Source organism: Hibiscus syriacus, unplaced genomic scaffold (genome assembly GCF_006381635.1).
Source record: "Hibiscus syriacus cultivar Baekdansim isolate YM2019G1 unplaced genomic scaffold, ASM638163v2 tig00110213_pilon, whole genome shotgun sequence".
Classification (NCBI taxonomy): Eukaryota; Viridiplantae; Streptophyta; class Magnoliopsida; order Malvales; family Malvaceae; genus Hibiscus; species Hibiscus syriacus.
In genome coordinates this window covers 225,706-366,472 of record NW_024062630.1, presented here as the reverse complement: position 1 = coordinate 366,472, position 140,767 = coordinate 225,706, and the positions used below count along the sequence as shown (strand labels likewise).

At 32.9% G+C, this 140,767-nt stretch overlaps 12 protein-coding genes, 2 long non-coding RNA genes, 1 other non-coding gene and 10 pseudogenes across 20 annotated transcripts; 12 read left to right on the top strand and 13 right to left on the bottom strand.

The window, feature by feature from the left end:
• Positions 1-5,642: 5,642 nt before the first annotated feature.
• Positions 5,643-8,741, bottom strand: LOC120113653 (annotated as a pseudogene).
• Positions 8,742-20,260: 11,519 nt separating this feature from the next.
• On the top strand, positions 20,261-23,433 carry LOC120113759 (annotated as a pseudogene).
• Positions 23,434-23,503: 70 nt separating this feature from the next.
• Positions 23,504-26,645, bottom strand: LOC120113771. The gene is made up of 2 exons (XR_005515338.1): positions 26,611-26,645; positions 23,504-23,594 (listed from the first exon to the last, which is right to left on the bottom strand). It is a non-coding gene; the product is annotated as an uncharacterized LOC120113771 (long non-coding RNA).
• Positions 26,646-26,741: 96 nt separating this feature from the next.
• On the bottom strand, positions 26,742-28,301 carry LOC120113652 (GDSL esterase/lipase At5g03610-like). The gene is made up of 5 exons (XM_039134732.1): positions 28,223-28,301; positions 27,837-28,010; positions 27,426-27,697; positions 26,961-27,267; positions 26,742-26,888 (listed from the first exon to the last, which is right to left on the bottom strand). The coding sequence occupies exons 1-5, from the start codon at positions 28,299-28,301 to the stop codon at positions 26,773-26,775; spliced, it is 948 nt and encodes a 315-aa protein (XP_038990663.1). The 3' UTR covers positions 26,742-26,772.
• Positions 28,302-34,476: 6,175 nt separating this feature from the next.
• LOC120113761 lies at positions 34,477-36,637 on the top strand (annotated as a pseudogene).
• A 1,337-nt stretch (positions 36,638-37,974) lies between these two features.
• LOC120113769 (cytochrome b-c1 complex subunit 9-like) lies at positions 37,975-40,271 on the top strand. Its single transcript, XM_039134815.1, has 3 exons — positions 37,975-38,214; positions 38,931-38,978; positions 39,946-40,271. The coding sequence occupies exons 1-3, from the start codon at positions 38,092-38,094 to the stop codon at positions 39,994-39,996; spliced, it is 222 nt and encodes a 73-aa protein (XP_038990746.1). The 5' UTR covers positions 37,975-38,091; the 3' UTR covers positions 39,997-40,271.
• A 54-nt stretch (positions 40,272-40,325) lies between these two features.
• LOC120113765 lies at positions 40,326-42,934 on the bottom strand (annotated as a pseudogene).
• Positions 42,935-43,900: 966 nt separating this feature from the next.
• On the top strand, positions 43,901-69,183 carry LOC120113764 (glucosamine 6-phosphate N-acetyltransferase-like). Of its 2 annotated transcripts, XR_005515336.1 has the most exons (4): positions 43,901-44,008; positions 44,271-44,818; positions 51,253-51,264; positions 69,132-69,183. XR_005515336.1 is itself a non-coding variant. In XM_039134810.1 (2 exons), the coding sequence occupies exon 2, from the start codon at positions 44,290-44,292 to the stop codon at positions 44,761-44,763; it is 474 nt and encodes a 157-aa protein (XP_038990741.1). In that variant the 5' UTR covers positions 43,901-44,008; positions 44,271-44,289; the 3' UTR covers positions 44,764-44,857. The 2 variants fall into 2 exon arrangements, 1 of the variants encoding a protein (XP_038990741.1); XM_039134810.1 differs by lacking the exons at positions 51,253-51,264; positions 69,132-69,183 and having other exon boundaries at positions 44,271-44,857.
• LOC120113766 lies at positions 45,053-46,608 on the bottom strand (annotated as a pseudogene).
• Positions 66,974-70,156, top strand: LOC120113760. Of its 2 annotated transcripts, XM_039134809.1 has the most exons (5): positions 66,974-67,381; positions 67,774-67,909; positions 68,009-68,722; positions 68,985-69,159; positions 69,708-70,156. In XM_039134809.1, the coding sequence occupies exons 1-5, from the start codon at positions 67,305-67,307 to the stop codon at positions 69,731-69,733; spliced, it is 1,128 nt and encodes a 375-aa protein (XP_038990740.1). In that variant the 5' UTR covers positions 66,974-67,304; the 3' UTR covers positions 69,734-70,156. The 2 variants fall into 2 exon arrangements, with proteins under 2 accessions (XP_038990740.1, XP_038990739.1); XM_039134808.1 differs by lacking the exon at positions 69,708-70,156 and having other exon boundaries at positions 68,985-69,224.
• A 203-nt stretch (positions 70,157-70,359) lies between these two features.
• On the bottom strand, positions 70,360-71,218 carry LOC120113770 (annotated as a pseudogene).
• An 845-nt stretch (positions 71,219-72,063) lies between these two features.
• Positions 72,064-72,137, bottom strand: TRNAN-GUU. Its single transcript has one exon. It is a non-coding gene; the product is annotated as a tRNA-Asn (tRNA).
• A 1,863-nt stretch (positions 72,138-74,000) lies between these two features.
• On the top strand, positions 74,001-75,023 carry LOC120113763 (annotated as a pseudogene).
• A 2,308-nt stretch (positions 75,024-77,331) lies between these two features.
• On the top strand, positions 77,332-87,865 carry LOC120113758. Of its 3 annotated transcripts, none has more exons than XM_039134806.1 (18): positions 77,333-77,529; positions 78,284-78,758; positions 78,873-78,964; positions 79,889-80,053; positions 80,150-80,543; positions 80,854-80,972; positions 81,065-81,137; positions 81,223-81,443; positions 81,536-81,580; positions 82,708-82,774; positions 83,815-84,006; positions 84,867-84,970; positions 85,083-85,167; positions 85,708-85,857; positions 85,989-86,120; positions 86,880-87,050; positions 87,580-87,639; positions 87,719-87,865. In XM_039134806.1, exons 1-18 carry the CDS (start codon positions 77,489-77,491, stop codon positions 87,830-87,832), a joined length of 2,700 nt encoding a protein of 899 aa, XP_038990737.1. In that variant the 5' UTR covers positions 77,333-77,488; the 3' UTR covers positions 87,833-87,865. The 3 variants fall into 3 exon arrangements, with proteins under 3 accessions (XP_038990738.1, XP_038990737.1, XP_038990736.1); XM_039134805.1 differs by having other exon boundaries at positions 78,281-78,758; XM_039134807.1 differs by lacking the exons at positions 84,867-84,970; positions 85,083-85,167 and having other exon boundaries at positions 77,332-77,530; positions 78,282-78,758.
• Positions 87,866-88,090: 225 nt separating this feature from the next.
• On the top strand, positions 88,091-90,260 carry LOC120113768. Its single transcript, XM_039134814.1, has 3 exons — positions 88,091-88,827; positions 89,163-89,264; positions 90,030-90,260. The coding sequence occupies exons 1-3, from the start codon at positions 88,736-88,738 to the stop codon at positions 90,202-90,204; spliced, it is 369 nt and encodes a 122-aa protein (XP_038990745.1). The 5' UTR covers positions 88,091-88,735; the 3' UTR covers positions 90,205-90,260.
• Positions 90,261-91,530: 1,270 nt separating this feature from the next.
• LOC120113650 (B3 domain-containing protein At2g36080-like) lies at positions 91,531-92,739 on the bottom strand. Its single transcript, XM_039134731.1, has 2 exons — positions 92,202-92,739; positions 91,531-91,673 (listed from the first exon to the last, which is right to left on the bottom strand). The coding sequence occupies exons 1-2, from the start codon at positions 92,737-92,739 to the stop codon at positions 91,531-91,533; spliced, it is 681 nt and encodes a 226-aa protein (XP_038990662.1).
• A 4,577-nt stretch (positions 92,740-97,316) lies between these two features.
• On the top strand, positions 97,317-101,314 carry LOC120113767 (ubiquitin-conjugating enzyme E2 variant 1D). Of its 2 annotated transcripts, none has more exons than XM_039134812.1 (4): positions 97,317-97,501; positions 100,229-100,374; positions 100,722-100,847; positions 101,002-101,314. In XM_039134812.1, exons 1-4 carry the CDS (start codon positions 97,468-97,470, stop codon positions 101,140-101,142), a joined length of 447 nt encoding a protein of 148 aa, XP_038990743.1. In that variant the 5' UTR covers positions 97,317-97,467; the 3' UTR covers positions 101,143-101,314. The 2 variants fall into 2 exon arrangements, with proteins under 2 accessions (XP_038990743.1, XP_038990744.1); XM_039134813.1 differs by having other exon boundaries at positions 97,320-97,501; positions 100,229-100,368.
• A 3,814-nt stretch (positions 101,315-105,128) lies between these two features.
• On the top strand, positions 105,129-106,138 carry LOC120113757 (annotated as a pseudogene).
• Positions 106,139-110,193: 4,055 nt separating this feature from the next.
• On the bottom strand, positions 110,194-110,753 carry LOC120113649 (transcription repressor OFP6-like). Its single transcript, XM_039134730.1, has one exon. It carries the CDS (start codon positions 110,716-110,718, stop codon positions 110,194-110,196), a length of 525 nt encoding a protein of 174 aa, XP_038990661.1. The 5' UTR covers positions 110,719-110,753.
• A 2,149-nt stretch (positions 110,754-112,902) lies between these two features.
• LOC120113648 (transcription factor E2FA-like) lies at positions 112,903-115,218 on the bottom strand. Its single transcript, XM_039134729.1, has 10 exons — positions 115,133-115,218; positions 114,902-114,956; positions 114,643-114,695; positions 114,504-114,554; positions 114,347-114,395; positions 114,162-114,227; positions 113,993-114,069; positions 113,618-113,840; positions 113,270-113,336; positions 112,903-113,118 (listed from the first exon to the last, which is right to left on the bottom strand). Exons 1-10 carry the CDS (start codon positions 115,216-115,218, stop codon positions 113,024-113,026), a joined length of 822 nt encoding a protein of 273 aa, XP_038990660.1. The 3' UTR covers positions 112,903-113,023.
• Positions 115,219-115,518: 300 nt separating this feature from the next.
• Positions 115,519-119,805, bottom strand: LOC120113638. The gene is made up of 3 exons (XR_005515332.1): positions 119,668-119,805; positions 119,490-119,549; positions 115,519-115,592 (listed from the first exon to the last, which is right to left on the bottom strand). It is a non-coding gene; the product is annotated as an uncharacterized LOC120113638 (long non-coding RNA).
• Positions 119,806-120,850: 1,045 nt separating this feature from the next.
• LOC120113647 (ras-related protein RABA4d-like) lies at positions 120,851-122,614 on the top strand. The gene is made up of 2 exons (XM_039134728.1): positions 120,851-121,080; positions 122,063-122,614. Exons 1-2 carry the CDS (start codon positions 120,851-120,853, stop codon positions 122,511-122,513), a joined length of 681 nt encoding a protein of 226 aa, XP_038990659.1. The 3' UTR covers positions 122,514-122,614.
• Positions 122,615-123,029: 415 nt separating this feature from the next.
• On the bottom strand, positions 123,030-124,844 carry LOC120113756 (annotated as a pseudogene).
• A 1,374-nt stretch (positions 124,845-126,218) lies between these two features.
• On the top strand, positions 126,219-132,512 carry LOC120113755 (TBCC domain-containing protein 1-like). The gene is made up of 9 exons (XM_039134803.1): positions 126,219-126,772; positions 128,015-128,155; positions 129,060-129,440; positions 129,698-129,802; positions 130,673-130,813; positions 131,568-131,771; positions 131,879-131,971; positions 132,141-132,252; positions 132,383-132,512. The coding sequence occupies exons 1-9, from the start codon at positions 126,290-126,292 to the stop codon at positions 132,424-132,426; spliced, it is 1,704 nt and encodes a 567-aa protein (XP_038990734.1). The 5' UTR covers positions 126,219-126,289; the 3' UTR covers positions 132,427-132,512.
• Positions 132,513-133,223: 711 nt separating this feature from the next.
• Positions 133,224-135,200, bottom strand: LOC120113628 (annotated as a pseudogene).
• Positions 135,201-140,767: the final 5,567 nt, after the last annotated feature.

Genomic DNA, 140,767 nt, shown 5'->3' with positions numbered 1-140,767 from the left:
TGAGGAGAGTTCGTGGATTCAAATCTTGTAGATTTAGCAAATCGAGGCGATGATAAAGAAACAATTATACTGTAAAATATACTTAAAATTCTGACATTTTACACAAAAACAGCAAAAAAGAAAAAGAAATAGAAAAATGCTGCAAATTGTAGAGAGTATTGAAGTAAAAAGAAAAATGGTTTTGTTTCGTCTTAAAGAAACTCCAGAGACGGTCTCTCCTATACATTTTTGTCACGTTGTCTTTTTCCGTGTTGTATAATAATTATATATTTAATGAGAAAAAAGGAAAGTTAGTTAAATTTTGGGAAAATGGTAAAAACAAGATTAGGGAAATACTTGTTGAAAATACGAATGATTTCTTTAAGATTATTACATGGAAACTCCATGCATGGAGAAAAACTATCATTGTTATCAAAGATAACTAGAGAAATTGTTAGGTAAAAATTGATATGATACATGAATAATTTTATAATTTTCATATCTCACGTACATTTAACAAAATATTTAATTTTACCTTCCAACGCTTTAATACGAAAGAATTATAAAGCCAAATAAATATTTCAATGCTTGACTGTGTACAAATATATCACGAGAATTTACCTCTCATTTTCAAATGAGATCATACTCCTTGTTCGTGACAAATTAGATTGTGCTAGATTCTACCTCGTATCTTTTTATTGATCTTACTTCTTTTTGGATAGTAGCTGATCTTATGATTTCTTAATTGTATTAACATGTCTTCTATGTTTGTAATTCATAAATCAAAGTTGACATTTATATCCAATTTATTTATGTCACATTTCATAACGTATGTCATCGTAATCTGTGAACAATATCATATAATCCTTAAGCTATGAATGGCAAGAATCGTTTACATACTATGTATTTATTTAACAATAGTTTTTCCGAACATAAACTTTTATCTTACTACGCATATTTTTAGTAATTATCGACTGAGAATCCACAAATAACCTACAAAGTACAATCTTAAAGATCTGAAAGTAACTATAAAAAAGTTCTGATATGGAGGTTCAAACAATGTTGAAACCACATACATACAAAGATGATCACTCATTCATCTTCATTCTGATACTAATTAAAAATAAATTATAAAATCACTTTGCCTTAAAATTATAGGCTAAACAAGATAAATACACTAAAAAATGATACAATAAATAAAACATAAAATGTTACATGAAAACTCCCTAAAATTAAACAGACAAAAGAAAACTTGCGATACATGTCAAATAGTTTAACCTTAAAAATATAATTTATCTATTATAGCTTAAAATTTTTAATTGAGTTATTTGCATCATATGTCCATAACTATAATTCTCATTTTAAATTGATCCTTAAACTCTTGAAGATTTTAATTTAGTCCTCAAACTATGAATCTCATTCTAAATTAGTCATCAAACTTTGAACATTCTAATTTTATCCCTAAACTACTACCCTCTTTCTAAAATGGTCCCCAAACTTTTGAATATTCTAAATTCATCCAAATATGTAATTAGTTTCAACCATAGTTTAAGCTAAATTTTGTTATTTTTTTCAAACATATAATAATACTACTTGACCTAACGATTTTATTAGCAAAGCATGCGATTAGCATATGCGTACAATTTGGGATAAAATTGGAATGTTTAGAAAGCTTAGGGAATAATTTAGAATGAAGGTCATAATTTGGGAATGAAATTAAAATGTTTAAAAGTTTAAGGATGAAATTGAAATATTTAAAAGTTTAGGAACTAATTTAAAACGAGTGAATCAAAACATTTAAAATTTTAGAACATGTGATGGAATTACCTCTTTTTAAGTTAGTGTCATTAATCAATAAGTACCAACTCAATCATTAACACAATAAGGTGAAGATACGTAAACATATAATTCTTTTATTATACCAATATCTATACATTTGTATGAACATTTATTTTATCATCTTAATGTTAAAACTAAAACTATTTCGAGCGATATCGTATATTATAACCACATGAAAAATATTAAAATTAATATTTTAATATTGCATAAAAAAAACTAATAACCGGCTCATATTTAACTACCACCAAAGTTTTTTAGTGCATTTACTAATGTATTTGTATGCTTTCACCATATAATTGGCGTGTCGTTTTTAATATGTTAAATTTAAGAACAAATGATTAAATAATGTCAACTTTTCAGTAATCACGGTGAAATGACTATAACAAACTTAGTGTGATCCACACACCATGAAGCCGAGCTCTTACGGAAATTTGTAATTGATCTCGTACTAATTTTATAAAATTGAATAGGATTATAGAAATGGTAAAAATATTTAATATTTAATATTGTTGTAGAGATGAGGTTTAATTTATAAAATTGAGGTAAATAAATGAAATTGGAGATTTGAAAAAAGAATGAATGTTTGACAGCGAAAAGAGCAGCTCCTGAGATCTGCATGTCTGCAAAATTGACGTACTTCCCACCAACGCTTAAACAATGAAATGCGTACCCCATTATTACTCCCACTTTTTACTTTTATTTTTTAAAGTAATCAAAATATTTGCTTTATCCCTTTATATGATAAACTTGTTTTTTTTTTTTGGGATTTACAAACCCCCTACCCGCACCAATCCATATGATTCACCAGGAAGATATGAATGGATTTCCTTGATGCTTTGAATCTTTACTATATTAATTGCTATATATTTTTATATGTTTGAAATGTATTTGTGTGTTAAAATAGAGAAAATTACTTTAAATATCATTGAACAATATATGTTGACTCATTTATATCATTAAACTTTTTAAATTTTTACGAATTATAATATTGAATTATAGTTTTACATTCAATTATATCATTATGATGTTTGTCACTAACGAGACGATGACATTACTAACGATTATTGATGTGACATTTCATACCAAAACAATGTCGTTTTGGAACTAAGTTTTTCGCGAAAGATAATTTGTGACATACATTTATTTGCTGTAAAAGACGGTTAAATAGTTCAGTGCCCAGAGAGTAAAGTATTTAAACGTTAAATGGAAAAATTGATACACTTTTAACGTTCCATGTCTAAAACTATGTCGTTTTGGTGTGTAATGTCACGTCGACAACCGTTAGACATATCATTGTCTCATTGGTTACTTAACTACAAAGTAACATAATTGAATGCAAAACTAAAGTTCAATGTTATAATTAGTAAAATTAAAAGTTCAACAATATTAACAAGTCAACGAGTAAAGTTTAGTTGTATTTGAAGTATTTTTTTCTCTCTTAAAATTATCATTATAATAGATGAGTTATTGGGCCCTTTAAAGTTAAAAGATGATTATTCAATTTAATTGTTTAAGTGAAAAATAAATTACCAAGTTTAATTGTAATATTTTATCTTTTAGGTTTAGTTTAATTTTTTTTAACTAGAATTAAGTTTATGAAATTTTAGTTGACTCAAATATATATATATATATTAATTTTTATTTAAATTTAAACATAATAATTTATGATGATACGTATTATTGGTTTCAATTAAACGATTATCTCTAACTATATATATAAATTATATACATTATAATTTCTTTCGTATGTGCAAGTAAGATTTATAACATTATTTAATAAATCAAATATCATATAAAACTACATAACATGTTTATAATGTTAGTTTTTAAATAATAGATTATGATGCTAAGGTATTGAATAGAGTATAGAAGAGCTAAGAATTTGATGGGAAGAAAAAAATTGTAAAGTTAAATAAAAGATAAAATTTAGTGAATGAATTAATTTTTTTATCAAAAAGAGTATGTGAATTAAATTTTAAAAAATACATTTAAAACAAAAAAACAAAAAAAAACAAGATAATTATAGATCATCACAAAATAATCAAATTACTAAAAGATAAAAATAATATTATATTATATTATTTTTGTTTTTTTCAAATTAAAAATTATATTAAAATATAAAAAACCATTAGAAGAATCAATATATTGTACCAATTAATATAGGTCAGTATACATCGATACAGTAGCCGAGTTTTTTTTTAATTTCATTTAAATTGTTTTAAATCGTTAGCTAAAGGGTTAAAAAAAGCATTTAGAACATTAGAAAATCAAATTACACAGAGTTGAGTTATTTCCATTGAAAAATCAGTTTAGCACTCCTGTTGACCAAAATTAATTCTTTTTGACTATCTTGATGTCAATATTTGATTATGTGGTAAACGAGAGGTTGAATTTTCACGCGGTGGTCCATTAGGATCTTATCCTATTTTGTTTTACACGATACATTAATAAATAATGATAATTTAAGTTAAATTAATATAAATTTTTTGGAATACTGAAATTACCATAATTTTAAACATTGAGAATTTTCTAAAATAATATTACAAAAGTTACCAAATTTTAAAAATATAAAAAGTCATAAAATTATTTTTTTTGGGGGGGGGGGGGAAGAGAGAAATAAAACTAAAATAAATAGAAAGTGACAACGCAAATCCAAGCAACATTAATGTTAGGAAATCCCATCTAAACAAAATAAGTGCAAATTTCAGTGAAGACAATAAAGGTAACAGTGACCTATAAATGCACCGTCACACCTCCATTTTTGAAGCTTTTGTCCACATCACACATGTTCAATGATCCACGTGTCAGAGTATGTCGGCTCGTTTGTCCGTACCTCGTTTATGGACCCTAACCCTCCACCATGCACCACTGCCCCGAACCCTTTTAAGTCAAACATCGATTTTGTTCTTGATTTTTCTTTTTGTTTGGAAGTTGAAATATTTTTTTCTAATAAAAATAAATTTGTTTATTAATATTAACAGGTCATCTTAGAACAATAACATAGGATACTCTTTGAAAACAATTCAAAAATGAAATTTCTGCCCCAAAATGGAACAAGTTTGCTCTAGTTCACCACAGCTGACAAAGGACAAGAAAGAGTATATATGTAGTATTTTAATGAATGTGGTATAAAAGTTTGGCCTTCGACTCACAGTTTTCATAATATAATCTTAAAAAACGCACACTTTTGTAATGTTATTCCATGCCAATGTCTCATCTAGAGGTAACATCAAAATCTTCCTATATGAAGAAAAAACAAATAAAATTAAAAGGGTTCTCTTCATCTAGTCATGAGGTGCTTAATGGCAACTGGATTTCCCCGACACAAATCAAACCTAAATTTGGAATGTGTTGTTTACATGTATATATAATGTATTCAAATTTTAATAATAATAAGTGGAAAGAAGAAAAACATGTGGTATTAGTTTAAGGGTTCATGCATGTAACGTAGTTGAAGGAAATATCAAGGAGGCTTCTACATCTCAACTCTTTTAAACATCATTCGAACAAGAACCTGCACTTGTTTTGCTGTTGGAATACAATTCAAGCATGCCTTACATGCGTACAAATATTTCAACAAGATTTTATTCTCATATATTGTCCTGCATCAGACATCAAATTATTTGTTTTTTTATAGAAGTAGTGTATAAGGGTAAAAGGTTTAGCTTTATGTTTTAGATCCGAGTAGTGTGGATTCCTATTAGAGCCCAACACCAAAGTTAGTCTGCATCCTTTAAATGGGCTCAAGCTCTCATATGGATGGTGTGTATGAAGGGTGGAAAAAGAAAAATAATAATAAAAAGCTATCTTAAAACATGCTTTCATTAGAACAACTCAAATTCAAGGTGCTCAACAGTAGCTTTACGTTCCTAATCAATTTGTCACTGTTCCAGGTGACATCATGCTCGGAACCTCGAATTCATAGTGTTGGGTAGTTCCGGGGGAACAGTGCATCGTATCAAAGCCCAATTCAATCCTTGGAAGAATGGATGTTGCTTGATCTCGGCAGCACCTTTTTCCGTTCCCAGCCGATTCTCTGGCACCTTAACCAACAGCCTCCTTATGAGATCCCTTGCGTGGAAACTAACATGCGGGCAGTCTGGGAACTTAAGGCTCTGCACCACCACATTAGCTAACGTCTCCTCGTTACCTGCACCTTTAAAGGGCGTCCTACCTTTAAAGAAAGATACCGAAGGTCCACCAATCCACAGCTGCTCCATGACCCTCTCCTTTAATAATCTCAGGAGCCAAGTATTCATGTGTCCCAACAAAGGAGTTGGATCTTGAATCGGTAGGCTCAGCCATAAGCTGAGGCAGTCGTTGAGGTTTGAGTTTGCTTGTTTTCGCCCTAGCAGGCAATAACGTAGGACCGAAGCATGAGACTCGACACGATGGTACGATGCAGAAGGGTTCGGTGCAGCTAGATGCTATGCATGCACCGGATATCCTTGCAGCATCGATATTCGAAGGAGATTTCAAAAGAGTTGGGCTAACTGTGCATCTAAGTGAAAGGTCAAAATCTGTGAGCATTATATGGCCATCTTCTCGAACCAGAATGTTTTCGGGTTTCAAATCACGGTAGATAACTCCAGAGCAAGAAGAACCTCTGCCACATAAAACCTGCACACAAAATGATATATATATATAACCCCAGTTCATAAACGTACAATAGACAATGATCACCAGGCGCTTTTCTTATTTCATTATCACAACGAAGGAAACAAGTAAAAACAGACATCTTGCAATAAGAATCAACAACTCGAAGTGAAAACCGAAGTTAAGCAAGTCCATTAAAACTTCCTACTATTTGAGTAAAGGATGACGTTTTGTTAAAGACAAGAAGTAATTTACTCGGATACAAGTGGAGTTCCAAGGTCATATAAGCTAGCAATATAAAGAAAGAGTCGTGAACTTAATTGAAGCATCTTCCTTTATTCCTTTTCCTTTCTGTTATTTTTCTTCCTCAATTATGAAGATGTTTTGAACAATTAGAAGGCAATCATGATATATATTGAGTTTTCATCATGTAAACATCTTACCTAGCTGCTATCTCAGGAAAACATCTCCCAGACTGCCTTTGCCGAGGACATGGAGATCCCCCACCGGGACAGTACTCCATAACTAAACATGATAAGTTATCTGATGTGAATTGGGCATATAAAGTAGGTAAAAATGGGTGATCAAGTATCCTTAATATTTCCCTCTCTGTTTGGGCCCTCGGCATTTTCTTCCTTCTCACCAAATATTCATTGTCCATGACCTTTATCGCAAACAAGCAGTTTGTACTGATAAGCTCAGCAAGATACACAGTCCCGATATCTCCACAACCAAGCTTCTTCAGAAGATTGAAATGTATCAACCCCAAGACCTCTTCCTGCAGCCTAACGTGATGAATGGCTTCCCACTTGGCATCCATTGACATGTGAGGTCTGTTGCCACAACTAGACCTACTTAGGTTCTTATCATCACAGTCGCATGTTCTACTCATCATCATGGCTGTTTGAACATTTAGAGAAGTCTCCCTTTGCTCTTGATTTTGGGCTCTTGTTCACCCTAGGAACCGCAACGCGGTTACTGCTATGTTCAATCAAGGCCGGTTTACGAACATCAGAATTCACATGACACAGCTCACTTCAGTACTAATCTCGGCTGACTGCAACTTTGAGGAATCTTGATTAGACTCATTGCTTGAACTCTTCATAGAGCAGTGGCATCTCTGACAAACTAATTGACTCGTAGTGGAATCCAAGCTAATATTAACTTCATTAAAAGTATTAGCAGCGCAAGCACCAGACAAGGAACCCTGCTTCATTTTCGGCTTGACAGAAGTTTTGTACCTCACAATTGTTTTGGCCACCCACTGTTCATTTCTTGCCATCCTGTTTACTCTGTTACGATTGATCGAGCTAGAAGAAGCAACAATATATTGCAACCTGCTCCTTTCTCCTGACTTCGACACTGACGTACTTTTCCGTAACTTGGCTGAAGCAGGCACTGTATCATCAGGTTTTAATTTAGTATCACCGTCCTTTGGTGCTTGAATTCCAACTTCTTTTGAAGCAGAAACATCAGTGTGAGTTGATGAAAAAGTTCCAGCTCTAATTCGCGTCGTTCCACGTGCAAACCGAGAAGAAGAAGAAGAATCATTTTGGCTCGATGACTTATTCTTGGGAGCTTGTTGCGGCATATCCATGATCCAAGAAGAATTCAATTTGCTTTCTTCAGGCACCGAAGATACTTCAACCATGCTCCCCTTATCTTTGTCTCTGGGGTGACCATATCCACTGGCAGCTTCAACTACAACAGAATTAAGCAAACCTTTTATCCTCCTGGCTTCGGAGATCCGAGGAGAACCAGTTGACATCGATAACTGTTTCATAGCAGCCATTTCCGATGCCTTTGAAATGCAAATATCCCTTAAAGCCTGTTTCAGTGATAACGTTTCCGAAGCTCCAATTCTAGGAGAGTGTGGCATCCCCACTGTGATTGGCTTCTTCAAAGCAGTTTTCTTTAAAGTGCTCGAGCTTGCACGTAACCCCTTTGGACCCTTAAGATTGATAGGATCAAAAATTTGATTAATATCATCTTCTAGAGAACACTTGTACCCGAGTTTCACAACATGTGGACTCCAATCATTATCGATCCGCACTCAATCCCGAATGCAGCCGGTGCGCCTCTTCAGAACTTTGCACCACTCTCAACTCTTCGCCTGCTTCAATGACTTCGCAAGTACCAGATATCAACTATTAAATTCTCTCAACTCTATCCAAATGGAAGATTTATGATATCACCCTCCAAATTTATACCGATTCATGTTTCCACATTTACCGACTTCAAAGATCCGAATGCAAAACAAGTTGGGTACATACTTCCATCAAATCAACTTTAAAGCTCATATATTCCAGCAACCTAAGTACCGGCATTGAATTGAGATAAGCAAACAAATAAAATTAAAACCAAAAGTATAACAAAGGCGACAAACGATATGGATAATTGGATATAACATATATACATACATACTAATATTAATGGATATCAAAGCACAAGTAAATCACATCAGCATGATATTGTCAAAAAAAAAATCAAAAAATGGCAAAGTTAAATCATATGTTATCACCAATTACTAACAGTAGTACATCTGGTTAAATTTCTCAAACTTAAGTAACTATAACTCAATCTTTACCACTGGAATCTTATGATGCATTGATTAAAAAATTTCACCATGAATTTATTCAAATTAGCTAGAATATTTATATAAAAACAAAACTATGGATGAAGCAGACATATTGAAAACGAAAAACAGTTTTAATTTCCATGGAAAGTCCAACAGACACACAAGTGTAAAAATCAAAACAAACCCCGAAAATGAATGCTCTAACATGTTCAAAATTTCTATCGAATCCAGTAAAGGAAAAAGGAAATCCACCTTCTTCCTCGAGGGGCCAATGAAGAAGATACAAGCAAAAAGAAGGCAAGACTTAAAACAGTGCCACAAAAAGGAAGAAAGAAATGGAAGCATTTAGGAGTTTTGACAGTAAAACGTGAGAAATAGAAGTGCATGGATCAAAATAAGTGTGTTTTCACTTTTGAGAGTTTTCTTTACAATGTATAAATTTACTTTACTAATACAATAAGCTAAAAAAAAGTGAGTTTGATCAATTTGTTTCCCTTAATCCTATATTGAAGAACCTTCTCAACTAAGATGAGAATACCGTTTTAATAATTTGCAATAGCTTATGGTTAAAGTATTAAAGATGGTTAGGTTTTAAGAATTAATTATGAACTTAGTACACATTTCACGTGCCCTTAACTTTTTTAATCTTAACTTCACATGTTAATCACTTGATTCAATTTTGCACCAACTAAAAAAGGTGGGACGAAAACTAAGAAGAGTTAATGATGAAGGACCATGAATCATTATCAACAACATTCAACAATTTCTTCAATACCAATAAATTTATATCTTAGTTTACCAAATATTTTTCGAAGGCTTCGTAATGTTTAAGCTTCCGTTTATATTTATTAGAATATATTTCCCTTTATGCTTTTGAATTTTTTGTTTAAATTTTAAATGTGATACATCACTTTATAGACAATTGTAATTAGCAATTCTTAAATATATAAGTTTAGATTAAATATTTAATTTTTATGATAAATTAAATTATAAAATAATTAAAGCATTATATAAAAAGAAAATAAATGAAAATAATATTATATATATTATATGATTATTGATATTTAATCAATTATACGTTACTATCAATAGATCATTAGTGAGTTTATTAAATTTGTTTTATTAACAATATCAAAACTTAAATATTCTATGCATTAAAATCAGTAAATTATTAATATACAAAAATTATATAAATTTATAAACTTCTAAATAATAAAAAGTAGTGTAAATACGACACAGACATAATTGCTTTTGTAATTGTATAGAGTAAAAGAGTTATAGGTTAAATTTATTAATTTCAAAATGTTTTTTAAGAAAATGAATATTAAATTCACGTTTAGAAGATAAAAAAGAAATTAATTGAAAATTTTGGGTACAACGATTGTTGACGATAGCGATTGATACTAACTAACGTTAATAGTAAACGGTGGTTGATGATGATGGATTTTTGTTGAATTTAAAGGTTAATAATTATTTAAAGTAAAGTTTAGGAATTAAATTAAAAATTAATCTATTTTATTAACAATTCACATCATTAATCTAAAAGTATTTATTGTTTCAATGATCAAACTATTATAAAATAATGATATAAGTGATTAAAATATTATAAATTACTAATGTCGATAATTAATATTATAATTGTCTTAAAATTAATGACAAAAAATAAATAAAAGAAAAGTGATATTTTAATAGTTTTCCAAAATTAAAAAAACTCGTGTGGTAATAGATTTGCATTATTGTTAACCTAGGAAAAAGCCAGGCCCACTTTCCTAGGCCTTTCCAAGTGAGTAGAGATAAAAATAGTTAATGCCTTAAAATCTTGGAAGAAGAAGTTACATTTACCGAATCTATCTATAAAATTCTGATTACCCTACTGGGATTTCTATTGTCTTGAGACTAGGGGTCCTTTGGGAGGGACTGTCCCAAAATAAATTCATGTAATGTATAATGATAAATTGAGACACATATGTTGTTATATAATATCATTAAATAATTAATTTTAATTGAAGTTATTTATATTGATTTTATAAAATCAAAAAATAATATTGCAGATCTACTAACTAAAAAGTTGAATTAAAATTAAATCGATAAAACATCGAAAGGAATTAGATTGAAGCCCATAAATTATTAAACGCTATGTGAAGGAAAACACAATCTAATTGACTAGAGATCCTAAGATTTATATTCAGTGGGACAACCTACTTGCATAAACTTACTGAGGTCATTGTCCGGTTCTTATCCTAAGTCTATTCCTATGATAAAACCAATGATTAAAATGTGAAAAATGCTAAGTAATGCTTTTAATACCATTATGTGTTTTGGTGAGCCAAACAACATAAGTCACTTATGTGAGAGTGAAGTGGAGCCGCTTAAAGGAGATTATTAAGACATAGCTCTCTAAGCTCTTGCAAAATCAAGAGATGTCCATTGTTATATGGACATAATCGTAAGAACCAAATTATTGTCAGAGATATATATTTGTGTAAAGTATGTCATCGCTTACACAAACAGTATGATAGTTCAAGGACATCACGTCTACAGGATAGCCAGTAAGTTGAATATATTTTCACAATGGAAGGTTCAAATGGGACACCTATCTATCCTATGTAAATATCAAACATAGAATCTATCATCATATCAGCGCACTATTTTGAATCGTCAATTTCATTATTGCGAAGGATTGTTGGAAAATAATAAATTAATTTAATAAAATTGATGTTATTTATAATAAGTCATGTCATTTGGTGAATATAATTGTTTTTTTTCTTCAAGTTTCATCCATTCAATTATACATATTGTTGAGAGATCACGTGTGTAATGTGTAAAGTGTACATGTAGTTAGGGTGCTCTCGGCTGTATGCAAGCAAAAGCCTTAGGCTGTTGAGTTTGTTAAGCAATTAGGTGTGCAGTTAGCAGACGTTTTAACCGGTTTGTAGCTATAAAGCTGGATACTCAGCTGAGTAAAAGAAAACATCTACAATTTCTGATTCATTTCTTAAGTTTCTAATATGGTATCTTTTGACAAACGTTATGGGCTTCTTCTCTGTTGTGCACTCTGAAGACGATTGCTAGGTGTTGCTTTTTGTCCGATTCACCATGTTTACAAACAATAAAGTAAACGTTGTGCTAGACGAGACTAACTTCCTACTCTGGAAGCAGCAGATCCTTCTCACGGTTCGTAGCCATCGGCTCGAACGACTTCTAAATGGCACGATGACATTACCGCATGAGTTTGTTGTTGATGATAATGGAGTATCTGTTCCCAATGAAGCATTTGAAGACTTCATGGCACAAGACAGTGCTCTCGCCTCGTGGCTCTTGTCCACGATCAGTGCTCCGCTACTACCACAGTTTGTAGGTGCGGAGTCTGCAACAGTTGTGTGGCGTACTGTGGTGCAGTTCTTTGCCAACCGCTCGACAACAACAGTCATGAATTTACACTACAAGCTTCAGTCGCTGAGGAAAGGTGATGACTCCATGCGTGTATATCTCACTCATATTAAGGAGGTTTGTGATCCTCTTGATTCGTGTGGCATCCATGTATCGCAGGTTGAGCATGTTGTGAGTATCTTGAAAGGATTGCCGAGAGAGTACCAATCCTTTATGGCAGTGATTACTACGAGTCCAAATTCATTTTCCTTGGACCGGATTTGTTCCATGCTCCTTGATGCTGAGACTCAATTGGCCGGATTTGATTCTCATACCGAGAATTTTCCAATGAGTGCCAATATTGTGCAAGGTCAACTTAATGGCACTGCCACTGCTTCGGATAATGCTCATGACTACAAACCACAACAGTCTGCTTCGATGTGTGGAAGACGATCTGGTGGCAGAGGTCGAGCTTGCCTACAGTGTCAATTGTGTGGCAAGAATGGTCACTCGGTTGACAGATGCTGGTACCGCTTTGCTCGTGATTTTACAGGTGTCTTAGCCAATAATACTCAGCTAAGATCTAAGGGTGAATCCAGCAGTGTTAACTATGTGAGTCTCAATAATGTTGGTTGTGCATGTTATGCCAAACAATATGGTACTACCTCGGTGCAAGCTGGTGGTGTCACTCAAGCTAATTTTTTTGCACCCCATCGTACTCAGTGGGTGGTTGATTTGGGTGCAACGCATTATGTGACCCCGGATGCATCAAACATAGCTCACACCACTGATCTTGATGGTCCAGGTAACCTATTAGTTGGGAATGGGGTTCTTCTTAGTATAAATACGGTTGGTAAATCTTTATTGCATTCAGCGTCGTCATCACGAGCTTTGTTACTTACAGAACTATTACATGTGCCTCAAATTACTAAACATCTTCTTTTGGTGTCGAATCTTGCTAAGGATAATCACGTGTTCCTCGAGTTTCATGCTGATGGATGTTGCATCCGTGATGAGGTGTCGGGCAAGGTCATACTACAAGGAAGTCAACAATGTGGCCTTTATACTTTTGCGTTGGACTATAATATCTCAAGTTGTTGTAATAAGCCAAAGGTTTTTTCAGTGAATACCTCGTGTAATGTTTTTGATTTGTGGCATAGAAGGTTAGGACACCCAACCTTTCCTGTTTTAAAGTCAGTTTGTAAGACACTTGCTGTTGATGTTTCGAATAATACAAATCACACATGTGTTGCTTGCTGTTTGGGTAAAAGTCACAAGTTACCCTTCAATGATTCTAATACGATATATGATACTCCGTTTCAACTTGTGTTCTCTGATCTTTGGGGACCCTCGCCTGAGCTCTCTGCTGGAAATTGGTATTACATCTCATTTGTTGATGCTTGTACGAGGTACACATGGGTGTATTTTTTGAAGAATAAGTCACAAGCAATTATAGCCTTTCGGATGTTCCAGAGTATGGTTAAAACGCAATTCGCTTTACCTATAAAAGCTATGCAAAGTGACTGGGGGGAGAGTTCAGGAACTGGTCGAATGATTTAACACGAGAAGGTGTTTTACATAGGGTCACTTGTCCTCATACATCTGAACAAAATGGGGTCGTAGAGCGTAAGCATCGTCACTTAATAGAATTGACACTTGTGCTATTAGCTCAAGCTTCCCTTCCAGTTCATTTTTGGTCATATGCGGTAGCTACGACAGCTCATCTAGTGAATAGGTTACCAACCAAAGTGCTCGATGGTGCTTCACCGTTCGAGAAGCTATTTGATAAGAAACCAGACTACAAGGTGTTGCGTGTGTTTGGTTACAGGTGCTTTCCACACCTACGAGTGTTTCAACCACATAAATTAATGCCTCGATCTAGCGTGTGCACATTCTTGGGTTATAGCACTCAGCATCGAGGATTCCAGTGCCTTGACTCCAATAGTCGAATATTTATTAGTAGGCATGTTAAATTTGATGAATTTGTCTTCCCTTTTGCAGAAACAAAGACTACTACATGCCATTGTGCTCAGCCTTCATCGAGATTGGCAGCGCTTGAGATTGTTACAAAGTATCGTCAGACGTTTCCTCAAGTTGTAGGGACACAACATACCTCCACTAGTGCAACTTCACATGCAGGTGCTGTGCTAAGTGAAGACAGGAATAATTCCTCAAGTCCTAGTTAGAGTAGTAATGATGAGCATGCTGCTACTGGTCCTTCCTCGAGTGCTAGTTCGAGTAGTAATGATGAGCATGCTGCTGTTGGTCCCTCCTTGAGTGCTGGTTCAAGTAGTAATGGTGAGAACGGTGCAGATGCACAACCAGTTGATGAAGTCTCAGTTGTGTCTGCAGATAGAGGTTCAGTTGATATTGTACCTGCTGTCAATAATCATCACATGCTTACACGTAGTAAGCATGGCATATTCAAACCAAAGGTGTTTGTTAGTGAAGGTGATGTAGCAGTTCCTACGGATGTTCATCAGGCTATGAAGTCCAACGACTGGGCAGCTGCTGTGCAGAATGAATTAGCAGCTTTATAACAAAATGGTACGTGGTTATTTGTGCCACTGGCTGCTGGACGGACGGCTGTGGGGTGCAAGTGGTTGTTCAAATTAAAGCAAAATCCGGATGGCACCATCAATCGATACAAGGCTCGCCTTGTTGCAAAAGGTTTCTCGCAAGTGCTAGGGCAAGATTTTAAAGAAACCTTCAGCCCAGTTGTCAAATTTCCAACGCTGAATGTTGCGTTGTCCCTTGCTGTCTCAAACAAGTGGCCCCTAAGGCATGTAGATGTCAATAACGATTTCTTAAACGGTGATTTAAGGGAGGACGTCTTCATGCAACAGCCACCTGGCTTTGAACAGACTGCTGCAGATGGCACTAAACTTGTGTGCAAACTTCATAAGGCTCTTTATGGACTACATCAAGCACCGAGAAACTGTCATTCTAAACTAAAGGATAGTCTCTTGCAAATAGGGTTTCGACCATCAAAAGCTGATGTCTTGTTGTTCATAGCTCAAGGCCGAGAATTGTCAACGTATGTGCTCGTCTATGTAGATGATATTCTAGTGACCGGACAGTCGATTGATGAAGTGGAACGAGTGGTGCGGATGCTTCATGATAATTTTTCCTTAAAAGACCTTGGAGACTTAAAGTACTTTCTAGGTATTGAAGTTCAAATATGTGGTGATTCCTTGGTGCTCAATCAAAAGAAATTTATTTTAGAATTACTGGAGAGAACAAACATGTTAAAGGCAACACCGACTGCCACTCCTATGGTGCTCAACAATAAACTCTGCAGTGATGAAGGAGAGCTGTTAGAAAATGCTCGAGAATTTCGAAGCATAGTTGGGTCGTTATTGTATGTCTGCCATACAAGGTCAGATGTTACCTACAACGTGAGCAAGGTGGCTCAATTCATGCATTCACCACGAGAATGCCATATGCTGGCTGCAAAACGCATCTTACGTTATCTCGTTGGGACTGTGGAGCTTGGGTTGGTGTTTTCACCTTCGAAGGAAGCGATGCATGTAAAGGCCTTCGCTGATACCGACTGGGGTGGTTGTCTTGATGATCGACGCTCCATGACAGGTTATTGTGTTTTTGTTGGCGGCAATATGGTGTCATGAACTGCTAAGAAGCAGAAAGTAGTTTCGAGATCAACCATGGAAGCATAATATCAAAGTCTAGCTGATGCAGCTACAGAGGTTGCTTGGGTGGATGCACTCCTTACTGATCTAGGAGTAAAGCGTTATGAATGTCCTACCATCTGGTGTGACAACACCAGTGCAATTGCATTAAGTGCCAACCCGATTCATCATGCACAATCAAAGCATATAGATTTGGATGTTCACTTTGTAAGGGAGAAGATTGTTGCAAATCAGCTATGTGTTAGCTATGTTCCTGCTGCATATCAAACTGCTGATGGTCTAACAAAGCCGTTGACAAAGACATCATTCAACACATTCCGAGCAAGGTTAAACGTGGTTTAACTGAGAGAAGAAGAAGAGGAAAAGTAGGGAGAATGTTGAGAGATCACGTGTGTAATGTGTAAAGTGTGCATGTAGTTAGGGTGCTATCGGTTGTATGCAAGCAAAAGCCTTAGGCTGTTGAGTTTGTTAAGCAATTAGGTGTGCAGTTAGCAGACGGTTTTAACCGGTTTGTAGCTATAAAGCTGGATACTCGACTGAGTAAAAGAAAACATCTACAATTTCTGATTCATTTCTTAAGTTTCTAATACATATTCACTTTTCAACAAATTTATTCATCAAAAGGTCTTAACTCTTCGTCGAAAGATCTTAACCTTTCAATCATTTCTCTCGACTATATATAGGCTAGTTGAGGCACATTCTAAGATACAACTCACAACTCTGAATAAGAAATCACTTAGAAATTTCTTTCCAATTTGTTATTTACGGTGATAGAGAAAGATAATATTGTGTTCGACTAATCATTAAGATTATGCTTATTGTTGTGATCATTTGTTCTTGTATCCTGGGAGATTGACGCCCAATGCTACTCACAACACCGAGAAAATGACGAATCTTTCTTAAGAAAATGTTTCATACAAGTCTCAACAAATATTATTCTTAATCAATTTCATTCCTTTATTTTAGTTTTGTAATTATTTTATTTATTTGATTATATAATAATATTTATTTATTATTATTTTATTTTTCGGATTAATATTTTATCAAACATACATTTCATGTTAATATCAGAATACTTATATCCGTATTTTTATCATATTACTTTAATTAATTTTCTTTTATGTCACCATCACTCATATGGATTATCCTCTTGCATAGATAGAAGCAAAAGTAAGTGGACAAAGAAAATCTTGCATGCCTTTTCATTTCCTTTTTTTTCCCCTTCACTGGCTGTATTGTGTTCCCCTTTTGTCGCTTTCATCATATTTATCATTCAAGTATGTCCAAAACAAGAAGTTGACCATCATTTTCCTGCTCTACCATTTTATATGCTTATAGCCTTTTGTTTGTTAACCAAACCAAGTATAGAATGATAATGTTTTTGTGATAATTCGGTCTAACCATTGTGTTTCTTAAGGGTTTTATTATAAAATAACTGCTACTTTTTTGTTTGTTTTAAAGTGTTTAATTTTTAGAGACTGTGTTAATACCTCATTGAATGAAATAAAATATTGTGTATAGCAGCTCTCGACTAAACCAAAAGACAAGACGTAGAGAAAATATCGTGGTAATATCTCATTCAATGTCAATAATTCATCATTAAATATTTACACTCGTGACACTCTTGATATTTTTAATATTTAAATTTAAAAATTTAAAAAATAATAATAATTTTTTATCATCAAAATCGTTTAATTGTGTATTATAAATATTAGATGACAAGTAAAGAACTAAACTGTAAAAATCATTAAGATACTTAAAATCTTTTTATTTTTCTTCTTAAGATAACTCTCACAACTTCAATGTATACAAACTTTTTGTTGTCATAAAAAATATAAAATGACAAACAATATATTTAATTGCGTCGTAAATGAACTGATCGAATGGTGCAGGTAGGTGAATTAGTTATACATATTGGATGGATAAAACTCGATTTATAATTAAACTTTTTTTAATTAATGTTCATATATTTTGTAATTCAATTGATATACATTGATAGGTAATATTTATATTTTATATTAAATATATTTATAAAAATGGAGTGTGATTAATTACGGCTACCAAACATTAAAGTGAATGGGGTCTCATATTAATTAACGTGACCAGTAATATGTGTGGTTCAGACGATTGCACCCGTAACTTATTGATAAGACTTCAATTTTCAGTTTCATATCTGCTATTTTTTAGCACAATCCAATTTAATTTTGCTCATCTCCGTATGGCACGTATCATTTGTTTTTTATTTAATACAAATATACAAATCGCATGACATCAATACATTTGTAAATTAATTTTAGTATAATTCAACCGTCATAATTATCTATTATTTTCTTACAAATTAAATTATCTCATTAATTAGAGGATTGATTATTATCTTTAGATATTTTAAGTTTGAACATCAAAGATTGTAAGAGTGTTTAAATTTTTATTATCAAATGATAGAAAATATTTAAAACATATACTATCTTATAATCATTTTAGACTAATAAAAAAATATATATCATTTTCACACACAGAAAATTAATTAAAATAACATAATTTATATATGTAAAAATAAAGTACTATAAAATTATAAACATACACAAAATTTATATATTTTAATTAATATGTAAAATATTAAAAGTAAAAGACCTATATGGTTATTTTTTTTATAATTATGTTGTGATATAAAAGTGTCTCACGTTATTAAATATTATTATAATAATAAATATCATTTATTTTTTAATTTGCTTACAAATTCCTTCTATTAAAGTAGTTAAGGGTTTGAGGCTTACAAATAGAAAACTAATATAATTTTGTAGATTCCGCACCGTATTCGTTTAATTTGTGTGGGGATGGATATAACTTTAGTGTGTAGTAGGCGGGTGTGGATTTAGAAAGTGGTACCTGTCGCGGGTAGTGGGCGACATCTGCACACCCACTAAATACCTATCAAATTTTGGACTATTATAAATTTAGGTATAATTTTAGGGTTTTTTGTTTATATGTGTCAGAAAAAAAATATTATGTGTTTATCATTTATGTTTCTATGCTTTAATTATATATTTTATTATGGTGTTTTATGTACTTTAAGATTTACGTTAACACTTAACTCATATAATCATTGGTTAATTTTATTATGTTTCTTAATGGATGTGTTTGTTTTATGTTTGTTGTTTATGTATAACTTAAGGTTGCTGTCAGGTGGGTTTAGCCGGGTACGTCTCCAGTTAGGTAGTGGGTGTGGAGATGAATTTGAGAATGTACCCATCATGGATAGTGGGTGAGTGGTAGATTTGAAAATATTTAGTGAGTATGGAAATAAGGGAGGATGTATCCGTACCCGACCCGCCCCGCCCGTTTGCCATCCTTACTTACAAATTCGCTTGGTACCATATAAAAATATTTTATTAATTAAATACTTTTAATTTTACAATAACAAAATATATAATATAACATCACAATGTTATTTATAGGTTGGAAATTGGAATAATTAATAATTAAGATCTAAATGAATTAAACAAAAGCAAAATGACAGAGTCAATGACGATGATGAAGAGAAAAATAAAAAATAGGTCTCTCGATGTATATTTCATTACCTGTACTAGTTGAATAGTTGTTAAGATGATGACACGAAATTTGAGGTGTTTTATACAAAATATATCTGTCTCTGTCTAGATTAGATAATTAATTATACTTGGGTAGATTTTTTTGATTCTACTAAATTTATTGATATTGTAAAAACGATTAAACTTATATTGCCAAATACATGTAAATCGTTATTAAACTAATAATATATATATTTTACGGATTAAGTCAATTAATTTAATTATAAATTTAATAATTGATGGATAAAATCAACATAAATAACATTATAATCAATTTGAATCGACTTATACTCTCCCTTGTCCTAAGTGTTTTCAGTCCGCATGGCCTTTTTTTTGAATTATCTACAAATAATTTGTTTTGTTCTACTTCTGTACATTTTTATTTTTATCTAGTTTTGATATTATTAGAAAAGGTGTAAAAAGAAGAAGAAAAAAACCAAAATCTAACTAGCATGAAAGTCTCCTTTCCAAGTTTGTATGGAGGGAGTTATAGAAAACCTCACTCTCAAGATCAGCGCGTAACCCACGCGCTTCACTGACCAAGTCCCAAATCCCAAATCCCAAGTCCCAAGTGATGTAGTATAAAATTTTACATGTGGGATTCCCAATGCTTCCCCCTTTTTTTCTCTCACTGTCCTCGGCTCTCTTTATCTGGAAGAATGATACGTATTTGACTAAGTCTAGTGGAGAAAACCAATGGAAGTAATTGAAAGTCAAGCACCTGCTTCAAATTTCGGTTCAAAATCTTCGGTTTATGACATTTCCTCCACAGACCTTCAAAGCACTGGGTTACGTGTTGTATCAGAACCCTCCGTTTTATCTCCATGGATAGTCCGAACGGAGAAACCGAATCGGTTTCCCGTCGGGGAATATTGGTGGTTGCCCGGAAATGCAGCTGGAACCGTGTCTGACGGCCGAGATTCTCCTGGTTCGAACCATACGCGTGACGGTGGTTATTGTCATTCCAATGCCGCCGTTAGGGTCCAGAAGGTGTATAGGAGTTACCGCACACGGCGTAGGTTAGCAGACTCCGCTGTTGTCGCTGAAGAACTCTGGTACTATTTCCATAAAATCTTTGTCTCTGTCTTTTTTTTATTAATATTATTTAAAATATTGTATTTCTCGATTATTGTTATTATTATTCAGGTGGCTAGCTTTGGATTATGCAAGGCTTAATCACAGCACAATTTCCTTTTTTAATTATTTGAAACCAGAAACTGCTGCTTCAAGGTGGAATCGCGTTGGCTTAAATGCTTCTAAGGTACTTTTTTACATAAAAAAAATTACCTTATTTCCATCTGCAGTCTTTTTTTTTGGTTATTTTCATCAATTATTGCGTTTTTCAAAAATATTTTCGGGAATTTTGGCAGGTTGGAAAAGGGTTGTCCATTGACGCCAAAGCACAAAAATTGGCTTTTCAACATTGGATTGAAGCTGTAATTTTCTCTTCTCAATCTTTTTGAGTAAATTATGGTTTTAGTCCCTCTACAATTCTCAAATTTGAGGTTTCATATTTAGTTCCTTTAACTTAACATATTTTTATAAATACAATTAGCTAGTCTAAATAATTAACACTTTTGAAATTTTCAATTAAAATGTTGGCCTGAGTTTTTCTTGAAAACATCCCTTGCAACGTGAAAAGAATTCATCTTAGATATTTGGATTAACTAGCGATAACCTGGTGTCAAATTAATATATAGAGATTAAACTCCAAACTTAAGCATAATAGAGGGACTAATTCCATGATTTGACCTAATCTTTCACTAAATGTTATAAAAAGTTATCATTGGAAATATTATGTAAACAAAATAGTTTGGACAATGTCATTGATGGAATCCATTTTTTGATTGCAGATTGATCCACGACACCGTTATGGCCATAACTTACACATTTACTACGATGAGTGGTGTAAAGATGATGCAGGTCAACCATTTTTCTACTGGTAAACCTCAAACTTATAGTACAAAGACTACAATAATCTCCAAGTTGAGTATGAAAACCATAATCTGACTCTTTATCTTCTTTCCGCAGGTTAATAGGGGATGGCAAGAGGTCGATCTTGACAAATGTCCAAGATCGAAGCTCCAACAACAATGCATCAAGTATCTCGGACCTGTACGTATGCCGCTCTTATGTTTGATTTAATCTAGATTTTATGTTTTCCAAATGAGATGAGTGAATTCTTAATACTTTGCTATTGTTGTAAACAGCAAGAAAGGGAGCATGAGTACATTGTTGTTGAAGGAAAGATTATTCATAAACAAACTAGAAATGTACTTGATACATTCAAAGGATTAAAAGAGGCTAAATGGATATTTGTTATGGGCACCTTGAAGAAATTGTACGCTGGCGAGGTAATTCGTCCGACTCAAATGACAACTGTTCTGTTGTTTACCTAGTGGATGCATGAAAACCTGAAAAATGTTTTCTTGACCTTTTTGTACCTTGCAGAAGAAGAAAGGAATGTTTCATCATTCTAGCTTCTTAGCTGGTGGAGCAACGCTAGCAGCTGGTAGATTGGTAGTGGAGCAGGGGATACTAAAGGTATACGTTTGTTATGATTTAGGATTCAGTATTTCTACACAGATTTGTTACCTGCTGCCAATATTGATGATTGCAATTTAATGCTGGATGTCTGATACAATGTTTGAGACATGATTCGTTCAGTTTTCAGCTCATAATGATTTAGGATTTGGTAGTGTACTTGAATTTTGTTACCTGCTGCCGATACTGATAGTTGCATTTAAATGGCTAGATATCTTATACAATGTATTGAGAGTTTGAGACCTGATTTCATTCGTTTTTCAGTTCATAATGATTTATGATTTGGTTGCGTACTCCGATTTTGTTGTTGTTGCCACTATTGGTGGTTGCATTTGAATGGCTGATATCTGATACAATGTTATGATGCATTGAAACCTGATTTCTTTCGACTTTCAGTCCATCTCTGCTTATAGCGGACATTACCGGCCAACGGATGATAGGTCTTGACAGTTTTCTTTCATTTCTGATGAAGAATGGAGTGAACTTCAGCAAAGTTGAGGTAGCCTTTCATTCTATCCATTTTCTCATTAGCATTTGTCCAATTTGTAGAGTTGCAGGACTTGGATTATGCTATTTCCTTCTCCAGTTCTGTAATAATTTGATGACTTACATTTATCTTGTTCTCAGATTCGCCGGGCGACTGAGGATTCTGATAACTATGATGATGGCAAACCCAGCGGTAGTGTTACTGCTTCCGAATTTTCAGCAAGCTCAGGGCCTACTGAACCCAAAATTGACATCGAAGAGAATAATTTATCATTAGAGTCATCTGAAACTAACCAACCAGAGACCACAAATACTTACAAAAGGACTCTATCTGGTGGTCTTCAGAGCCCAGAACTGAGGTGCCTAAAAATGCCATATGCAAAGGATCAACTCAAAGAAGGCATTGAAATCGTACCAGTTGGGACATCAGCTGTCACTCAAGTGGTCAACCGGTGCTGGGCCTAGGATCGGGTGCGTTGCTGATTACCCTGTGGAACTGAGACAACAAGCTCTAGAGTTCGTCAACTTGTCCCCTAGAACACCAAACACCCCTTTGCCATTCCCGACTCCAAGAACACCACGTACTCCGACAACTCCATTGGCATACCGGCGTCCTGGTAATCTTGGAACGATTCAAGCTCGGCCAACACCGGACTAGTCAAATGGTTGAAGGGATTTCTGGCATTTTAGTGTAATAATACACCACAATCTTGTCATGTAGTGAATGTAAATATTTAATCTGCTTTAATGTCACTTCAGCCTCTTTGAAATGGCTTCTACTATTAATGAAGAAACAATGTCGACCTATTCAAGATAAATGGTAAGTGTTCGATCTATTTAATAATTCGGTTGAATTTCGAGTTCTTAGTCCGGTCATTATTTGGAAGAACTTCGATTATTAATATTTTCTTACAACTTTTATCCAATCTCAAGCCCAAGATGACATCAATAGAAAAGAACATATAACTATTGTCATCACCCATTTTATAAGGGTGGCGTGTGGTCTTAAATACTTATTACATAATATGTATATGATACAATGGACTTTAGTATACAGTTTTGTTTTTCAAAAATAATAAGTGTTGGTATATAGTAATGTGCATATTAAATGATAGTATATAGTATATTATATAAGTGAGCCCATATTTTAGTTTTAAATATTAGCCCATTTATAAATCAAGCCCATTTATTTTTCTTTAATAAATAATAAAAATAACCCAAAAAGAGAAAAAAGACCATTTTATTAAATATATTAGCCCATTACATTTTTTTCAAGGCCCATATTTTTACCCATATACATATTATTAAATAAAAATATAAAAAGAAAAAAGAAAAGCCCTAGTTTCTAAACAAATGCCGAAGGTTGGCTTCCTTGGGAGGGAAAAAGTTTTGACTTGAATTTTGAAAGAGAACATGCAATAAATAGTGGAGCAACTGTTTTGAGAAGAAATTAATAGTGTCACGTCATCAATATGTGGCTAACAAACACAAACACATCGGGATCGTTGGATCCAAGAGTTGAGGAAAAACATTCCAGAAGCATCCTGACCGTTACGCTTCCGCCGTCGGCGCGTCGCCGATCATGGCCGGAGAGTGTTCCTCACGTGCTCCGTTCATCTCCTCTGGTTGTCGATCCGACGCCTTTTTCATGCAAAAAATCAGATTTTTGCAGTATAACCGAAATTTGTTGTAACCACATTTGAGCGGGAATCACAATGTGCAAATAATCAACTAAAGGGAGATTTAGATCAGTATAAATAAGTGCATAATATTTAGAGATCAGGACCATCATCAAAGCTACTACTCGAAAAAAAATCAGAAAATACAAAAAGGAGTATTTTTTTACCGATCCGTGGTTGCCGGAGTTTGTTAACGCCATAGGGACTGCTGTTCTCCGTCGCACACATCATCGGTTTTGGAAGCTTGAACCGAATGTGAGTTTTTTTGTGGATAGTAACCTTTGAGGGTTGTTTATTAGAGGAAAGGAGGAAACTTTGAGTTTTTTTGGAGTAGGAAAGGGTTTTGTTTTTGAGGATTGTGTGTTGTTGTTGTAAATATTTGGAGTATAATTAAGGAAAATAGATTTTTAGGTTTTTTTTTTCCTGATTAATATGTACTTTTTGAGGAAGAACATTCAAAGAAAAATAGAAAAAGAGGCTTTTAATCTAAAGAAAGAGTTTGGTTCATGTAGTGTTTTAGATAGAAAGAGAGGGAGTGAGGCGGCTGAAAAATTTCTTGGGGGAGGGGGATTTTTGGTTAGAAGTGTACAAACCCGGGTACTTGGGTTTTTGGATAATCGCAACATCTGGGTCGGGTTTTTTTTTGCCTTGTCTTGATTTGGATGTTGTGGGTATCCGATAATCGGGTATCTAGTATCTGATATTTTTCTTCAAATTATTAATTTTAAAAAATATATATATAAATTTAAATGTTTGAAACTTCAAATTATATACTCCAACATCCTAACATAAAATTTAAAAGTTCGAAATACAAAATCTAATAATTCATAATCTATTATATATATATATATATATATATATATATATATATAAACTAATCGGGTACTAAGGTAACCGGATACCCGGAAAACTTCAATTTTATGACTCAGGCCTGACCTGGGAAATGTCGGGTCGGGTACCCGACCATTTAATTTTTTTATATAAAATTACTCGATTTTTTAGGTCTGAGTTTGCTGGTGGCGGGTCGGGTAGTTTTGTACACCTCTAGTTTTAGTGTTTATTGGGCTTTTTTTTAGCAAATTGGGGTGCAGGTCACTTCATAGTAACGTGTTTATACCTCCTAGTTTTGTTTCTTTTATTTTAGTCACTAAATCACTGTAATTCATTCCTTAAATTCCGAAGTGAGTTCAATTTAGACCTTGATTTTGCTTCAATTGTTTCTTTATTTGTTTAAATGTGTTTTATTATTAAATATGAGTAAATTTTCAATTCTCTGAATATGGTCACGTGTATAACTGTAGAATAAAACCTTTAAGTTTTCTAAATCTTGTAATTTAGTCACCAATATTAAAATCAAGCCTTAGACTTTAAGTTCTTTAGTTTTAGCTTTAGTCATTAGTTAGAGCTATAGTTTAAGTTCTTTAAGTAGAAATTAATTAAGTTTAGAATTATCGTTTTAAGATTAGTCTCTTTAATAATATTAATTAGAAATAAATAGATAAATTTATAATTTGATTAAAATATAATATCAATTTATTTTTAAATATTGAAATGAATTGTCTTAAAATAATTAGACATTTATTTTTTAATATTTTCAAATAAATAAGTATTCTATCAGTGGCCAATTTAAAAATTAAATAGGCTCATTAGTTAAAACAAAAGGGTAGATGTGTGTTCCTATCTTTAAATTGCTAATGACATGTTGTTTGATTATAAAGTCAAAGGTCGAGCCTTCGTTTTTTAAATCAATGAATATCCTTATTCTTTTAAATAATAATTTGACTAGTTTGTCACCTTTAATTTTTTTAGGGTTCTATAATTTTTAAGGATGATAATATTTTATTATTTCGATTAAAATATAAGAAATAATCACCTTAATTTCGATTAGGGGTTAGTTTCTTCTTTAATTGGAAATAAATAAGTGTTGTACATCTCTATAAAATTCTCTAATTAGGTTAAATATTCTTATTTTAGGGAATAAAATGATCATCAATTGAATAAATATTCGAATTTCTTAATTTTCAATATAGGGACAAATTTGTAATTGAATGTACTAATTTTTTGGCGTTGTGGGATACTAATCATTCCCTAAATGTAATTGACTCCCAAACCCATAATCTCTAGATCATATACCAAATCGCGTCTTTTTAAAAAAAATTAAAGGGCGTATCCCATTTTTAACCTACCTAATCTCAAAGGTCGATGGCGACTCAAAATGTTTCAAATATTTTTTAAATTCCCATTTCTAATTCCAATTTCTAAACTTATTCTGAACACGCTTCAAAAAAAAAAGTCATCATGACAACTATAAAGGAGTTGACAGACACAAAGAACACAAAGGGAAGTTTTGGTGGTAAATTTTAGTTCCGTTAAAGTTGCTTGAGGCTGTTTTGAAAAGCAGGAAAGAATATACAGCTCGCCAGACTTCCTGCGTAGGGTGAAGTGTATCCCAAAAGAAGTTTTATTTAGGATTTGAGCAAAACGTGTACTTGTTTACCCCATTTTCGTCCACACTTGCATAGTGAAAATGCAGCACTCACTCCCACGCAACATGGCTGTAATGGGTTCTCAAATTGTGGTCCTCCTGCAAATGAAACAAATAACATCTTCAGAAGTCAAAGGTGTATGTATGTATATATGTGAGTGTTATGACCTTTATGTGCTTGTGTTTGATTGAGAACGGTCCAAAAGGCATCATGAATGTCAAGAATGAAGAAAGAAGTGGAGTTGGTCTGGTTGTTGAGATTGGTGACCGCTTGAAACAGCTGCCGGTTGTGGAGATTAACAAGGGCGTTTTGAGCTTGGTTGCACCGTTGAAAGGAGGACAGGGCGGTGTTCTCCGGAAGACACCCCAATGGTGGCAGGGAACCCACAGTTATTTTCCCCACTCCCAAGCCATGTATGCGTCTCATATTCACAGTCAGTTGGCTCACGACGCTTGAAATAAAGGCCGGAAAACCCTGTCACCAATAAAATATAACCAAAAGAAAATCAACAAAAGCCTAATTTTCTTTATACAGCATTTTATAATACCATCTATTATATTATTAATCATAGAAGATTGAGACTCATTTGACAAAGTATAATTGTATAATTTGAAATTACATGTTTTAATTACCTCTGTAGAGCCGTTCATGGCAGTGTAATTGAAGTAGTCATTGCCTGAAGCACTGACAAATGCTAAAGAAGTTTTCAAGTTCCTCTTGGTGTAAACGGAGTCATTGATCAACTGTTGCAGAAAATCGATCTGAGTCGTCATGTTTGGATGCGGAGCCAACGTATCGAAAACCCCAGTCCCTCCATGAGCAAAGTTCAATCCGTATTTCACCCGACCCACCAGTTGTTTCCTCCATCTGTATGGTAGTGGTGTCTTCATTCCCAAGTAACCCGCTGATTGTCAAGTGATTTAACACAAATTTATAAGTGACTTTTTGATCAAGTTCAATTGACTGGAATGATACTTTGGTTACCAAATCATCACCGTTATTGATCACAAAGTAAAAGAGAAGGTGAGAGAGATATAGTTTACCAATGAAATCAGTAGAGACTCGGCCGTCAGGTTTCCCAGGAAAGGTAATTCCGTAAGGGAATTTCCATGAACTTGCCAAAGCTATCCTGGTGTTTCCCGTATCAGCATACGAATCCCCAAACACGAATAAATTCTTTTCTCCATTTCCCGAACCTTCAACACCTTGCTGCTCACCTTCATTTCATTCCAATTCACGTTATAGAAAAGAGCAAAAAAAATATTGAAATCATCAACTCTTGCAGTGAAAAAGGATATCAGAAACAAATATAACGACAGGGTTTGATTTTTCTATTAGTTTAAGAGAAAACAGAAATGAAGAAGAAAAATGCCAAGTTTTGAGCTGCTACTTTAGACTGGCTTAAAGCTTCCAATTGCTTTACTGTTACTTGAAAGCGCATATTTGCGATTTGGAGGAAGCATACGCATTATATAGAGAGATAAAGTGGGACGTAAAGGCTCTTTCATTGCACGTTTGGTCCTCAATTCTTTAAAAATTCGGTCACCTTATTAATTAAAATTAAGTCTAAAATCGGAATAAAAACAGCTTAATTTATCATGATCTGATTAAATATGAAAAGAGATTTAAATCGCCATCAAGAAAGAAATGAGAATTCAATTCTCCATGCCAAAATCTTTTGGTACCTAATATCCATATGCTCAAATAGCAGGACCGTACATACTCTCTTGGGAAAAGTATTCTCTTTTCTTCCAAGAGTATTTTTGAAGCATTTTTCTTAGGCATTTTTTTTTAATTTCTATCGTTGTATGTGTTCTTTTAGGCGCGTTAGATTTAATGAGTACGTTTCTTCGCCTTTTTTTTTCTAAAATAAATTCCTTTGAAGGAAGACTGTGATGGGCTCTTACGGTAAATAAGTTTTTCTTTTGGATATAGATTCATAGGCTGTCATTATGATTGCTTACGTTAGAAATGTTGGTATAATTGGTAATAAGGTTGGACCTGTGGTTTAAATTAATGAGGGGACTTGAGATAAAGGGACACCAAGAAGGGATTTTAGAATTCATAAAGGTAGTAGAGGAGGAATTTGGATATATCTTAAGAATGAAAAGGTAGCTAATTTTTGTTGATGCATATGGGTTATGGTTGAAGGTTGCTCCCATTAAAGTAGTAATTGAAATGTGAGTTTAGGATGTTAAGGGAGTTTGGGGTTGGAAATGAGAGGGAATGATTATGTGTTTGGTTAAAAGGTTGAGTAAGGTAGGGATGAGACTGATCCAGGATAGGAAATTTTGTTAAATCGACACTTGTAAATGTGACGTTTTGTGTATAGTATATTGTCATTTGAGTATGTTTGAGTGATTTACATGTTTAGTGGCTTAGGGAAATGAATTTATTGTTAAATACAAGTTTAAATGATGTTAAATGAAATTATAATATGCCCTTAGACTTTATAAATAAAATAGGACCTTAAATGTAGTGTATAGAGGAAATTTGAGATGAAATCGAGTTTAAGGTGATTTTTAGACTTTGGTATTGATATTATTCTTCATATATCAATATCGTATGAGCATGAGATAGAAATATATATGGGCAATTTACTCTAAGAGTATCAATACCCTTGATTGAGGTGTCAATATTCCTCCGATATTGATATTGACTGTAAAATTAAAATTTTAGTGTGTCAAATTGGTATCGATAATGTTTAAGGGTAATTATATTATAACTCCATAGACTCGATTTTCATCCTTTTATCAAAAAAATAATTTAACAAAATGTAATTTATCTCTATATGTCAATTCGATCCTAACATCCTAAAATATCTAAAAAGGGAAAAATGGTGACTATAGAGCTCAATGTGATCAAAATGTGCATATAGACATAATATTTAGAAAATCAAACAAGCATACACAATCAATTCGAAAACACAAGCTAGTAAACTCCTAACTACCCAAAAATCCACTAAGCTTCATAAGACGAGTTCCCCATAACCTATAGTTAATAGAATGTCAAACAAGATGTAACGAATCACATAAACAAGAGTGGTGGCCGCTAAAATTCAGAAAAACAAATTGTGTGAACCATATCACGGATACACCACTAGAAGCAGTAAGCTGCTAAAACAGGAGCGGTGAACCAATAAACTTCCTCCTTCACATCTCAACTTATGAAACTAGACAAGTGTGACATGCTTAAACATATTATAAGATAGCACAATGTATGTGATATAGAAATCAAAATACTTTTATGAACATGTACTGTTACATGCAGTCACCATACAAGAAATGTGTTGTTCGAACATTATCTCACAGGAAAATTCAGAAACATGTTTAATAACCAATCAATGAATTATACAATTCAGAACACAAATAACAGAAACACATACAAAGACACACAGAGGTTGAGATACATCACCACATCATTGATCAATATTTAACTAATTTCAAATTAAACATAATAATTAATTAAATTTTTTAAAATAATTGTAGCATGAAAAAACTCGCACCTAAAATAACGTTTCGAATACGATTAATATTGTTGAAAATTTACTTGGTAACTATTGTGAATGTTCATGGTTAGGCCTTATAGTTAAATATTAGCGAAAGCATAAGATTAATATTATTGAATAAAATAATTGATCGATTTTAAGTATGTGATGCCTTGGATGTATGCATTATATATATACTCGTTGCTTATTCTCTATGCTAATAACATGCTCGTGTTTATTAATTTTATGATGTATATTACATTAATAATATACCAATGAGTTTGTGAAAGCTCAATATTTGATTTGTTTGTAGGTCAGTAAATTGTGTAGTTGGAACACCATCAATTTAAAATATTTAATTTTATTTTTAAGATATATTATCTGAGTACTATGATAAATATGTATATTCATAGAATTTTTATGTGCATTCGATATGCAAAGCTACTTCATATTTTTTTACTAATGACCAATAAAATAACTTCATAATTTTACATTTTTTTTTATAGTTTTACTTTATATATATATATATATATATATATTTAAAATACTGTAATATAAGAGTTAATAAATAAATTTTGGAACTAATATATAAAGTGTACGAGGGACCGTGACGACGGTTCAAACCAATAAAAGACCACCATTGTGTACCTTGGGACGACCTAACCCACCATCATTGAGCCCAAAAAAGGAAAAAAAAACCCATAATTCGTAATTATCCCATCTTTAAGTAATCAATTATAACCTTATTTTTCATAATGAAAAAAAATCAACCCTTCCACTCTGCAAAAACGCAAAGTTCCAGTTTTCCATCATCATTCACTTGACGTCATATGTTTATATTCAGGGTGAGTTCAATCTAATTTTGTCCAATATTTTTAAATTATCTATGATAATTTAATTTCAGTTTAAATTTATATAATTCGATTTATTCTGATTTTCTGTTCAAAAATAAAAAAATAATAATCATTGGAATCAAAAGGAATCTTATTTTATATTTATCTTTTAAACTAATTTTAAATATTTTTATTTGATTTTAAAAAAATCAATAAATCTTTTCCCCCCTAAATGGCCGGCTTCAATTGTTAAAGATGCATGATTGTTGTGTCAGTCCACAGATTCATGGCTCTATATATATCTACTCATCTTTTCTTCCATTTCGTCCCCCACAATTCTTTTCATCTCTTCGTTCGCTGCTGCAATTACAAACCCAGATTTTAGTTTCATTTGGCAAAGCTCCCAACGTTCTTGAAGAAGGTTATATTTTTTAGTATTCTGATTCAAACCAGACATCCTACATATGATGTTTTGTCTAATAGTTTGTATTATTTTAGTTGCCAATGTTGCAATCGATCTGTCCTACGTATTTACGACATTTGTGTTATTTTTGGTTGGGGTTTCAGGGGCTTTAATTAGTTGATATCCATGGAAAGGCTCAACTCAAACCTGTATCTGCAAAACTGTTATATAATGAAGGAAAATGAGAAGCTGAGGAAGAAAGCAGAGATGCTGAACCAGGAGAATCAATCACTGTTATCCCAGCCGAAGCAGAAACTCTCCAATCCCAATAACTCCAAGGGTTTCAATTCAGCAAACTCCAGTTTTAACCCAAATCCTCCGACTTCTATCAATTCTTGATTCTATTCCATAACCGAATTGCTCAAATTAAATTAGTTTTGGGTTCGGACTTAATCTAAAATCTAAATCTTTGAATCATTTCGTTAAGGTGGATGAATTTCGTGAAATAATCATTTCATTTTCTGATTGTATTTTTTTTTCTCCCGCGGCTCAACACCATAACTAATTGTATACATTAGCAAACAATACAGGCTAAACGTCAACCGACGCTGAGTCCAAACGGCTCCTTTCCAACATAGAATTGACCACAGGAGAGACAATATCCGTTACAAAGTCTGGATCAAACACAATTAAAATACTACTTTCAAACAGAACATTAAGCAAAAACAGCAGTATCATCCATTTTAATGCCATTCCAAATTTAAGAAGAACCCAATGTTTTCAACCTAAAAAATCTCCCCCGTTGGGTTTTTGCAATAACGGAAGAACGATGAAGTTTTAGTCTTCCTGGGTTTAGCTTTGGATAAGATATGAAGTATCACCATCAACTTATTTTTGAATCAGTGACTAAATTAGGTCAGATAGAAAACAAAGGGATTAATCGTAGAATTTATCCTTTTTTTTATATCAGTTATTCCAGCTTTAGATTTAGTTTTTGAGAAGCTTGGGGGTTGAAGAGCTTTTGAAGCTCTTGATCATATTATCAACATATGCTTTGAATAGAGCTGGGCATCAATGGCTATATTAAAAATCAAATAAATCGGTTATCGTCATAAAACCGATTGAGTTGTCCAACTATCTAATAATTGAATTTAATAATTAATTATAAATTATTTAATACAATTTACTTACAAGGGCCATAATGCATTTCCTAATAAGATCAGTTTGGCGTGCAATTTTTATTTTTAATGATTGGATGTAATGATAATGTTTTTTTTAAATGAATTCACAATTTTATCTTAAAATATGCTTTCTATATAAATTATTCGAGTGTTGTCATTAAAATTAAATATTTATTTATAAAAAATTAAATTCAATATTGATTATAAAGTCAAATATTTGAATCCGACTTTGATTTACAAAATTAAAAACATGTTTGTTTCTAATGAATGATATTCAAACAATGGATATCCAACTTTTAACATATTAAAATTTGAATTTGAATAAACTCGTGTATTTGATATATAATTTAAAATTTTGAATTTATATTTTTAAAAAATGAAATATTTATTTAATAATAAAATTATAAATGGTTTTATGAAATTATCGTGCCCGTTATAAAAGAAGAACATGACATTCCGTATCCATAATTGGCTGATCGAAGTGAGTTATTTAACCCAAAAGCCTTCACGTTATACTTGATCAATCATGTGGGTAGAAACTTCCTTTAAAAATAATGCATTTTCGTGAATAATGAAGCTAGAAATCTGGGGGAGAAAGTAATCGTTAAAAAAGTATTCCCTATTAAAATAATAAAACAAACTTACTTAAAAGTCCATTTCAAGAGTCAACATCTAGACATGAAAAATATACTCCAAAAGATCACAATTTAATTAGGGTAAATTGCATCAAATATAATCTAACTTCTTTTTTTATCATAATTATAGCACTTAATTGTTAATGTTGAATGACGTGACAATTTGATATTAATGTGATTCTAACGGTGAAGTTAAAAAACCTATTTTTCTATTTCATCTCATCATCTTCTTTATCGAAGTTAAGATTTTTTTCATCTTTTTTTTAATCGTTATTAGAAATCATCATTATTCAATGTTTTTTAAAATCACCTTAAACACTGATAAACTCATCTCATCGTCATTTGTTACTTTGTTGGTTTAGATTTCTCAAAATTTCTTTAAAGCTCATAAAACTAAATAAATAAAATCATCCCTTTTTTTATTTGAAAGCTTTGTTAAATTTTAATAGTTTGGTGTGTTTGCTCAAAATTTCGAATGATAAGAAACATTTTTATGAGAATATGAATAACATAGCTTAAAATTAGATTAATTGGACGACTGTAGGTGGAGATTGGAGTATTAAAACGTCAAATCTTTAGATTGATTTTCCTCGATTTTGAGTGATTTTTTAAAAAACCAATTTAAGAAGAAAACAAGTGAAATATAAATATTCTTATACCGATCTTATGATAAATTATGATCAATAATAAGTAAAAATTGATTGGCAACAGCAACGACACTAAATGATATATAAACTAAAATTTAGTGTATGAAAATAAAATGTTTTAAAATTTAATAATAAAAATAATGCACAAACAAAAATTTATGAAAAGAAATGACTAATCATCATGTTATTTAAGACATACCAATACTTATATTGAAATCACAACTGAAATTTAATATTAAAATTATTTTTTAAAAATAGTTTCGTAATAAAATTATATAATTCCTAAAGTTTTTTTTTTTAGAGATTTATACCCAACAAGTTGCTCTGTATTGATACGTGTGTTCCTTACCTGTCTGATGGCTTTGATGACCATTCTTTTAATAAAAAAATCACAATTTAATATTATACTAAAAAATAAAATAACAAAGCTCCTCTGCTTTTAAACAAGCAATTCTTCTGCCTCGTTAGAATAGAAAAAATCGTCTGCGTATCCATTTTGTTTATTCTTCTGAGATCCAGAGATGGCTGGAAAGCGAGTTAATAGGAAAATATCAGCTGCATCAGCAAGAGCTCACACTAGAAAAGCAAACCAAACCACTTTCTTCAACCTTCCTTCAGGTGTTTTTCTTTCTTTCTTTTTATAAAAAAAAGGTATAAAAGGATCTAACCTTTTATTTGACCTGATTTGAGTTATCAACCTTGTTGTAGAATTCCCCATTTCTTTTAAACTCTGGGTCACTTTGTTTCTCTTATTTCTCTGCTTTAACTCTTTGAAAGCATAAGAAAGTTTGGATTTTGGATATTAGATTATATTGTGTTCTTGCAGATTCTTGAAATATCAGTTCATTCTATTGCTGTGATTTTTTTAATGAATTCTTTGTTACTGCATTGTGTCTTTCCGTTAAGAGTTGAACTTCTAGCTTAGCTTGATGCTTTCAATAAATTGATGGTGTAAAACGATTGGTCTATTATTTTAAATAGAAGAAAGATGACTTCCTTTTTAACTTTTATAATTGGAGAGACCGGTGCCATATTTTGACCATGATTATATATATGATATTGGATGACTAAGTAATTAACTTTGAATTCCAGGTTTATTCACAAAGATAATATTGGTTTTGTCTGTGGGAGCTTTGGCATGGGCTTTTCAAGCCATTAAACCACCTCCACCGAAGATATGCGGCTCTCCTGATGGTCCACCTGTCACAGCATCGAGAATAAAGCGTAGGGATGGACGGCATTTGGCCTACCAAGAGCGTGGAGTTCCACGAGATGCAGCAAAGTATAAAGTCATCGAAGTCCATGGATTTTATTCTTGTAGGTTTGATACTATTAATCTGTCACAGGTATCTGTTTGTTGTGATCATTTAAGCTTTCGGATATAACATGCTTGGATTGAACGTCGTTTGACTTTGTTGTCGTTTCTACTTTCGACCAGGAACTCGTTGAACGATTAGGGATCTACATTGTGTCTTTCGACAGACCAGGCTATGGAGAGAGTGACCCTAATCCGACAAAGACAGTAAAGAATATAGCTTTGGATATAGAAGAGCTTGCGGATCAATTGAGACTAGGATCCAAATTTTATGTAATAGGATTTTCTGGGGGGGGGGGAGTTAATTTGGAGCTGCCTCAAGTACATCCCTCACAGGTATTCCTTTTACCGAACTACTCGAATGCAACCAAGAGATTGCATATAATGTTTGTTCTACCGTTGCGTATACTACTTGCGTTTTTTACTTCTGTGTTTGCAACTCCAACAGGTTAGCAGGGGCAACATTGATAGCTCCAGTAATTAACTACTGGTGGTCTGGTTTACCTACAAATTTAATGAATCAAGCGTATCTGCAACAATTACCGCAGGACCAATGGGCACTCCGTGTGTCTCACTATGCTCCCTGGCTTACCTACTGGTGGAACACTCAGAAATGGTTCCCTGGTTCTAGCGTTATCGCCACCAGTATTGATAATTTTTCTAGTGAGGACATAAAACTCCTGATGAAGATCCCTATGAAGAATCTGGTATGTATCTCTCGACCAGAAACATCCTTGCACCTTTTTTGGCCTTAGCAGTTTAATTCTGTTGACTAATAGTTAAGTTGTGATTTGTTGTACTTGTGGATTGTTGTGGTTTAGTCATTGGAAACTGTCGTGGGAGGTTAATGGTTGTTCTTTGAAGTACCAGTCTATTCCGGCATAATCTCATCTTAGAATATTTTTACAGTTGATTCTCAAACTTCACTCGTTGCCATTGCTGCAATTGTAATCTCGTCTGTCCTTTCTTTAGGCACACTCAAGACAACAGGGTGAATATGAGTCCCTGCATCGGGACATGATAATCGGATTTGGAGCATGGGAATTCTCTCCCTTGGAACTAGACAACCCATTTCCTAACAATGAGGGCTCAGTGCACCTATGGCACGGAGATGAGGATAAGCTTGTACCGGTTACGTTGCAACGTTACATTGTGCAACAACTCCCATGGATTCAGTACCATGAACTACCTGGCGCTGGACATATGCTTCCACTCTCGGATGTGATGTCGGATAATGTGGTAAAGGCACTTTTGGTCGGAGAGAAGTAGTCTGCGCTGCATTTATAGGTCTTTACCCTTATCCATTATCCCCTATTACAACCAAACTTGACGCCTGCAACATTTTAAGCGTGTTCTTCTCTGTTCGAGACTCGACTCGGTTGTGAATCTCGGGTACGGTCCAGTGCACTGACTGTGGCACCTGCATTTGTATTTGTGAAACACTGATTTCCCATTTTGAGTGATTTTGATTTTATCATAGCATTACTTTGCTTTGCTTCTGATTTTGTAAGCTAGGAAACAATAGATCTGGTTGACTGCCTCATCATGCATTGATTATTCTTATTTTAAAAAATTAAATTTTGTTGTACTGAAATGAAAATGCTAGTTTTCGTAATTTTCCTCGTCTTTTTTTTAATTTACATATAATCTTACATATTATTTGCTCCTTCTGCACATTTTAAAAGTTTTATAAAATGTTAGTAAATATATTTTTATATATATTGATGTTTAATTTATTTATTAATTCAAATTACAGTAAAATTTATATAAATTAATAATATCGGATATCTTAATTTTATTAATTTAAAGAGGTTAATTATTCGATAAATTTATAATTTATTAATTTAAAGAGATTTTTCCCAATTCAATAGACCTACATTATTCTTCATGAATTTAAATGAAGTAGTCATTGAAGTAGTTTCAAGGAATTTAAATGAATGAACTACTGAATAAGATATTTATGAACTTGATATGATGATTAATGGTCTTGGATTCCGTAACAAAATGTATGTCAATCACCTTTTTGATTACCCGGATGAAAATGATACAAGGAAAGAACTGAAGATCCTATTGGAAAAAACTTAAGATAAAACAATGTCTTTGCAACTAATTACTAAGAATGAAGCACTCATAGCGGCAATAACTCTTCACAATTTTTTGTTGCAGTATGAAAACGCAACACCGAACTTTTGGATGTATTAAGAAAAGTTAGAGATGAAATACAACAAGATTTAAATTTTAAGAAGAAACAAACAACAATATAATCATATTTTACTAAATTATTCTAGTTATATTTGAAATTTTATAAAATTATTAATTTATAATGTTGAATAGATCATAAATTTATCTAAGGGTCTTTCGAAAAAAATATTATCTTATTAATTTATTGAAGTTATTAATTTAGACATTAGTCCAAGTTGAGATTGAGAAAAATCATTATTTTAGAGGTATTAATTTAGTAAGTATTAATTTATAAAATCTTTCAATACAATTTATTTTATTTACAATATTAGAATTAAAATATTCAACATTGTTTATGCAAAATTGCAAATAGATATTAGAGATCGAGATGATTGGTAAGAATTGACATAATATAGTAAAAGGAAAAGGGAAAAAAAGACATTTGGGCCGTTGAACCTGAGAGTCAAAATCCATATCGTTCGGCTCGGCCCTATAGCCAGTGTTGAAGGTTTAATCTTCACAGAGCAAATTTCTTCAGCTCTTCGTGTACGGCATCTCTGCAAAACCTAATCGCAGATCCAAGCAAAAGAGACTATCTCTACCTTTGCTAACTTTCATGGATTACGCATCTAGGAGAAGAGGTCAAGGAGGCCTTTTTGAAGGTCTCTACAGAGTCATAATGCGACGTAACTCCGTTTACGTTACCTTCGTAATCGCTGGCGCTTTCCTAGGCGAACGGGTGACTTCTTTTTGCTTTGAAATCTCAATCGTTTCCAATTTCGATCCGTTGTTTATATTAACTTTTCTGGTTGATTTTAGGAATAAAACTTAGTTTATTTTTAATTTACTGGTTGGAATTTTATTGGTCTTAGGATTGTTAAATTTAATTGATTATTTAGTTTTCTATTTTAAATTATGAGTTTCTAATAATATTTAAAATTAGCTGCTGTTTACTGATTGGAATATTATAAGCTGATGAATGTTAATTTTCATTGATTATTTGGCTTTCTGATAGTAAATTCTGAATTTCTAATAATATTTAAAATTAGCTGCTGTTTACTGATTGGAATATTATAAGCTGATGATTGTTAATTTTCATTGATTATCTGGCTTTCCGATAGTAAATTTTGAGTTTCTAATAATATTTAAAATTAGCTGCTGTTTACCGATTGGAATATTATATGCTGATGATTGTTAATTTTCATTGATTCTTTGGCTTTCTGATAGTAAATTTTGAGTTTCTATTGAATTAGTAATGCTAAATATTAGCTGTTGTTTACTGATTGGAATATTTTTGTTCCGAGGAGTGTTAATTTTCATAGATTAGTTGGTTTTTTAATTGTTAATGTCGAGTTTCTAGTAATGTTTAAAGTTAGCTGTAGTTTTTAATTTTGATTCTAATGAAAAGGAATGGTGAAGATCCTTACTATAATTGACTTGATTCGACTTTTGCAGGCTGTGGATTATGGAGTTCATAGGCTCTGGGAGTACAACAATGTTGGGGTAATATTTCTCTTCTTTGGGATATCAATTCTGCTGCATTTTTAGGTCTTAGGCAGCTTATTTATGCCTGGCTTGTTTGAAATATTAGTCCCAAATCTAATAATCAATCTATTCACTTACACAATGCAGGCTTGTTTGATTGCATTGTGGATAGGGTAGTTCCTACTCTCTGATACAAGTTTAAACATTTATACCAGTTAAGGAGGCCTGGATTGAGGCTCCTTTATTTTGGCTCATTCCGGTTTCAGAAATATATAAGTAGTCTTAATACCAGTCTTTCTTATGGTTTTATTTAGCCTATTACATTCAGTTTTGGATTTTGAAATACCTTTTCCCTTAAAAATAGATGTTGATTTTTGTTTAAGAACAACCATTATTAACTTCCATAACTCCATCAATATGTTGCTATTAGATGCTTGAAAACTGTGTGTTTAGAAACTGTTTGGAAATGTGGGAATATGCCTTATCTCACTTAAATTGTTTAGGATTGACTTTCTGGAAAAAAGTATATGTAAGTATTGTACTTTCCTTGCGAACTCAAATATTCTGTACAGGCAGATCAGTAAATATAGCACTTCATGTTGTTATTCAGTAGTGGGTGATATGTTCCTTGCTTCATATTTCATATCAAATCTGTTAGAGTGCGTTGATATTATCTGATGTCGGTTGTATACACTGTCATGTGTAGCCAAAAAATGAAGTGCTGTATGCTGTTCATTTCCTCTTCGTAAACTACATAATATAATCTAACTTTTTATATAGCCTTATTGCAAGTCTCAAATATATGTTTCATTTTGATACTTATAATATGGATTTGGTTAGCTTGTCCAACTCGACATACCCTCAGGCATTGTTTGCATGATAGCTCGACAACTGCATGTTTCCCAATCATTGTCTGCTGCAATCAATTGTTTGCACGATGGCTCAACAACTAACTTGTATACTTGATTTCATTGTTATACAACAGAAACGGTACGAAGACATTCCGGTGCTAGGACAGAGGCAATCGGAGGAATAAAATCATCATTCTGTTTCTGGGTATTTTGAGGTTGTTTTTGAGAATTGGGTCCGAGCATATGTCTGTTAAGTAGAGCAATGCTCATAGTTGAAATAAAATGTTATAATATCTGTCTGTTCTAAACCATGGGTTGGACGAATAGTCTCTGGAAAATTTTTGATTATTCAGAATTTTGGGCGGCCACAATGTATGTCGATTGATCTATTTCAAGCATCACCCTGCAATTTGTGATTGTTGCAACTTTATTAATTTCAGCCCATATTTTCGTTCATCTTAAATTGTAACATATTAATACGAGAATAAGTCATAAATTGTAACATATTAAAGAGTAACCAAACTCATTAACATAACAGTGAGTTACCTTGCTAACAGATAATAAGCAAGGCTTTTTTACAATATGATATTCATCGCAAATCCGGGTAACAAGGAACTAGGAGAATGAAGTATGCTTATTATGTATGCATCCAAATAATTGTTATGGCAAAAAAAAATCCGGTAGAAGATTGTAGTGGATTCATTCGGCCTACTAAGATACTCGACCGAACTGATGGTATGAGCAATGTACTTGAAAGATCTACTGTTTCACCATGAATGAACTTTTACAACTGCACCCTCCAACTGCACTGGGGTTTGTTGTCACCTGCACAAGAAATCGGAACTCAGTGGCATACAAGGTAAAAATGCAAGCGAAGCCATGTTTTTCTTTAAAAAAAAGTAACAACGTAGAAAAATACTAAACTGCGGCTGTTCATTACATAGTTTGTGTACGACAAAAGGGATCAAGGTGAAAACAAGCAAAAGATCATTCAGTATGATGTATTGACACTAATGCACTGGACACATAAAACCACTTGACTTCGCGTGTGGTTCAAAATCTTTTGCACCGTCTGATTAAACCAATGACGGAAATAATTCATTTTTCATATTTCAGAGTGTGAATGATTTCATGTAAGCATTTATGCCTAAAGGATCGATACATAGAGCCTATACTATCCCGACAATACCAACAATTTCGTTCAAATCTCATGTTTTTTAGTAACAAAAGTCTATTTAACGAATGTCAGATACAGATAACTTCAAGGTAGTAGCTAGACCACAAAGGTAATATCACACTTGAGCAAAACTGCGAGGGAAATTTAACTCAGAAATCATCTAATGGTTATATTAGGAATAATCAACTACAATGAGCTAAAAGTACACCTAAAGGAACGCATGAAATGTTTCAAATCATATAATAAATTAGGGATCAGTTTCCGGTACAGAACAAGAAAGGGTTATTACATCTGACCAAACTTGACGAAAATTTGTCCGTGCCTCCTAATACAACAAATTTAAAGACTGGAGCTAACAGAAAGTTAAACCAGGACAGAACAGGTAATCGATTTAGTAGTACCAAAACAACATAGAACTGCATCATTTTTTTACATTTAACATTTCTCATACAACCTTTATTAAGTATATTCGCATCTAATCCAAGTTCCAGGTTAGTTAAGGTTAAGGCAAATGACATTCAGCAATCTATTTAGAAAACACCACAATGAACCACTTAGCTAGAGGGAAGCTACTTATGTCCTAGGATTTTAAGACAACATCAATCAATGCATTTATGCACAGAACAAGATAACACGGCTTACCACAAATGCAGAACGAATTAACTCCTCGACATAATCAACTGTTGCCCCTTTTACAAAATCATAGGAAATATCATCAACTACCAACTTTACTCCTTCCCTTACAAAAGATCTGCAAATAGGATTCGATACAAGAAAAAAAATAAAGGTCAAAGCAGTATGAAGAGAGTAAGAAATTTACTTCTCGTAAAACCAAAACAAAAAGAAAAAAAGAAACCTGTCATCTGGGTTTGTTTTTCATCCAAATCAAACACGTATTGAAACCCCGAACATCCACCAGTTTCAACACTCAGCCGAAGCATCTTATTGTCAGATGATTGCAGTTCTTTCATTCTCTGTAAGCCAAACCGAATGTCGGTGAAAAAATGAATAAAACATGTAGATTTTCTAAGCAATTGGGAAAAACATATATGCCACTGACATTAAAAACATAATCCAGGAAATCGCAGCAAGGTAGTTCATACAATTTTCACTGCAATGGAAAACAAATTATAGGGTCTACAATGTCTCCTAAACTTCCAAAAGCATGCAATTTTAACAATTAAAACTTAGAACCTTGCAGAAAAGGTTATTCTTTTGCAATATATCAATTGATAACAATAAATACTAAGACAATAAATATCACATAACATTAGATGAAAAGGGGGAAATGGGGTTTGTGAGGGAAAGTGCAGGAAGCAAAATTATGAATAAGAAAGAAATTGAATGAATTTTTCAATTTGTTTCGATCCAAATGCTCTCATAAGCTACATATTACACAATAAGAAATTAACATAATTCAAAAGGTTAAATATTTTCCTGCACTTTCTCAGCATCCAAACGCAAACGCAGTCCCCAATTAAATTACAAAACACTCTTAAAACAAATTGAAATGAAAAACCCATCAAAGCAATACTAGCAAAAATAAAAGAAATCCCATAAACAATAGATATAGTAATAAAAACAAACGAATCAAGTAAAGATAACATCAACCATATACAGCAAAAAAAAATCTGTTTTTTCCGCTAAATTTTACCTTGACGCAATTATCAGTCATATGAATTGTATCGAGAGAAGGGGATTCAGAAGATTCAGAAGAAGCTTCATGAAGAGCTGAAGCAGAGGAAGAAAAAGAGGACCTCAGAAGCTTGTGGTTTTGCTTGATTCGAGCTATGAAATATGGAGAGATGCGTAGAACCAATGATTTCGACATGGGAATTGGATTAAGTGTTCATATCATGTTTCTCATGGCTTTAAAACGTCCATCTTTTGGTTCCTTTTTCAACGTAAATTTCTGGGGTTTTGCCCAAATGAGCAAAAGGGCTTGTGACGACCACCCGAACTCACGTGTCGTATTTTCTTACAAGCATTAGACCTCTCAATTATGCTCCAAATTAATTATCCAAAAAAAAATTATGCTCCAAATCCCCTAAAAGAATTATGATCTAGATCCAAAAATTTAATCTAATTAATTTAAGTTTGGATTCAATTTAATCATAAAAAAATTAATAGTTGAAATCTAAATCCATTAAAATTAAGTGTAAACTTTAATAATAGATTTTGATAAGAAACATGACACAAAATTAAGATATTTTATAAATAGATTAATATGTTATTAAATATTAAATAGAATAATAATGTGATATAATATAATAGTAGTTGTATTTCTTAAAATTTATATAGTTTATTAATTTGATTATTCATTATTAGTGACTTATCTGATGGACCTATTTGATTTAACAATTAAATATTATGTTATTTTCCTAATAAATAACAGTTTAATAGTAACTTCTTATTATTTTTTACGAAAGAATGCAATTATTATTTTAATATGATGGACCTATTTGGTTTAACAGTATCATAAAAAGGTTAAATTATAAAAACTTTAAAATTTTAATTTTTTATTATAATAAAATTGATAAAAATATATAAATTTTGGAATTAAAATTATAATATATTAGACGTTTATTTTAATTTTAACAATGAAATAGCAAGTTTATAACAATACTTTAATTAGTGAGTTATCTATAACTTTTAGAAGAAACTCTCACGAGTTTTTAAAAGTTTTAGAAATTTCTACGAATCCTTAAAAGAAAGTTTACTAAAAATTTAAACTAAATAAAAAAAAACTCAAAATTTAATATTATTCAAAAAATCAATTAAAAGAAAATTAAATATTAATTAAAATAATAAACAATTAAAAAAAGTATAATTCCTACATCCTAATTTCCTACATATATATATATAATAAAAAAAAACCGTAACCTAAGTCACTCATCCTCTCCCTCTCGACCATCAATTCATCTACGCCGGCGCCGTCGTTTCTGACACACACAGACACACCCAGCCGCACAAAGCAGTAATCTCTCCGCGGCAGTTGCTCACCTCTGACGTTCAATCCGGTAACTTTTATTCATGTTTTGAGGATACAATATATACATGTTTTATTCGTGTTTCTTCACAATAGCCATTTTGTCTTTACAAAAAAAATAAAAATGGGTCCATAAAAAAGCTTGATGTTTAATTTGTTTTCATTTGACAATACTTGATTCAACTTTCAACTGGTATGAAATGAATCGTTAAACTCTATATTTTACTTTCCCCCTCCCTTTATTATTGGATATTTAATTCAATTGAAAGATACCCTTTTTATTTACCATGTAGATAATTGGAAAAAAAGGAAATGGAGAACACCGATTCATCATCGGAAGGGAAAAATTTCAGAGTCCGGAAGCTGGAACTTTCAGACAAAAGCAAAGGTTTTATAGAGCTGTTACGACAATTGACTGTTTGCGATTCAGTTTCCGACAAAGAATTCGAAGATAGATTTAAGGAAATAAGTATGTACGGTGATGATCATGTTATATGTGTAATCGAAGATGAAACTTCAGGTAAGATCATAGCTTCAGGGAGTGTTTTTATCGAGAAGAAGTTCATAAGGAAGTGTGGTAAAGTTGGGCACATTGAAGACGTGGTGGTTGATGCCGGTGCGCGAGGGTTGCAATTAGGGAAGAAAATCGTGGGTTTTCTTGCGGATCATGCTCGTTCCATGGGATGTTATAAGGTTATTTTGGATTGCAGCAACGAGAACAAGGTGTTCTATGAGAAATGTGGCTTTAAGCAGAAGGAGATTCAGATGGTTAAGTATTTTGTTTGAATATATTATTTTGCTTTTGCCTTTTCTTTATGTGCATTGCTTGTTTTGATGTTGATTTCAATCACCAATGCCATATTTCTTTAAGTACATTAACATGGATCCATACAAGTGATTCACTGTTCTATCTGTTTGATGCTTCTAGGTAAACTTGTTAGGCATTCCTTCAATAAAACCTTTTCAATTCATGCTTGTTCGTGACAAATCATTCTGCCATTTATATACTTCATTGATTAAATGTGTGTTAATCCATAAGTAGAACCAAGAACAATAAAAAGTTATCTTTGAATTAAAGGAGCATAAAGAGTTCCACAACCATTGTCTAAATTAAGATTCAAGATCAAAATCCATTCAGGAACTATAAACGTGCAACAACAGAACGGGGCAAAGTGAACTTGAATCTTATCAGCAAATGTTTCAAAAACAGGAGAATTCCTAGTGAACTGCGGCAGCAACTGAGAAATAGATATAAAGCGAAAAATCACAGCCTTCTTCCACGTCTGCCACCCTTTCTGCGGGTACTATCAGTGGGAATGGGAGTAACATCCTCTGAGGTGAAGAAAGAGTAACATTGTAAGTTTAAAGAGAGTTGAAGTAAATGGAACCAATGAACTGAATCAACAGGATGAAAGAATTGCACCTATGCGGCCGATTTTCATGCCTGAACGAGCAAGGGCTCTAAGTGCTGATTGGGCACCAGGACCAGGTGTCTTGGTCTTGTTACCTCCAGTAGCACGGAGCTTTATGTGAAGGGCTGTAATACCCAACTCCTACAGATAACGTTCATGAGAAAGAATAAGTTCAAGGCATGGAACTATGTGGCACAAAGTTCAAATAGGTAAGTGATAGAAACCTTGCAGCGTTGAGAAACATCTTGTGCTGCAAGCATGGCTGCATAAGGGAAGACTCGTCCCTATCAGCTTTCACCTTCATTCCACCTATGTATATAACAAAAATTAAAATTACTCTTCATAAAAACAACTCCAAGCAAGGACATGAATATCAGTGCACGTCAATGTTCGATTAACAAATTATTAAAAACTAAATCTTAATTGATCCAATAAATTGAGAGATGACAAAAACCCAAGATAGCAAAAGAACCATTTTCAAAAGATCACCACAAAACATACCAGTGATGCGAACCATTGTTTCCCTTCCCGACAAATCTGTCACATGCTGCAATTGCAATCAATGGCATCATTTTAAATGGAATGAACTACCGGAAAACAAAATCAATGTAAAACAGAGAAGCTGGGAATGTTATCACTTACTATAAATGTGTCGTTAAAAGAAGCAAAAATGTGAGCCACTCCAAAAACATACTCGCCTTCTCGGACAGCAGGTCCAAGGGTAGTATTCTCCTCCTTGGGCTCCCTAACCTTTCTCCTCGACTACAGAATACCACAAATCAAAGGAAGTGTCAACTAAATCTGCCTTGAACCAACAAAACACTAACAAAAAAGATCCTATGAATCTATATAAACACCATTGGCAACAAATACAAAGTTTAAATCTAATCTAATTAGTAAATGATTCTAATAAGAAATTTCCCTTTCAAAAGACTAAAAGACAGAGCTTTGCGTATTTTCAGTTTTATTTAGCTTCAGTGTTTCCTATTGACAGTTGGTATGTAAAATTCCATTCTTTTAAATTTCTATTCAATACCCGAATCCTAAACTTTTATTTTTCTCATCTACCAAACAAATTTAGCTTGATGTTGAGAGAAAAGATAAAAGAAAAAACAAGACTTACCATGGCTTCAGGCGAAATGCAAGAAAGTTGTCAAATTAGGGCTTTTGGTGAGGGCTTCTGCGGATGACAATTTTAGCTTCGGAAGAGACGAAGTAGTATCAGTTACAGGTTTTTAGAGCTAGGGCTTTGATGTCTTTCAGAGTAAATGACGAAAGGGACCTTGACTTAGATTAACTTGCTCAAATTGTCATTTTGGTCCCTCCCATTTAATTTTATATTCTAGAATTTTTATAAAACATTGTATGATTTATTGATGGGCTAATTTATTTTGAATAATATAGTATAAAGATCTATTGTTAGGATGATTCTCATCTATTTTATTTCATTTAAAACATTAAAATTTAAATTTTTTTTATACATTTACAATTCAAACTTTAATCTTAAAAAATTTAACATTTTATCTAACTAAATCAAATCAACTAATAATTAGTATATTATACTCTAGTTAAATAGTGGAATTACACAAATGGTCTCTTGATTATATGGTATTGTTTTAATGAGTCTTCTTACTATTAAAAGTTACAAAATCATCCCTCGATTATATGACACTACTTTGTTGAGTTCCCTGGCTATTAAAAAATTACAAAATTATCACTGACTATTCATATGTTCTAAACTCATCACGTTCCGTTAAAAATTTATGATAATATGAGTTGGACATTAACCTGCTGATTCATATATGATAAAATCATAATTTAATGATGCCTATTGGCATCGTCGTTGCTTTCAAGAACCGACTCGGTGACATAATATTTCGAGCACTAGCTCGACATCATAATATATATAAAGACTCAATCCACAAAATACAACTTAAACAGTTTTAGGATCAGATTCTTCATCATATCCCAGTTGTGAACACTAATTTTTCATTTTACTTAAATTATTATTATTAAAATTAAAATTAAAATTATTATAAATATTATTATTATATTATTATTATTATATTATTATTAAATAATTATTACAAACCCAAATAATCAGGCCCATTTTACAACCCCAAACCCTAAACCCAATTAGGGTTTTCATTCATCTCTAGCCGCCTCATCATCACAGCCGTTGGATCTGAGAGATCCAACGGTCAACAGGAGGTCCAACAATGCAGCTAGGGTTTCTAAACCCTAGTTTCTACATAGCCACGTCCCAGCCGCCGCTCCAAAGTTCCAGTGAGTTCCAGCCGCCTTGCCGACGCTTCAGTGCCACGATGACCTCGACAGAAGCCTCCAGAAGGCCAGCTGCTCCCCACATGTCACGGCTATGGGGTGAGTCACCACATAGCTATGGTGACTCACCAGAAGTCTCCACTGGAACCGGTCCGACGAGAGCCTCAGTGGTGGCTATAAAAGCCACCACACCTGCAAGAAAGAAAAAAACGGCAGAGAACGACAAAAAAAAAAAACAGAAAAAAAAACAAAGCAAGAGCTACCAACGATCCCAATCAACGACAAACCAGAAAAGAAAAAAAAAAAGAAGAAGAAGAGAACAGAGGAACTTACTCTGTCATCGGAGAACCCCAAACGTCACCGGAGAACCGAAATACCGAAGGTGAAAATCGTAGATTTACGATATATTATAGGGTTTTAGGTTAAAATAACCTTAGATCGGACCTTAGGACGTTTAGATCTACGCTTTGGGGGTGTTTTTGGTAAATTCCGGCCACCGTTTACGGTGGCCGGCGACGGTGGCCGGCGGCGGAGTACGGTGGCCTATGGCTGCCGGTTTCCCTCCGGCGAGGGAAACTAGAGAGAAACCAGAGAGAGAACTCTGGTTCTCTCATTCAGAGAAAGAAAGAAAAGAAAGAAATGGGAAAGCTTGGCCCTTCGGGCCAGGCGTTTAGGTTTTATAAACCCTCCCCCGAACGACGTCGTTTTGGGGAGGGTATCTGTGTAATTTAAGAAAGGGTAAACCCTTTCCGCAACCCTTATAGTTCTGTAACTTTGCAATTTAGTCACTGAAATTGACTTTTAATCATTTTAATTTAGTGTTTAAATTTTATTTTATTATATTTTAACCATTAACTGTATTTATATATATTTAGGAAAATATCAAATTTAGTCCCTCATAGTTTATTAATTATTATTTTAATCACGTATTAATTAATTAGGTTAATTACACTATTAATCATTATCTTTCATAATATTTCGAATTATTATCTTATTTTTAATACTTTATATTTAGTTTTATAATTTTTGAATTTCTTTTATTTTGATCATTATTTAATTACAATATTATTTTGTTATTACTTTATATTTTAATTATTGCTTTAATTATTATTTTATTATTATCTTAATCATATATATATATATTTTTAATAATAATGTTTATTTATTTTTGATATCAAAGAAAAAGGCAGTCTTAATATAACTGGATGTCTTATTCTGGTATTTTAAAATAATTAAATATTATAAAAATTATAATTTAGTTTTATTTAAAATATTAAAATTTTAATATATTTTTATCAAAGAAGAGAGCTGTCTTAAGATACCTAGAAGCTATTTTCTGATATTTTTGAATAAATAAATATCTTACTATATTAAAATAAATTTTTGTCATAAAAAATGTTTGTCATTTATTTATTTTTTTAAATATTGAAGAAAAGAGTTGTTTTAAGGCACCTAGAAGTCCTTTTCAGATATTTTTAAATATTTTTTATAATTTTGAAATAATAGTATTATAAATTAAATATATTTTGAATTTTTTAAATTTATAATAATAGAGACAATTTATAATTAAAAAGTACCAATTTTTGGGCGTTGTAGGGGTGCTAATCCTTCTCTAAACGTAACCGACCACGAATCCCTTTTATTATTAAAAAGAACGAATTTTTGGTTATAAACGCAGATCAGTTCATCTTTTAACTGATGTTTTCTTAAAAACTCTGTTAAAAGATAATTTTTAGGTATTCGACCTACCTGATCCAAAAGGCCGATGGCGACTCCCAAATTATTTTCAAAACTATTTATTCACATCAATTTCACCGCCAAATAAATTTTTCGTGCCCGGACGAAATCCGGTTACGACAGCTTGGCGACTCCGCTGGGGAATGTCAAACTTTAAAATCAATTATAAATTGTCTCTATTAATTAGAAATTAAAAATTCATTTATTTAATTTTTAATTCTTTTCTTTCAAATTTTTATTATTTATATTTTTATATTAATATATTTTTTTTTATTCAGGTATTAATTATTTTATTTATCTGTTAGAGGTTTGAATATTTCTCCTCACACACAACACTTGCATAACATAAAGCTCTATAATTGAGTTTGTCCTTTTAAGTGGGAGTGAAAGCGACGTCTTCGTGAGAATTTATTCTCCGTGTTAGACCTAGCAAGTAACTTTCGGGGTTCATATGCTCTATGTCTTCGTGAGAATTTATTCTCCGTGTCAGGTATAGAGAAATGTGTCCCCTCGAATTGAACTCGATCCGTTTAAAGTCTGTAATGGACTAGGATTGAGGGTTGACAGCCCAAGGGGGCATCAACAAGGACAATTCGAGTACCTTTACTCCTAGAACTGAAACTCTGCATATAATAAACCCTAGAAATTCACCTAATCTAAGACAGTACTGAACCTCTGTTCATAGGTGTACACAAAGGAAAAATAAGCTCTAGCTTTTAATTTATTTAATTTATTATTATTTTTTCTCCCTGAATAAATGCCTGCGAACTAAAAATCATGCGGTTAGGTTAATTTTTCCTAACAAAACATGGAACTAGAAAGCATGAGGTTAAGATTTCTACCTTAATAGATAGATTTTTTATTAGTTGGTAATAACTATTTTATTTTTTCTCATTTCTTTTGTTTGCATTGCATGATCATAGCATAACCAAAAAGGTGTTTACTAGAAAGACTGTTCATCGTATTGGAAAGAAATCGTAAATGGACAAAAAGTTTTATGATAAAACAAAATATGATGCGGCCAAAGAAAGACATCCCTGAGGAAACTCTGAGGATAGAAGCAAGCTATGCACCCAAAGATCGTATGACCATTAAGGAGCAAGAGGAGATACGAGAAATAAGAGAGCAGATGTCCAAGATGATGGATAGAATATCTGTTTTGGCCAAAGGAAAAGAGATTCCAGCACAGAAAGAGAAAAAACCCACAGCCACAGAGAGCAACGGAGAACAAGAGACTACAACAACGACGAACAAACATAAAGAGGAGACAGAGACCAACGACCAGCAACCAAGAGCCACAAACAACCAAAAACCAACAAATATTAAACCGAAAGAGAAAGAACTTACCAAAGAGGACTCCACGGTCACCGGAGAAACAATAAACATCCACGCGTGACAAAAAGATTCGAAATACTCGAAGTAAAAACCAAGATTATTCATTTATTTTGCCGTACCATCATCATGAAAAACAATGGAGCAATCTTATGAGGGACTACAAGATAAGTGGCCAGAATAATTGACAGGGTTACCTCGGGATACAAGGAAAGAAGCGTCAGATTCAGTACCAGATGAATCAGATCAAATTATTCAGGGAATGGAATCTGATAAAAAAAAGATAACTGCTAAAGAGAAATCGTGCTATCAGATTGAAGAGTCAAGAAAGATAACATACCCTGGGGCATCCCACTTGAACCCAAAGAATAGCCTCGTTAATTATTCACAATATGATAAGAGAGTCAAGAAGGCAGATGAAGAAATCAAAAACATGAAAGATGTTAGTGCCCACCACAAAGAATTAGAAGCACGAGAGCTCAGCTTGGTTCCAGATTTGATTATTCCCCATGAATTCAAAATGCCTGATTTTGAGAAATATGATGGCGCCAGTTGTCCCTTAATCCATTTGAGAATGTTTTGCAGAAAAATGGAAGGATATTTAAGTTCTGATGATTTGTTAATTCACTCCTTCCATGATAGTCTTGTTGGCCCAACAGTAGTCTGGTACAATCAGTTGACACAAGAACAGATCAAGAAATGGGTTGATTTAGCTGATGCATTTTTGGGACAATATCGGTATGTTAAAGGCTTAGCTCCAACACGTATGGATCTTCGAAGAGTAAAGAAGAAAACCAATGATAGATTTCAAGAATATGCCTTAAGATGGAGAGGAGTGGCAGCACAAGTTCAACCTCCCATGTTAGAAGAGGAGATATCACGTATGTTTCGTGATTCCCTTCCCGCTCCTTTCTGCGAGTTGATGCAGGCAAATCTGACAAAGGAATTCGAGAATCTTGTGACAAGTGGATATTTAATTGAGAATGTAATCAGTGAAGAAAATTCAAAAGTCACATCCAGGAGCCCGACGGTTCAAAAAGCAAAAGCTGATCATGTGAATGAGTATCGCATCCAGAGTCCTCGCAATTGCAAAGAAAAAGAGCAAGTAACTGTTCGGATCGACCAAAGAAAGTCATGCGATCAAGAAAAACTTTGGAAGTGTTCCAAACTTCCATTTCAGACTTGTATCCTCATTTGGTTAAAGGTCAATACATCACACCAAGACCAACTAAAGTGACACCAAATCCTTGTGCTCATAGCTATGATCAAGATAGTGTTTGTAATTTCCATTTGGGGGTAAAGGGGCATTCTACAGGCAATTGTAGGCCACTGTTAAAAGAAATTGAGATGCTTGTTGACAAAGGGGTTTTGACACAAGAAATGATCAAGAAATGGGGGCGAATAAAGAAAAGAACCCTGATCCTATTACATACCCAACATTATAGGAATAATGAGGCATGATGCATAAACAAGTGGAAGTGTTATCTACCACTGTAGTACCTTTCATTTTCAGCATCTTGTTTGAACTTGTTTTTTGTTCCTTTCTCCGTTTTTTTTTGCAATAAATAAACTTGTGTTGCTTTTATGGTTATGAGCAAAGAATCAAGTTTTAATCTTGAGATTATTGAGTATCGAGTAGATTAAATATCCTTTTAAATTTTCAAGAGTTATAGATCTATTGGCAAGTGGTAAAATTATATCTTCCATATCCCATCCAATGCCAATTACTCAACCCTTACCAAAACCAAATCCTGACACTACATTTATCTGAGACTCTGAAGAAATGTCTCTACCTGTTTTTGAGACACAAACTCTAGATGTTTACCTTTTCGGGTAGAGTTGATTGATTGATGATACTACCTTCCACCATATACATGACTTTATAAGTCACACATTTGTCCTTCCAAACACAAAACCATCCAAGCAAAAAAACCTTAAAAGAACCAAACTTTCAATTATCCGTGAATCTTACTGTAAGAAGAGACGAGATGAGGCATCATGGACCAACTCATTGAAGATAATTTCGAGTGATTATGGCATACTTAAAGAAGAAGGGAAGAGTGATTGATTAAAATAAACATATCATGCATTAATTACATTTTTCATGTAAGTAAAATTGATCTTGAATATTCATCCCCCTGGAGATACCTCTTTTTACAAGGACTTCTATGTATGAGATGACTAAACTTCACGCACAGTTTGAGATCAAGCATGCAAATTCAGTGTCATATCGCCCAAAGATGAATGGGGCATTTGCAGGAGCAAATAAGAACCTTAAGAGGATCATTACAAAGACCACTAAAGCTTACAAGGTTTGGCACGAGAAGCCACCTTTTGCCTTATATGCATATTGAATTAATGTGCGAACATCTATTGGGGCAACACCTTATTGTTTAGTCTATGGGATGGTAGCAGTATTACCAATTGAAGTTGAGATCCCATTATTTTGTATCCTCAAGGAGGAAAAATTGGAGAAGACTGAATGTATCCAATTTTGATTTGATCAATTAAACCTTATTGATGGGAACCAAGTGAAAACTATTTGCCATGGGCAGATGTATCAGAAATAGACGATGAAAGGTCACAAACAAAAAGTACATCCGAGAGAGTTCCAAGAGTGTGATCTAGTATTGCCTTTACATAAAGATTTCCGTGGGAAATAGAGGCCTTTTCCTGAGAAGTGTTGATCTTGGCAAAAATAGATAAGAAAGTTATGAAAACCCAAATAAACTCAGATTCTGTCAAGAGATATTATGCTTAAGAGAAAAATGACAAAAGGAAAAGGAGACGTCCAAAGCAATTGAAGTATTAGACTCATCCAGCAAAAAAAAAACAAAAAAAAATTGAATCAAGATGGTTGACTCATGGAGCCTCAAGTTACAAGATGGATCAAAGATTCATATTCAACAAGAAGAGCAAGAAATGATGAAGATATAAGAAAATTAAAATGAACCTAAAATTTGGCAGTCTAGAGGGATCCAGATGATAAAAAATCCCCGGCAAGACAGATCCAAGTCAAGCAAAGCAAGATTGAAGGCATCCAATTAAGAGAGAATATCTTCAGAATTCATTCCGCCTCTCAAGATTGATTTTTATTTGCAAAAATTGGTTTTTAAAATCTTTAATGCATGATATGAAAAATGATAAAGGGGGGTTCAAGATGTAAATTTTTAAATAAACATCTTAGAACCAAAGAAGGATTCGAGTTGAAAACCTAAAAAAGGCGGCTCGAATATTGAATGGTGCAACAATGACATAAGAGACGATCTTAAGCTCTTAATAAAGCACCGCACATCCCAAAGACGTTCCTGAGAGTATGGAAACAAGAAGAATTTCTACAAAAATGAGCATAACAACCATTTCTTCAAGTTAGTGGAAGCCCGAAGCGATATACTGAACCAACTTGAAAGAACCTACTTTACCAAAATCAACCTACACCTCAAATCAGTCAATAATTTTGACACTTGCCATAGGACTATGATTTTTGAATGATTTAAAAGTGTAGTTGATTTATTTGATATTCATTAAACTCATTGTTTATGATTTGATTCTATTGTGAACCTAAGAAGGGCATTACTTTGCAAAATTCTTTCATTCTTCAATAAACAAAGGAGGAAAAAACATTTTCAAACCTGGCAGTCTCAAATGAGAAAGGTCCTTGAAGCAATTGTTGCTTATTCTACCTCTGTTGTAGAAAAAAGAATAAACAAGGCCAGAGGAATGAAACACTTCACATTTTTGAAGGCAAGTGGTCCAAGAAGCCAGAAAGTCTGGGGAATTGAACTTGTGACACTCCCCTATCACATTATTAGTAGCTCATCAAGAAAGATTATCGTTTATCTCATGTTGAGGTCGATAAGCATCACCAGACAAATTACTTTCCCCAGCCATTAATCCATGTTTCTGGCAGATTACATCACAGAGATATAGGTCCCAGTAAGATGTATTATGGGAATGAACAAGTCACTACTTGCACTCTGGTTATACCGTGATGTTGGCTCAAGTCTTGATACATCATTGCTACTTCTTCTAGGCCGATCATTTTCTTTGTCAAGATGATATTCATTATGTCCTTCAGAAGATTGCTGAATTTGAATTTAAGGACTTATAGCACAGAATAAGACATTGGAACAAATTTTACATTTGTATGCCGTACAGGATTCCAAAAGTTGAGATAACCAGTTTTACCATCAACTAAACCTTTCCATGGTTAGGGAAGAGTGGGATAAGACAGTGTGTATTTTGGAGCAGCAGAAGAGACAGTCATTGTGGTAGTCATTGCAAGAAAATGCACCAGCAAAAATCTTCTATTTCATCCTGATGATGTTTATTTCTTCCAGTAAGGTTGTTACACTGGATGTCACCGACAACAAGGTCGAATTCGACAAATCTACTCATCAATTGCTCCAACCGATCATCATTCAGTTCTTGCACATCCGTTTTCAAAAATATGCCAAGACAGTAGAAGACAACCTCTGCATTATTGATCCCAGAAAAAAAAAAAGACAGGACATTGATATCACCAGAGAACATGTCTCTAGCAGCTCCTTATATATGGTTTTTAGGGAAACCTAGAAGCATTTCTACCTCATCAGGTTCAAGTGGAGCAACTTTATTTCTTCCAACCCATACCAGATTCCATTTTCGGCACTCATCAAGAACATACTTCTGGACACTCGAAGGTAGCTCATCGTCATAAAGCTTCAAGAGCCTTACAGATCCTTTCTGTCAATCTGGAACTTCTTGTACATGTTTGTAAGCAGTTCAACTTTGTTCTTGGATCCCATGAAGACTATCATTTCTTTGTCAATAGAAAAGCATCAGCACATGGAGGAAGCAGAATAAGAGAAAATCTGTCTTAATTGGCAGAATTATGAATATAGCCCTTTTCAGTGTAGTAGCATGGAAATGCTTCGAATCTACAAATTCTAGCTCTACATCAAATAAGCATTATGATATTCTAGTCCAAACATTAACTGGAACAAATGTAATGTGCTCAATAGCATCTTCTGGAAGTGTTCTTTGAGTTATCTGATCTGGTTAGACAGAACCAATCATTGAATTTAGAAGATGAATGTGCTCATAGCATCTTCTGGAAGTGTTCTTTGAGTCATCTGATCTGGTTAGACAGAACCAATCATTGAATTTAGAAGATGAATGTGCTCATAGCATCTTCTGGAAGTGTTCTTTGAGTTATCTGATCTGGTTATACAGAACCAATCATTGAATTTAGAAGATGAATGTGCTCATAGCATCTTCTGGAAGTGTTCTTTGAGTTATCTGATCTGGTTATACAGAACCAATCATTGAATTTAGAAGATGAATTTGCTCATAGGAGAAATAAAGAGACTCAATAGCATCTTCTGTAAGTGTTCTTTGAGTTATTTGATCTGGTTTGGTAGGAACTACAGAACCGATCATTGGAATTGAAATATGAATTGCATGATCATCTTCATTAAGAAGCTTCTTTTCAAGCTTCCTCTGCTTCTTCCTTTTCCACAAATCATAACCCAAGTTTTGCCTTTGCTTGTAATTGGGATCATTGCATAATGGCTTCCTATCTTCTACCATAAGAAGTGCATCAGTAACCCTAGCCATTTGATCAGCACATATAAAATCTGTCAATTCTGCAATTGATGAATCTGAACCACATCTCTCCATGGTTATTGAAGCTTCAGCCTCTGAGAATCCCATTTTTGTCAAGTATAACAGTTTACTCTCCTCATCAGAATCAGAATTCATGATTTCCTCGATATTAGAAGAACTATCAACATATATGAAATCATCATGAAATATCGCTTCATAATCAGATGAGTTGTTATTAGAATCAACATGTTGCATGGGTGCAGATTTTTGATGAGCTTGTACCATTGTATATGTAGTCTTGCTATTGCATCATATTACTGTTTGCATAAATTGGTTTCTCTCCCACAGAAAAGTATATTTCAGATATGGCCTTAACTGAAAGATGATAGGCCAATGTGTTAGCTTGGAACGGATTACCAAGCTATTTATACTGCTCTGTCTGAATAAATCCCTCCAGATACAGAAAATGGTCACCTCATTCAGAAGACACATATCTCAGACGTTTCTATTAGAATGATTGAGTACTTCTTAAGTTGTAACAACATGAAGAGATTTCCTCCAGTTACTTGACAATACTACTGTTTAGTAACACCAGAATGAGAGTATTCAAGATAAACAGATTTGGGGCACGAATAAAGCCTCAAGTACCTACAATAGTTCATTGTCAAAATTGAACCTCGTGGGGATCATGACATTCCAGTCAAACAGAGATTGAGAGTGAATCAGATAAATCTAGAGGGACATCTTGAGGGCCCATTTCAACCAGAAATATAATATTGGGGCATTTTGAAGGCTCACAGCAATATGAATATTTGGGCATTCTTGGAAGCTCATCTCAACAAGAAGTAATGTTGAGCACACTTTTAACATCTGTATCAGCAAATATTGGGGCATTTTAAAGCTCACTTCAGACAGATCCATGTGGGGTATTTTGAAGACTCAGATTAACAAGAAGCAAATATTGGGGCATGCTGAAAACCCTTTTCAAACAGAATCAGAAATGTTGAAATATTCTGAATATTTATCAGCAAAATGTTGGGGTATGCTGAAAACCCATTTCAATCAGAATCAGAACTGTTGATGCATTTTGAACACTTGTATTAGCCAATGTTGGGGCATGCTGAAGGCCCACAATATCCTGTGTAAAGATCATTGACTTGAACAAATATTTCCAATGAGACAGAAAGATATGAAGAATGAAAATGGTGAAACAGTGACAGTCGAGCTGACTATACATAATTGTTTCGTTCATCAGGCAATTACATTATGATCATGATGTTGAATAAATGTTTACTCAGCAAGTATGTTTTCAAATACCTAATCTTCTTAACTGTATGTCACATGACAGTGTGTTCTTTGATAAACTACATTACGGTTGCATGAATAAAGATGATCCCCAGGTAGACTACTTGATCCAGGGTTCAGTTCCTTAAGATCTCAGCATTGAATTTGGCCTTCTGTGTGTCGGTGATAATTGAAAATATTTCTTTGAGATTCCTAGCAAATAGTTTCAACCATACTATTGAGATTATGAAGCTGTATTTCACATCAGTTTTTGCTTCCTTGATGACATTGAAAAGGGAGACTCGACTCTCACTTATATTACTGTTATTCCCGTTGTTATTTGGGATCATAATTGCTAGCCAAGATGAACTGAGTTTTCATCTATTTTGGTTTTATCATTTATATTTCATCCCCAGCTGCAAAAATTACATGGATATCTTTCTGTACATAGATCCTACAGTTGATTTGTTTCTACTTCCTACAAAGATCATTATAGAAGAAAATGTGATCAGTATCACATTTGTCTTTGCCTGAGATGATATCAAGATCAGTTAGTGTCTCCTATTCAATTCAACACTAGCATATCTTAAGAAATTGACCAACTTTTTGGTCATACCAACATCACACTTGAATCCCCATAGAGTTTTGTTCTCAAATGGTCTTGGGACATTATACAAAAGTTTTAAACACTATGCAAAGAAGTTTCTTGACCGGCAATCCAAGCAGAAGCCACATGAGATGATGAATGTGTTGTCAAATGTTTTATGAACCAGTGATTATGGTGTTGAACCAGTGTTGCAATCATATGGTTTCCATTTATTGACCCAAGATGAATTTTGTCTTCTTCAACTTCAAGATTAAAAGTGAGATATAATGAAGACTTCTTTCCACAGAAGGAGAGCTGAAAATTTTGACAACAAGAAACTAGTGGAGCCAACTAAGGTTGAACGACAAGTTGTTGTTAAGCATCTCGACATGATATGGTCCAAGTTGCCTTATTCGAGATCTGATTATATATGGAGACATGAAAGGAATTGGAAAAAATCTTCCTTGTGATATGTTTCAAGAGTCAAATTAGAACAGGCTCTACTCTCCTAATTAATCCCTGCTGAGTCAGGCATATCTACATCTACACTCTTCAAAGATGATAGATTCTCTTTTTAAAGATGATAGATTCTCTTTTCAAAAATGAAAGCTTTATGGGATTTCTACACAAGTCCAAGCAAATAAAGTTGGTTTTATCTAAGACAAAATGGGGCATCAGGGTCATAATTTTGACTACGACAAGAGTTCCACAAGAAAAACATTTCTTCTAATACTTAAAAGAAGCAAAGAAGGCACCACGATACAAGTTCTGCAGAAATACAAGCTTGATAGCATAAGTTCTTACACTAATATCTAGAGGTAACCCTGGCAATAAATGATGAAGTAAAGGAAGACCAAGTTCACCACTTTGAAGTCAAATGAAGATTGCATCAATATTCATGCATTCATAAGAACATCATTTGCACAATAGACAATGCATTACATAGATACATCTGAGTGCATTCAAACATAAAGTTTTACAGATCTTCGGAAGAACAAGAAGATTCATGGTAAGAAATACCTTACAAGAAGAAGGTATTCAAAACCGCAAATACAGGAATTATACAAACATCTGAAGAAGTGATAGATGCAATCCACAAGAATGAAAATTATCTTGAGATTAGAGCATGTTACCCAATCAATATGTTATTTTGAAACATAATGAGAAAACGATTTTCATAGTTTCTCATTTATCTTTTCTGAAATCAAATTGTTGAAAAGTAAGAAAACGATTTTCTTAGTTTTTACTTAGTAAACTATTTCTCACATCTGTAAGCCCTTCAGTGCATGATGTTTCCAAAAAGCCTTCGGGAGCTTTTTGATGTTTTCAAAGCCTTCGGGTCATCTGTAAGCCCTTCAGTGCATGATGTTTCCAAAAAGCCTTCGGAAGCTTTTTGATGTTTTCAAAGCCTTCGGGTCATCTGTAAGTCCTTTAGTGCATGATGTTTCCAAAAAGCCTTCGGAAGCTTTTTGATGTTTTCAAAGCCTTCGGGTCATCTGTAAGTCCTTCAGTGCATGATGTTTCCAAAAAGCCTTCGGGAGCTTTTTGATGTTTCCAAAAAGCCTTCGGGTCATCTGTAAGTCCTTCAGTGCATGATGTTTCCAAAAAGCCTTCGGAAGCTTTTTGATGTTTTCAAAGCCTTCGGGTCATCTGTAAGTCCTTCAGTGCATGATGTTTCCAAAAAACCTTCGGGAGCTTTTTGATGTTTTCAAAGCCTTCGGGTCATCTGTAAGTCCTTCAGTGCATGATGTTTCCAAAAAGCCTTCGGGAGCTTTTTGATGTTTTCAAAGCCTTCGGGTCATCTGTAAGTCCTTCAGTGCATGATGTTTCCAAAAAGCCTTCGGTAGCTTTTTGATGTTTTCAAAGCCTTCGGGTCATCTGTAAGTCCTTCAGTGCATGATGTTTCCAAAAAGCCTTCGGGAGCTTTTGATGTTTTCAAAGCCTTCGGGTCATCTGTAAGTCCTTCAGTGCATGATGTTTCCAAAAAGCCTTCGGTAGCTTTTTGATGTTTTCAAAGCCTTCGGGTCATCTGTAAGTCCTTCAGTGCATGATGTTTCCAAAAAGCCTTCGGGAGCTTTTTGATGTTTTCAAAGCCTTCGGGTCATCTGTAAGTCCTTCAGTGCATGATGTTTCCAAAAAGCCTTCGGTAGCTTTTTGATGTTTTCAAAGCCTTCGGGTCATCTGTAAGCCCTTTAGTGCATGATGTTTCCAAAAAGCCTTCGGGAGCTTTTTGATGTTTTCAAATCCTTCGGGTCATCTGTAAATCCTGCAGTGCATGATGTTTTTAAGACCTCTGGAATGATGTTTTCAACATTTTAGTCTTACTTAAAAGAAGTCAAATGAAAAATTATTGTTTTTTCGTCTTTGCTCTATTCTTGTTAACACAAGAATGAGCAAAGAGGGGCAGCTGTGAACACTAATTTTTCATTTTACTTAAATTATTATTATTAAAATTAAAATTAAAATTATTATAAATATTATTATATATTATTATTATATTATTATTAAATAATTATTACAAACCCAAATAATCAGGCCCATTTTACAACCCCAAACCCTAAACCCAATTAGGGTTTTCATTCATCTCTAGCCGCCTCATCATCACAGCCGTTGGATCTGAGAGATCCAACGGTCAACAGGAGGTCCAACAATGCAGCTAGGGTTTCTAAACCCTAGTTTCTACATAGCCACGTCCCAGCCGCCGCTCCAAAGTTCCAGTGAGTTCCAGCCGCCTTGCCGACGCTTCAGTGCCACGATGACCTCGACAGAAGCCTCCAGAAGGCCAGCTGCTCCCCACATGTCACGGCTATGGGGTGAGTCACCACATAGCTATGGTGACTCACCAGAAGTCTCCACTGGAACCGGTCCGACGAGAGCCTCAGTGGTGGCTATAAAAGCCACCACACCTGCAAGAAAGAAAAAAACGGCAGAGAACGACAAAAAAAAAAAACAGAAAAAAAAACAAAGCAAGAGCTACCAACGATCCCAATCAACGACAAACCAGAAAAGAAAAAAAAAAGAAGAAGAAGAGAACAGAGGAACTTACTCTGTCATCGGAGAACCCCAAACGTCACCGGAGAACCGAAATACCGAAGGTGAAATCGTAGATTTACGATATATTATAGGGTTTTAGGTTAAAATAACCTTAGATCGGACCTTAGGACGTTTAGATCTACGCTTTGGGGGTGTTTTTGGTAAATTCCGGCCACCGTTTACGGTGGCCGGCGACGGTGGCCGGCGGCGGAGTACGGTGGCCTATGGCTGCCGGTTTCCTCCGGCGAGGGAAACTAGAGAGAAACCAGAGAGAGAACTCTGGTTCTCTCATTCAGAGAAAGAAAGAAAAGAAAGAAATGGGAAAGCTTGGCCCTTCGGGCCAGGCGTTTAGGTTTTATAAACCCTCCCCGAACGACGTCGTTTTGGGGAGGGTATCTGTGTAATTTAAGAAAGGGTAAACCCTTTCCGCAACCCTTATAGTTCTGTAACTTTGCAATTTAGTCACTGAAATTGACTTTTAATCATTTTAATTTAGTGTTTAAATTTTATTTATTATATTTTAACCATTAACTGTATTTATATATTAGGAAAATATCAAATTTAGTCCCTCATAGTTTATTAATTATTATTTTAATCACGTATTAATTAATTAGGTTAAATTACACTATTAATCATTATCTTTCATAATATTTCGAATTATTATCTTTATTTTTAATACTTTATATTTAGTTTTATAATTTTTGAATTTCTTTATTTTGATCATTATTTAATTACAATATTATTTGTTATTACTTTTATATTTTAATTATTGCTTTAATTATTATTTATTATTATCTCTTCATATATATATATATTTTTAATAATAATGTTTATTTATTTTTGATATCAAAGAAAAAGGCAGTCTTAATATAACTGGATGTCTTATTCTGGTATTTTAAAATAATTAAATATTATAAAAATTATAATTTAGTTTTATTTAAAATATTAAAATTTTAATATATTTTTATCAAAGAAGAGAGCTGTCTTAAGATACCTAGAAGCTATTTTCTGATATTTTTGAATAAATAAATATCTTACTATATTAAAATAAATTTTTGTCATAAAAAATGTTTGTCATTTATTTATTTTTTTAAATATTGAAGAAAAGAGTTGTTTTAAGGCACCTAGAAGTCCTTTTCAGATATTTTTAAATATTTTTTATAATTTTGAAATAATAGTATTATAAATTAAATATATTTGAATTTTTTAAATTTATATAATAGAGACAATTTATAATAAAAAGTACCAATTTTTGGGCGTTGTAGGGGTGCTAATCCTTCTCTAAACGTAACCGACCACGAATCCCTTTTATTATTAAAAAGAACGAATTTTTGGTTATAAACGCAGATCAGTTCATCTTTTAACTGATGTTTTCTTAAAAACTCTGTTAAAAGATAATTTTTAGGTATTCGACCTACCTGATCCAAAAGGCCGATGGCGACTCCCAAATTATTTTCAAAACTATTTATTCACATCAATTTCACCGCCAAATAAATTTTTCGTGCCCGGACGAAATCCGGTTACGACACCAGTGAGTAGGTTAACGTCCAACTCAGACGACCGTTAATTTTTTAACGAAGAATGACGAGTTTAGAACATACGAATAGTCAAGTGACTATTTTGTAACTTTTAATAGTTGGGGTACTCAACAAAAAATGCCTTATAGTCAATGGACTATTTTATAAATTTCAATAGTCAAAGGACTTAATAAAATATCACCCTATAGTCAATGGACCATTTGTTTACTTTACCCTTAAATAATATGTTTTAGTTCAACTCATTTATATGGGTATAAAATTTTGTTACTTGATTGATGTACACTATTAAGAAAAACAAAGTTATCTTGAGGTGGATTTGATTTTTTTAATGAAAAATAAGTAAATATTAATTATTTTGATGATATTATATTCACATTTCAAATGGTTTAATATATTTAAGTTTTTCAAGAATAAATTTAAATCAATCGATTAACAATTTTTTTTAAAATAGCATGTATGAAAGTCAAAAAGGATTTACCTCTTTATCTCTATCCTATTTTTTTTAAAATATTTTGGGTCGTCTCTTCTTTTCTTTTGATTTTTGTTAGTTGACGACGACACTAATTTTAATAGTAATTGTTGATTATCGGTGATTTTTTTTTTCATATTATGTTTTTTGTTTTTTATGGAGTTTTTTTTTAATTTTAAATAAGAATCTTTATCATTGTGACAAGTTTTTTCTATGCTCTTGTGGTATGTTTTTTCTCTGTCGATATAATCAAAAATTGTACAATGAAACAGCCTGTCAAATTATTTGGTTCGCTCACAACTCATTTATCACTTCGTAAATCATTTCATGAAGTTTTTATGAAGGTTATTGAGTTCTTTTGATATTTGATGTTATTCTCAATGAAATATTTCATTTTTTTCATATCTTTCGATTTAATATTTGTATGTATGAGTTTTTTGTGTGACTATTGTCCTTTTTCTCTCTTCATATTTGGTTGTGTTTTAATTTTGATTCATTTCATTCTTTTTTATTAATAAAAATCAGTTACCATTGTTTAAAAAAATAACATGTGTGAACTTTGTAGATGATGGAACACTTGAAATGCATCGAACTCTCAACTGGTAATCATCTTAAAGTAGTTTTGGAGGCTTTATTTTTTATGTTGCTGAAGTGTCATAGAATTCAACTCATTAATTTGTGCTTTGCGGATGCCTTGTTAATTTTTACCAAGGAGATATTGGACTCTATTCTATCAGTTTTCGGGGTTACGTTTAAACTCGTCCAAAACTGAATTTTTTTTCTTCAGGTGTTGATGCAGAACGTTGGAAGCTATTTATGATGCCACAGGGTTTAAAAGGGAAAGCTGCTTGTTAGGTACATTGGTATCCCCTTGATCATTAGGAGACTTACGGTGCGAGATTGTAGCCATCTTATCGACAAGATCTCTCAGATATTGCAGAGTTGGAAAGCTCGGCAGCTTTCTTATATTGGACAGTTGCAATTGATTCAATCGATGATTTACAGCACACGTAACTACTGGAGTAGACAATTGGTTCTCCCTGGGGTTGTCGTCAAAAGAATCAATTAAATGTGCTATAGATTCTTTTGGAAGGGTGAGGATAAATTCGTAAGAGCGCTCGTGTTAATTGGTCTGCTATTTGTCGTCCCAAGTCGAAAGGGGGTTTGGGGCTCAAGGATATTCGTGGTTGGAAAAAGCCGTGTCTCCTCCAGTTGATTCAAAAGCTACTTCTCAAGGAGGGATCGATGTGGATTGCATGGATTGGTGCCTATGCTTTGAAGGGTCGTTCTTTTTGGCAAGTTCGCAACCCACACAGTGGTGGATGGGTGTGGAGGAATCTGATGCGCCTTAGACCTCAGTTTGCTTTGGTACAGTGCCGCTTTGGAGATTCCGAGTGGTCGTTAGCAGCCATTTTGGATGTGATTCAGGCGAAAGAGGCAAAGGTTCGGTGGGATAGGCTTGTTTGGCAGCCGGGTCAAATTCCTTGTAATTCAGTGATTGCTTGGATGACTTTGTTGAATAGACTCCCTACCAAGGATAGACTTCATTCCTTTGATTTGCACATTGATGATAGTGGTGTGTGTAATTTGTGTTTAGAGCAGTTAGAAACAAGAGATCATTTATTCTTCACTTGCAATTACTCTAAGCAGGTGGTTCTTAGTGTTTGTTGTCTGTCGGGACAAGTGGTTGATTGGGCGTGCTGTAGTCTGAAGGGGAGATCTCTGAGGTCTGTCATGCTTAGGATTGCTTTGAATTGTTATACTGCCTCGATATGGAGGGAAAGGAACAAGTTGCTGGGCCGCTTTGACTGGTCACTGCTCAATTTGTGACTGTTTGCAGGCAATCTGCTTGCTTTGTTTTTAATTTGTGCAGGTGGTCGGGTTGAATTTGTATCCAGCTGAGAGAGTTAGGTGCTTGTAAGTGGTTTATGTACTGTTGAGTTTGTTTGGAAATGAATATATTAGTTATATCATATACTTAAAATTATACTTGAACGATTAGATGTCAATAAAAACATTTTATATCGTACAAATTTTAAAACATTTGTATATTTATAATACGTATATATTTTTCATAAACATAATTTAATTGTTTTTTGTTATTATTTGTATGGTGTCTAATATTGTCATACCCAAATCCTCCTCTCAATATGAAGGTTGTTAATGAAAGTCTTTAAATCTTTAGGCTTCAACTCTGATAAAAAGTAGCTTTGCTTTCGGTTGATCGTTTAAACCTCTTCTTTTGCTTTGAAGTCAAGAAGTGTTAGCTTTCGTAACTATACTTATCAATAAATTCAAAATTTTAAAATGAGGTTCAACTTTTTTAATATTATTAGGTATATAATTTTTTTATTTTCCTTTAATATATTGACTATGCTTAATAATTTATCTAAACTATTGAATATGCACTTAATCTGCTAGGAGACTAATCTGCTAGGAGACCAAGTGTATCCGTCCCTGATATTTGTTATGTGCGTATGTGTATATATATAAAATGATCAAGTATGAACTTAAGGGATCACAATGGTTAAAAGATTTGTTAATATCCTTTTAAGTTTCGGGTTCGAGCACTACATATGCAAGGGTATAAGCGTTCATTATCAAATGATTAAAAGTCTTTGAACAAATATTACTTTGTATTCGTCTCAAGTTTATAAAAATAATCATAAATATTATACATATTCATAAAGTTGGATTATTATGCGATATGAATGAAAATACATGATTATAATCATTAATACAAATAAAAGTTACCATTATCACGTAGAAATATAATTATTGTCACCAATAACTAGTTAGTTTACCAACAATTAGTTGATTTAGTAGGATGAGACATTATATTTTTTAAGCAAGGTCAGGTGTTCAAAATTTGTTGTTTGATAATAGAGCAAACTGGATTGGAAGGGTTGCCCTCGTCTCTGCAGTACTCGATCTGGATTAATCGATCAATAGATCGGATATCAGTGATTAATTAAAAAAATAGCTAATTTAATTAGATGAGACACTAGATCCCTCAAGCTAAGTCAACAATTCAAATCCCAGTGTTTGAGAATTGAGCAAATTAAATTGAGATGATAGATTATCCTTGCATCCGTAGTATTCGACCTGAATTAATCAACTATAAGTCGAATACCAATAATTATAAAAAGATAATTATTGTAAAGCAAATAATAATTGGATCAATTATCATATTAAAATTCTAATTTTAAATAATTATATCCTAAATTATTTGCATGCTTATTAAAGTGAATAGGACAAATATGCACCAATTCATTTGTGTATGTATATAATAAAATTATTTGATGTAAACACGCCGATTAATCATTTAATCTCAAATCTATAAAATTAATTTATTTTTTTGGATAAATATAAACATATTTTAGTTTGATTATCAAAATTGTATATGTATATAGTGAAATAGTTTTAATTTTATTTATATTAAAAGTGAAAATTGGGTGGTTAACAAATAATGTTCAAACAATTAATACAAAATTATAAAATCAATCATACCAAAAATAAATAAAAACTGGATAAAAACAATTTTAAAAAAATATATATATCTATTTTGACAAAATTGCAAACAACAATAACATTATTTTTATAATTTTACTATTTCCAGAAATTCCAACAAATAGAATAACAAATGAAATTATGAGAAATTAAAGAAAATCAGGAGGAAGAACAAAAAAATACTTTATGTTCAAAAGATTTATGTGTCTCTCTCTCTCTTCAATCGTCGTATTGCACCAGCAAATTTCCACCTGATTTTAATCTTAAAACAAAAAGGCCCCTTTTTCATCAATTGTTTCTTCTGGAACCCTAAAACACTATTAAATCCCCAATTTACATTAAAAAAACAGAGAAAAAATCACTTGTAGTTCCATTCCACTTTTCAATTCATTATAGTTTTTAGTCCAAAGGAAATACCTTTTTTATATTCGTTTTTCCTTCATTTTTTCGTCGATCATTGTTTCAGAATTCGTTTTCTCTTTGATTCTTTTTTCTTTGGAAAGCAATTAAAAAAAATCGTATCACGTTTCTTTCACTTCGTATGATTATATACAGAAATGGAGCCAAGCTTGCTTCAATGGGAATCCGACACTTTATTCTCAGCAGCCGAAGTTGTTCAAGAATCAGCTGACAGGTTTCCCCCCCCCCCTAAAATATCGATAATTTCCTTTTATACTGATTTGCAGTTTGCAAAACAATTTTTTTAATTGTAGAATATGGTTTTAATGCTTATGTTTTCTTTTTAATTTCTCTACAACTAGCTGTAAAATAATCAAAGTCTAGGATTTGTCTCTTCTCTTGTCCTTTCTAGGTATATTTGGCAGCTAAATTAATGTTGGTTTGATTTTCTTATAAATTTTGCCTTAATTGCATCTACTGAATTGAAATAAAGCTACTTTAAAAGACCTTTTTTTTGGCTTTTAATTGGCCTAGTTTTCTATTATTGTATTAATATGGAGCCATCTATTATGATCTATTTTCTTATGGAAGTGAAAAACTAATGGTTATTTGGTTTGGTATTTTCAGGATGGAATCGATTTTTCGACTTCTTTTGCACGAAAAAGTCCTTGTTCAAAGTGATCATCCTGACCCGAAGCTGCTTGCTTTGATTGGCTATCATAAGCGCGATCTTGCTACCATACTCGAAACAGCAAAATGGCAGGTATTGATTCATATTTACTCTTCAGTTTTATATCCGTTTAGCTAATTTATGTTTTTCGAGTTCCCTTAATTAGTTCACTTCATTGTTTGCTTCAATTAGTTGGAAGATTTTGAACTAGCAGTTAACTCATCAGCTAAGATGGACCAGTCTCCCTTTAAGGAGCATGTCATTTCCAGACATAAACAGTTTATTATAGCCATTAGAGAACAGATAAATAATGTTGAGAAAAGCTTGAAGGAAATGGAAATGGGGAACCCCATGAAAAACTCGTGTGGAAACTTGAATGAGCAAGATAGAGACGGTCTGGCATTATTTCTTTCTGGTGAGGATCACAATGAATGTGATATTCGTTTTGACTCGGATGATAGTGACATCATGAAAAGATTTCTTGATCCGGTCAAAGCATCTTGCTCGACAGATGCAGGAATTGTTGCAAATGGATGTGGAGAAATCAAGGAGGTAAATACGACTGGTGTTGTGTACAGTAGCCATTGCTGTGATCCTGTGAAGGAGAATAACTTAAGGAAGGTGAGTTCTCATTATTCTATAAAATTGGGACTAGATTCAGTAAACACTTGTATTGGGAATGCTGAAGATAGAAGTTGGGATTTAGAAGCTGGTGAAAGCAAAGCTAAGAGTTCCTTCCACGAGAATAAGTTGAGTGGTTCTTCCAGCAGAACTAATCTCTTTGGGTTCTTCAATAATTTATGGACTGCATATGGAAATAGTGTTCCTAGCAATTATACGAAGCGATTGAAAGATGGTGAAGAAGGGCATTCCTCCTTGTACATCAATGCGGCTCGTGCTGCATGGGTATGTTTCAGTACCCATCCTAATGCTCAGGAGTCTGTACTAGCATCAAACGAAATCGAGTTCTTAATTGCTAATATTATATTTATAAAGAACCAAATTTGTAACAATAAGCAATGTGGTTTTGTGCATTTATTCGTTTAATTGCTAAACTTGCTTATCGCTATTTTTCTGCAATTTGCAATAACTCATCATTTCCTCTATAGCAGAGAGTCATGTTATATCAGTCAATAACCTCTTCTTATGGTCTGAATCTCTTTCACAGGGTCCACGTATTGGGCTAAGTTTGGCTCTTGGAGACTGTGGTCATCGGGGATTACATGAGTCTCTCTTAAAGGCCATGCACCTTCTAAGGAGGCTTGGGGCATGTGATGCCAGATTTGTTAATCAGCGATCCATACAAATGATACTAACAATAGTATTTGCCTTCACTCTTTTAGGTAAGCACTTGATTTCTATATGCAATATATTTATCATACTCAATTTCTAATGATCTCTCTGTTTGATGCATTTTAGATCATCGAATGTACTGCATACATCTTTAACTTGTTAGGCATTCTTCTGATAGAACCGTTTTCATGCTTGTTTTCCAATCACCTGAGGTGCTCGCATATATACTATTTCTGCTGTGACTTGGGGGATTATATGACCGATCAGCTGGTGTATGGGTAACAAAGTACCAAATCATAAGTGTGTTTTTTGGCGATGTTTCCTTTAAGAACTTAAATGACATGCAACAGAAAAAAGGTTGTGCTTTAATATATTTAAAAAAAGGTTATGCTTTCGTCAATGAATCATATTGCCTATAAATCATCGAATTCCTTACAAAATGCTTCAGCATGAATTTATTTACTATGATATATAACGGCTTGGTTTCGCATTGCATCTTGTCAACGCTTACACCATGAGAGAAATATATGATTTGCTTTTTAAATAAAGGTATGCAGGAGATAAATTTATTCTACATCCAATATTTCTATTCATTCAGGTATATTGGTCTTCTACGTTGCTTGAAAACGGTCAGTCATTTGCAATTCAATGACCACAACCAACATTTTCTCACCTTCCCCTAAACGGTGTATGCAAAACTTGTGTTTTGCATGTCGATTCAGTTGTTCTGGGAGGTTATATTGTTGAAGTGCCATAAAGTCGCTAGTCTGTGATGCTGTTTGTGTTGATGATTGCCAAAGCAAGATGAGCAGCTGCAATATCAGTTAGTATTCGTGAGTAAGCCTTGACATTTGTTATATGTAATAGAAAACAAAACATCTCATGTACTCTAGATCAACAAATTTATTATGCCATTAATTCATTTCTGTGATGACATGTGTATTATCATCTGCTTTATTTCTTAGTGATGTTTGTCAGATGTATTTTATTTAACTGATTTAGAGATACTTTATGATTCAATTTAAGCACAGGAGATTCCATGGACAATAGATATTCATTTGTATACTTACAATTAAAGTATCAGTCAACAATGCCAAGGACAAGAGAGTTCATAAGCCAATTATACCTGGCAAAAAGACTTGTCCCTGTAACTTGAGCGGCAATAAAAGACTAAAACAGAGTTATCTATTAGCATATATTCCACAAGTCAAAGCAGGAACAATAAAAAAATACCTTTGCATTAAATAGTTCAACTTTTTTTGTCTAAATTACGATTGAAGATCAAAATCCATTCAGAGACTATAAATGTGCAACAACAGAACAGGGCAAAACAAACTTGAAGCTAATCAGAAAATTGTTTCAAAAACAAATGTGAACTCCAAGTGTCGAAGGAGCAGCAGCGGCAGCCAACAAATAGATACAAAACGAAAAATCACAGCCTTCTTCCACGTCTGCCACCCTTTCTACGGGTACTATCAGTAGGAATGGGTGTAACATCCTCTGCGGTGAAGAAAATGTCACATTGTCAGTTTACGAGAGTTGGGAGTAAATGGACTCGACGAAATTGAACCGAACGGATGAAAGATTTGTACCTATGCGCCCAATTTTCATTCCAGAACGAGCAAGTGCTCTAAGTGCTGATTGGGCACCAGGACCGGGTGTCTTGACCTTGTTACCTCCAGTAGCACGGAGCTTTATATGAAGGGCTGTAATACCCAACTCCTACAGATAACGTTCATGAGCAAAAATAAGTTCAAGGCATGGAACTATTTGGCACAAAGTTCAAATAGGTAAGCAATAGAAACCTTGCAGCGTTGAGAAACATCTTATGCTGCAAGCATGGTTGCATAAGGGGAAGACTCGTCCCTATCAGCTTTCACCTTCATTCCCCCTATGTATAAAAATTCGTAAAAATACACTTCATAGAAACAACTCCGAGCAGGGACATGAATATCAGCGCACATTGACATGTTTGATTAACAAATTATTAATAACTAAATCTTAAATGATCCATTGAAATTGGGGGATGACAAAAACCCAAGATAGCAAAAGATGAACATAAACCATACCGGTGATGCGAACCATTGTTTCCCTTCCGGGCAAATCTGTCACATGCAGCTCAATGACATCATTTTAAAAGGAATGAACTACCACAAAACAAAATCAATGTAAAACAGAGAAGCTGAGAATGTTATCACTTACTATAAATGTGTCGTTAAAAAAGCAAAAATGTGAGCCACTCCATAAACATACTCGCCTTCTCGGACAGCAGGTCCAAGGGTAGTACTCTCCTCCTCGGGATCCCTAACCTTTCTCCTCGACTACAGAATACCACAAATCAAAGGAAGTGTCACCTAAATCTGCTTTAAACTAATAAAAACACTAATAAAAAATATCCTATGAATCTAAATAAACACCATTGGCAACAAATACAACGTTAAATCTAATCTAACTAGTAAATGATTCCAATAAGAAATTTCCCTTTCCAAAAACTAAAAGACAAAGCTTTGAGCATTTCCAGTTTTTATTTAGCCTCAGTGTTTTTCAAGCATGGAAACGGGCTTTGGTCCTCTAATTTATTTGATGGTTTAGTCATCTTACCATCATTAATATTATGTTTTACTCCTTATTGTTAACATAATTAAAAAATAATTAGTTGGATGATTTATAATTTAGAAAAACTATAAAAATTATATGTTTACCTTATTTAAGACAATGCGAAAAGTTGAGGGATAAGCAAGCAAGTGTAACGGGTTGGAATTACTTGTTTGTTTCATTTGATTTACGACTGGAGTTGATTTGGGGAGCGGGGGAATAATATTGACAGCTGCGGGATTTGAACCCACGCCCTTTCAGACCAGAGCCTAATTCTAGCGCCTTAGGCCACTCAGCCAAACTGTCCCGTTTATAAACATTTTAAATTAATTATTACCGTAAAACTTAAAATCACAAATCGCTAGAAGGAGGGCTTGAACCTCCGACCTTGTGGTTAACAGCCACACGCTCTAACCAACTGAGCTATTCCAGCTTCGTTATAAGGCTTTGAGTAACAAAACTTTAAGATTTAAAAATAGTTGGAAGTCAACATAGATCTCTCTAGCAATACCCATATGTACCTCAAACCTTAACAACCACTTTCTTGCTTAAGCAGCGGAGTCTTATTTTTCTTAATCTCAATATTTTGAATAATATATATTTAAATTTTTTCTTAGTTATTAATAACATATATACCTCTTTCAAATATAATTGTTTAAACTCAGATCCTTTAAAGAAAACAATATTCACTTTACCATAATATTATACAATAATGAATACTTTTTTGGTGAAAATTTATAAATACTACTTTATGAAAGTTTCATCCTTTCACTTTTATACTATAAGAAAAAACCTCAAATATCATTATTAAATAAAGTAAAATTAATTTCATTAAAATATGTTTAAGGAATAGTAATATACTCAAGTTAATGAGAGATAGTGAAAGGCCTTTTTGATAAAAAAAAACATTTTTGTTAGTTTATAAATATTTTTAAATATATAGATTTTAATAATTTTAAATTTATTATTTTATTTATATTTTTAAATATTCAATAATTTGCATATTTTTAGAATTTTAAATTTTAAATAATTCCTTAATGTAAAATAAGCTCTTGAAATTTAAAAAAAAATTATCATGCCTCTATCATGTTATCATCTACATGTGAATTTCACACGTGTACTGTGAATTAATATGTCATTATTGTTTTAGTTAACATTATTTTTAATTGGTTAAAGAGTCACGATAATTAATTTTTTGAGCTTAAAGACTAAAATCAGATGTAAAAATAACTCATGATCTCAATTAACTTTTTTTAAAAGTAAGTTTTTTCACACACTTAAATATTTTAAAATCTACAACCACCTCCATAGTTATTAGATACATCCACCTCTATTCCACCTAGTTTCAATCTGTTTTTTTTTTATTATTATTTGTAAAAAGTTTGAGGTGATTACAATAGTAATATATGTTTAGAATATTTTTAATCATTGACAATGCACTCGCTTTATAAATACAGGTGCTTGAAACTATAACCTTAAAAGAGAATAACACTCCATTGAACCCCGTTTCAATATGATTTTTTAAAAAAAATATAGACTATAATTTTACTAAGAAGCTTTATTACAATGTATAATTCATATATAAAAATTAATTAACTTTTAAATACACTTAAGTTATATATTCAAACTAAATCATTCTTCATTGATATTAAAAAAAAGAAATTTAAACAATTAGGTTTATTCTATAATTTTATTTCATATTTTTACTCTGTAAATAATTTTATATAAAAATGATAAAGTACAAATTCTACCTATCGAAATAGGTGAATTAAAACAAACAAATATCAAAATCGCTTTGTCCCACATCAAATGTCAAAGAAAAACAAATCAATGTGTTAAATGTTGTCATCCTTAACCACAATCTTCAAATATGAACATAAACATAAGAGAAATCAAATAATAAGTATTCAAATATTAATTTCGTATCCACTTTGAAAATAGTGCATAATACCAAAAGTTGGTCAAGGCAATTCGTTCTAATAGTATTGGATTAGGGAGGTCAGCTGGGCGTTTGACTTTTTGTTGATTGGTTAAGAGAATATCGTTCTTTTATGAGTTGGTATTTCGTCATAAGTTTTGTAATTTTTTTTGCTGACTTCTCCTACTCCATAATCTCTGTATATTTCAACGTATTAAATTACTATAAAGAAACAGGTCCCAATAGCAAAAGTAAGTTTTTTTAAAAAAATTTTATGTTACTATTATTTAATTATTATTGCATGCTTCCCTCTCATTTGAGCCCTCTATAAAAGCTTCATCCATCAAGCGAAGTTTCATCACAAACTAAGCATTTTCTCATACACAACTTTCAGCTAGCTAAGTTATATCCACTTCAAAATACACATAAAAAAAAGCAAGAATGAAGAGCGGTGATCATGCAACCATTGATGTCCCAGAGTCAAGCGCTGTTGCAAAAGGCAAAGCACCTCTCATCGGGTCTCAGAGGGAGCAAAGAGAGGGCTGAACAAGGGATTGGGCATTGCGGACTTCCTTCTGAGACTAGGAGCCATAATCACTGCTCTTGCCGCTGCTGCTACCATGGGGACCAGCGACGAAACTCTTCCTTTCTTCACCCAGTTCTTCCAGTTCGAAGCTGGTTATGATGATCTCCCCACCTTCATGTACGTCACATATATAATATACAACATAAACACGCGTATCCACTTATCTAACCTACGAAACTGAGACATAAATGCAGTTTTTTCGTCATAGCGATGGCACTGGTCGGCGGCTATCTCGTCCTTTCGCTCCCTTTCTCCGTAGTCACCATCTTCCGCCCTTATGCAGTTGCACCCAGACTCTTAATATTCATCTTGGACACCGTATGCAACTCTGTTAAAATCTTTAAATTTAATCCAATATCCGAAAAGAGAAAAAATGATAATGTTTTTGGTGGAATATATATGGCAGGTGGCATTGACTCTGACCACGGCGGCCGGCGGGGCAGCGGCAGCCGTAGTTTACTTGGCTCACAATGGAAATTCCAGCACGAACTGGCTACCCATCTGTCAACAGTTTGGTGATTTTTGCCAGAATGTGAGCGGAGCTGTGGTGGCATCTTTCGTGACTGTTGTGGTCTTCATGATGTTGATTCTACTCTCTGGTTTTGCTCTCAAAAGGCGCTGAAGAATTTATAACTTAGTGATTATTACGTATCTTAAGGTTTCCTATGGTTTTTTTCCTTCTTTTTCCTAAAGTGTGTTTATAGTAATTACAAATTAGAATTATCATTGTTTGGCTGTATGAGATTCCATTGTGCTTGGAGGAAACTACAATTATTGTAATGAAATTAACGTGTTCATTGTTCAACAAATATTCCAGTTTTTCCCCTTTTATAATTATATATGTATATTAACAAACTTTATATTTACATTACCTTATTACTCTTTAAATATTTTTGTATTACTGAAGGTTAAATGTTAATTTAAAATTTTAATTTTAACTTTTTACGTTTTTTGATAGTTGTCAAATAGATTATAATAATAAATATTTAAAAATAGTAAAACAATGATAAAAAAAATGTTCATAGTAAATTTAACCTAATGAAATATATTTTTCTTAAAAGATGAGAAGCATTTTATAAATTAAGAAATAAAATCAATAATATTAACTCTTAACCTATTCGCTCTCAAGCAATCTTCAATTCCAAAATACAACCTTAAAAATATTATGAAATACATTAAATATTAATACGTTATTTAATAAATGTATAGCAATACGAAAATGTGATATAAAATACCTAATAATACCTTAAATAATTGTTTATCTAATTGAAAAAATACAATAAATGATCCATCTTATTTCAAGGGTAATATAGTTCAAAAGATATAAAATTTTATAATGACAACAAAATTGGTAGGAACGACACTTCTATTATTTAAGAAAAAAAAATACTCCTATTGATAAAAGACTATAACTCATGAGAAAATCCTTTTAAATCAAATGTGAGATTTTTTTTTCGTGAACCATGCAAATTGTGTTTAGTTCATGAAATACATTATTATTTTTAAGAATAGGATTTTTAAAATATAACATTCTCTGACACAAACTTTAAGAGTATCACGTCATCTTATTTTATTTAGTTTACAAAATATACAATTATTTTAAAAAATAATATTCTCAAAATTATTTTATGTCTACGTCATCACTCTTTTGATGAGAAAAGCCCACAAAATGATATTGGGTTTGGTAGCCTATGGAGAATGGGTTATGCCTAAACCAAATAAAATATGCTTAAGAGTGAGCTTCAAACTTTGCCATGATATCACGCTTATTATTATGACGTAATGTCAAAATTAACCCCAAACGTTTATCAAAATAGTTATTATTATATATATATATATATTAAATTAAGGTGATTATAATGTAATATATGTTTTAAAATTCTCAATTATTTGACAATAAACGCTTAATCACTCTTGCAGTCGCTTGTGCTCGAACTCATGATGTTTAGAAACAACAACGATTCCTTTAAACACTGAAGTGAGTTGGTTTGTGCGGTCATTTTACATCTTATTCTATTTTTTGGAGCATTTTTGCCCCCAACGTTTCATTTAGGAAAAAAGGCCATTAACATTTGACAAAATATTCACATTGTACCTTATTCTCTTTTGTGAGACATTTTAGCCCTCAACGTTTCATTTTAGGTTAAAAAAAAAGCTTTTATTTTGGATCATTAATCATGTGTTAACTAATAGTTTTCATCTACAAAGGGAGTTATTTGCCTCAGTGAAACGTTGGGGGCTAAAATGCTTTTAAAAAAGTATAGGAGCAAAAATGACCATTTTTATAAACGTTGGAGGCTATTTTTAGCATTATGCCTATTATTATTTCTTTAATTTTTAAATTTTTTAATAATATACACACATAGATATGATTTTTTTAATCTTGAAACGATACTGAATTAATGATAAACAAATTAAAGCAAACTTACAAGTTGCTTCACAAAATATATATATGCATCAACAAACAATCACAAAAGGGAATCTAACCATTGAAAAACCACCAATAATCGTAAATCATACGAGTGACGTTAAAATCTCTACACGACTATATATCTACTATAGAGATAGGCGAACAACATATTATACAGTAGAGAAAATATGTACAAGAGTAGAGTAAAGTGTGTCACAAAAGCATAATTAAAACATATAAAAAATACAAATGAATATACACAAAATATACAAAAAAGTAAGAAGTCAAACAAAAGATATTTTTATTAATAATTAAAAAATTAAATGAAATAAAAAATCAAAGCGATATATGAGAAAATAATGATAAAAATAATCACTAACTATTGATGATGAGTACTAATACTAGTGTCGCTTCTGGTAAATAAAAAAAGAAAAAAAAGAGACTTATGGCTGGTAAAGAGGAAAAAGAAAAAAATAGATTTTTATATATATATATATTATAATATTTTGAATATAAATTTCTTAAAAAATAATATTTTATTTTACTGCTAAAATTATTCAGTAAATTTAAAATAATTTAATTTTTAAAAGGGGAGTCAAACTTAAGAGAGATTTTAAAAGCAAACGGAAGACAAATAGTAGAGGATGCTGGTTTTTGTGATTATTCGTTTCTCCACGTCAACGGATAAAAAAAGATGAAAATAAATAAAATTCTACCAGAAAACTGCACGTCAGCATCCTCTCATTTTTTTTACTCCAAATAAAACAAGTCATTACTCCCTCCTCATTTTTTCCCACCATTTTCCCTGCACTTTTTTCTCGCAATCCAAACAGCTAATAGCTTTCCCGTCGATTCCTTCATAATTTGTGCATGTCGATTAAATACCATAATCACAGCTTCGTATCTTCGAGGTGCTTAAATTCCTTCCTCTTATTTTATCTAATTTTTCCTTTAATTTGTTGCTTTCACGTGCGGATTGTTTGGTTTTGGTTTCATACGAGTGATTTAGTTTCTTTATTTATAACTATTTCGTATAAAATTAGTCGCTGATATTTGTTAAACTGCTTTCCTGGAAAATTTGATGCAGAAAATAGCTAAGTGAAGGTTTAAATTTTTATGTCCGTTTCTGGCGAATTGTTTCGTTTCCCTAGCTAGCCAAACAGCTCGATATACATATAAAAAGAAGAGAAAAAGGCCAGAGCGCATTGCCGGTTTTAAGAAGCTTACTTTTTGAAGGGGAAAAAAACTTAATTGTGTTTTTTCAGTTTTCATGGATAATTTTTAATATTTAAGTGAATTATTTCTTAATGTTGGTGGTTCACTTCACATGAATTAAGATAATGTTTTATGCGGTGTTAAGTTTGAAGCTTTTGATAATATGTTATTTAGGATTGCTAAAAGGTTGAAGTTCAAAAAATAAGTTTCAACTGATCATGTATTTACTAATTCAAAAGACCAGAAGCTATCTATCTGGCTAGTGATTTATGGGCTAAACTAGAAAGTATAAACACTTTAGAAGGAGGATGAAAGGAAATGAAAAAAAGAAGAAGCCTGCTATAGAACATCTGTAGTAAAAAATATATAAGTTATATGACACACGTATTGTTCTTTTTATTAATGTTGTGTGAAAATACTTGTGCCTTGCTGGTTCTGTTGTTTTACCAGGCCTTCTAATCCATGTCTATCGAGGAGTTCATTTGGAACCCATGCTTCTTGCAAAAGAATGGTTAGCTCGGGTTATATGTTGACAAATTGGGGTAATCTGAGGAAGAAATGTCTAATAAGGCAGACTTCATTAGATATTCACAGGCTAGTGGGTTATAGGAAACATGTTTCAGCTTTCCGTAAATCAAGAAGGATGGGACTCCGTATTCCTCTTGCATCAGCTGAAGATGGTGTGACTGTCAATGAGAGTTTGCAAACCAGTACTAATACAGATGTAGATGGCATAAAGACCAAGCTTAACCAATCACTCGAAGGTGAAGATTATAGTAATGGACTCGTTCAATCTTTACACGATGCAGCTAGGGTTTTTGAGCTGTCAATCAAAGAACAAGATTCATTATCAAAGTCGTCTTGGTTTTCAACGGCCTGGATTGGTGTAGATAGGAAAGCATGGGGGAAAACACTATCTTATCAGGTTTTTTTTGGTTCATTCTTCGAGATTTTATTAATATGTTTAATTTGATGCATAAAGTATGTATGCTTCCATCTTAGTTATCATTTAAGCATGAAAATTTCATCCACTTTTCAGGCTGCCGTGTATTCCCTACTCCAAGCTGCAAGCGAGATTGCTTCCCGAGGTTATAGTAGAGACAGGGATATATATGTTTTTGTCCAAAGAAGGTAGTTCGTAATATGTATTGTATATTTCATGTAGCTCATTGGTATTTACTTTCCACAAATATTGTTCAAATATAGACTATTGTTGCCCGTTCAAGTTTTTTATGAAAATTCTTATGCGTATTTAAATGTTTATCACAAGTAGTATCAATTTGTGCAAATATTTTTCAGCTTATTTGGCGGTAAGAAAAACTTAAATCTTTTCCCACCTTGAATATGGTTCATGTTAAAATTGGCATTACAAGTTGAATTATGTCCAGAAGTTTATGCTTCTATTGTTAAAGATATTGTTGATAGGCTTAAAGTTTTTGAAGGTGTTGTTAGATGGGTTAATAGGACAGCTAACCTTGAGGCTGACGCCCTATCTAAGGCTGGAATAGGTTGATTTTAGTGTTGTTGTTTAGGGATGTTTTTTGGTTTTCTACTTTCTATTAAGGGTGTTGTAACTGCTAAGTACTTATTTTGTTATTAATGAAATTCTAAGGCACTCTTTTCCTCCTTCCGCTGATTAAGGAGCTTTTCTTCGAGCTCCATTAATCATGAGACCTTCTATTCTTATAAAAAAAAAGTTGTTCTCCTCAGGTTGTCACATAGTAATCTGTTATTTATGCAGAATAAAATAGCTAAAGGAGATCATGCTGTGTTGTAAAATGTGAAGTGGATAATGCTTGATAGTTGAGGGGCATTTGATCATGGAGGCAAATTATGTTATTGTTGTAATTTTGAAATTTCGTTCTGTCTAGTTTTGCTGCAGGAGGCTTATGCTTTCTCTGCCCTTCTCTATTTTCATAAGAAAACTCTGTTCTCATTATTCTCGTTTATGTGTATCTAATAAACTCTAATCAGCTAGTTCTCTGGTTAACTGCTTATATTACTTCCCTTTTCGCTTACCATTTCTACCATCCTCTAATAATTACATTGATGCAGTTTGTTGCGTCAATCTGCCTCCTTAGAGAGCTTAATCAGGGAGAAACTATCAGCCAAGCAACCTGAAGCATATGACGGGTTTTGGAACGAACAAGTTCCAGCTGTGGTGATCTCTTTTGTAAATTATTTTGAAGGAGACCTTCGATTCACTGCTGCCACAGATGTGTAAGTCGTCACCCCTTGCTTCTTCATGCGGGCCTCTCATAAAGCGCTTGATAGTTGTGCTGCTTCTGTATCCTGACTCTTTTAATCTTCTACCAGGTGCGGGAAAGGCAAGTCATTATCTGCAGGAAGTGAAAGTGACAAAACTCTTCTCATGCTTGCACTGACTTGTGTTGCTGCAATCACAAAACTTGGTCCTGCTAAAATTTCCTGTTCTCAGTTCTTTTCCACAATTCCAGACATAACTGGTAGACATATGGATATGCTGGTTGATTTCGTTCCAATTCACCAAGCTTTTCATTCTATAAAGGACATTGGGCTACACAGAGAATTCCTTGTCCATTTTGGTCCCCGAGCTGCAGAATGCAGAGTGGAAAACGATCAAGATTCAGAGGAGGTTATTTTCTGGGTTGATCTTGTACAGAAGCAGCTGCAGAGAGCAATAGATAGAGAGAAAATATGGTCAAGGCTAACAACATCTGAAAGCATTGAGGTTTGGAGTGGCAGTTTATAATTTGTCTAAATTTGAGACATCCTGTTTTTTTTTCGTCTCCTAAAAATAGCATCCTGGCCAAAGGTTATAAAATAATCTACTAATAAGTTCATATCTCTAGGATGAATTTGTTTACAAGATGTTTATGGCTTTCCCCAAATATTTTCAGAATATGATTGACAAAATGTGAAATTATGATAATTGAAGGAGGAAGAAAAATCATTTATGCTGGAGAACTGCTACATATTGCATACACACTCAATTTTTGTTTTGGTCTAGGTTCATTGAAAGCTTTACTAATTTCTTGCAGATCTTGGAAAGGGATTTGACCATTTTTGGATTCTTCATTGCCTTAGGCAGAAATACACAGGCTTTTTTATCTGCAAATGGATATGATGTTATAGATGATCCCATTGAAAGCTTCATTAGGTATCTTTGAATACTATAACTTCTTCTTCTATCATGATGGATACATTCCAATGATTTAGTTGCGAGTTTAATTCAATGTCCTTTTCCTGTAGGTATCTTATAGGTGGCAGCGTATTGTACTACCCCCAACTCTCATCGATAAGTTCTTATCAGCTGTATGTTGAGGTCAGCATACATGGTTTTTTTCGTTATTTCCTTTCTGACAAATATGTTTCATGTCAAATATCTGACTCTATCTTTAATCCGTTAGATCGTGTGTGAGGAGCTGGATTGGCTTCCTTTTTATCCTGGCATTGTCAGCACATCAAAACAGTCTCACGGACATAAAAGTATACGAGAAGGTCCTCCTAATACTAAAGCTGTTCCTGAAGTGTTGGATGTTTGTTCTCATTGGATGCAGAGCTTTATTAAATATAGTAGATGGCTGGAAAATCCTTCTAGTGTTAAGGCTGCAAGGTTCCTGTCTAGAGGGTAAAGGAGTTTGTGGTTCATTAATTGATAGCCAGTTTATATTGATCTCTGTTGCATAATTTGAGCAAAATGTTGTTATCTTTATTGTTTAGGCACAACAAGTTGATGGTGTGCATGAAAGAACACAAGATACCATTGTAAGTTTTGGATGCTTAACTTTAGTCTTCCTTCCTTTCCTCACTTGAACATCGCTTTTCTCTCTCACATTTTCATACACTTTTGAATTCAAGTACATGCATGATTGCTAAGTTTTCAAACATAGAATTCGATCCGTTTTAAAACGTCTATCGGTTATTAAGAAAAAGATACATGTGAACCGAATGCATTTGGGTACCTGAAGCTTCTGAGAAAAACGTGAAAAAAAATTTGAATCTTGATATGCTAACTAGAAATTTTCTACCATTTATGATATGGATGCTTATCCATACATGTATACTATGATTTATGAGAAAAAAAAATGAGTAAAATGGGGTAAGATATCCATTAGGAACAAAGGGAGGAAAGATGCTAAAGCTTGCTGTGTTTGGGGAAAAAAGGAAAGGTCTCTAAGGCTCACTGCAGAAATAAGGGGAAAAATGAGTTTCAACATGGAAATTTCCCCTTCTTCTGTTCTCTAGGTCCTTTTTTTGTATTCATAGAAGCAATTTGGTGCTATTTTTTGGGCGATCAAAGGCCATTATCATTTACTTTGATATGGTTTTACATGGACTTGATCTGATAAGAGGTTTGTATGATGTTGCCAATAGAAGTATAGTTGCATCATTGAATGTTCAATCATCCTTATTCATAATACTTAACAGTAACAGAAAATGAAGAAATTACCACAGGATGATTATTTGGCAGTGATTTAAATTAGAGCGCAACCTATTGCTTAATTCCTGCTTTCTGTTCTTTGGCTATGATATATATTAAATCCATTGACTCTTATGTTCTTTTTATCTCTCACTTTCTTTCTGCATCAAAATGTTTTGATCTGATTGATGCTAGGCCAACCCTCTTAATTGTATTTTATTTGATTTATTACTTCTGGAATGTATTTTTGCAAATTATTTTCACTTTATTACCAAGATTATTAGTTTTTGATTTGTTTTTTATGCAAGAGGGATGTGGACCATGTGGTAAGAACCTAGTCAGTTCCTGTATATCTTTACTATCATCTCAGTCTCATGCCATACAAGTGCTGCATTTTCTTGATAATGGTATTTTATTACTTTATATATAATGATTTCTAATCTCTGATATTCTAGCTGGAAATGTGATGCAGGAGGGAAATGGAGACTAGATCCGTTGGTGGTGCTGTAATTGAGAAAGAGTCAGATTCATTTGATAAGGTTTATCCTTTTCCCTTCAAAATAAGTCACTTCAGAGCAGATTTTATGTAGTCTGGAACTAGCTTCTTTGCCTCTGCTGATTCATTTGGTAACGCAGTATTAGTAATTGAGAAAGAGTCAGATTTGTTATTGCTTACACCTATTTCTCATGAAACCAAGGATGTCGTAGCCTTTTCTTGGAAATTCTTGAATGAATGTCAACTTCCCTTCCTTTTTCTTTGTTAGGCTTCTGTGTGAACTTGATTGTGTTGTTCAACAGCACTGATGGATTGGCTGATTACTTGTTTTGTTTTCCATAAAACATATAATCTTTAAGGGGGGAAACAAATAATAAAATGTTTGATGCATAGCAAAAGTAGAACTTGTCAGAAATATATACGCGCACTAGAAGAATACAGGTTGATAATTGCAATCATATAGAATAGCATCAATAAATCATCTTTACTGCAGCATTCAGAAGATTGTGTTGCAATTCAATGTTATAACTAGGCATGTTAAGAGATGTTCTAATGGGGAAGCTGATTGTTTAGCTAAATCGGGCATAGGCTAGTGTGAGGTGAGATTCTTTGGTTCGGTGAGATGGGTGTATGTTTTGCGTGTTTTAATGGGGGACTTTGTTTTGTATCTGGTTTGTTTTTGGATGTACACCTTTTATTATGCAATAAAATTTGGGGTACTCTTTTCCTCTTCCAATGACTGTTGAGTTTTTCGCAACTTGATAGTTATGAAGGGGTTTTTTAATTTTTAGTGAGGCCCTTTTCTTATTAAAAAAAAAATCTTTACTGCAGCATTATGTCCAACACTGATCATCAGATTCACCATGACCTTATAACTATGCTGATGCTTCTTTCTCAACTTTTACTAAGGCAAATATTTGATATAAAAGGCATAATTGCTTTCTTCGTTCTCATCTTGCAGCAGCTCCTTGTGTTATGCTTTTATGGATAAAACTCTTGCTGCAGTATTACCCAGTCTATATTTGTCTTATTTTAAATTTGTTGAACAGTTCTAATTCTGCAGTCACATCATGTTGGTTTCAGGCATTAGAGAGTGTTGAAGAAGCTCTGAAAAGACTAGAAAACTTGCTTCAAGAGTTGCACGTTTCAAGTTCTTACTCTGGGAAAGAGCAATTACAGGCAGCTTGTTCCGACCTTGAGAAAATAAGGAAACTAAAGAAAGAGGCTGAATTTTTGGAGGCATCTTTCAGAGTAAAAGAAGCTTTTCTTCTCCAGGTTTTCTTCCTACCCCAACTTCACTATGAAATTAGTGTCATAATGGCAAAATGGCACTGGCTTTTCAGTGCAACATGTAGAAGATAAATTTTTGCCTTTTGCTTCAACAAAAGTGCACTTGGTGTTAAAATTAGATAACAATGGAAATAGAAGAATGAGAAAAGAATTGTAATTTTCACTTTTTAGTTTCATTGACAATCGAATACAACCTTTTATAGCCTACAAGAGTGCTAAACTATTTTGGAATATTAGCATAAACTACGAAAGTCTAAGTCACAAAGGAATCAGAATTGATTTCAGTATTTACAGCTTGCATTGACTTGGTAGGAAATTATTCCTTAATCCATTGCCAGATTTTCAGGGACATGTGTTCCTAAATATCCGGGTCAAAAAATCTTCCAGATTCTGTCAAGACTTGGGACATGACCAAGGAAATTGATATCAAAGATTTTTTTTAATAGTCTGGGGTGATTACAAGTTAGTATCTATTCAAAACTTTCTTAACCAATTGACAACGCACTGAGGGCTGAGGCCACTTGATGGGTTCGATATCAAAGAAATTTTTTTGCTAGGTGTATTTGCAAATTAATATAATTAATTTCATGGTGTTAGTTGCTGATCGGCGCTACATTAATCACAGACTACCTGAGTGGCTTTTACTTGTTTTTGGTACATTTCAGGGTTGGTTTGCAACAATATAAATAGTTTAGTTCAAATTGAAATTATGCCCCCCTCCCTGCCAGAATTGGGTGTTTTAGTTTCTTTACATGGCAGTCCATGCCTTGATCTTGTATCTTACACATTATAAAAAATGTTTTTGAGCTTAGTTCAAATTATGTAAATTCAATACTTTAATTCAGGAAGCTGGTGATGATACTTCCCAGTCCTCTTCTAGTGAGCAGCAAGAATATCCAAAGACAAAAACCAGAAAGAGTGCTAGTTTAACAAATGATAGAAGCAACAGGTAGCAACTTCAGCTGTAGACTATATAGTTTTGCCTGCTTTCATGAAACTTATTGTTAATGCTAGTTCAACCATACTCTGCCTCTTTATTTTATTTATGTCTCTTTCATTAGAGTTAATGAATCTCGTGGATTATGGAGCTTCTTACACCCTTCATCCAGGAAGCCTGTTGCGGAGTTATCAGCTATAGAGAAATCGGTATAATCTGTCTACACAAGTAGCATTTTACACTTGTTGGCCGTGCATTTGTTCATTTTAGTATCAAATTTGCACTTTAACTATTCTCCTGTTGGTCCATAATCTATATCACCACCAGTGTTCTGGCCTTAAGCTCTAGTTTCAAAGGATTTGAGAACCGGACCTTTTAACACTGGAGATACACTGTTGAGATGTTGGAGTAGTTGCTAAGTAATGCCTGGTTTCAACTTCTGTCAAAATATTATAAATCCGCGACATGTTCATCAAGCTTAAGTTGTTTGTATATCTGTACGGAAGGTTGTACATGAGCATTGGTTGAAACTTGAAGGTTAGAGGACAGTGAAGAACCTCACAAGAAATCTGTCATCCAATAATTATGTTAAGAAGCAACACTTTCTTGGATACACCATCAAATATATACTATGTTATAAAATTCTAAGTTTGATAATATATTCAAGGAGCTAGAGCATATTGTATGGTGTTGGAAATCTCTGTATACTTTATTTAAACGGAAGCTAATCACAATTTTGTTGCATCCAGGGAAATGAATTTATTGAGCAGAATGCATCAAATGCCAATAATGTCGATTCAGAACCAAATGAAGTCTGCCGCTTTGAACAACTAAGGAATGAACTAATTGAGCTTGAGAAACGTGTTAAAAGAACTGCTGATCAGTCAGCATTTGAGGAGGTAAGCACAGTCTATTATCAGGTATAATTGTGTAGTTTCATCACAAAAGAGGCCATCCATTAGAAGAATGAGAAACATAATGATTTAATTTGCATGGTTTAATTTGCTTTACCATTTTCAAATTTGTTCAGGATGTTAAGGTTACAGTTGATCGTCGTGGTTCTATTGATGATGTTGGACATGCTCAATTGGTTGAGGTTGAGGTTGAGAAGAAAGGAAGTTTTATTGAAAAATCATTAGAGAAAATAAAAGAAACAAGCATGGTATGAGTCTCTTGAGGATGTCTATAAATAAACTAATGTTTGTATAATTAGCATTCAGTGATCAATCTAGCTTTGATTTATGTGTTCTTCCAATGTTTGGGCAAAAGAAGTCCTTATTTTCAGTGACTAATTATTTTTCTCATTTTAGAATTTAGTTCGACTAATTAAAACCTGTTTTTCATAGACCTTGAGAAAACTTTTCTAAATGGCCCATGATAGGGGTTGTAAGATTGGTTAAAGGCCAGAGGAACTTCTGCAATTTAAAGTCTAAATATGGTTTATTTTCTATATAACAGCAATTGGTAAGTTATAAATCGTATAGTCTCCCGATGCCTTTGGAATATGCTTAGCTCTTATTTTATCAAAAACTTAAGCTATATTGCCTGTTCTGTATCTGGTCTCGTTTGATTATTCTACATCCTAAAACCTCTTTATTTAGAAGTAGCAAGGGTGCTTACTTCTTTCCATATCCCTTATATGTACACTGACATGTTTGATATGGGTATGTGAAACATGTTGAAGTAGGTTATACAACATGCAAAATAAATTTTGGATTGCTAATATATTCTTTCCCTTTTTCATGAAACCTGAGAAGAATTATGATCCTAGATTTTTAAGATTTCTATCGATTGTTTCAGATTCTCTCCATCTATATTTTGTGTGGTCTGCCTATTTTATGGTGTATACAATCATCACTTCAAGAAGTTGTCTATAGTTTTCTCATGAATACTGTCATCTGTGTTATTTACCAATAAACAGGATGTCATGCAAGGAACCCAGCTTCTAGCTATTGATGTTGCTGCTGCAACAGAGTTGCTTAGAAGGGCCCTGATTGGGGATGAATTAGCAGAAAAAGAAAAGAAAGCCCTTCGGAGAACTCTAACTGACTTGGCATCAGTCATTCCTATTAGTATTTTGATGCTTCTTCCTGTAAGTTAAAATAATAAATCATTCTGACAAATCTGTCTCTGTCAACACATTGCTGATTGATCATTTTTTGTTTTCTTGTGCACATAACAAATCTATCATGGGACTTCCACTTAAAATCATCAACCTTGGATCGATAAAAAAAAAAAAAGCAACACTTTTGCTAGTAATATGACCACATGAGTTTTTGGTTGAAAATTAATTTCAGAGAGAATACTCTTCCTATAATTTTATCTGGAAGTATTTGTTCATGTAAGGTATCTTTAACACCTACAAATTTTCTCTAAAGTAAGTTTGTCTCTTCCTTTTCCCCCTAATTATCCAAAACAATGAATCATAGCATAAACATCTAGCATGCTGGGTATATCAAACAATTGATGTTGAGCGAACCTTAAATTATTAGAGAATTAAGAAAGAATACTTCTATACCTCTACATGACTAGAACAAATTTACAGATTGTATGCTATCTTTCTAGTCATCTTTTATTTGCAATTCAATTTATCATTTATGATGGAAAAATTATGCCTATAGGTTACTGCTGTTGGGCATGCAGCCATGTTGGCTGCCATTCAAAGATATGTGCCAGCGCTGGTGTGTCATCTCTCTTGTTTGCCTTACTTCAAATATTGAATCTCTAGTTCTCAATGGCTAACAATCTGTTTCATGGCAGATACCATCCACATATGGACCTGAACGTTTAGACCTTTTGAGGCAGCTTGAGAAAGTGAAGGAAATGGAAGCAAGTGAAATTGATCCTGAAGAAAATGTGGAGGGCATAGCCTGAATACCTATGGATGCCTTGTATAGCCTTTAAAAGTAAAACAATACTCTTCATATAGAGTAACAATTGGTTTGCTTTTCTGTTTAAGATCCTGAATACTCCTTGTTTTGCCTTTTCTTCATTAATTGCAAAAATTGCTAAAAACAAATGTAAACCAAACAGAACCTAAGAAATGCCTTAGGTAGGCTTGTAGCCCATGAAGAAGAAAAAAATCGTACTTCACTATTTTCCTTTTGCAATGAGAATGAGACATTCTTATGAATCTGCTTGTCTGAAATACTTCGTGCAATTTGTTTTGCGAAAGCAGATTGCTGGACTCTGCTTTTATTTATTTATTTCTAGAAAGTCTTGTATGTGGATGACATTTGTGTCGGATTTGCAGTAGCAAATGTCTGATGTACATTGCATGGGATAGAGAGGAAAAAGATGTTTGAAAATGACTTGCATGTTATAAATGGCTGCATGGAAATGGGTGCTCTAGCTATGTTACTCAGATTCGGGTGTGAGTGTCGAATATAGGTATAGTTACACTTTTTCAAGTTTTTCCATGTAGGATCTTTGGACATCTCATTCTCATTTCATGTCTTGGACACAAGTGTTAGACACGGGTACTTCAAGAAAAATTAAAGACTCAGAGCAATATAGCTCTAGAATTAGATATTGGTAAGTTGAAATTCTAGTTTAGCTTGCACTAATGATGGGATAATATTACTGTGTGATACAAGTTCTTATTTCTTAGAACTTTGTGGAAGAGATGTCAAGTGATACATTGGTACGGCCATTGTTCACCAGTTGTTGCCTGATGAATTTTTTTACTTTGAAAGCTTCAAAGCTCATGAGTATTGCTTGTATGTCTTCAGTAGGAAAATTTTACGGGAGTCATCTGGAACATTATTTATTTCCTCAATGGCAATGACATGTTATCGACTTCACGATCAATTTTACTTGCAGACCGTGGGCATTCTGGTTCTGGTTCTAGACAAACATTTGTTACAAAGGTATGTTTTCTAATTTTGGCGTTTTTATTATATTTTAAGACAACAATTTCCACCGTACAATTGTTTTTCTTCTAAATTCTTTCGATTTCAAGCTGATATCAATGTTGCTTTCATTGCACTATTGATTTCATTTTGTTCCTTAGGGCTTTAAGTAAGGGAAAATTTGGATGTTATTCTGAGGCAGATGTAAACTGAGTTGAACATGAAATATACTTGGCTCCAAAAGGACGTATGATAAGGAGAAAAAGCAAAATGGGACAAATATTCTCATGTTCTTACTATATCTATACTGTGCTTGCAGTGAAATATTATTGCTGGAAAAACCCATTATGCAGGTGCCCCTTCTATCTCTTGATTGGCCGTGAACAATATCTTGTGTTCCTCCCGCTTACAGAGCCACTAAAACTTCATACGCCATTTCCAGTGGTGGTCAATTGGTAACTTTCTCTTTTGAATCCTTATTGGCCCTAATAACCAGTTGACACTTTATCTGATTAGTCATATAAGGAATGCAATGATATCTGTGTATCTTGTTACCAAATCCCTCTACCTGTATTAATATCTCTAGTTTACCTGGAAGGTCTTTCAAACATATGCGTGCAAGCTTGAACCCTGTAGCTATTATTCCAAACATCAGCTTGCTTTGAATTGTTTGTTTACATTAGTACATAATTAAGAATATCTATTAGATGATTTGATTCAATGCTTAAGCACAAGTGGCCTATAGCTTACGTCCTACCAGCTTGTGGGTTAAGGTGGCTTAAGATATTGATGTTGATATGTGATTTGTTCTTAGTTATACATATTCCCCGACTGAACAAGACATGTTTAGTCATAAATTTTAGGTTAATTGCCCAGATGACCCCAACTATGGGTTAAATTTTAAAATTTGTCCCAAATAGACGTCTGGTGCAATTAACAGTAAGTTTACTAAAAAAGCACACACACATCTTGTAGACGTAGTTGTTTGAATCATTGTCTCTATCATCAATTCAGATATGAAACTGGAGACTGATGCAAACTGGCACATTAATATAGGGTTCTGAAGATGGAACCCTATGTTTACCCTTATTTTACTGCTTGGATATCCTTGGTGAATTCATATTTAATATCACTTCAACATTGCAGGATGGCAATCTTTGCATTATCTAATTCAGGGGACCACTTTGTTTATATATCTTCCACTGTTTGATCTGTTTCAGGGCCATTCTTCTCATCCTTCTGGACAGCGACCAGATTTACAAACAATGGAGCGGTAAAAAAGCAAACCAAATATCAAAGACGACCGAATGGTACCTCAGCAGTTCATTTCATTTCCTTTTTAATGGAATCAGCAGTTCGGTTCATCGGTTTTTAATTTTACATATAATGAATTAAATATTCATTTTCTATCATGACGTTTACGAATAGAGCAAACTAAGTTGGAAGTGTCACCTTTGTCCTACAGTATTTGATTCAAATTAATCGATTAATAAATCAAATATTGGTGGTTATACCAAAATATCTATTTTCTCATCTTTGAGAAAAATAAAATAAATAAATAAATAAATAAATATATATATATATATATTTCGTTTACGTTTTGATCTTTCAAGTGATGGGCTCCATTAAGTCAAATGACATCTTCATATATATTCTCCTTGATCTTCTCACCTTTATCCTGTAAAAATCATAAATATGGAAAAGAACTTATATAAACAAAATACTATACGAAACTACGTTGTAATCATCGATGCTTGTATTGGAGCAGCTATTTCTGCAGCAAATTTAGAATCATGTGCCTAACTGTTATGACAATACCTGCCTCCCCTGTTGACCTTCAATTATTTGGACGGCATTTTAATCATTGCAAATCTCCATCAATTTCAACACCTAATTTTTTAATTGGCTTCCATTTGCAACAATATTTTTTTACTTTGATTTTTTAAAAGTATTATATGAGATGGTAACGTTTATTCCATGTATTATTTTGATATTTTTTCAATTTAAATTTATATGATATTTTATAATATCGATGGTGTAGATAAAAATATTCTATATAAAATTATAATGATAAAAAAATATTTAATAAATTATTATAGGAGTGATAAAGAGCTTGAGTTTGATTCTTAGATATGTGATTCTTTAATTACTTTATTTGAGATTATATAAATGTATAGAACAAAAAAATCATCATAATAATAATATTTATTATCTAACGTAAAAATAAATATTTTAAGATTTTTAAACTAAATTGATGACTATTTTATTTGTAACACATCATAACCAGAAATATTATATATAGAACAGATATATATTAATTAAAATTTAAAATAAAGTAATTATTATTTTAAAAAATAAATTAATGGTTTTGAAGTTGTATTAATCGATATTGATGTTTTTTTTTTGAAAAAAAAAATGGCTAGGCCCAAATAAACCATGACGAACTTAATCACGCTTTATTAACTAAACTAGTGGAATTAGGGCAGGTGCTAACTGTTCGACCTCACTAATCATGGTTTTTGTTAATCTGTCTCATTAGATGCAGCAAATCAAATTAAGCAAACAGCTCCAAACTCAATATTTTACTCAATTAATTAATCTTAAGATTAATTAATTGTTCTAAGTCTAAGCGTATAACAGTGAATCGGTGATGATGCCGACGATGAAATAGCCTACGAGAACATGTGCATTGCTTACCGAGTTGGCGTCCAGTTTTGAAGTTTAGGAGTGAGAGTAAAACAGGTGGGTGGACTGACATTGACTTGACACCGACGAGCTTTCTGGCGTGGATGGTTCGGAGACATCGAGTTGGCACTCAACGTCCACCCCGAATAGCCGTAGCAGCCTCTTTGGGTTCCCATCTGCTCAATAGCATTTGATAAATTACCATATATTAATATATTTTAAATAAAAAATTGATTCATATAATTATAAGTTATATTTATTAGATTTAAGTTTAAGTTCGAGCGTAACCTTGTATCTTATATCAAAAGTTTTATTATCCCATTCAAATTTCAAATTTCATATATGATATTAATAAAACAAATATATTATTAATTTTCAAATGTATTCACAATAAAATTTATATTTTATATATTTATTTATAATAAATTTTAAAATATAATGATATGAATTATTTATTTTTATATTTATTTTTTATCATATATCATCTATCATCTATCTAATTTTAATAATTAATATATTAACTATAAATTTTTATAAGTATAAAATAATTAAGTACTGAATAATACATTGCTCCCATATAGTTGGAATGTGTCCTCACACACTTCAATGTGAAAAAAAATTAAATTTTATTGACAAAAAATAAACTCCGAATTTTACAATGATCTCAGTATATATTCATGAAAAAGGATAAGAGTTTACGATGTGACAAAAAAATATATCTAATGTATATAACATACCTGCATGAAGACAGCCGGGTTGGTATGGTACATGAGCCTCAAGATAAGGATGGCCTAATCCCCAAGTACCCCACCGCTCATTGCCACCGGCACTGCCGCCATCCTCCTCCGCTGCAGCACTGCGCCTGTTCCACCCTATAAATAACCGACCAAAATCCGGACGGTGTCGTTGAAACAAAACAATGTCACCAGCATGGAGTTTCTTCTCTTTGACGTATCTGCTCCAGCCTTTGGTCAACACGTAGCTTTGGCTACTGTTCCAGTAGGAGTAACGGAAGCTCCAACGCTTGCACGACTCGTCCTCGAAACTCATTAGCAACCCACCCGAGTCACCGCCGCCGAGTGGGAAGTACTTCTCCGCGTGGTTTTTGGGGATAACAAGCCGGTTCAGCTTGCCGACGTCGCTCGGTGTTAAGGGTTTCTGGAACAGCGGCTCCCATTCGTCGTCGAAAACTGGGTTTTGGGGGTTTTCAAGATAGAAATGAGAGGAGCTTTGTATTGGTTCCATTGAAGACTCTTTGGTTTTGCTTTGAGAGAGTGGGTTATGTAGTACAAGAGAGACTGTATGTAGACACAAATGAGAAAATTGTGTTCGATTTGGAGACTATTTGAGGCAGCTAAAGATATGGCAACCAGAGATAAATAAGCAACTTTTTTTTTTTAATCCAAGTGAGTCCATTCCATTCATAGATGAAAAAACAGAAATATTACAACAGATAAGGGTCTAAATACAACCGGGCTCAAAAGAGGCCCAACGCTATAAACTAAAATCCTTTTAGTTTTCTTATCACCGTTGATGGATGTTTATAAAATATACAGAGAACAAGTGTAAATTCATTCAAATTTAATGAATCAAAATCAAAATTTAACTTAAAATATTAAAATCCACACTTTGCTCTTCTAATTAACACCATTAATCTCAAGTTTCAAGTAAGGTATAGAAACCCCTCAACTTAAAAAATTAGAACAGATTAATGCATGTGTTATTTCTAATTTAAACTATGTTTTGATGGTTAAAAACATTATTAATCTGTATATTTTACTTTAAAAATTAGATAAGATTCATAACATGACATGTTTATTCTTTGTTTAAAGTCAATAAACTATGCTAAGATTGTCATGTATTATTTTGTTTTTGTCTTGACTACCTCACTAAACTTCTCGAAGTTCACTCTACTTATTTTATTATTTCACATGATTTCTTTCATGTTAGGTTGCTTCATAATGTATTTTAAGATTCATTAGTCAATTCCCGACTATTTCGGTGTTAATTTCGTTTTTTTCTAAACTTCTAAGATGGAGTCATATAAATATAATTATTTTGAGTACTATCTTATGATTACAAAGTATTTTTAGATTATCGTATTACGTTGCTAAGCATTTCTATGGATTGGGATAGTATCATAAGTTTATGTTTGTGTATATGAACCATATGTGTTTGATATAAGTCATTTTACGTAAACGGTCTAATTAGCAGCATGTTTTAGGTTTCAAAACGAGTAATGGTTAGGGAAATGCATGATGATGGATAGATTGGAAGCTTAAACTAAGGGAATTCATGCATACATTTGGTAATATCTTAAATTAACCTAAAATGTTAAGTTTGAATAATATTTAACTTATATAATGATTAATTAGAAGTATATCTTCTTGTTTGTGGTTGAAGATCTAGTTATGTTTGATGTATAATAGATGATTAAGTTTATCAATTTTAGTTGTTTGATGTTTAATATATATTTTAGGGTTTCTTGAAGTTTAATATAATCGATTTTAAAAATATATATATATATAATAGCGAGTTTTAAAATTTAGAAGTAAAATTTTGAAACTTTCATTTTATAAGGTTTACGAATTTCCAAATTTCATAGAAATTTTGATATTTCTATTTCAAAAAGTTTAGAGATTTCGGGACTTCACATTAAATTTTGATATTCAAAGAGTGAGTTTTGAAACTCATTTACCCATACAAAGAATATTTATATTTTAATTAATAAACTCAAAATAGTAAATAAAAATATACCTATACTAATAGGTATTAATACTGAAATAAAGTAATACGTGCATTAATACATTTGGGACAAGCATGGCAAAAGATGACATTTAGACATTTCTATAGACGAATCAGAGTTTTATGTTATAACGATGAATTTATAAAAATTTAAGACTATATAAATCTATAAATTTAAAAGGAGTGAAAATAATTTTTTTAATAAAAATATTTAAAATATATAAATTTTTAAAATTTATAAGGGATGATATATCCTTAGACATTTCATAATTATGTCACCTGATAAATATGTCGAGGGGATTTAGTATGAGTGGTCAAATCCCATCACATTTCATTAAATATTTGATGAGAATCTTAACCACGTGTACTTATTAGATTCGATCACTTCATAATCTTAATTTCAACGTGGAAAATACATTGTCCTTACATTTGTCCGTACGAATCACTCCAATTCATTTTTTTAATTAGTGCTGAAAATCTTAATTTAAGTTTAAATTAAAAATAATTAATTAAGTATCGGGTCAAATATATATTTCTTATTTTTTAATTAAATATATTTAATCATATAATTATGAATCCCGCATAATATTTCATTAACTATTTCCTATAAAAGTGAAAAGAGAAAATCGTAAATTATTAAAGAAATGTATTTATGATAGAATTAAATCTTGAGATAAACTTTCAAAAAGCGACAATAAAAAAATATATATAAATTTACATATTACCCATTAAAAATAAAGGTGATAGAATTTAAATTTCACTTTATAAATTTAAATTCTTAAATCTCAACCACTTATATTAAAACTTACCGATGGAATATACATTTTTATTATATTACACGTAATAATTTACTTTCAACATCAAAACTGCATTCACTTGTACGGTTCAAATTTTCACCCTAATGATCCCACAAAAAATATTAAAAAATGTAACCAGAATCTATAAAATATTGAGAGTCCTCTACGAAATTAAATGCATTAAATGACTAAATTTATTGATTTGGTGATTCATAATTAGACTTTAAAACTTGAACATCTAAAAATATTTATGTTCACAATTGGATAATTCACAGGAGAATTAACTGATTCTAAATGAAATAAATTCTTTGACAATGGAATATTTATGTTAGGATACCAAATTACCAACCCAGTTTACTATTAACAAGTTATTTTTATTATTATTTATATATCCCGTGATTAAATTAAAATAATATAAAATTTAATTAATAACCCAATATAGCCACTTCTTAAACTTTGTGAATGAAAATAGGCAATATATTATATCATAATTTTTTATTAATTCAATGAAACTTTTTCAGCAAAAACTTTAGTATGAAATCTTGGTGATGTTGCCATTAATATATTATTTGTGGGTGTTATTCAATTTTAGTTATCTGAGTTTCTGTTGGGAAATTTAAATTGGGTTTAGCTGCTTTTCTTTTATTTGATTGGTTGCCATTAAATTTCTTTGTTGTTTGAAATTAAATTCTTAGTTGACCTTTTATGTTTGGTTTCCAAGAAAATTAAAGAAATCTGGGTTTTTAACCATAAAAGCTTTGAATGTTCTTAACAAGTAATAAACATTTGCTGGCCTCAATTTAGACTCTTCCACCAATCCCTCAATTTCATTAAATTAAGCTCTAACGACCCATTTCTCTCCCCCAATTACTTCCCTTATATGTATCTGCTCTTTCTCCTTCGAACCCATCACCAATCTAAGCTTCCTTTACCTTTAAGTTGAAGGTATCCATCCTTTTATCTGTTTTTCTTCTTCAATATATATATTTCTGTGTATGTACATTGAACTGAATTCTTTTGTTTCTTTGTGGTAGTTTTTTCAGGTTAATTGAATTATATACAAAAGATGAGTCGAAGAAATGGTCCCAAGCTCGAGCTGAAGCTGAACCTATCGCCACCGAGACTTAATCCAAGAGTGGAATCACCGAGCCGAGAGGCGACAGTGTCGCCGACATCTTCTCCGAGTTCATGTGTGTCTTCGCACGATGTCGACATGACCGATGCCGTCGGATATGCAAGCAGCCCCGATGCTACGTCGTCTCCGATGGTTCTCGTAGGTTGTCCGAGGTGCTTTATGTACGTGATGCTTTCGGAGAATGACCCGAAATGCCCCAAATGCAAGAGCACCGTTTTGCTTGATTTCCTCCATGATACTGCAACAACCGCCAACGTTAAAACGAGGAAGAGTTAAGAGCTGGAATCCGTTGATGTTGGTCCACTAGGAACTTTTAGTTAATTTTCCCTTTTATCTTTCTTACATATCGCCATTTATGCTCCAATTTTCCCTTCTTTTCTTTCCTTTTTCCTATGAACTTGCTAGAGATTAAAGAAGAGGAGCGTGAAAGGCACTGTTTTTTTAGGGTTCCAAATCATAGAACATAGAGTATGGGTAGCAGATGTCTCTGTTTTGAGGTTGTTTTCCCTCCTCAGCAGATTACTATGTGAGAAACTGCTTTAACTGCAACTGCCCAAATTTTATTATATATGATATTTATTTATTGTTCCACAAAGCAAAATATTATTTTTCTATTTTTTTACAATAACATTGGAATATAAATATATAATATGAACAGGCGTATGATATATTAAAAATATATATAAACATTATCAGATTAAGAAAACAAATGAAAGGGTAATTAGGTCATTGACAGCATAAGGAGGTATTATTTGATTGAAAAAACCATTAAAACACATAAATGCAAGAGTAATTATGACAGTTGAGAGCAATGAATTTGTTGGTCATTTCCTTTTTGCCATCAACAAATTATGTTATTGTCTACTTTATCTTTTATAATAATATATAATTTTATGTATCATCAACAAATTATGTTATTGTCTACTTTATCTTTTATAATAATATAAACGGATCTTAAATTATATTATTATTTTATCATGATTCTACACTTATTTATAAATTACTTTTATTAGATTTACAATACAGTAAATAATCATCATTATACTTTTATATTTTATTTTTCCCTATATCTCAATTCTATTGCATCCAAATGTATTTTATCTTATCGTATTAATAGAAAAATAATAATGCAATGGACCCATTTATCCCCACCCCCCTCCTATAGCTTTTTTGCTTTTCATCGCATTTCTTTCTCCAGATTCTCCACTCTTGACTTCTACATCTTCCTCTTTTCTTCCCTTACCGATCAGATCTCTAAAATTCCTTTGAAGAAAAAGACCCTCCAGTGAATCACCCATGACGCTTGGCTCAGGAGGATCGAGTGTCGTGGGTTAGCCCCTTTGCTCCGCTTTCACACTTCTCTTTATAATTTTATGCACCCCCTTTGTTTATCGACTAGATCTTGCGTTTTTATTAATCTTTCATAGGTTTCATTATTGGGTTTTATTTATTTTATTGTCTTATCGATTCTTGCAGCACATATAATCAATTATTATTTATGGGTTTGGACAATTTATGTGGATTAAGATAAGAAAATTAAGGGGTTCCCTTTGTTTTTCTATTGTTTTATGGGTTTGTTATTTCGTTTCAAGTTTTGGGTGATTTTTTATTTTTACATTTGCTTAACTTTTGAATTGATTTCATTGCTGTTATATTCGGTGTAAAGTTCTATTTTTTTGTTAGCTTGGATATTTGTCGAGCGATTTAAAGTATGCTTAGTTTCATTATCAATATTATGTGAGTTTATTAATTATATATTTTTTAAAATCCTTATGAATTATGCTGCCATCGGAATTTGATCGTTTGTGTTCTAATAGTGTTTGAATATGTCTTGCAAGTGAAATATTGAATCAAAGAACATGGAAATGTGCATTTTTTGTGTATTGCAACTTTGTTCCCTCTTAAAACTACAATAGATAGGTGTCGACGTTTAGGTATTTTAAGACTGATGTTCCCTCTTAAAACTACAAAACAATAAAATTGTGACTGAAATACAAATGAGAAAGAAGATGGCACTCAAGAAAATTTAGGGTTAAGGACAATCTCTAGTTTTCTATCAATTCAAAGAACAACAAGGATAATTGTTTCGGCTGTAAATCCTTCAACTTATTTATATGGGCTAGTTTTCTTGCAAGCAAAGTTTAATCATAACCCTAGATCTAAACCCTAAAGATAGTTAATAACACTTAAAATACTTAACAGCCCTAGCCTTAGACGTCTATCATAAATTTATTAATTAATAAATATCATAAAATAAGATATTACAAAATTATGCTCCAGCATCATACTCCCTGGCTTGGAAAATTAAACTCCGGCAAGAAACCTTTCACCACATAAGCTAAAGTTCTGGATCAGCTCTTTGCAGCCTCTTCTCCATGATTAACAACCTTGCTGACTCAACATGTGCCTTTTCATCTTGTTCATTCTTTAATTTAAATTCCATCTCCAAACTATGCTTCCAATAACTCAACATCCCATTGTACTTGAGTAAATCTTTATCTTTTCAAACAAAACAGTGTGCTGCATGTTTTCATAACAATTCTGTCTCGTGGATTCAAGTTCCACTTTCAACAAAGGCTCCACTTTAATTCCAGAATATATTTCAATTGTACTAGGACTTTCTTCTTTGGTTTCAGATTTATTAATGAAAGTCTCCTTCATGCCAGTTTGATCACCACCATATGTAGGAGTTACTTCATTGACACCTTTCTTGTCACCAGAATTCACAGTGTTGTGTATTATCAAGCATCATATTACTCTTTATAATTAAATCTTCATTAGGAATCTGTCTCATACTTGCAACATTTTCTTTTGGAACATCAGAAGAAAAAAGCTTAAAACCACACCCATGAATAATGCCAAATTTATCAAGATCAAACAAAAGTGGCCATTCAGCTTAGTCGCTTACAGCATTTAAAGTGGCATTTACAGAAGCTGCATGCTTGTTTTCCATGTCAAGTTGTGTTGTCTACCAACCTCATTCATGAACCCCAAAAATGTGTTTGGCGTTTCTCTCCATCCATAAAAGTTATCTAAAGCCTTAAAAGTTGTTTTCCATTCATCAATATTTCTCAACTTGATTTGATGATCATCGCCATTCAAATCAGTATTTCAAAACACCTTAAAACCAACTACTTGATCAAGAATATCATTCATCCAAGGTATCCCAACAATAATATGATCCTTAGCCATAGGAATATCACACAAGGCTTTATCTTCAAGTTGAGGCTACTCTTTAAAAATGCTTCCATTTCCTGGATTAGATGTTGACTTTGGTGGTGGGAAGACTTCTTTTCAGATTCAACAATTATTTTTCCCTCCAAGAATCAGGTTAAGCTGTCATGAAATATCATGAAGAAAATCAAGAAAAACTTAGGGTAAAGGGAAACCTCTAGTTTTCTATTAATTCACTGAAAATAATTAGGATAAATTGTTTTATCCGTAAAGCCTACAACTAATTTATATAGGCTACCTTTCTTGTAAGCAAAGTTTAATCATAACCCTAGATCTAAACCCAAAAATAATTAATAACCCTAGAAGTACTGAACAGCCCTAGCCTTAGCCGTTTATCATAAATATAATAATTAATAAATATTATAAAATAAAACTGAAATTAAAAAATAAAATATATTATGCTCCTGCTTCATTTACGCTGGTTGGAGTTGTATATGTACCTTATTTGAACAGTAATGGCTATAGTGGAATCAATGTATGTTGAAAAGGCAATGTTCTTGTTGTTTTAGAATAAGTATAATTTTATTAAAATGAAACGGATACAAGCTTGTGCTGATATAATCTGGTATGCATGCATTGTGAACTGTCTCATCTGTGTTCCTTGAATCTAAGCAAAATACATAATTAATCTATGGCAGTTGTAACTTGTAATATGATTATGCGTAGGGATGTAACCGTTATCATGCTTACATAGTCAATTACTTTTCAGAAACTTACATTGAAGACTGTAATTCTTTTGGCGTTAAGTGCAATGCGTGGACTTATTGTGTTATTAACATAGCTGGTCATACCCATTATTGAGTTTTATATGTTAATTTTACAGTGCCTCGGAACTTCAGATTGCTGGAGGAGCTTGAACGTGGAGAAAAGGGTATTGGAGATGGTACTGTCAGCTATGGAATGGATGATGGAGATGATATTTACATGCGTTCTTGGACTGGCACCATTATTGGTCCTCATAATGTAATTGCTTATTTTTAAGTCAACGTTCATACTTTGATGTTTTTCCTTTAGATGAAACTTTGTGTCTATATGAACAATCATAGATAAAGCACTGGGTATTAAACACAACATTTCAGGAAAACAGAGAACTTAAAGCTTTTTCTCTGTTTCTTTCTTCGTTCTTTTTTGTTATAATTCTTTTCAATATTCACAAACAATTGGCATTTTGATATCTTGGTGCCTGCCTTTGGGATTTCCCTACCCCTTGCTTTTGAAGTGAACAATGGTTTTTTCGTTGGACGATTTCGAAAACTATCCCTTTTAATATGCTTTACTGTTTCTTTCTGCGTGTTGAATCCTTTTCCTGTTCTCAGACCGTACATGAAGGTCGAATCTATCAGCTGAAGCTGTTTTGTGATAAAGATTATCCCGAGAAGCCACCAAGTGTCCGTTTCCATTCAAGGATCAACATGACTTGTGTTAACCATGAAACCGGAGTGGTATACAAATAAGTTATATTCATATTTCATGCCATGATTGGTTTATTTTATCTGATTTCCGTCGGGTTAATCTTTTGTTGCTTTTCATTTGTTCGTTAATATATGTTGAGAGAAAACATAGTGACCTAAAAATTTGGTGGCATGATCGAAACAGGTGGAACCGAAGAAGTTTGGACTTATTGCGAATTGGCAGAGGGAGTATACGATGGAGGATATTCTGACACAGCTGAAAAAGGAGATGGCTGCCGCGCATAACCGAAAGTTGGTCCAACCACCCGAGGGTACGTACTTCTAGCGCTCAAGATCATACTAGATATTATCCCGGATTTAATTGCATTTGTAGTAATGCAATATATAGTTTGTATTGCTTGTTTGATCCCTGCCTTAAGAACAAACTGGAGATACCCTGAAAAAAATTTCTCCAATTACTTCTTTAAAGGCTTTAACTTTTTTATCCTTTTTGTCAAAACTCTGTCGCTGTTTGATTAATATGATTTAATTAATCAGTGTCACATGTTCAAAAAAAAAAACTTTTGATTATTATTCTAGTTTGGACGTTTTCTTCTCTTTTTTTCCTCCTTTTTCACCAATGGCTCCAATTTCCATGCATAGATACGAGGATGCGATTCTCGAATGCATTCCATATGAAACAGACAAAAAGAAAATTTCAGAAATAATTGTACCCGTACAAGCATGCGATGGTTACCAAGATTGTGGGCATATTGTCAGTATCATATAGGTCAATATGTTTTGATAACGGACCCTCTATATGGGATTGGGTAAATTAAACTCTTCCCTCTCTTCTATTCTGCTGACCGACTTTAAAAAAAATTCAATTTATTCACTAAATTTTAAAGATTAAATATTTTTGGTCATTTTGTCATTAAATAATTAATGGTGTTATGATATACAATTTATATCAATATAACACTGTTTTAAATCCTTAAAAAATTAAATTTAAATCAAAACAACGTTATTTTGGTTCTTTGTGAAAATATATTTTTCTATTTTTTCTCATTTATTGTTCATTCTTTATTTCTCCCCCCCCCAATTTTTCTCTTTAATTTGAACACATTTTTTTTTCTCGTTCATCCTTTCTTCCTTTTTCATTCTCTTTTTTCTCTGGTCGATTCGAATGGATTCAGATTTTAACTATCACGTCATTTTTAATTTTTAAATAAGATATATTTGGGTCAAAAGGGGTGTGGGCTGTGGCTAGAGAAGGTTTGTTAATTTTTAAGTTTGATTTTTGTCTAGACTCGTGTGGTTATTGAGATTTAGTTTGAAATGTTTTTTGGATCATATATTCTTGTAGGAAGACGTGATTATTGGAAAGAAATTTAGGTTGAATGATTATATTAGAAGCATTAAGAACAATGACAGAACGATGATTGAACGTGTGTTGTAATAATCGGATATACTTTGGGGAGAGTAATCGGTTGAATTGATTAGATATGCGACAAATTTTCTTGCTTTATCTCTGATCCTTTTTTCTTGTTTAGATTTGAGATTAGGAATAAAAAAAAATATTGTGGGAGATTTGTCTGGTTGAAGCGACAGTGGCTTAGGATGACAAACATATGGCTGGAGCTTGATTTTGGTTTTGGGTTGTCTGAGAGTTAGAGGCGGCACTAGAGTATGGGTGAAGGGACGGTTGTGAGTGGAACAAATATAAAAAGAATAATAATAAAATATTAATTGTGGTCTACATGGCAATTCAAAAAATAATAAAAATTGTCATATCATCAGATAGACAGAAAGATACGATAAAGTGAAAAAAATTCAATCTTCAAAATTTAATGAATAAATTGAAATTTTTAAAAGTTTAATGAACAAAATATGAGAGAGAAAAATATAATAATGATTTATGTAATTTACCCTATAAGATTAATTTTTGATAATTATAAAATAATATTTATTTAAGAATGTTAATGATTGGTAATATATCTATACCGTATAGATATAATTATTTGATTTGATTTTTTTTAAATATATTTTTATTATTAAAGACACTCAGTGAATTCAATTATACATTTTTCTTAAAAAAAATACTCAGTATAATTTTGTTTTTCATTTAAAAATATATATTTAAAAGGACATTTAATTTGTGTAATATCTATTCACATGTAATGATTTTAAACCGATGGTCTTGTTTAATAAAAAATGAACTTATGCGTTAAAACTTAAAAGTTAATTTTCTTATGTTGACAACCCATCATCCACCTACACATCTTATTTGATATATTTAAAAATTGTCAATAATTAAAGTATGTGAAAAAGAGCCACCGTTCAATGTATCACATTCATTATCGTGATTACATCTTGAAAATCGGATCACCATTTATTCTCATTTTCCTCTATCCGTCCGCGGGCTTCACTCTTTTATTTTTCAAATTTCGTAACAAGCACGCGTATTAATTAAACCTTTTCTTTATCAAATAAAAATATTTAAAAGTGGGCGTATTATACAGGATAAAAATAATTATTATTTTGATAAAAATTTAAAAAATTAAAAAATTAAATCGGTAAATTACTTTTTAAAGTGTTGTTGAGTAAAAAGGCTTTATTATTTGACTTATGACTATTTATAAAAAAAATAATTTCATTGTTTCGTTACCTTATTTTTGGCTTTCAATATCTATAAATTTACAGCAAAAAATTAGATTGCCTAAGTTAAACTGTGTAACTATAGTCTTGATTAATAATGACGATGATAATAGAAATTAACACTGTATTTATTTAAATTATAATGCAATATATTTATAGGCTTCTACTTAATAGTGGACTAATGTTATTTAATAATTAGCGTATATATATAATATAAATAAGTTATGAATTATGATCATATTAATAACATTTTCATTTTTAGTAAATTAATAATATTTTCATTAGGAATATATAAGATAAGGCTATATTAATAAATATAAATGGACGTGTTCATGAGTGTGTGTTTTTATTTATTTAGAATGAAAAACGTTATTGGCATAAAACGTGTTAAATTTCCGTTTTCAACGTTATTTTTTCATTAAATTGTGGTATACATTTAATTATATGATGATAATGTAAATTGTTAATTATGTAAATTGATACCTTAAATTAATAGAATCACAATGCAGAGTGATATCATAATTATTGCATTATTTAATTATAATGCTAAAATGACATCATTTCATTATTAATGTACACGATAGATCTTAAATTATCTTAAAACTTTCAGTTTTTAAAATATGTAAAATCTTTATGAAATATATGGCATTTATAATTAAAAAAACATAATGATTAATTAAAATGGTAAAAATATATTAAATATTATTATATTAAATAGCAATATCTAATTAATTAATTACAAATCATTAATTAAGGGGCAAATTATTGAAATGGTTACTTTTATTTCTTAAGTTTCACTTAGATCATCAAACTCTAAAAAATAACATTTTGGTAATTTATGTTATCAATTTATAAGTTTTTTATCGTGTATGTTATCGACTTCTAATATTTTGGTTATTGAAACATTGAATGTCGTTAGTTTGATGATGTTGCACGTTAGTAAAAGTGATTAATTTTTAATTTGACATTTGATAAAATACTAATTTAACCAATAAACTTTAGATAAAATATTTATTTCACCCTTTAACTATTGGACCTTAAATTTTCTAGCTCACATATTCTTCACCCTCTTAAATGAGAATTCAAGTTATTTCATCGAAAAATGCCTCGAACTCTACAAATCTAACCTAAATCATTTAACTTCATTTAAAATAAAATAATAATAATAAAATTATTATTAAAATTATTTTAAAAATAAAAATACTAAAAATCTAAATTTATATCAAACACCTTAACTTAAACACAACCATACATTTGCACGAACCAACTTACTTTAGTGGTCAAAGGAATCGTTATTGTTCATAGAGTTCATCAGTTCGAGCAACTTTGCCTACAAGAGTGCTCGAGAGTTCATTGTTAAATGATTGAGAATATTTAGAACATATATTACTTTGTAATCATCTTAGCTTAATAAAAAATATAATATATAACATATAATGCAAGAATGATGAACATAAACATGAAATAATCAAAATATTATAAATTAATAATATAAGGGGTCAAACTGTTATAAATCGATAATATAAGTGATCGAAATAATATATTTTTATATTCAATGACCAAAAAATAACAACTATAAAAAAGTGATCATTTTGATAGTTTACCCTTTATAAAATAAAAGTAATTAAATGAGTAAAAAGTCTCCCTAGACTCTACTGGCTACAAATACCTTTCCCCTCGCATCCATTTTCTTTCGATCTTTTCAAACCCTAAATCCTAAAAAAAATTAAAATCCAAATATATGTACAAGAAACTAAAAGAGGGTTTTCGTTGAAAAAGATAGAAGAAAATGTCAGATAAACCACCACTAAGAAAGTCGGTCGTGATCCGATCCGTTTGGTCTCACACTTTGGAGTCCGAATTCGAGATAATCAGATCCGTTGTCGACAATTTTCCGATCATCTCAATGGACACGGAGTTCCCCGGCGTTGTTGTCAGGCCAAATTCCCTCGGAAGCGTCGATTTGCTGAAGATGATACAACTCGGCTTAACTCTCTCGGACTGTAACGGAAATTTACCAGATCTTGGCACGGAAAACCAATTTATAAGGGAATTCAATTTCAGAGACTTCGATATCGCGAACGATGCCCATGCTCACGATTCCGTCGAAATTCTCCGTCGCCAAGGCATAGATTTTGAGAAAAACCGGGATCGACTCGATCCGATTCGCGGAACTGATGATGTCATCGGGACTCGTTTTGAACGACGACGTTACGTGGGTGACTTTTCACTGCGCGTACGATTTCGGATACATCGTGAAGTGCTTGACGAGCGAGTCGTTACTGTTCAAACTCACCGACTTCTTGAGCCTCGTGCGCTTGCTCTTCGGAATCAGACTCTACGACGTCAAACACTTGATGAGGTTCTGCGCTGGCTTGTACGGGGGGCTCGACCGAGCATCTAACGCTCTGTCAGTGAACCGGGCCATTGGGAAGAGCCATCAGGCCGGTTCCGATAGTTTGCTGACATTGGACGCGTGGTTGGAGGTCAAAAGAAGGTATTTTGGGGAAGGGGATGTTGAGAATTATGCTAATGTTCTTTATGGTTTAGAAGTTGAATCTTCATGAAATATCAATGCATTCTCTGCTGATAAGCCCTCATGGCATTTGTTTTTAGTTAGATTTTTGTACACAATTTCAAGGTTATTGATGATTCATCAATATTAGTAATAGTTTCAGTTCCATTCTTTCATTTGCACATTCCCCATATTAAGAAAATGTAATTTTTATGCTAAAATAAGCCCCTAATCTATGATTTACATTTGAATAAGCTTTTGAGCTGTAATTTGTACCTAAGGGGCCTTAGCATTTAATTACCCCTAAAAAGATCTTTGGTGTTATTTGAGTACAAATGAAAGATAATGATATATTTGATGATTACCTTCAAGGCTCTTGTTTTAATATTTTAGCCTATAGTTATATTTTTGGTTAGATTTTTTACTTTAATGGCGAATAGAAAGCATGTTGTTGCACTCTTAGGTAGATAGGATAAAGAGTACACCAAATTACCGGTCTAAAAATGGAGTCTTAAACAATGGCAACCATGGAGGACAGCCCTAAACTAACCATTGGGAATCTCAATCCATGAGTCTTGTTTTCGTAGAAATTCTGTGCAGTGTTCTTAAGCGCTTATTCTTGAAAGGGGTCAGATTATGGTTACTATGGATTTTTTGATAGCGCGTTATAATTTGGTATTTCTTTTTGTTATTAGTGTGAATTTTGTTTGAAGAAATAAACCATCTATATGTGAACTCTTTACAATCAAAGAAAAGAAGTCACAGGAACTCTTGAACACAGGAAAGAAAGAAATGCTGATAAAACGGCAATGATAAGAACTATATCACCGTGCTTTAGATATTAGGTGAAACTTCACAAAGTGGTGACTTGAATTTGACACTGAGGAGCTTACTTATTCAAAGAGAAACTTGTGAAGCCTCATAAATTGTTAAAACCTGAGCATCATACATGGCCAAAAACTGTTTTATCTCAAACTCGAGAAAATTGAGTGATTGTGGACCTAGAGAAACATGAGTCCTCGCCTTATTATTGTGAAAAAGGTCTTCGCATGCCAAAAAATTATGGAGATAGATGAAGAGACAATGACAACAAAGTGCAGGGCTATGATTATGTAGATAACTTTGCCATTTACTAACGTTGCTAAAAGAAAATTTAACTCGAATTTTCTTAAGAATTCTATATTAGCCGATTAACAAAAGTGATTTGGATTGAAGTATAATATTAATTGTAAATGAAGGATTAAATTATATCAAACTAAAGAACAATGACTAGCGTAGCATAGATCCGAGTCTAAAAAACCAACAATGGAGGTATATGGTTTACGCTTAGTACCTAATATGCACGTAAAATGTCGCTTGCTATGCTGCTAAAACTTAAAAAGTTTGTACAATGTCGTACTGAATCCCAACAGATGGGCCTCATTCGATGATGAAGTCAGCCCATGTAATTGATTTTACCAATTCATGGGCTCCTTTAGTCATGCCATTGTTCATTTCTTTTTAGTTTTTTAGTTCATGCCCGATTTTGACCCTATCCCATCTGTCAACTTAAATTTATTGCTCATTTGATATTACTTTTTAAACATATATTAATACTTAATAATTTTAATTACTAGAATAGTAATTAGGTTTGGAAGACCTCAAGATCAAAATTTATTTGTTTAAATTCAGCTCATGTCACGCTACGTCTATTGGTTGGATAAAAACAATTCAATCTTAAGATAAGTCAATTATTAAATTTTAAGTTGGTCTAACAACGTGAGATATTAAAAATTTTAAATAATGTTTAAGGTTTCGAAGGGCCTCAATACTTGTTAGTTGACACCATTACAAGGGTCTTCAAGCCTTGAATGTTTGCTTAAGATAATTAGAATCTAGCAACCCATAAACTAAGAGTGACTTGGGGGCTCCCTCTTTGAGGGACAAAGATTGAAAACAATGGGGTTTCAACTGTCCATAGAGTGACTTAGTTAATTCATTTGATTTGACCCTAATCTGCCCATCATTTCCTTTTGTTGTCACAACAAAACCTTTGCTGTCACAACAAAACCTTCGCCTTTAACAAGTCTTAGATTGGTCCCCTAATTTGCTTTTAAGTTAACTTCATTTTTCAAACTTTATATCTTGTCTGTTCTTTTCACAACAGCCAGATATATTGTATATGTTGATAAATTTTGCCATCTTAATTAAGAGCCAAACTATTATCCACTTATGACCCTACACCCAAACTTCATCTTTTTTTATTAGATTACAAAAATGGCCAACAGAACTTTAAAAGTAAACCCTAGCTACCACATATATAATTTGCAATTGCATAAGAACTCAAGAACAATAGATTGGGATAATGGTGTACATGACTCTAGTTTATGTATGATATTAGTATAATTTTTGTTTGTTCAAATTTGATTCGATTTAAAATATTGTCTTTAAATTTTATTTAGACTTGATCATATTTGAATATGATTAACCCAAACTTGTTTTAGTTTTCCTTATATATATATATATATATATATATTTAAAAAGTAGTATTTTTAATATTTTAAATATAATATTTTAACATATTTTTTAATATTTATATTATAATATATTATTATAGATTTAGTTTTAATGTGATATAGATTATATCACATATAAAAGTAAAATAAAATATATGTACTATAAATATTATAATATTTAATGTGATATTAATAAATTTTTCTCAAAATAATTACATGAATTGAAACCCTAGATTAAAATTATTCATAAATGCACATCATATAAACAAATGACTTCTACCCCCAAATTTGGCAAATGATGGAGTTGAAAATTGAAACATCAACTAATGGAGATGAAGGAAATCACTAATTGCATGCAATTGCCTTAATTGGTTCAATTTTGTTGATGAAGGAAATCAATTTTAAGTAATCTCTATATATAGAGAGAGAGAACCTATTAGAGAATATGTTTGTTTTTCTCTCTTTTTTGGAAGAGAAGATATATCAGGTAGAAAACCCATGTTAGTTAGCATCATCTTTTAGCTTTTCAGTTTAAGAAATGTGTGCTTTCGTAGGCACACACAGATGAATAGTTGTTATTTAAAAATTCTAAATTTCTATATAATATGTATTTTTATATTCTTCAATTAAAAATCTGTTTTTGATTTCTTATAATTTTGTAAGTTTGTTCTTCTTCTTTTGAAAATTTGTAAATACATTCCTTAATATAAATTTTTATATTCGTCTCAGGTCTCACGTAAGAAATGAGATGTTCCAGTGTGAGGAAAAATGTAAAAAGATTGGCTAGGTAGAGATAGATGAACATTGTGTCTTCTTCCTTCCTTGATATGTTTCAACATTCCATCTCATATTATAAAGAAAGGTGCTATTTGAGATAGGGATAAGGCTGAGTTGCCACGCAAACCCACAAACAGAAAACATCATCAAACCCAATGCCGCCTTCAAATATAATCTACTTCACAACTAAAAACATGCCCCATTAATAATTTCAAATGTCCCATTATTTTTTTCCAAAGAAATTAAAAGTGATAGTAATCTCTTCTCGAAGCACCCATAAGGCTATTTTTAATAATTTATCTAATTTCCCCCCAGAAATTATCAAAATCAAGTTCCAATCATCTGTAATGATCTTCAAAACTAAATCCAAATTAATAGAATATGTAGATACCCTTTGCTTTGGTTCAATGATTATGCACGCATTATCTGTGAAAACTCTTTTGCAGGGGTAAACTTGTCTGCTGGTGTAGTACCCTAAAGTGGGAGAAAACGAAACAAGGATTGTTCATATGAATCTCGCTTTCAAAAAAGACTCCAATATGCTCATGTGACCCATCAATATTTATGGGTCTTTTCTACTGTTTAACATTACAAGATTTCCACTTCAAATTAGCCAATGAATATACAATAATACACTATTAATTAAACATTTTTGTTTAAAGATATATTTTCATTTAATGCATGAAAAAAAGAAAGCTTCATTTTCACAACTTACAACGCCATTAAACGTGAAAAATAATTCTTTATATACTATCTTAATTGGCATTGGTTATTGATAAGCTCAACTGTCACAATTTACTCATTTAGTGTTAACCAGTTGAAGCTGAAAAACATCAGGAGAAAACCCACGATAATTATTAATGAATCAGGTGATAAAATATCATTAAAATGAAGTTTAATGAATTTAAATTTAAAATGTTCTGATGATACATTTTTATTTGATGATGCATCGTCAGTGTACTAAATATAAACTCGATCGCTTCAAGGAATCGTCAGCAGGGTTGATGGAGAAGACCCCATTCCAGATATCAGTGAAAGCTGTAAGAATGATGTCATGGTAATAAGACGAATTCAGCTTCAAGAAACAGTTGAGAAGCTCCTTCAAATCATCTTTCGAATATATCTCCTTCTCCAATATCATTTGCAACATCGAGTACCTGAAATCTAAGTAAGGGTCATCCGACTCTTTCTCCACCGCCAGGCTCTCCCCTCCCACACGCCCAAACCCTCGAACCATCGTCGTTGAACACTTGGTTTCCTTGTCGACGTCCATGTCCCAGTACTGGGTGGTAGTGTCCGAGCTCGGAGGAAATGAGGTCAGGGTTCCGAATTCAGACGAAGGAGGAGGAGGAGTTTTAGATGGAGGAGACTGTGGTTTGGGGTCGAAAAAACTGGAGAGCTTCAATTTCTTGCAGCTGTTGCAGCCTAAGCTGACTGAAACCGTGTTGAGGAAGAGCTTCTTTTTGTCGAGTGACATTCTTGTTTAATTAGATAAGAAGTTATTTAGATAAATGGGAGTGAGGGAACTTAATGAGCAATGAAGAAACTAGAAAGCCATCTATAATTATAAACCCCATAAATCCTGCATGTGACCAAGGGGGCCCATTGATTTCGCTTTTTATTTTTTATTTTTATATATAAGAAGAATTAGTATCTAATTCAAGATAATGAGAATATAAAACTTATTTAGTGACATTAGTAGTAAAAAATGATATTATTTTTTTAAAGTATTTAAGTTTGAGCATATGTATATATATATTGTCAATTGATTAAAAATATATAAACAAATAATATAATATAATCGTTTTAAATTATTTAAAAAATAAATATGAATATAATGATAAAATTTAAATATTTGAAAAGAAATTTAAAAACATAGAACACATTTATATTTAATTATTTTATAATAATCACCTACCAAACGGTAAATCTAAATATTAGTTTCTCGTATTATAAAAAAGCATGAAAAAATAATTAAATAATATAATTCTGATCGTATTCTAAAAATCTTTAACTTTTTAACTTTGTTTTTATGTCACTTTAAAATACAATAGGTCAACATCTTCTAAAGTTAAAGTGCACTTTCATTTAAAATTTTGGCTCATTGCTTCAAAATTAAATAGTGAATATTAGTTTAGTTGTCATCATCATCACTATAGAAAACTTTCGAAAGAGATGGAGTAAAAAAGTTTTAATTGTGAATTAAATTTTAAAAAATATCTAAAAAGTTATAAAAAAATTAGTATACTTGTTAAATCGATGAATAATAAGATTATTATAAAACAATTAAAATAATAAAAACATAAGCCATCAATTAAGTATTGATATTTCTTTTCTTACTGTATGCATCATTTAATTGTACATTTTGAACTTAATACAAAGGAAAATATTAACTATTGTCCACCGATACTAGTTTAGATTACATTTCAAACTACATATTTATTTTTATAAAATATATGATCAAATTTGTTATAAATAAAGCAATTGGCACCAACCCAATATATATATTAAATTTTTGTAAATGCAAGTGTAGAAAGAGGCTACTGAATAGACAAACAAATTGATTGTATTTTAGAGGATTCACATGCAGTATTATTGCAGGATCATATATTCTCGAATCAAGCAATGGGATTATTGATCCACCGGATATCAAAGGTTCATAGGGCCAACCAAATAAATACAAATATAATATCAATCAACCATTTTTAGCTGATCAGTACACCACAATTAATCTTGTGAATCTTCTGCCTATTTTGGTTCTTTATTTGTTATTATTCTGCTTATATAATTAGTAATATTATCAGTGGATATGGTATAGTTTCTGCTGCATGCGGCAACCTAGCTTTTCAACAGCTCATGTCATTTCTTAGAGCCACCATGTGTAAACAAAACTTTTATTAAACTCTAAACTTAATTTTATTAATCCATACAATCATGTTCAAAAAGATACTATTTAATAAGTAAATCACAATATATACAATCATTTCTCAAGGTGAATTTATTTCCTACATATAAATAAGGATGACGTGCGAGCCGGGTCCATATGATAATTTCTCATCCTCTACGGACTGCCTACCTAGCAGTAAAGATAATAGAAACTGTGGTACCAAACTCTTGACCTTATCTCAATATACCCATACTATATGCAAATATGCTTCTCCAAATATGAGAAAAACTTTAAAACATATTCAGCTTAGATTTCGTTTACCATTGGCAGACCTACATAGTGATAATGAAGTTGGATTCATAATGTGGCTGAAAAATCACTGCATTGCTATAATCATGAAGATATAGATGGATACAATCTGCGTATTCACGATTCACATCATACAAACATATCAAATTCTCAACAAGTATCACAACATTGGTCTGTTTTCTTTAGCAAAAAACTTCTAAGAAAGAGTTTTTTTGAAAAATGTTGACAAACCATGTACAAAGCATAACTCAAGTAGAACTATTGCTATTTGACTCAACCTTAAATGTTCAATAAAATATCTTTTAGAAGTCATTTTCTATAGATCAAACGAAACCTTGTCATATCGATGCACCAATTCTACACATCTACACTTGGTATAGCTGCTTTGATATTTCGAACGGATTCAAAAAGCAACTCAAGATCAACCAAGGGGTATTCATTGGTATATAATCAGGATTTGATGAACAGCATCAACCATGTGATCCCAGTATCGTCCATAGCATGTATTGTCTTCAACACTCAACCAACGAACTAACCCGGAATTCCAACATGCAATGCTTGTATCTGTGTAACTAATCCATGTATATTAAAGATTGGATGGCGAGGATTGGGGCCTCGGGGTACTGATATCAGCCATTCCAAAATTAGCTTCAAACATATCTACCCCACTCCATTCAACAACTGCAATTCTTGGAGTTAAGGATTACACATTCAAATATTGTGACTATGAATGTATATTAGATTGCAAAACAAAAGAGTTTGATCAAGCGCTTTTTTCAAAGCCATTGGGGGTCAAGCGTATTGAAGAGCTATAAAATTTGTAGAAGGATACAGTCTGTCTTCCACATATCCGTAATGCTAACATCAGCATCTGAAAGAAGCCAATAATCTGCATCGTTCTGAAAACAATAAATGAAAAGTGACAAGTCAAGTTCAACTCTTTGCCAAAAGAAATGTACATATTTAACCATAAAAAATGGAGCAGATTGCTTTCACTCTCTTTTTTTTATAAAAAAAATTAGTGCGTGATGAAATCCTAGGCAGAAAGGGAATTTGATCTTAGATCTCAAAGAGGGCAACAACCTAGGTCCAAATGAATTTTGAATTCAAACATCAGTTCATGTATCCATTCTCTATAGAGCTGGCTACAGAAATAAATGGTCAAAAGAAGTGCACTTACATCAATATTCGAAGGAACAATTTTCATCATTTCCCCAACAGACTGTGAAGCATTAACATCAGCGCACATTTGATGAGTTTGCACTGCCTGTGGTTCGATTTCCATTCTGGTATCATCCGTATTAAACAAATCAACTCGGTTTTCATTAGAGCCAGAGCTTGAAGCTAGTGAGAGACTTGCAGGTGGCTCAACACCATTCACCTCTTCAAACTTCTCAAATTGGCTGATGAAAAACAACAATTTGAGAAGAAAGAGAACTGAGAAAGATGTCAAAACAAGAACCTTTTCTGACCATCAATTAGATTTCATTTTGAAAGAAAGATGGTTCATAAACATGCACATATAAATAGCTTAGCATACGTAAGGAAGCAATGCCTGACTAGGTAAACATCAATGGAACCCATTGTGCTTCTAAGGATCATCCTGTATCTCCTTTGTGGGTAGTCAACAGCCTGGAATATGGAGATGCAATGCAATCATACATTCAAAACATTAAAGTAGAAAATGGTGTTAACTCATTAGAATTCTCTAGCCACCAGCTTACTTGATCAGGATCAAGTACTTCCAGGGTAGTTCCATGTGGAGCTTTAATTGCTATCAGGGTTTCATTCTGCCAAAAGCAACATGGAAAATTTAGCCATAGTGAAATCAAGATGTTTTGGAGATCAGTTTCAAGTGGAGAAAATTATTGTGAAGGAATAAATTAAATGAAACATGGAATCGACAGACCTGAAAACAAGGTAGACCCTTGATGTCTTCTTCAGTCACAAAAAGCCACCTGAAAAGAAAATTTGAAGATGGTTAAATGTATTGTTCTTTGCAAGGAATTGAAATCAACAACAATTAATTTGATCCCAGTGCAAACCAGAGGGGACAATATGCTTACCTCTGGTTGTTCTCATTCTCACTCAAATCCCTCAATCTTTCCTGCTTTTCTCTGCAATACTTTATAACCATCGGCAATCCTAAACAGATTTGAGACGGTGAGAATGACTACTATTACAATAGAATAAGCAATGCAAAACCTTATTTGATCATCTAATGTGCGCTCTTTCATGGTAAGGTTTTCAATTTCTGCCTGCATACAAAATAGAAACTAATATCATATACAGGAAGTAAAAAAAACACAATTTGGTCAACCAGATCAGATCAAGCATTCTCTTGAAACTCATAAACCAAAAGAAAGAAACAGAGAAACACTCTTAAACAAAATAACAAGAAAAATTGTTGCCTGGGGAGTGGGGATGTCAAGGTAAAAACAAAACCAATATTACTTCCATATACCTGTAATACAGAGAGATCAATATCTGCTTCTCCAGGCCTTGAATCATCAACACCCCTAGTAAATTTGATTTAATTCTCAAATAAGTCCCACGTCTTTGAAGGTTAACCAGAATGGCAAACCAAATTAAGACAACAAATTCTTGAAAACTTTTAAAATCGCTAATTATTACTTCCAACGTATTTTGTTTTTCATCTTCTTTGCCAAAATAACTCATTTCTTTTTTAAAACACGCAATATTAAGGTTACCTAAAGAACTGTCATAGCGGCAGCATCCAGCAGGAGTAAGTGGAAATGGAGAACCTGCCATGCCATACATAACGTCAGAGGTTCTTGTCCCATATTATATCCATCTTACTTATCACTTAACGATTATTTGACTACCCATAATGCAGTAATCAAACTCGTATATACATCTTGGGACTGAAATATAAGTTTCCTTTATGGACTAAGCTCATAGCAGACAATAAATGGTAAGATAATAAAGTGGATGAAAGGGCAAAACTTCTCACTAGCATTTGCCGGGGGTGTTTGTGGAGTAGACTTATTGGCCGTTGATCTACTATTTATCCTTCCTCCTTTAGGGGATACAGGTGTCTGGAATGGACTATTGGATATGCTGGTAACTCCTGGACTATTTGTCCATTGGCTAGACTCAACTTCCTTGTCCACATTGCGCTTTCTTTTTAATGGCTGAGAGAAACTGACAGTGTTTCGGAGTGTTGCTAATGAAAGGAGAATTACAAGTTTATCTCAGAAGCTATGTATGGCACTATGGCTACATTTACAAGAAAAGCTTATAAATATATAAAATGGAGCCAAGAAAAATAAAAGAGCCTAAGTCTAACAAATGCAAATATCTTTCCCATCAGCTTACTCTAAAGTGCTAACCATAAAAACCTTCAGAATAACTTTACTACTTGATTCGAAACATTTTTGCAAAGGCCAAAATTCAGAGATCAATGTCAAGAAAAAATCATGTAAAAAAATAGTGATTCACTTGTACATATGTTTTGGAGACAATAACGATTGTAATTTGAGGAAGGGGGAGTCATAACAATGCCAAGGGAATCATTTAGCAAACAGCCATTAAAGCTGCAACGTCCAAAGTTTTTTTTCACGTAGGGAATGCTACCTAATATTCTGCTTTTAACCCAACAATGAAGCACAAGCATCAGCTTCATACATGAGTGTAGCAAGTTTATTACGTAAAACTAATATATTATCAATTAAAATTACGTTTGAAATCCAAAACATCACAAACCAAAACCCGATAGCTAGATATTCACTCTTTAGCATGTCGGGCAAAAGTTATAGAGCTAAAAATAGTTTCTAATGGCATTAGAGTGTATAAATCATCAAGCATCTGCCATTCGAAGATGCCCGCATTTCAACTTAGTTCAGCAAAAGAGCACTTTACTCAGCCCGATGCATATTATATCATCAAATACATCACCAATAACATAAATACACTGCGAACAGCTCATGTATTAAAATGAAAACGTCACAATTTCACAGCAGAGTCAGATAATGATATTGATCATTTCAATTCCACAAAGTAAACAAGCCATCGTGATAAGTTCTTGTTGTGAAAAGATGTTGAAAAAATAAATCCACAAGGTTACGTACATATTATTGTACTTACAAAGTTGCAATCAAACAAAATATAACAATAAATATCAAATGAGAGTATAAGCAAAGCACAGAAATACATATGTTGAACTACACCATAATCACCATTTTTTAAGGAAAAATGTGAAATATATTTAGACCCAACTAAAAGCGGTAAACTCGAACTTATTAATTATGAGTATTTCTAATCTTTTTAAGGCTCAAGACCTAGGGACGAAGTTATGCTTCGTCCTGAGAGGGACTGTCTCTTACTTTTTATAATTTTAAAATATATATGGATAAATATCAAATTAAATGTTGTAATTTTAGTTTATTTTGATTTTATTTCTCATTTTATATGGTTAATTATACTTTGCCCCCTCAATTTTTTATAATAAATTATACTTTGTCCCTTTGAGTTGGTATCCTAGCTTCGTCCTTATCAATGTCTTATCTTAGACTTATGAAATCATTTTACGATGGTTGAATAACTCTTGAGATTGAATGTACTTTAGAGTATCACATTACACTTATTTATGAATAACTTCAAAGTTAGGTAGATATTACTTTTGTTTTTTTTTTATAAACTAAAGTCTCAAGTTAGAGTTTCACAAACTTTTTTCTTCCCTTAACTTGTGATGATTCATCAACCTCTTTAGCTACTCAAATCGAGCAAAGAAATGATTTAATATAATATCTTGAAGGTTCAAATCATAAAAATGAACTTGGAAATATAATAAGGATAAGAAGAAATTTACCCTTAATGGTTAATTAAAGAATCTTTAAAAAATTACTCTTTTAACATAAAACTTTAAATTTAAAACAGATAAAGAAGAGGGATAGAGAAAGGAGAATGAATAAGAGACAAAGGAACAGAAGAGAGTGCACGAGAATTTAAATATTCTGCCCCTTTTCCTTCATTTATCCTAAAAACAAACCTCACTTTGACGGTCTCATAAAATAGGGTAATTACCACCTAAGCTCTTCAACTATGTATTATAGTGTTTTTATATCTTATTGGACCCATTTATTCACATCTAATTAAACTCTATTCTTAATCCAACAAGCCTAAGACATTTACTATTTGAGTGGATCATTACTAAGTCAGCATATGAATATTAATCTTGAAGTTTGAATCATTACATATTTATTCGTCTCTTATAAAAATGATAGATATATAACTAAATATTCTTCGATAAACTACTAAAATATATTTTGAGTGTATGTATTATTTGTATACTTAAAATTTAAGGCTCGTACTTTTATTTATTGAAAAATAATCTTTCCACTTTCCTATTGACGTCATGACAAAATGAATTTCAACGTCTACACAAATTGTCACTTTAATCTATATTCCTTTTGGGAGTGGTCAATGCATATTGCTGATGAGTCATTTCTATATATGTTTAATTACATGTCATGTCACTAAAATGATGAGGTGACATCACGTCATTCAAAATGATGACATGACATATATCATGTCATTAAAATGATGATATAACATATCTCATGTCACAAATTAAACACATATAAAAATATTATTCAACAACATGTGTTGATTAATAGTCAACTAATAACTTACATTCAACAATGACTATTTTGATGAAAAATTGAAACATTGAAAATTAAAATACTAAAAATAAAAGAAAAAATAAAAGTCAAAGTAATAATTAGAATAAACATTGAAAGTTAATTTTATTATTATACCTTTTCTATCCAAGAAGTGAAGTTTAGTTGTTAATAAAATTAATATTCTTTTGTTAAATTCATTGATTATGTCATTTTAATATATATATAAACTTAGAAGCCATTAACAAAAAATGAGTTTAAAAACATTAACATTTTCTTAAAGACAAAACCCAGTACATCATCCAGGGCCGGTCCAATGAGTTTTAATGCCCTGAGCGAGATAATAATTTTATGCCCCTATACTTGTACCGTATAATAGACAAAACATAAATAATTTTTTTTTAGAAAAAAATGTAATAGAAATTATAGTCAAACAATATCAATACTAATACAAACCAAAACCTACAAGACTACAAATATCACCTAAAACAATATCTTCTTATGACATGTTAAATTTTGATGTTAAAGAAGGCTGTCCTGTTCTTAATGTTATCACCCACATGCTTTATTAGTGTCTCCAAACTTCATGAGAATTAAAGGAACAAGTTAAATTTAACAAGTAATTTCTTCGGTACTCTAATTGGTTTAGTACTTTAGTCATGGAATTTTATTTACATTAGAAACAAATAAAGTGTAGGGACCAACAATTCTCGCAAACAACATGTAACCATCGAACGAAGAGCAACCAATACAGTTCATATTTACTTCTAGTTCAAACCAAAACTAAGAAATTATTCAGATAGCTTTAGTATAAAAATAATCTGGCATTTAACTTAGAAATGCATAAACACCAAATGCCATTCAGCAAATCAATAGAACCCACAAAACAATGTATTTGATGCCATTAGGAGTAAATTACCAATGGCAAAGCATTATGAGCAAATTCGAATAGCTCCCTATCAACTTAATTGATTCACCACCATTAACATCTTAAATGATACACTTGCCGATATTTTCTAATAAAAACATTAACGGTTTGAGCATAATTTTTCCTCTTCAACACTCAACCTCTCTTTAAACGATGAAATCGCCATAGTTTCATCAGAATTTATGAATAATTTGTTCTTTTCTACCCCAAGACAGAAACACCGCGCTACTTAACAAAATAAGCAACTACAAGTTCTTATACGAGTTCTAAATTCTTAGTCCTTGTGTTCGGTAACAAAATATACTTGCATCAAATAACAGTAGCACTTATCCCGAGTAAATAATTCCTGAATCGAACATCAAGATATCGGAACACGCACATCATGGCGTAATCCCCAACAAATGAGCATGCCCAATACATTATAATGCAGTGTACTTCAGTAAGTCTACGGTTTGAAGGAGTAGAAAAAAGATAAACAATACCCCAAGCAACAGTGCATTCCTCACTGGTGGCGCTGGCTTGGTTTGCTTGGCATTCAATACCTGAAAAACCAATTTCACGTAACCAATTAGAATTTACCAAAATCAAAAGAAAAATAATCATAAATCGAATGAAAGAATAAAAGAACTTGAAAAATAAACTCAAGATAGAAAGACCCACAGAGATCCATGATGTGATTCTTGCAAATCGCACAATTATCCACAACAATATCTGTATCAATCAAACAAATCAACATTAAAAAAGTAAATTGATTTTAAAATATAAAAAAAAGCAAAAAAAGGAAGTAAATTAGGGTTAGGGATTGGTACCCAAGCACAGAGGACAACAACGCTCCACTTTTTAATCTCAAAGCGTTTGGGCTTCTTAGTGGAGGAGGAAGCGTGAAATTATGCCTTAGAAAACTGCCCCTTAACATGCTGCCCTGGGCCGTCGCCCATGTGGCACATGTATTGGGCCGGCCCTGACATCATCCTTACATGGGACCAAAACCAGGCCATACCAAACCCAAACATATGTCAATTTACACCTAACAATAACTAGAAATGATGGAATCGTTTCACAATTAGTAACAATTGAAGTTGAAATTATTTAATTTAGAAAGTAAGGGGACTAAATTTTAAAAAGTTAATTTAATTATTTAATTAGTAACATATGAAAAGTACACGAACTTTAGTACATATTTTAATCTAAATAAGCATAACAAAGTCTTTATGATAATATTAAATAATTTAAAAATAATAATTTTAGAAGGGATATAAATTTACTCATTCTTTTCAATATACATTTTCACATTTGAGTTGCTATTTTTCGTTTACCCCCCCCCCCCCTTTCTTTATATAAAAAGAAAAAAAATCTATATATAAAAAAGAAAAAAAGAAGCTACACCTAAAAATCGGTGTGAATGCAGCCGTGCACTACACCCAACCTTTTTCTTTTAAAGCAGCAATAAGCAAAAACCGTTAATGGGCCCCGCACTGACCGTTGGTGTTTTGACGTCTTAACAGAAAAACATGCCTTTCAAAAAATCCCAAAATTATCTGTTTTTCTTCCTCCTCTGGCCCTAAACCCTAGCCCTAACCCTAATTTCCAATTCCCATCTCGACCTCTTTCTATTCACCATCTTTCATTTTTGGCGCTTCAATGTGTGGCTTTGATCTATAACCATGGCATGCGTAACTTATTTTTTCTCTTGTATAATCTACCAGATGCACACGATTAACCGTAATCACCTATGTTTTATATGATTTGATGGTTGCATTTTTATGAACGAATTAATTTCTGGATTCTGAGCGGTGGATCGATTTTACGGGGGGGGGAGAGAATTTTTTATTGGGTGGTGATAATGTCAAGCATCCGCGGTGGGGATTTCAATCAAAAGATTGATTATGTATTCAAAGTGGTTTTGATTGGGGATTCAGCGGTTGGGAAATCTCAGCTGCTTTCGCGTTTCTCCCGGAACCAATTCAGTTTGGATTCGAAAGCCACAATTGGCGCTGAATTCCAGCCTAAAACCCTTGAGATTGATAACAAAACTGTTAAAGCCCAAATTTGGGATACTGCTGGCCAAGAAAGGTTACATTTTACTTGTATATGCCTGAAATTTTCAATTAGTTGATATGCAAAAAAAAAAAAAAGATTTGAGGAAATGAAATAATTTAGAGTAGTACTTGTAGTAGGCAAATGATATGCATTGGAAATGATTCCAAAATGAAATTAAAGAAACCAGAATCTGATAAGAAAGTTATCATATTTTTTACGTTTGTCAATGATGACATGTAAAATCATAGTTGCCTGTCTTATGGTTAAATTTTGGAGATGATGATGCATTGGTTGCTTAAAGATTACTTAGTTGAACCCAAGGGATTTGGTGGGTCGAGATTTTCTAATTTGGTTAATGTGAGGCAGATCTTTTCAATTCAATTAGTGACACTAAAAGGCTGTTCAAAGTGGAAGGCAATGCCATGGTCATAGCAGTTGAGCTGCTTGGCCAGGCAAATACATCTAGGAATGGGTTTTAACGGTATTCAGGGAAAAATTCTTAGTCCTCCAATGAAGACTTCAAAATTTTGGTGTTGTTGAAGATACATACTCATTTTCTACCGGTTACATATTCTGAAATATTTCAAATTAGAAGATATATTTCTGACGCTGTAAAGCAGTGTCATGTAATTTATGCTATTAATAGTATGTTTGTCTTTTCATTTGTGATGGAATTGTATTAGAGTTGTCTCGAATGCTAGGCTCGAGTATTTTCCGACTTAATATCAGATTGTTTAGAACTTTATGCTGGGCTGAATTTGTGCTGAAAGTAAACGACAATTGATGGTAGATATTGAACATTTGGACATGAAAAACTCAGGTGACAGAAAAACTGCACTAGATGATGTAGGAGAGAATTATTGTTTAGCAAAGTTTCATGAATCTAATCAAATAATCTTTACTCAAGCAGATTAATGCTTATGGAACCTTGTTTTGTTGCATCAAACAACGGCATTTTGTTTCCTTCATGCTGTATGGTATGGCGAAAGTGATCCTTCTATTGTTCTCCTATCAGGTACAGGGCGGTGACTATTGCATACTACCGAGGGGCTGTAGGAGCAATGTTAGTTTACGATATGACCAAGCGTCACTCATTCGACAATATGGCTACGTGGCTAGAGGAATTGAGGGGACATGCGGATAAGAACATCGTTGTAATGCTCATCGGCAACAAGTGTGACTTGGGGAACCTAAGAGCAGTTCCAAGGGAAGATGCACAAGAGTTTGCTCAAAGAGAGAACCTGTTCTTCATGGAGACATCAGCTCTAGAATCGACCAATGTTGAAACAGCATTTCTGACAATTTTAACAGAGATATACCGAATAATCAGCAAGAAAACCCTTTCTGCTAATGATGAGTCAGACACCAATGGCGGTGCCGGTCTTCTTAGGGGAACCCGGATTATTGTTCCCAATCAAGAGCCGCAAACCCAAAAGCAAGGCGGCTGCTGTGGTGGATCATCCTAATTCTAATAACTTACCATTGTTTTTCTTTCCTTTTTGGCTAAACTTTCTTTTGATATAATTTTGCCAAGCTTTTTTTATTTGTTAATTTAGGATTTATTTGTTGTGTAATTATTATAAAAAAGTACATCCAGATTTCATAGGTAAAGGTTGTTAATTAATAGTCTCGGTTGACAGTACGAGTCCTTGATCAATTGATATTTAATTATTTTATTTCTTCCTCTGGCCTTCTTTATCTTGCATGATCGAACCAAGTTTCAATTTCATGAAATTTTATTGATAAAGTTTCGAATTTATATGATTTTTTTTATTTCAATTGAGAAAGTCATGATAATGGAGGACCAATAACGAGCAAATCTGAGCAAGAAAATTATCAACTCAACGCCCTATTGGCCAATAATTAAATGTTAGATCAGTTAGGAAATCCAAAACACCCTAATATATAAATTCAATCAAAATAAAAATTGAAAAGATAACCAGAACAAGCTCCAATCAGATTTGCACAAAACACAAAAAAAATGGAAATTTGGGGTTCTTGCATATCAAAAGTTGGTATAAAAAAAACAAAAGATGGTTTCCGTATAGACAACACCGATATTACGATATGACCACTAATACTCAAAGCCAAAGAACAGCAAAGTAAAACAGTTAAGCTAAATGCAAGTTACTTCTAGAAGGCAAGTTCATGAGGCTTCATGCCAGACTTCAAGGAAAATCTTGCAGCAAGGTAGGCTTTCAAATCCGGGACTCCCTCGATGGACTTTATTAAAGAGGCGTCAACAGCTTTCTGGTTTTCTTTCTTGTTTTCTGACAGCTTCTTCTTATCCTATATAATATGTTGAGGAAAAATAAAGCATCTCAAAATAGATTAGCTTATTCAGGACAAGCTTAAATTACACTGAATGCTAACCTCTTTTTCAGCTTCGAAGAACTCTCCCTCACCCTTCTTTTTCTTCTTCTCAACTTCCTTGACAAAGTACTTGTCATCAAACTTCTCTACGTTAACTCCAGAGATGTCAAGCTTGGTAGAAGTTGCAATAACATAGGATTGGTTTACCCGCCTTAGAGGAGCACCATTGATCTTGAATGGTCCTACAGTGAAACATGATCCAAATATAAGAAAAAGCATGAGAGAATCAAATAAAAAGAGCCACTAGTTTACTAGAAACAACAAACGTGTATCAATAACCAAGCCTCCGTATAAGATCCACAAGAGGCACACGTAGACAGTATCTACAAATGGCACCCGAGTAAATCTTGATCATGATCCATGATCGCAGGGCTTAAACACATGCATGTTGAATGGTTAAATGGATTGTATCATTACAGGATTCAACATATAAGCAGATGTGGAACAAAAGCAAAAGCACAGCATTTTGCTTGAGAAAAACACAGATATATCAGTTCAAACAGCCACAGTCTAATCAATTAATTTCCATAATTTATTACTTTAGAATGATTTGCAACTGTCTTTGATCGAAGTGCTCCATTTTTCAGTTAAAATTGAACTAACCAACCAAAATTAATTCAGCTAGGTTAATAAAAAATTCAGTCAAGTCAACCATTAACATTTTATTTAAGTTAAATTAGCTGATCTTCGGTTTGGTTACGGAAAGATTTACCAATCGAACACTACTAGAAATTTAGAATCACAGTGGCAGTTACTGGTTTCATTTCTTCAAGATAGTTTCCAAAAATGTGTTCAGCTAAGAAACAAAACATAGGCATATGTATTAATGTATGCATATACATTTAAAGAAACAGAAGTGAGGAAGAAGAAAAAAATACCAGTGACCAAAAGAAGCCCAGAAGGAAGCTGCTTCAAAAATACAACTCTCTTCCCCATAAATCTACCAGCCAACAAAATCAACACCGTACCAGGAGTAATGCTTGCTCTAAACAAATAAAACAAAGAAGGGCAAAATCTAACAATGAGAAACAAGCAACCTTAAGAGAGATCTACAAATGAATAAATCATTTCATATAAGAACCTGAGCTTGGTGGGTTTAGGCTTGCGCTTATTTAGAAGAGGCTTCTTGACATCGTCAGCTGGGTAAAACCTGGGCGGCTACTCGGCGGCAGCTGGGGCCCTAGGCTGGGGATCATGGCAGGGGAAAACGCCGCCGTGTTTGGCCTTGATGGCCCAAAGGCCACGCTTGTGGTACATTTGAGACCTGGAATACTTGCCTACACCACGAATGAGATCTGGGTTTCGGGACTTGACGGGGCTCTTCCTTTTGGCCGCCATTTCTTCTCTAAACCCTTTCTGCTCTTCGGTGAGGCGTTTGAAACTGTGAATTTGAGTGGAAATGATTAGGGTTTTTATGGAGAATGAAATTGAAGTGACTTGGAGGTAAGGGTTTGGGGTTATGAATAAATTGATGAAACGATCCAATCCAATCCGAAATTATTGCCCACTTAAGAACCAAGAAAAACTATGGGCCAAACATTTTTTTCGGTGACATAGCAAGCGTGAAAAAAGAAAACATAACTGGGGCTGCCGGATTCGAGCCCAGGTCTCCACGGCCACAACGTGGATCTCTCACCACCAAACTACAACCATTGCTGATCCATTTGTAGATTTTTTTTTATATTTAACAGCTTTTAATCTAGGTTTTCCCACTTCTAGGTAGCATAACAGTATTTGTAATTCGTGAAAAATATATATAGTCGTACTTTAAGTTGGAAAATATATGAAGTAAAATAATTAAAAGACGGTTTAAAGTAAAATAGAATGAATAGTCTTGTTATTTATGGCTTGATTCAATGATAAATTTAATGTCTTGATATTTTTATTTTGAGTTTTATTGTTAAATTATTTGGATATATTTTTATTATTAAATAACTTGTATTTTATAATAGTTATTTGGATATGTATAATTTATATTGATAATTATAATCATATTTATAATTTTAAAAAATAATAAATAATCTTTTGTATGAATTATATATGAATCAATTTAATATATAAGGCGATATATTAAATTTAATTTGATATTTTAATTTAAATTTAAATTATTGAGAAATTATTATTTTATTTAATTTTTACAAAAATAATAATACAATTTTATCAATTAAGTTATTTATATAATAGCAAAGATTTATATTGATTGAAGTCAATGATATCATTTAAATTTAAAATAGTATTAATATATTTGATAATAATGAATATACTTTATCATTATTATATGATATTTAATTATTTAAAATCATCCTTATTTAAAATTTATTGAATGATTTTAGTGATATGAAAAAAATATTTTTTTTAAAGATTTAAGTTCAAGCAATTATATTTGTAGTATGTACATAAATTGTTTATAAATCAAATTATTAACATATATTATCTTACCTTCAATGTAATATTTTAGTTTTATTTTTGTTCGAATCTTTATAATGAAGTTGTGTTGTTTTTATTATATTTTATCTTTTTTTCTAAAAAAGATTTACAGCGTAACAAAAGCTAAACCATGTACTTTACCGGTTAAGATGGCTAATAATGAAAAAATTAGTCAGCGTGTACTTTAAATATTTATTCCAGTATATAATCATATAGTGCATTACAACAATTAGTATCCACCCCTCAAAGAAAAGAAAAAAGTATATAACGTTAAATTACAACCAATTAAATCAAGCCACGTAACCAGCTTCAGTATACCCTGACCTCACCGAATGACCCTCTCTTCCCCTACTACAACACCCTGTTTTCCGCCGAGATCGCAAAAACTCTATTTTTTTTTTCATTTCAAGCAAACAAAAAAAGGCTATCTTAAATCAAAGCGATGGCCGACCCCATCGAGCCATCAACGTCATCGGGCGACACGGATCCGAATCCAATACCGATAGCTATCATACATCCGCGACGCGAGCCTTTCGAGCACGGTCTCCTACCAATCCAGAAGCTCATATTCAACGACCCGGTTGAAGCAATAACCCCTCTTAAGCAAAAGCTTTCATCGTCCTCAACTCAACGAGTCGACTCGGATGCCGTTGCCGAGTTGCTCCAGATCTCATCGGAACATGCGCGTCTAGTCATCGAAACTCTTGCGTCGGTTCTTCATTCTGAAACCGACCCGCTCGTGGCCGCCCGCCCTGATGATGTCGACGCCGTTGGTGCCGATTTTCGTGATCTGATCCTGTTTTTGTACATACAATCGTATAAGAGGCTTTTGCCGCGCTCACACAAGGACTCCGCCGCGGTTGCGGATGTCTGGCCTTCCACGTCTGCCTTTGATGGTTACTTGTCGGCCCTTTCGCCTTTGCAGGTAAGAAATTTGACCCTACGTCATTTCTGTTTTTTCAAGGGTGAAACTTGGTTTTTTTAATTGGATACGTAGTTGTTGAAACATATGTAGTTATTGATTTAATATCAATGTTATTTTATACAATGTGGTAGATTCATGGCCATTTTGGAAAATTCACAATAACAAAAAATTGACTCTTGGTTGGCATTTGGGAAAGAGCTAGTTGTGGTTCCATATTTTGGCAATTGGCAACCTGAAGTTTTGAATCTTTTGGATAATTGACGCTATGTCTGGTGCATAGTACTTGTGTTTTGGGTGCAAATACTATGCAAAAAGTCTTTTAATATACTAAAGCATTAATTTAATTTTTTTTATGCCAACATTGCATGATTATAGTTTATACTTAATAATTATGTTTAAGTATGTTTTACATTTTATGTATTTATTTTGATAAAATAGGATTTTGCTTTATTTTTTGGATATGATCTATGTTTTTGTTAGTTCTTAAAAATGCATATAAAGAAATAAACATCATTTTATCCATCGGTGTTGTCTTTTAGCTCAATTCAAAATAGCAGCCAAGGAGACCACTAGAGGGGGGTCAAAAGTAATAACTAAAAGGTAGCACAGGCTTAAAATTATAGTGCTCCATGTGTTTGGTTATACTATTTGTTTCTTTTTTTTAGTTATACATGCGAGGCATTTCAGCATTTATAAGCTTAAGAAGTTGGGATGGGTTCTGGACACACAAATAAATCATTAATTTAACCACACCCAAAAAGACCATTATAAGAAAAAGGAAAACAACAAAACTAATAACTGTGAGGGAGCATAAGTTTAAAGTTATAGTCCTCACCATGTTTTTTTTTGTTCTAAAGAATGTATTATTGCATTTTTTAAGCCTAAGAAATTGGGATGGGTGCTGTGCAAAAATATAATGAATAGAAATCGAGAGGCAGAGTTTTTATTTCTTTAGTTTGATTGTTCATGTTTTTATTTCCCCCTCTCCCTGCTGCTTTAAGATTGCTGTAAAATATGATTAATTTTGCTGGCACTGTGGCTGGGGAGATTGTTATTAGAATCTGAGATAGTGGGAGCATTTGCTAATCGCCATATCCAGCTATGTATCTCATTAACATGGATCTCACCATTCTCTAATCATTTGTAAGAATTATAGATCTATTTGCTATTTGAAATTAATGGTTGCAGACATTACAGTGAATCACACACTTATACTTGCGTTGGTGGTTCTTCTCATTGTAGCTTGTCCGCAGCAACAGCCGTCGATTTATGCCATCACCAGCTGATGAAGAGGCCCACCAGCTCTCCTATCTGCAAAAGCACTTGGCTAATATTCTCTTTCTTCTGTCAGAGCCTGTGGAAGGGGAAGGGGAAGAGTCTCTGGTTTGTAGTACTACTTCTTGCTATATGTAGTTTGGAGTGTTCTTTTCAGTTTTGTATTTCTCAATACAATCAAAACTGAGAAAGTTGAAATATGAGTCAAGGGTTGCAATTATTTTTGTTGGTTTCAGAATAATCTTTTGTTGCATTTTAATTATTGATGTCTTTGTAGTTCATATATGGAGTGCAATTTTGTAGGCCTACCATGTGGTAACTGTAGTCTTAAGGATAAAAGGTGAAAGCACAGTGGAATGATTTAAGTGGTTGCACTTAGTAGAGCCAAACATTCATGTAGAATAGTTTTGAGCTGGGATGTAATCTGGCTTTTTATAAAATGTCCTTATGTGTTCTATGTTCTAGTCTTTGAGGGCATTGCCTGGATTGTTTTATTGATAACTTTGCAATAGGTATAAAAACCCTTCCATTTGTTATGGAACAACCGGATCCTTAAAGTGCAGATTCTCTCTTTATGCATTGGTTTCCTTGCATTAGGAATGGTTTGTTTTAGTGCTAAACCTGTCTTTATGATGCAAGGAAAGTTGGGTCCTCATTTGTGTGTATGAAATAAGAAATGCAGGCAATTTTAACTGAAAGAGGGTAAAAGAACTCAGCCATGTTTTCAGTAATCAATCTCTGACTTTAACATGAGTTATTTCGTTGAAAAATGTTCAGAATGTAAATTGGAGCTCTTATGAATCTTTCTGAAATATGAGCCAATTTGACCATGCCGTATCATTTTGTAATCTTTTGCTTTGTTATAGTCTCTTAATTCTTCCTCTTAGTTATCAGACAGGCTGTCATAACTTTCTTACTATGTGTGCTTGGTCTTTCACTATTTCTTTCTCATTGTTGTGTATCTCTTACTCTATATTTTGTTGGTTTGCTCATGTAACTACTGTTCCTTCAGGTTTTAACTATGGAAGGGTTTGAGCACCTTGGTTTTCTGATTCAATTCGATGATAAGGGATCTGAAACAGTTCCTTTAAACCAAGCTGCTCCTTTTTTTGCTAATTCAGATCCAGACATGCCTGCTGTGCCTGTTCCAGTATCACAAGTTCATGATTGGCTTCTGCAAAATATAGCTTCTTCTTTGGAACGCATTCCTGAAAAGGCTTCTGCAAAAGAAAATGGTCCTTCTAGTGGCTCTGACCAGGATGTTACTATGACTGATGCTAGTCCACGTTCAGCCAAAGCCTTACCTAGTGCGAGGAGTCCATGTTTCATTGAGGGAGTCTCTAAATCATCTTATGTAAAGCAGGCATCTGATATTAACAATTCTTCTGTGAAGGTTAGTTTATGTTTGCATTGTGGTTTCATGAAACCTGACAATTTTCATGGGGTATTTGCTGTGTACTTTGGCAAAACCTAAAAGTTGTTGGCATAGACCAATTAGCGTACTGCTTTCCTCAAAATTGAAGGGTCCAATAATTATCGTTTGATATCCAATTATTCCAACAACTTTTATTGAAGTATTGATGATTGTTTTACATTTAAGTACGATGCGGCTTGAAACACCTCTAACTTTACATGATTTTATAATTTCAGGTTATTAATTGCCATGATTCAACTATTTACATTTTAGCGCCTTTGAGATATGTTGTCATTTATGGATGCTCGGATGCTACTATTGTTCTTGGAGCTGTTGGCAAGGTATCATTGCCTTGCCTTTTGTGCTGTTAACTATTGTTGCATTAATTTTTGGAACCACTGGAACATTTTAATTTGGATACAGATTTGTCGGCTTGAAACACCTCTAACTTTACATGATTTTATAATTTCAGTTATTAATTGCCATGATTCAACTATTTACATTTTAGCGCCTTTGAGATATGTTGTCATTTATGGATGCTCGGATGCACTATTGTTCTTGGAGCTGTTGGCAAGGTATCATTGCCTTGCCTTTTGTGCTGTTAACTATTGTTGCATTAATTTTTGGAACCACTGGAACATTTTAATTTGGATACAGATTTGTTTTTCCTTTGTTAATACAGTCATGTTCAAATTGCTGAGAACATATCTCTGGTCTTTTGAACTGAAACTCGGAAATCAATTTGTTCTGTTGTTTCTCCTTTAATGTTCTTATTCACTGTTCTACTGACTGGAAAATGTCAATCACTATTAAAGAAGTTACCAAAGACAATTGAAAGGTGATCATACATCTTACTGTTTGATTCCTTATGTTTTACTTTTAGGATAGGGCTCTTGTATCTTTCCTTTCATCTGCCTAGCACGTCTGATCTTGAATTGTTCATGGTTGGAATGTCTCTAGGTGTAATGTAAAGACTCAATTTTCTCATTTTTGAAACTCTGTCATCTAATTATGGTTTTGTATTAGTCTTTACTGTTGCAATAATTCTCTCTTATGAGAACACTTTATGTGCTTCTCCACCTCCTCCCTTTTCATATTTTTTTTAACTTACTGTACTCCCTTGTAAAACTGTCAATCTGATGTCTACACACCTTAACTGTCAATCGTGCTCTCAATCATGAATCTAATATGACATCTTTTGGTCATTGCAGTCTGTAAGAATTGAACACTGTGAACGTGTTCATGTGATTATAGCAGCGAAACGAGTCTGCATTGCCAATTGTCGTGAGTGTGTATTCTTTTTGGGAGTGAACCAACGTCCCCTTGTTCTTGGCGATAACAACAAGCTACAGGTGAGTGAACCAAGCCAACCACTTTACATTGCAACGGGAATCTAATTTAATGGCACTTGAGTTTTGCAGTGAGTATTATAAATTAACTTCTGAGTAATTCCCAACTAGTCTTAATTGATGGGGGAAAGAAATTCAATTAGTCAATGATCCATATGCTGGACACGGGGCACAAGGGGTAGGAGAATGTTATTAAGGTTATTATAACAACTTGGTCATTCTTAGTAACCTCAACTGACAAGCAAGAAAAATTACTTTTAGCTAAACTTCTGTGATCTTTTATACATATTTTCTAAACTAAGGTCTTTGAACATTTGTTTGAGCTTGCATTTAGCATTTGATTTGTTTGTACTGTCATCATTGGTTGGCTATTGTTGCTGTCTTATCCATTCTATCTGTTAATTTGCAATGGTGGGCAATTTGGAATTTTCTTCTGGACATCTTAATGCAAATTGATGCTATCAGCTTATCATTATTATGGACAGTATATTTCTCAAATTTTAATTTTAGCATATCGATATCTAATTATGCTGCAAAACAGAATAAGAACCCTTCCAGATTACAGGAGGAGAGCATCCTAAGAAGGCATTCTTTGTTTCTTTCTCCAGCTGCTAGATATGGGCCCCATACATAACATTTTTCACTTTTCAGTTCCATCTTGCATGTATTTCGTGTTGGTTTTTGGGTGTTATCACCTGTATGAACTTGAATACTTAGGAATACCGACAGTTTGGAAAATCTTTTCTTAAATTGTCAGGTGGCTCCGTATAATACGTACTACTCCCAATTGGAGGAGCACATGGCTGATGTCGGCATCTTGTCAACTATCAATAAATGGGACGAAGCTTTGCCAATTGGAGCGGTTGATCCACATGATTCATTATCTCATCCTGCAGGTGTTTCTGATGCTCAAACCGAGTCAACTACACGCCTAGATCCCGATCAGTTCACAAGTTTCCTGGTAAGCTTAGGTGTATTTCATTTCTAAGCTTGGGGTACTTGTGCATCTTTTTATTTATTGAATCATTGATATTGTTAGAGGATGACATAAGCATTTCTTAAACACAGATTCCAAACTGGTTTGAAGGTGCATCTACTGGATCGACAAAGGACAACCCTTTCCCCTTACCTGATGCTTACTTGACATCTCAACAGAGAAATGTAAATTCACTAAGCCTAACGGAGGATGACAAACTTTTGACTTTATAGTTTGAGTCGTTTTTACCTACAATCCCAGAATCAATGTTTATTTAAAATTAATGCTTGATATTTTTCAACTTTCAATTTTGAGTCAACTGAAATTGTGCCTTCTTCCCAATGTTATCTACAGCAAAATAATTTAAGTGAGATAAAGCAAATATTGAGAGAAGCACCTCTTGAAGAAAATCGGAAAAGAGAGTTATCGAGTGCTCTTCACGTGTACTTCAGAGACTGGTTATATGGTAAGTCAATTTCTATCTTTTCTTTGTTTAAGTTCATCTTACATTTCCATATTGGCGATTTTCATTATTGTTCTGGCGGATTCGTGGTTCTAGTTGTTTACTTGGGTTTGTTGATAATATTATATGGCAGCTTCTGGAAATATTCGTCAACTGTACTGTCTACAAAGCGACTGATACCTCAGACAGTCATGCAGCATGTTTCGACGAGGTATAGAAGAATATAGTTTACGGCTTTCTTTCGGGAAATTTTATGGATTGGCTCATGTGCCGAGATGCTAATCTCAATGTAATGTTCTTTTTTGATGAAAAGAAATAATTTATTTTTGTAGTATTTGTTAACTTGTGATTGGTTATTTCTCCTTCGGTCGATCCCTGTGAGTTCAAATTCTGAAATTTCTTTGTATCCAGGTTTTTCTTCTCTTTTGCTCTTAAATTTGGTCTTGATGGCACCAATGTCGTAAAAAACCAGAGCAGATTCGAGTTAAACCGGTCGCCGGTTCAGTATATTGAAAATGCTATGGAAAAGAAGCTTACCGTAAGGTAATAAAAACGGTAGGCTACTACAAATGTTACAACAGTTTAGGTATACAAATTATCTTGGGGGTAACATTTACAGTAACCTACTGAGAATAACTGCGACAGCCTTGTTTTGTAAATATTTGATTTGTTACAACATTTGTAACATTTGGATAGTACCTAATTGGCAAATTTACACTTGCAACAAAACTCTGCATTTGTCCAGAGAGCTATGGAATCGACTTGTTAAAGCCATGAAAATCAAACTTGCATGATTCACAAGCATTCTTTTAAGCGAAGTTTCAGATTACGAAAAGCATGTCATTTAGCATGTTTTAACTTTACACGTACACAAATAACGGATTGTTTGGGTTTTCAATGACCCACTTGGAGCGGAAATCAGATGATGAAAACACTTAAAAGTAAGTTTTAGGCACAAAACAACCAACAATTGCAGCTGCATAGAGCTAAAATCCGAAGCCAAAAACACTGCAAAGTACACGACATAAGTTTAGACACACTTACCAACACCCTCAGTAACGAGAATCACAGCAAACCTAGAGAGAAGCCAAAAACACTGAAAAGTACACGACATTAGTTTTAGACACAACTTGCCAACACCCACAGTAACGAGAATCACAGCAAACTAGAGAGTGCGGCGAATATGCTGCATGGAGGTGTTGTCCATATCAGACGGCTCAAGTTCCATATATTGCCTCCTGCTTTGGTGAGACAACTGAAGCCCACCGGAAAATTGACTGTTAACAGGCTCTGAGAACTGTTCCAGACCGAAATGAGGTGGTATCTCGTGAGAGCTACTACCGGAGTTGTTGCCTTTGAACCCCAAGAGGCGTTTGAGTAGGGGTCATACTGCACCATGAGGCATTACTGGTTGAGACACAGAAGAAGAGACGTCAGTATTTATCATGTCGTTTATCCCAGGAGTCATGCCTGATTTCTGGAGCCCCATGGTTGATTTGACAGAAGAGAGCACGGTTTGAATCAACAACTCCCGTTAAGCATTCTCCCGAAGGAATCCCAGCACTAGAAAAGCCAGTCTCGGCTGGAGTTCCCTGCAGGAAAAAGTTTGATGAAGGAGACTCTGAATTGTTTTGCCATGGATGTGGAACCCATCCTGTAGCCGTGTTTTGGTTTACAGACACGTGTTCTGACGATCTCGATGGCGGCCACACATCCCTTCTGGAAAGCCTCGGGTAAGCCGTGAAATCCATGATAAAGCTTCCACCTCTATTGCCGCTTTCTGTTGTAACAAGCATCAAATTGGCACGCCATTAAGTATCACACGGTATAGTAGAAACTGCAAGTCATTCTCTTGCGATTACCTAACAAAGAAGAATTTCAAAATAAAAGATGACAAATCTAACCAGTAATAGATGAAGAAAGGCGGCCATAACGAGAGGATAACAATGATCCCAGTGGCGGTTTCCTCCTTCGCTCATTATGACCTGCTAGCCGCCTACGGCAACTCCGTTTCTCTTGGTCAAATTCAGGAAGCTGATGAAACCTGAATAGAAACTACCACATGAAATCAAACCAAACAACAAGAAATAGATGGCTATACAACAAAAGGATGATTCTTCCTTTTGCAACCCAGTATGGCAAGAAAATATAATTCAAGCATTATCTAAAGCTGCATCACCTAAAATCGTTCATCAGTACATAGAAAATCTAAATAACTCCCAATATGTCCCTAAACTACAAAGCGTTGAACATTGTGACAAAATCTAAACACTTTGCCAAAAAAACAAATTAACCAAAAATTACAGTCGTTACTCAAATAAGGTCTATACCCCTTCACTAGAATAGACTCCATTATGCAAATCCGAACATAAAGAACCGAAAACATCAAGCCAAAAAAAAAACACTAAGAACAAGAAACTTGGATTAAACAGCTGCAAATTAAGAACACTAGAAGCTCTACAACGAACTATTACTACGAAGGAAAAGGCCAAAAAAATGTTGGGAAAAAGGAGAAAGATGGGAGCTAAAAATGGGGGCTGACCTGCTACACTGCTGACAAAACCTTTGCTCAAGACCAGCAACAATGACTTTAGGTGCCTTAGAATGCATACTACAAACTTTATGCCTTGAATAGTATGCTTTTGCATCACTCAGATCCACTTTGCACCCTTCCACTTGACATCTTGGAGGCAGAGCACTCTGCACAATTCCACCCCTGGGCTTCTTACCCGACCCGGATGAGCTTGAAACCCGGACCTGGCTTGGTTGGAGTCCCACCAACACCAGCAGCTGCTGATGTACTCTCGAAGTAGATCTTTGACCGAACTTCAACCGTTGAGTGACTCGGTGGACGAGTTGGTGGAAGAACCACCTGAGTCTGTCATTGAGCCCGAAGCCATTTCCATGAGCTCTGTCTACTGCCCGTTCATGAGCTTTTTTGTTTGCTTATTGTGGGTCATGAAAATGGGAGGAAAATTAAGTGTTTTATTTATTTATTATTATCTCACTTCACTCTACAAACACCCCCAAGAAAATTACTTTTTAAAAATAAAAAAGAAGCTGATTAGAACAATATGATTTTAGTGTCTGAAATTTAGAATTAATTTATAAGTTTGATCTATAACCTGAGGACTTTTGCTAGAGTAAACCCAATGAAAAATAAAGGTAAAAATAGACACCTGACACTGAAGTTGACTCCATGCCAGCAAGAACCCAGGAACTTTTGTCTGTCACTTACAAAGAGAATTAAATAATAATAAAAATATAAAAGAAAATGAACAGTGACCTTCCCTTGACCTTTTATTTAAATAACACTTTTAAAATTATTTTTAATTTAATATTATTTTATAAAACGTAAAACTTGTCATTCAAAACTTTTAAAAGTCATATTTCGTATGGGACGTCTTTAATCTTTTCGACATTCATGTTAGTAAATTTTAATTTGTATAATTAGTCATTTTCTTTTATTTTATTTTTAAAATATTTAGTTTTTAATATTTTAAATTTTGATTAAATCAAATTATCTTTTGTTCAAAAAAAATATTTTGATTAAATATTAAAATATTATGGGTTATTACTCCAAAATAAATAAGAACAAAATAATCATTTATACAAATATTAAAAGACACAAAATTATATTAAACTTGAATAATTTATTATAAATTTAAATTAACTTATTATAAGAGGAAAAAATAATTATTATACACTCATTACAACTTGAATAAATTTAATGTAATTGAAATATTGTATTATAACAAGAATGAAAATACGATACTCATAAACAATAAAAATAAAAGATGACTTCTACGGGAATGAAATTTATAATATGATAGTGGTCGATTTCACATGAGATTTTTTTCGTATTAGTTGTTATTTAGTAAGGTCTTCATCGTAATTGTTTTTGCCATCGGCATTTATCTCCAACATTGTTGGTATCAATATTATTAGTATAACAATTGCAGAGGTATCTAAGCAACAAAAAAAAAGTGACATCATTGATTGAATTGTTGGATTAGTTATGTTGATACTAATGGCGAAACATCACTAATCAATATGATGTACGAGTTAAATATTGGGTTTGATACTACTTTTGTATAATAATATTGTGATGGAATCGACATAATGGAGCAAAATATTAACGTATGATGTGGACCATGCGGTGTTCTAAGCAATGCAGTTGATGACAAGTTTGAAGAGTTTCTTCATAATTGATTAGTTGAATGACGATGATGTTATTTCGGTTGACATTTTTTTCGCGTCAATAAATATGTCTTATTCATTTTTTATCTAACAATAGATACAATTTCCCGTGTTGCATTAATCATACCATGCTATCACTCAAAACTCAATATCATAGCTTGAAATAAGATATTGATCAAGAATGTGACAATTCATGGCTTTCAAATCGTCAACCACTCATTATATTTTCTTTCCAATCAATATATTTTCTTTTCAATCAATATCGTCTAAATCAATAACTACTATAAGAATAGAATGTACGAATCCAAACTGTTACAATACACGATCACTCAAATAACACTAAAAATCACTTAACATATAAGTGGTAGAATCACATGTTGTACAATTAAGGGAACACTCAACTTAGATGAGATGCAAACCCTCAAATCAATATTGAAATACAGTATTCTTTAAACCATAAAACAAAAATTATATTTATTATCAATTGTGAATTTAGCAAATAAGTTTAAAGTTATCACGATATTAATATAAAAATTATAATTGCTAACATGTACTTCAAAAATTGATAATTTGATATATCAAATCTCTTTCAAAAATTGTGATGATCTAAGTTTGCTACTCATGTGTCCAACAAGAACAAATATACTTACATTAGCTCATTGAAATTGTAAAAATAATTTATTACTTGTCAATAATAAATTAAATCACGTACCTAGAGGGAAGACAAATTGATCATAAGGAAATTAACATAGAAAAGGTATGTGATACTATGTCTATGCAAGATTAATAGGCATCCATTATTTTTTTCCCAAATTGATCATTCTATATATTGATCTAAAATGTAATGCCAAAATTATAATTGAATGTATTTGTGTTGTTAGAATCGACAAGATGTCGTAGCCACATTATATGCCCTTGACTACATAACTTATCAACCATCAAAAACGTATATGACTTATCAACCATAAAAAAACATATATGATTCGTAAATTATAGACACGTATAAATGTCTTTGTATCCTCTAATTATTTTAAAGAGAATAATTTATTGTTAATATCATTCAATAATATAATATAAATAAACATAGATATTTAAAATTTTGATGTCTATATATTTTATATTTCCGAATAATATAGTATCAAATAAATATATGATAGAATACTTTTTAACTTTATAAGCCGAATTAAGATTTTATACACGTTTCATTTATTTGTTAGTTTTTGTAGATGACAAATGCGTTCCATATTAACTAATAATCTAGGAATTTAACATATAAAAGGTTTAATAAACTATTAAGTTTAATAAAATTTAGGTTAAATATATGTTTAATATTTTAACTATCATTTTTATTTTATTTTAGTCATTTAATTATTTTTTATTTTAAAATGATATTTAATATTACATTTTGATTTCATCATTTACTTTTTTTTAAAAAAATATGTCAACAATTATGTTAATCCTTTAACGGTGATTACAACTAAAATATAATATTATGTATGATTTTGGAAAAATTAATAATTAAATAATCAGAACGGTACAGAAATGATATTTGAAGTGCTGAACATGTAATTTAGCCTAAAATTTGGAGGAAATTTTAGAGTGAATGATGCGACATTTTTCAGGGCAATATTGTCGGCAAATTGTGAAAAAATTAGTCGGAAGATTTGAAGAGACGCTGTTTGAAAAATCCTGCAAATAGATTCTGTGCGTTCAGTACCGACAAATTGAACACTGTAATTTCCAATGGTCACTAAAAAATGACTGTTTATTTTAATCCTTTCTAGTTTTGGGTGGAGTTCATCATTATCCTTAAATTAAAACGCTACACTTTTCGCTTATTGTTTGTTGAAATTAAAATAAACTGAAAAACTTGTTTTATATGACGCTTCGTCGGTAGTTTCCTTTACGTGATGGTTGCCATTTATTTTAATTTTATTTATGGAAGATATAATTTTGCTTATTTTCCCAACCTTTCTTTTCAGTACCCTATCTTTTTTATTCAAATTTTAAAATATTATTTATTTTATTTAAATTTATTTTAATATTTCTAAAAATTAACTATTCAAATTTATCTAGTACAAATTCAAAGTCATCATAATTCAAAATTATAATGTTTTGATAATAACAACTGTAAAATTAAGGAAAAAAAAATAAGCTTGAAATAACTCAAATTTAAAAAGATATTAAAATTATAAGATCAAAATCAGAATAGATCAATTCTAAATGTTTAAATTTTGTAAATAGTATTTATCTTAAACTCTATGTGATACAGATTAATCAGTTGAGATTTATGGAGTTCGAAATGTTGAAAGTAAATAAATAATAATGGGACGGCTTGAAAAATGGTTTTGGGCGGCTAATGTAGTAAAAATTAGGTAACCAAATTGTTGAAAAAATAAAGGGATAATTACTAAATTTAATCCCTAAACTTTAGAGTATTTACAAATTAGCCCTTAGATTTCAACTATAAATACCTTAGCTCATTTAGCTTCAAAACCATCCCAAAACATTATAGCTTTCTTCAAATACTAGAGAGAATTTAGAGAGTTTCTTGAGAGTTGTTTTCTCCTTTTTATCAATAGAGAATTATCATTGTTTTCTCATTGGTAGATCGAGAGAGGTTGTAATTCATATTTTCTCATAGTGAAATTATTCTACCATTGCCCGTTGTTTTTACCATATATTATTTAGGGGTTTTCCACGTAAATTTTGTGTCTTCTTTATCTTCATTTTTATTTTCTCAAATTATCAGTTGCGATTTTTCTCTATCCGATAGCCGTCTTCCGCAACAATTGGTATCAGAGCCAGATTAGAGTGCGTAATATTTGCTTATTGTCTTTGTGGTTGCCACCAAAAGGTGGATCATCCAACATAAGAAAGTAAGAGGTTATTACCCATTCTTTGAAGGTTTCAGAGAACTATTCACGATAGTGAAATAGTGGGAGCTATCCGTAAAAGAAGCTATGGCAACGAAATTTGATATTGAAAAATTCAATGGGAGAAATTTCTCATTGTGGAAATTGAAGATGAAGGTCATCCTGAGGAAAAACGGTTGTCTAGCAGCTATCAGTGAAAGGCCGTTGGATTTCATAGATGACAACAAATGGATCGAAATGGACGGGAATGATATGACAAACTTTCATCTAGCATTAGCAGATGAAGTATTGTCAAGCATCGAGGAAAAGAAGACATCTAAGGAGATATGGGATCATCTCACCAAACTGTACGAGGCCACATCGATGCACAATAAAATTTTCCTTAAGAGAAAATTGTACACTCTCCATATGCCAGAATCTACTTCAGTGACAGAGCACTTAAATACGTTGAACACTTTATTTTCTCAGCTTACATCCTTAAGCTGTAAAATAGGAGAGCAAAAACGTGATGAACTTCTACTTCAAAGTCTACCGGATTCGTATAATCAACTCATCATCAACTTGACAAACAATAATGTCACCAGTATAGTCTTTGATGACGTTGCAGCTGCTGTTCTATAAGAAGAAAATTGGCGCAAGAACAAGGAAGACAGACAAGTAAATCTGCAACAAGCAGAAGCATTGACAATGATGAGAGGGAGATCAACAGAACGTGGCCAAAGCAGCAGTCACAAACATGGTAGATCGAAGTCGAGGAGCAAGAAGAATTTAAAGTGCTACAACTGTGGAAAGAAGGGTCACTTGAAGAATGATTGTTGGAGTCTAAATAAACTCCAATCCACAGGCAATACCGCAACACTTCAGATGATGGAGATGCTCTATGCTGTGAAGCGTCAACCACAGTGGAATGAAGAAATTTACAAATATATGGCTCATGATTTGGGAGCAACATATCACATGACCTCAAGAAGAGAATGGTTCCATCATTATGAACCTGTCTCAGGAGGATCTGTGTATAGTTGCAATGATCATGCCTTAGAGATCGTTGGCGTGTGAACCATCAAATTGAAGATGTACGATGGAACAATCAAAGTTGTTCGAGATGTGCGGCACGTGAAAGGCCTGAAGAAAAATTTATTATCCTACGGATTGTTGGATAATAATGCAAGCAAGATTGAAACACAGAAAGGAATCATGAAGGTGTTCCGTGGAGTACTTGTGGTGCTGAAAGGCGAAAAGATAGTTGCAAACTTGTACATGCTGAAGGGAGAGACTTTGCTAGAAGCAAAGCCTCTGTTGCCTCATGTAGTTCAGATTCTTCAATGCTATGGCATCAAAACTTGGACTTATGTCAGAACAAGGAATGAAAGTTCTTGTGGACAAAGCTACTTCCAGGCTTAACAAAAGTATCACTTACTTTGTGTGAGCATTGCATAACAAGT

Coding starts and splice junctions, on each gene's coding strand:
- LOC120113652 (XM_039134732.1), bottom strand. CDS start 28,301: ATGAAAGAGCCTTTACGTCCCACTTTATCTCTCTATATAATGCGTATG. Junction 28,011..28,222: donor TCGCAAATATGCGCTTTCAA/GTAACAGTAAAG, acceptor AATGAAATGAAG/GTGAGCAGCAAGGTGTTGAA. Junction 27,698..27,836: donor AGTCTCTACTGATTTCATTG/GTAAACTATATC, acceptor CTTGACAATCAG/CGGGTTACTTGGGAATGAAG.
- LOC120113769 (XM_039134815.1), top strand. CDS start 38,092: ATGGATTACGCATCTAGGAGAAGAGGTCAAGGAGGCCTTTTTGAAGGT. Junction 38,215..38,930: donor GCGCTTTCCTAGGCGAACGG/GTGACTTCTTTT, acceptor CGACTTTTGCAG/GCTGTGGATTATGGAGTTCA. Junction 38,979..39,945: donor GGGAGTACAACAATGTTGGG/GTAATATTTCTC, acceptor GTTATACAACAG/AAACGGTACGAAGACATTCC.
- LOC120113764 (XM_039134810.1), top strand. CDS start 44,290: ATGGAGAACACCGATTCATCATCGGAAGGGAAAAATTTCAGAGTCCGG.
- LOC120113760 (XM_039134808.1), top strand. CDS start 67,305: ATGGAGCCAAGCTTGCTTCAATGGGAATCCGACACTTTATTCTCAGCA. Junction 67,382..67,773: donor GTTCAAGAATCAGCTGACAG/GTTTCCCCCCCC, acceptor TGGTATTTTCAG/GATGGAATCGATTTTTCGAC. Junction 68,723..68,984: donor ATGCGGCTCGTGCTGCATGG/GTATGTTTCAGT, acceptor TCTCTTTCACAG/GGTCCACGTATTGGGCTAAG.
- LOC120113758 (XM_039134805.1), top strand. CDS start 77,489: ATGTCGATTAAATACCATAATCACAGCTTCGTATCTTCGAG. Junction 80,544..80,853: donor CAACATCTGAAAGCATTGAG/GTTTGGAGTGGC, acceptor AATTTCTTGCAG/ATCTTGGAAAGGGATTTGAC. Junction 84,971..85,082: donor ACAAATGATAGAAGCAACAG/GTAGCAACTTCA, acceptor CTCTTTCATTAG/AGTTAATGAATCTCGTGGAT.
- LOC120113768 (XM_039134814.1), top strand. CDS start 88,736: ATGGCAATGACATGTTATCGACTTCACGATCAATTTTACTTGCAGACC. Junction 88,828..89,162: donor GACAAACATTTGTTACAAAG/GTATGTTTTCTA, acceptor CCCATTATGCAG/GTGCCCCTTCTATCTCTTGA. Junction 89,265..90,029: donor TTTCCAGTGGTGGTCAATTG/GTAACTTTCTCT, acceptor GATCTGTTTCAG/GGCCATTCTTCTCATCCTTC.
- LOC120113650 (XM_039134731.1), bottom strand. CDS start 92,739: ATGGAACCAATACAAAGCTCCTCTCATTTCTATCTTGAAAACCCCCAA. Junction 91,674..92,201: donor TACATTAGATATATTTTTTT/GTCACATCGTAA, acceptor AATGCTATTGAG/CAGATGGGAACCCAAAGAGG.
- LOC120113767 (XM_039134812.1), top strand. CDS start 97,468: ATGACGCTTGGCTCAGGAGGATCGAGTGTCGTGG. Junction 97,502..100,228: donor AGGAGGATCGAGTGTCGTGG/GTTAGCCCCTTT, acceptor TTAATTTTACAG/TGCCTCGGAACTTCAGATTG. Junction 100,848..101,001: donor TTAACCATGAAACCGGAGTG/GTATACAAATAA, acceptor TGATCGAAACAG/GTGGAACCGAAGAAGTTTGG.
- LOC120113649 (XM_039134730.1), bottom strand. CDS start 110,718: ATGTCACTCGACAAAAAGAAGCTCTTCCTCAACACGGTTTCAGTCAGC.
- LOC120113648 (XM_039134729.1), bottom strand. CDS start 115,218: ATGTATGGCATGGCAGGTTCTCCATTTCCACTTACTCCTGCTGGATGC. Junction 114,555..114,642: donor ACATTAGATGATCAAATAAG/GTTTTGCATTGC, acceptor AAAGTATTGCAG/AGAAAAGCAGGAAAGATTGA. Junction 113,841..113,992: donor ATTGATGTTTACCTAGTCAG/GCATTGCTTCCT, acceptor GTTTTTCATCAG/CCAATTTGAGAAGTTTGAAG.
- LOC120113647 (XM_039134728.1), top strand. CDS start 120,851: ATGTCAAGCATCCGCGGTGGGGATTTCAATCAAAAGATTGATTATGTA. Junction 121,081..122,062: donor GATACTGCTGGCCAAGAAAG/GTTACATTTTAC, acceptor TTCTCCTATCAG/GTACAGGGCGGTGACTATTG.
- LOC120113755 (XM_039134803.1), top strand. CDS start 126,290: ATGGCCGACCCCATCGAGCCATCAACGTCATCGGGCGACACGGATCCG. Junction 130,814..131,567: donor GCGATAACAACAAGCTACAG/GTGAGTGAACCA, acceptor TTAAATTGTCAG/GTGGCTCCGTATAATACGTA. Junction 131,972..132,140: donor TGACATCTCAACAGAGAAAT/GTAAATTCACTA, acceptor TGTTATCTACAG/CAAAATAATTTAAGTGAGAT.